Genomic DNA, 144,179 nt, shown 5'->3' with positions numbered 1-144,179 from the left:
TTTTTTCCTTTGCTACACATTGTCTCTTAACAGTAGAATTTCTCACATTCTATAATTGCTTTCTTCCAAGTGTGTCTTGGTTATGGAGATCCACTATGCGATGGCTTTGAAGTTACTATGTAATCAGGCCCTAGAGTATTCTAAGTAATGTTTTTGCTCTTTATATTCCCCCAACACATGGCTTAAATTGGCTCAATTCCTAAGTGTGGATTTCTGTCCATCATAGATTATTATTTATATTTGTGGGCAAAATTAATAGATATCTTTAGGTTCCAACCCAGCCATAATAAAGATGTTCTAAAACTTCCTTTTATGGAAGTTAGCTAGTTCTTGGCTCCCATCTTTAGATGCTGACATCCCAGTTTCACCTCCCTTTTTGCATTTCACCTCCCAGGTTGTATTTTTTTAACTATTATCACCACATGGTTGTTAAAACCCCCTCTCAACATTTTCCTTCATAACTCATTTGACTTTCAGTTACTTCAATGGATTTCTTAAACTTATCTGGTACCTGAATATTTCCCTTCCTTGCATTGAAGATCAGCTGTATGTTTTTGAAGAGAAAAATTAACTATTTTGCTTGGTACAGCTAAGCACTTGGAGTAGAAGAGGAAAATGTTTAATAGTTTCTTAATATCACAAGTCTGTCTCAAATGTTATCATGTATTTCTGAGTTTATCTGAGGTTCTTCTTCTTTTAAGGCAGAAAGCATAGTTCATCAAACATTGTATCCCTCACAATATCTATAATATTTCCTAGCCTGGAGTGAATTCTTATTGAATAAATGCATTAATTAAAGGATTAGATAACTGGACAAGCATTTTCTTGCCACACCCTATTTTTGATGGATACTTCTGTTTAGATGTATAACTCATACAAGATTTATTATCTCTAGATGTCTGAGATTCTGTTAATGACTTGTCCAGGACTGCAGGGCTGAATAAAAATAACACAAAAAAGTGTTCACAAAATTATTAATTTTCTTCACTCCCAAGCCTATTTTACAGTTTAAACTGTCTCAGTTCTTTCTATTGACAGCAGCCTACTGAATATTGTCCTAACCCACTAATGGCAAAAGGACATTAAGTTCCACAGTTAGTCTAGAAGGGACCTCCAGACTCAGAGGAAGCAGCTACTGCAAAATAATAAATAAAGGAGTCAAGGAAAGCAATGTGATGAAGAATTAATTCTGTTTATTTTTAGTGGTTATGAAATATAACTTGAACAAATGTGTCAATGCGTTATATTCCCTACAACTTTTTTTTCCCTTTCAAATATTCATTTTTCAGGAACTGCACTAAAAGTAAACCCAAGAGTTGTTGGTTTGGTTTTGACCACATACTGAGAGCTTTATCCCTTTCGGTCATTTCATTACATAAAATAATGTTTAGTTGGCTTAAGATTATTCTGGTACACATAAGCTGTCCTCGCCTTACACAGGTAAACTTTCTAGCTTCATCTATCTTTATAAAAGCTACTCTGTTCTCACATCTGATGTCTTAGAATTTTCTGGAGCAGACAAGTCTTCTTCATGGCTCTGTCCCAAGCATTTGACTCTAGAAAACAGTAGTATCCCCTTATTTGCCTGAGACATACCTACCTACCCAAATTTCAAAGCCAGGCTCTAAGCCTATACTGTTGCTCTCTTCTTGGGCAAAGTTAAATATTCCTTACAAATCTTCCTATTTAGACCTTTTATTAAAGTCACTAGTTTAACAAGCATAATATGAAACAATGTTCTGGGTCTTTCTTTGGGTATAAACTAGAAAATTTTAAAAGGAGATATTTTTAGGGCACTGTGTTGCTGTGTTAGTCACTCAGTCATGTCTGACTCTTTGCCATCCCATGGACTGTAGCCCAGTAGGCTCCTCTATCCATGGGATTCTCCAGGCAAGAATACTAGAGTGGGTTGCCATGCCCTCCTCCAGGGGATCTTTCTGACCCAGGGATTGAACCCAGGTCTCCTGCACTGCAGGCGGATTCTTTACCATCTGAGCCACCAGGGAAGCCCTTTAGGGCACTAACTGGTACCTAGTAGATACCCAATGTGCATGCATGCTAAGTCATTTCAGTTGTGTCCAACTCTTTGTGATCCTGTGAACCATAAGCCACGAGGCTCCTCTGTCCATGGGATTCTTCAGGCAAAAATTTTGGAGTGGGTTGTCATGTCGTTCCCCAGGAGATCTTCCTAACCCACGGATCGATTCTGCATCTCTTATGTCTCCTGCATTGGCAAGCAGGTTCTTTACCACTAGCACCACCTGGGAAGTCAATATACCCAATAATATTTGATAAAACAAAATTATATCCAGAAAGTTTTATACTTAAGGACATTTTTTACCCATGGATTCTGACTCTCAAATGAGGAGGCAACTGACCTATGTTCAGAGCTCAGCATCAAAAGTTCTGGGCTTGCTAGGATTCCTCTGCTTTCTTCACCAAGACTTAGTTGGTTGATGCCTGTACCTGCTCCTTTCTGACTTAGCTGACCAGGGAGGACTTAGCCTATTACCAGAATGACCATATCATCCATCATGAATGAAAGGAAGCAATATTAACAATTATGCCAAGACAATAGGTATAAATTGGTGCTGTCCTGAGAAAACTGGGATGTATGACCAACACACCTATTGACTGCTTAGCCCAGTATATTTTGCCTGGTATTATAGCCTGGTATTTTTCTGATTGAAGGTCATATTCTTTTATAATAATAACCACCACTTACAGAACACCCCTTATAGACTAGAGTCTATAATAAACTACTTCTTTTTGACAGATCAGGAAATTAAAGCTATAGACTAAGTGATTTGGCCAAGACCACCCAGCTATGAAATGATAAAAGATTTGAACATGGGTCCATCTGGCCCCAAGACATCTTTCCTTTTTGCCATGCAATCCTTATTTTATACCACACCAAAGAATCATATAAATTCCATTGCTGTGGGCAAGTTTTACTATATAAAATCTCCCTTAACATAAGTGAGGCATTTTCTAGGACTTGGAATTGTTTTGGAGGATTGAAAATGTTCTTTGTTTTGATAAGACTTAACCCGAACAGCTTAGATTTTCATTTCTTACTGTACAGTTTTCCAAGGGCTCCACACCTGTCTAGTCCTTTTTCTCTGTTATCCTTGCCCCTTTTAGTCTTCTTTATTCACACCCCCCACCATGATTAAAAGTTCTTTGCATGACTGAGATTCTATGAATCTCTTGTTCAGGGAAACAGGCTTAGGTGTTGATTCAGCTCTTCAGTATGTTACTATATGGAGCTCACAGCAATTTGACACTCTATACCTGATGACCAGAAATTGAGTGAACTATGTATGTTTCCCTAGGTTATTATAAGGTTTAACACTTACAGACAAGGGTGCAACTCCAGGGAAAAGACCAGTTTTTCTAGGGGTTACTGAACCCCTGGGCTTGGTTTAGATTAATGCCTCCTGTTAGCAGCACTTATTACTATTACAAGACAGGGCAGCCTTCAGTGCCAGAGCTTCCCACCAACAGAGAAAAGCTCAGTGACCTGACTCAGTAGCCACAAATTCCAGGTGTGATGTGGGAGAATGTCTGAGATAAGAGACAATAAAAGTGGTAGGAACTGTGAAAAATCTATTGTACAGGAGGTGAAAAGGGAGAGATTAACTCAGTAAGTTGTCAGCTCATTTTCTTACCGTGTTATCAGGAGCTTTAACTAAAAATTAAAAATAAAAAAATCTGTTTGATCTCCTGTATTGGAGATGTATTTCAAGGCTTGTACCTGTCACTGAAATCTACAAACTGTGCTTCAGCTATAAATCTCTGTCCTTGAGTGTACACATGCAATTATCTTAGAGAGATCTGGCTCCCATAAAAATGACAATTGTCATTTCTGGTCTTGCTTTCCTTCATATAAATGTAATGCTTGTTTTAAAAATAGCCTTCAATTGATAGGTAACAGAGAAACTTATGCCATTATCATATTAAATGTCACATCCTTAAGTATTTTTTAGTAGTCAGGAAAAAACCAAACTTTTTCTTTAAACTTTATTTCTTCCGGGGAGCAATGCTTTACATCAGTAAAATGACAAATTCAATGTTGTGAGATTCCGTGTTTGAAACATTTTGGATTTTCATGCATCCTGACTGTGATGATGTTTCTGATTATAACAGTGACTTGAGCTGCTTCCTCTAAGCTGCCGTGCAAAAATTGTACAATTTTGCCATTGCCAGACTCAGTTTTCCAAATGAACCTAAGTTCCTACTGGTTAATGACTGTGCTCTGTATTTGAGATCTGGTAGTGCTTTTCAAATATAAGAGCGTAAACCAAAAATGAATTTTAGTTTTTAAAAAAATTAAAAGTAAGTCAATATGGTAGGGTCTAATAATCATGAAAAACTCTCATGAGTTTTGCACTCATGTCAGTCAGATCGTGATTCTGTGGGGCAGGGACTGTGACTGTGCCTAGAATATTCTGTAGTAGGTGACAGAGCAGACATACAAACACCTGTGACCTGAGTTCAAAGACTGTGTTCTCAGTTATTATTAATATATTACGCTGAATGAATGTTTTGACATTTCTATAACTAACTTACAGCTTAATAGCTTTTGCTTCATTGTTAATAGTAATAATAAGTAGTGGTTGTTACTTTTTTGAAGTCATTATCCTGTGTCAAACTCAGTATGATGAACTTGCTATACTTTATCTTTTTTTAATCTTTCACTGGCCAAGAGGTTGCTGTTACTATTTTGACGATACTGCCACTGCTGCTGCTAAGTCGCTTCAGTTGTGTCCGACTCTTAGTGACCCCATGGACTGCAGCCCACCAGGCTCCTCTGCCCATGGGATTTGCCAGGCAAGAGTACTGGAGTGGGTTGCCACTGCCTTCTCCTTGATGATACTGATGAAGTAATAAACTGTCAGAGAAGTCAGGAACCAACCCCAGGTCATATAACATAAGTGTCATACTGAAGTTCTGATATATATATATATGATTTTAAGAAATTAATTGCCTCATTGCTGCTGTGAGGCTGGCAAGTCTGAAATGTATAAAGCAGGAGGACAGGCTGGAGATTCAACAGTGGCTGACATTGCAGTCTAGAGGCATATGCAATGGGGTTGATTGTAAAAATCTGACACTGAAGTCCACTAAAAACATTCTACCAAACTGCATTCAAAAGAGAGCCCTCAAGGACCCACAGGATGGTTTCCTAGTCTCCACCTCTGCTCAGTCAGCACTGCCCTAGACTTGGGCAAGAGTGCCTTTGGGTCAAGGCTCTGAGATAGGTTGGGACCTGTGACCTGGGACCCTTTGCTGCAATGCTTGCCCCTAGAGAGATGTCTCCCTAAAGAACAAAATACAGAGAAATTACAAGGGGTTAAAAAATAAGCATGCATGCACAGTTGGGGGAAAATTATGGACAACAAAATAAAAAAAAAAAAATCCCAATTGCATTTGTCACTTCCGAAGAGCTAGGAGCAAAATCAGGGTACTACATACGCCCCCTGCACACACCACCACCAAAGTGTTGGGCAAAACACCCAAGCCACCCCTTCAGCCCAGTCTCTGGACACACCCTTACCCTCACCTCATCTAAGGGACCAGCTCACCTCCCCTCTACAATGAACAGGCAAGCAAGGGAAGCTGCTACTTGTTTTCTTCCCATTACTACAGCAGGGGCCCCAACAAAGCCTTGCCTGAATTTCTTGCCTGGCCTTTTGTCAACTTCCATTGACTAAGGAAGCCAAGAACCCCAGCTGGTAATGGTTTCACACTTAAAGCACCTTGCCTGGGTGAGTGTAACCCTCCCCAGGCAATACTATCTGAGATCTATGGGCCTGATCGGCATGTGCCCATCAGGAGCCACTGCCTGCTCTCTAGGCCATTGTCTGGGTGGCACTCTGGCCTCTGGATTTGTTTGCTCAGATGGTCTGAACCTGAATAATCCCTCCCCTTCCCCACAAGGTTTTATCATCCAAGGATGTACCACAAAGCCACTTCACAGGACTTGAGGGCAGTGTTTCTAACTGTAAGCTTGGTGCTCACAGGATGCCTCTCAATTTCCACCATGGGAGATGGAACTGTGAATAGTAAGAAAAAATGAGTGGACTCTAGGCTGGGCACCAGGGACTAGGGGCCAGTAGCTGACTTATCTCATTCCAGAATTTTCCATCACAAACTCTGAGGCATCTAAGAATTCTATATTTGAACATGTTCTTATCCATCATTCAGTTCAGTTCAGTTCAGTTCAGTAGCTCAGTCGTGTCTGACTCTGCGACCCCATAAACCGCAGCACGCCAGGCCTCCCTGTCTATCACCAACTTCCGGAGTCCACCCAAACCCATGTCTATCGAATGGTGATACCATCCAACTGTCTCATCCTGTGTTGTCCCCTTCTCCTCCTGCCCTCAATCTTTCCCAGCATCAGGGTCTTTTGAAATGAGTCAGCTCCTCGCATGAGGTGGCCAAAGTATTGGAGTTTCAGCTTCAACATCAGTCCTTCTAATGAACACCCAGGACTGATCTCCTTTAGAATGGACTGGTTGGATCTCCTTGCATTCCAAGGGACTCTCAAGAGTCTTCTCCAACACCACAGTTCAAAAGCATTAATTCTTTGGTGCTCAGCTTTCTTTATAGTCCAACTCTCACATCTATACGTGACCACTGGAAAAACCATAGCCTTGACTAGACTGACCTTTGTTGGCAAAGTAATGTCTCTGCTTTTTAATATGCTCTCTAGGTTGGTCATAACTTTCCTTCCAAGGAGTAAGCGTCTTTTAATTTCATGGCTTCAGTCACCATCTGCAGTGATTTTGGAGCCCTGAAAAATAAAGTCAGCCACTGTTTCCACTGTTTCCCCGTCTATTTCCCATGAAGTGATGGGACCAGTTGCCATGATCTTAGTTTCCATCATTATGAATCTTTATTTGATGAAGGAGGATGGAATATGCTTATTTTAATGATTATTTAATTTCATTTATAAATGCTTCATTTTAAATGTTTAGATATATGGTCTCCATTTGTACCTTTGCCCTGGGCTCCAATAATGTTAAGGATGAGCTTCTTTGTAGGACCCCTTGATGATCCTTCAGGGGTCCTTGAGGAAATGAAGAGTCTGAGAACACAGGGTGTGGGCTTCCTGATCTTATTTTTAATCAAAGTAGTGTTTTTGTTTGTTTTTTATTTCAGATTTTGTTGGAAAAATAATAATTTTACTGGCTTAAAAATAAATACTTAAGGGACTTCCCTGGTAGTCTAGAGGTTCAGACTTCACCTTCCGACACAGAGGGTGAGGGTTTGATCTCTGGTCAGGGAGTTAAGACCCCACAGGTCTGGTGGACGAAAAGCTAAAACATAAAACAGAAACAATATTGTAACAAAATCAATAAAGAGTTTAAAAATGATCCACATCAAAAAGTCTTTAAAAAGTAAATGTTTGAAGAAAACCCCAGCAATTATAAGACTAAAATTTAAAGGGACTTTCATGCTTATGCTCAATTGCTAAGTTGTATCCAACTCTTTGTGACCTCATGGAGTGTAGCCTGCCAGGATTCTCTGTATGTGAGATTTTCCAGGCAAGAATACTAGAGTGGGTTGCCATTTCCTTCTCCAAAAGGGCTATAGAAATCCACTAAAATGCTGGTTTTACTAACAAGGAAACCAGGTGTCATGGAAGATTAGAGAGTTTCATAGTTCTTGCTTAGTGCTATTTACCTTCTTGGTTATGATTATGGCTTACCTTTGGCTAGGCTCCTTGAAGAAGCAATCTGAGGTAGAAATACAGAAGCATTAGCTTACTTTAAGATACCAAACATACCTTTTCAGGTACCTCTTCACACTTTTTTCAGTGGCTCTGTTATCCAGACTCCTCTCTCCTTGCATCCATATTTATTGAAATTTGGGCATAAGAAAACTCAACCATTTTAAGAATAAAAATTATGTGGTACTGTTCCCAAGGGCAAAAACATTTTAAGCTATTGTCTGATAGTAGAACAAAGTGTTTTTTGGTGGCAAGTGTATTTTGAGTATGCAATGGATTTAAAGCAGCAGGAATTTTTGGATTTGGGATATTACATCATATTTGTCCCCATCAGTCCCCCTCTGGAGGTAAAGAGTTATTAATGGTATTAGTTACCTGGAAAGAATTTCTCACTTTTTTTTTAACCCTTCAGGTTGCAGGGAGAATCTAAAAGCAGTAATCCTACCTAACAGTGGTCTCAGATTTGCCATCCCATGAGCCAGGAAGCAGCAGAATGTCACTGGAAGACATCTGGAGGTAGGAGGAGAACCTGTTCTACAGCAATGGGATCTTTAGCTTTCTGCTTAAGAGACCAGAGACTTAGAGAGTCCATCTTCCCTGGGCTGAGCACACCTTCACGGCCACTGCTTTTCTCCATACTTCCCATTCTGGACTTTACCCCAGCCACTGCTTTCTCCAGTCCTTCTCATCTCCCTTTCGTAGCTTTCAGCTTTTCTCTGCTCTCCACCAGCACTCTCCACATGCAACTGACTTCAGCCTTCCAGAAGGCTCTTCTCACGACATCCTCTCCATTAAGATTTTATCATCTCACATTCAATAGCTCAGTTTGCTTCCCCTCAGAGTTGCAATTAAACTCCTTTAGAAGATGGAGGAGCACTGGCTTTGTCTAAAGTTTCCATCTCTGTGTGCTGATAGCCCAGAATCCCCGTCTTGAGACTTTGGGGACGCAGGAGCTCTTGGTGGATGACTTTTACGTTCCGGTCAGGAAGCAACTCCATTCCTCCCGGCAGCATACCATGTGCATGGAGCATTGTTCCTGGTTGGAGCAAACCCTACAGGTAGAGGAACCCAAGATACTAGCTTGTTGAGTTCAGGACATGATCTTCTAATATGCATAACAGTATGAGCAGGTAACAAGACCTAATTATATGTGCTTGAAAAAATCTGCTAATAGTGATGATGACTCTAGATTCTGGGAACCAACAAAATGGGAATAAAAAATATAAAAGCATAATTTTGCTATGTAAGAGTATTAACCATTATAGTACTTATACCATGCTCTCTGGTTTTTATACCTTACTACTATACCACAATGATTATGAATTTTCTTATACATATTTTGCAATAATATTTTATATATTTAATTTGATTATATACTATTTTCTCTTTATGTTCAGTTTTCAATATATGTTGCTCAAGTAATATAATTTTTAATGCAACATGATTAGTTGCTCTTTTCATGCAAAAAAATTAAAAATCTGTATGTTTATCCAAAAATATAGTGATAACACAAGATATTCTTGACAAAACCATATATGCAGTTTGTATAGTATACTTTGAAATTCCATGGTATTTTGCCTGCATGTATTTGTTATAAGAAAGCGAAGTCGCTCAGTCGTATCTGACTCTTTGCGACCCCATGGGCTGTAGCCTACCAGGCTCCTCTGTCCATGGGATTTTCCAGGCAATAGTACTGAAGTGGGGTGCCATTTCTTTCTCCAGGGGATCTTCCCGACCCAGGGATCAAATCCGGGTCTCTGGCATAAGATGTATAATATTAGCAATATATGATATGATATAATGCATAATTTATTAAATAGAGTATAATCTTGCTCTCTGAATTTGAAGTTATGTTAAAGATGAGCTAGGGGACCATAAAGACTACTGAATAATTGGATTTTCTAACACATTTCAGGTGGAAGAGACCAGAAACCACCCTTCCTCTTAGGAAGTCCGCTGGCTTAGTGGAGAGGTTGTAATTGTTGTGGTTAACAATGTAAACTCTGGAGCCCCATTTTATGGGTTTAAATTTCAGTTTTGTTACTTAGCGAACAAATTACTTAGCCTCTCTCTGTCTTAGTCTCCTCACGTGTAAAATGGAGATAATAACAGAACCTACTCCTTAGAACTTTTGTAAGAACCAAACCTCTGATTACATATTCTATTTTTTTAAACTTTTTTTTAACCAAATCAGTTTTACCTTTCTCAAAATGGTTAGGAGACCTGGGAATCCAGATAGTAAAAAAAATTGTATGATAGTTCTGGCAAGGGAATGTCATCCCTCATTTGTGATGAGTTATAAGCAGAGATCAGTAGAATCCTATGAGAAAATTAAACATCTTCAACTGAAGATTCCCAAATGCTTGATTCAGTAGCTGCCTATTTATCCCAGTGGACTTCAAGATTAAGTTCAAAGTTATTGGGATTTTGTGTTCTATTAGAACAGAAGGCTGGGGTTAGACATAAAAATTGTTAACAACTGATTACATTAACTTGTACCTAAGCATTATATTTCTTTAAGTTTATATATATATGTATATATATAATTTACTTAAGTAAATATGTATATATTTACATATACATATATATGTTACATAAGAACATACATATATATGTTGCATAAAAATATACATATATATATATATGACTTCCTTGGTGGCTCAAACAGTAAAGCGTCTGCCTGAAATGCGGGAGACCTGGGTTCAGTCTCTGGGTTGGGAAGGTCTCCTGGAGAAGGAAATGGCAACCCACTCCATTATTCTTGCTTAGAAAATCCCATGGACCGAGGAGCCTGGTAGGTCATAGTCAGTCCATGGGGTCGCAAAGAGTTGGACACGACTGAGTGACTTCACTTTCATATATACATATGCATATATATACATTAAAATAACAAAAAGTTAACACAGTAAGAATGGCATATGTATGTATAAACTACATACACACATAAATGGAAGCAGGTACTAAAATCAAATATTCAGTCTATTTGGGAAACCTATTTGCTTACACAGAAGACCATAGCATTGACACAATTATTCACCCTGTGACAGGTACTAGAGCTGTAAATATGGTATCTGAGAGGAAATAAACAGTCTTACACATGCACACCTTGCAAACAAAAGCTAAAACTGATGATTGTTGTCACCTCTCCAGCAACTTTGACAAAATCTTTTCGTTTCACCAAATTAAGTGGGAAGAACACCAGGAATCCTAGATGCTAAACCTGCCTTTGCCTCTGAGCATCTCTGTGGGCTTGGGCTGACTACTTCACTTCTCTGAGCCTCAGCTTCCTCAGGAGAAGTCTTGACTAGATGACTGATAAGGCGTCTCCTAGATCTAAGATTACATAACTTTGAATTCCTTATGTGTGAGAAGTTTGAAGGAAGATGGAGCCAAATCAATTTTGACAGGAAATAAAACATATGGGGCTCAGAAATAAAACTACTGAAAGACCTGAAATAAAAATATAAACTCCAGGCAAAAGTTCTTAGAAATTTTTATCAATAATTATTTTACATCCTTTTAAAAGGCCGTATACTTTGCCCTTTACTAATTTCTAGTTTTAGGTGTGTTTTTTAGAAACGTCATTGCTAACCATGAACAATTATCATCTCTCATGTCATAATTAACCATTTCTTTTTTTGAATGTTGATTAAAAGGAGAATGAAATCTTTCCTTTTGATAGGTGCCATTACTTGACAATTACAAGTCCCAAAATATGTCACAAAATAACATGTTGGTTAATCTTTAAACCTGATCTTTGTTAGTTTGAGTCCTTAAAATCAGGAAGATTTTATGCTATAAGAACCCTACTTCTTGATAAGTATATTGAAGTTTCATTACCAAAAATGTGTCATGGCCTCCTAATTAAAAAATTAAAATTCTCCATATTACTGGATGGTTGCTATATGTCAAACACTGTACTAAATACTTCTTTAGCCCTCACCATAATCTACTGCAAGAAGTGCTATAAAAGCTCTTTTTACAGATGAGGAAAGTAGAATGCAGAAATTTTAGTTACAAGTTTGTAAACATCAGAGTTAGAACTCAAAACCTTTGTCAGTTTGGTTTCATTTTTTATTTTTATTTATTTATTTTTTTTTGTTATTTTAGTAGGTTTATTTGTACAGATCCATTTCAGAATTGCTTCCCAGTTTCAGGTGATAAAATATTCTTCTCTTACTGATAAGGTACCTTTCTCATGGGAAATATGTGCTTTCTATACCTATTGTTTCTTTAGCGTTTTATTTTATTTTATTTTATTTTGATTTTTTTTTTTTAAATTTTAAAATCTTTAATTCTTACATGCGTTCCCAAACATGAACCCCCCTCCCACCTCCCTCCCCACAACATCTCTCTGGGTCATCCCCATGCACCAGCCCCAAGCATGCTGCACCCTACGTCAGACATGGACTGGCGATTCAATTCTTACATGACCGTATACATGTTAGAATTCCCATTCTCCCAAATCATCCCACCCTCTCCCTCTCCCTCTGAGTCCAAAAGTCCGTTATACACATCTGTGTCTTTTTTCCTGTCTTGCATACAGGGTCATCATTGCCATCTTCCTAAATTCCATATATATGTGTTAGTATACTGTATTGGTGTTTTTCTTTCTGGCTTACTTCACTCTGTATAATTGGCTCCAGTTTCATCCATCTCATCAGAACTGATTCAAATGAATTCTTTTTAACGGCTGAGTAATACTCCATTGTGTATATGTACCACAGCTTTCTTATCCATTCATCTGCTGATGGACATCTAGGTTGTTTCCATGTCCTGGCTATTATAAACAGTGCTGCGATGAACATTGGGGTTCATGTGTCTCTTTCAGTTCTGGTTTCCTCGGTGTGTATGCCCAGAAGTGGGATTGCTGGGTCATAAGGTAGTTCTATTTGCAATTTTTTAAGGAATCTCCACACTGTTCTCCATAGTGGCTGTACTAGTTTGCATTCCCACCATTCCAAGCATCTTTTCTGACCATAATGCATTAAGATTAGATCTCAATTACAGGAGAAAAACTATTAAAAATTCCAACATATGGAGGTTGAACAACACACTTCTGAATAACCAACAAATCACAGAAGAAATCAAAAAAGAAATCAAAATATGCATAGAAACTAATGAAAATGAAAACACAACAACCCAAAACCTGTGGGACACTATAAAAGCAGTGCTAAGAGGAAAGTTCACAGCAATACAGGCATACCTCAAGAAACAAGAAAAAAGTCAAATAAATAACCTAACTCTGCAACTAAAGCAACTAGAAAAGGAAGAACTGGAGAACCCCAGAGTTAGTAGAAGGAAAGAAATCTTAAAAATTAGGGCAGAAATAAATGCAAAAGAAACAAAAGAGACCATAGCAAAAATCAACAAAGCCAAAAGCTGGTTCTTTGAAAGGATAAATAAAATTGACAAACCATTAGCCAGACTCATCAAGAAGCAAAGAGAGAAAAATCAAATCAATAAAATTAGAAATGAAAATGGAGAGATCACAACAGACAACACAGAAATACAAAGGATCATAAGAGACTACTATCAGCAGTTGTATGCCAATAAAATGGACAACGTGGAAGAAATGGACAAATTCTTAGAAAAGTACAATTTTCCAAAACTGAACCAGGAAGAAATAGAAAATCTTAACAGACCCATCACAAGCACGGAAATTGAAACGGTAATCAGAAATCTTCCAGCAAACAAAAGCCCAGGTCCAGACGGCTTCACAGCTGAATTCTACCAAAAATTTCGAGAAGAGCTAACACCTATCCTCCTCAAACTCTTCCAGAAAATTGCAGAGGAAGGTAAACTTCCAAACTCATTCTATGAGGCCACCATCACCCTAATACCAAAACCTGACAAAGATGTCACAAAAAAGGAAAACTACAGGCCAATATCACTGATGAACATAGATGCAAAAATCCTCAACAAAATTCTAGCAATCAGAATCCAACAACACATTAAAAAGATCATTCACCATGACCAAGTGGGCTTTATCCCAGGGATGCAAGGATTCTTCAATATCCGCAAATCAATCAATGTAATTCACCACATTAACAAATTGAAAAATAAAAACCATATGATTATCTCAATAGATGCAGAGAAGGCCTTTGACAAAATTCAACATCCATTTATGATAAAAACTCTCCAGAAAGCAGGAATAGAAGGAACATACCTCAACATAATAAAAGCTATATATGACAAACCCACAGCAAACATTATCCTCAATGGTGAAAACTTGAAAGCATTTCCCCTAAAGTCAGGAACAAGACAAGGGTGTCCACTTTCACCGCTACTATTCAACATAGTTCTGGAAGTTCTGGCCACAGCAATCAGAGCAGAAAAAGAAATAAAAGGAATCCAAATTGGAAAAGAAGAAGTAAAACTCTCACTGTTTGCAGATGACATGATCCTCTACATGGAAAACCCTAAAGACTCCACCAGAAAATTACTAGAGCTCATCAATGAATATAGTAAAGTTGCAGGATATAAAATCAACACACAGAAATCCCTTGCATTCCTATACACGAATAATGAGAAAGTAGAAAAAGAAATTAAGGAAACAATTCCATTCACCATTGCAACGAAAAGAATAAAATACTTAGGAATATATCTACCTAAAGAAACTAAAGACCTATATATAGAAAACTATAAAATACTGATGAAAGTTTGGTTTTAAATGTTACACAATGTTTTAAATTATCATCATTGGCAATGTTGTAAATGCTTAGTTTTCAATAATTCGTTTTAATTTGTATACATACCATGATACTGGAATATTTCATAATTGATGGATTTAGTTCTTCTGTGCAATGCATGCATTCTTTCCACCTATAATACTTTCAAATCTGACAAGGGAATATTATCCTCTAATCAGTGACCGCATCTTGAGAGTATTTTATTTAACAAATATCTAAACGAACTTATTATATTCTAATCACCAACCTCTGTCGTCAATTAATTATCATGCTAATAAAATGAGTAAATACTATTATTATATTTTATATATATCTCATTTTACATAAGAGAAAACTGAGACAGAGAAAGGTTAGAACTCTTGCCTGAGACCCTAACGGCTAGTGAATGGCTGGAACTGAAACTCAGGTAGTCTGACTCAAGTGTCCGGGATTTTAACTAACTTATTGCACCTGGGATATTTTGTTTGTTCGCTTGCTTGCTTGTTTTAATTTTTGATATTTTCTTCTCACTTCGTAGTTTTAGAGGTTTGCGCTTAAACGAACTGCTCTGACTATTGACAGATATTTGCCACCTCTCACAGGACTGCATAGTGAACTCACACAGGAATAATCCGAAACCGTCCCCAGCACTTGAGAATGTGCTGCCTAGTAGGCACTGGACAAATGCCACAGGCAGCGCAAGTTACAGAAACCCAAATATGCTATATCAATCTTTTTATTGCACTGATTAACATCATAAATAGTTTGGCAGTGATCTTCTTAGACAGTTTTACAGGGACAAGAATTCTAGGAATAAAAGTAGCAAGCACAGAGTTTGACTTTGTCCATGCTAGTTACTGAGCTAGTTTTTTCTCACTATGGTAGCATTTTCCAAAGGCTTATACTTCAAATTTGAGTCTTTCTGGGCTCCACTGTATCGATGAGCTCCTTATTTTAGAAAGCTCAGCTAACATGAAGGCCATCAGCTCACTTTTGGGTGGGAAGTCTTGAAAGGTGGGTAACTTTGGCAGCATACCAACTATATCAACTACACACCCCCACTTTTCTTACCCTCTATGTTCCTTACTCCCCACAGGGTGCCTAAGAAAACAATCGGGTTATATTAGCTTGGCTTTATGGAAAAACTCAACTAACATATTTAACACACTGGCTACGGGTTCATTAAAAACTGCCTTACGAAGTTGGCCCTGATACCAAGCAATATGAGGAGGAAAAAGCAAATTGTATTGAAAACCAGGACTTTCCAGCTGTTAGAATGAAACCCCCCAAGGGCTGTGGAGTTGTAATGTCTCAAGAATGGAAAGAAAGTGCTGACTGCACTGCATTTCTGATGGCACCCACAGTTAGTAGATATGCAGGTGATCCTGATGAGTTTAAGCTTCCTTCCCAGTTGGGGGACAGATGCTGTGACTGCGGTAATAGTGGGTGCATAAAGAGACCCCAGCAAGAGTATAAGTGAAAGGGAGGGAGCCTTCCTGAAGACATGAATATCCAAGCTGAATGCTGATAGAGGACACAGTCAATCAGCTTAGCTGGTGATGGCAGGCTCCTGCTGTGATAAAAAATATGAGGCAAAATATGAGGCAAATCTGATAAAAAGCATATTTTTAAACTGCTGTGCTTGAGACAGCATGGTTTAGTGCTTGGGCTTTCTCCCCAGTTCAGTTGCAAACTAAGCTGGCTCTGAGAACCTCTCTCTGCTTGGGAAATCTGCTCCTCCAAGACAGGGCTGACAGTTTTGGCGTGGTGGTCTGGAGAAGTTTGCATTGGCACCCTCTGGATTGAAACTGGACGCTGGATAAACAAAGTTCTGCAGTTCCCAGTGCTGCCAGGCCCTTAAACTCCATAAACATCAGTATTCATCCCCCGCCCCCACCCCAGTGAAAATGAAAAGAAAATGAAACTGCGTTGGAGATTGTTTCCCTTGAATAAACACCAAACATACTCCAAAAACCAAAGCTGCTCTCCTCTCTGATATTAAACCCAGTAATTACACTATGAAACCTAAGCCTATAAATTCAAGCTTGGGAAGGTAAAATTGTGGAGAGGGAGAAACCTAGTAAAATGTGTCCACCCTGTCCATGTATAGACCTTTTTCTTTTGAATGCTCTTCAGTATGATATAAATCTCCCTCCACTGCAGTGAAAATCATTACACCCCACTGTTTCTACAATGTACCTCCCTTTCATACTCAGAAAACTTGACTCAAATGCATAAGCATTTCAGGTACAAGAAAATTGGTGCCCTTCAGTATGTTAGAGTTTATTTTGTGTGTCCGGCAATGTGTGTTTCCCCCACATATCTGAAATGATGAAATCTTTGAAAATAGATCCTGGGGCTGTGTTATCCTGTCTAACAGGTAACCGGCTTACCAGGAGACTAAGTGTCTGAGAACAAGTTATGTTGTTTCAAATCAGGCCCAATTTTGGGTGGTCTGTTTGCTCAGGTGGCTACCATTCTCCTAAATAAAATAATATCATTCAGGTCTCCCCAGAACTCTGGTTACAATGACGCTCTTCCCTTAGTCATTCAGAATGAAATTCAGGCAACCAGACTTTGGAACTGAAAATTAGGTACAAACATTGGAAAGAAGATTTCTTTGGCCTCACTTCTTTATCCCTATTTTGCCTTCTTCTGAAGGTTGCATTAGTTTGAAAATAATGATAGAACTGTGAGTTTCAGTTCAGAATTTATTTGATTCATTTAATTTTTTGATATAGAGAAAGGTTTGGAATATTTTGGACAATTAAAAGAAACGTTTTTAAAGAAAAGTTTTCTTATACTTGAAAAAAAAGACCTTTTCCTGTTTAATAGAATGTTTTATATGCCAGGGAGGCTAAAGCTAATATAGCAGTGAAATAAATAAAGCCTCAGCCCACTTGGCCAAATGTATCTCTTAGAACTGGATTTCTCAATTTTGAATTTAAAGGGAATTTGTCTACACTTTGGGATATGTATTTGTGCGTACTTTTGTCCTTTCTCTTCAATCTATTCTGTCTACAATACCTTTCTCTCTTTTTCCAGAAAGATGCGATTAGGGTCTTATCTTGCTTTTTTAATGTGGCTCTCTGCTCCCTTAATTTAGGTCACAGCTACATTTGTGCCAAGCGGGGCCTTGTACTGGGCCATCTTGCCACATCTCTAAGTTCACCTGCTGGATGGCAAGGTCAATGCCTTCTAGCTCCGGGTGGTGCATACCCCTTCCACTGACCCAAACTGGAAACAATTTAAACTTTGCTTGTGGCCTTTTCTTTCTCTCCCACATTCTATTTCTATATGTTCTCAAGCCTTCTTTTCCTCAGGCAAAGACAGATGAGAGTCACCACTTTTTATTGTCCTGGTGCCATTGGGGTGTTTTGTTCTGCAGATGATAGCCTTTCACACACCTGTGAACACACAGATAAGCAGGATGATGCATAAAAACTATTTTATTAAAGGCTAAGATTTGCTAGAGACACAGCTATGTGCGGCTGTGGGCTCCCATTCTAGCACAGCTTCCTTCAACTGCCTAACGTTCAACTTTTATAACTGTCTGTCTATTAATTTCTATTCTAAAATGACACACTAAAGAATCTATCTTAAGAGTAAAAGTAGAACAAGATAGTAAGCCCAAACAGATATAAGACACATTTCTGAGTTAAATGGTAAAACTAGAGTCTCAACTTTCTAATGAGCTGATATTTATAAACTTATGCTAAAAAAAAAAGAGCTCTACTAATGTGACAATGAAATAATAGTGATGTTAAATACAGTCTTTAAAAACTGTGTTGGTCAAAGGGTAACTTCATATTTGGGTAATAAAAGAGAGGATGGGTTATCAGAGTGAACAGGGATTGGATAGAACAGGAAGATGAGAAAGAAAATAAACTATGAAGGGACTTCCCTTGTGATCCAGTGGTTAGGGGTTAATCTGTTTTCCAATGCAGGGGATTTGGGTTCCATCCCTGGTAGGGGAAGATCCTGAATGCTGTGGGGCAAATAATATCTGTGCTGCAACTAAGATCCGACACAGCCAAATAAATAGTTATTTGAAAAAGAAGAAGAAAGAAAATACATTATGAGAAAGGCCCACAGACTAGTTAAGACTTTGGGGCCTTCTGTGTTATGATGTAGTTTTTCAGTAAATACATCCTAGAAAGTCAAGTGATTATCTGAAGGGGTTATCATGTGAGTGGTATCTCAGATTCAACAGCACAATATAATCAGTTCATTTGCAAATTTCAATTAGGGTGGGCAGAACAAAGTAGGAATGAACACTAATTGTTGTCAACCACATTCACAATGGCTAGATTTGTATCTCAGAATGCCTATTCTGTTAATTTAGAACAGCAGATATAACTGATAAAAATATCTCTCTTAGCTGTGTGGAACTATGTTCCTCATAGAGAAGTCTATTTAAGAAATATATTCAATGAGGAATGAAGTTGTATTATCTTAAAGAAAGGTTACTGTCATCAAGTAACAATCAATTGTTCTCCAATAGAATCATAAACAAAGGGAACCGACCATACAAATGAGTAACTAATTAGTCTCAGAATGTATACTCACTCCTCTAGCTCATGTGGATCAAGGTACACCTACATTTCCCAAACTTAGCCTTTTTCATACGACTATAATATGGGGTATAGTTGATTAAAATTTAAAATTATTATACTTTATGATTCTTTAGTTTCTTCAATAAGAGGAATCATTAACAACCAAATTACAAATAGTATAAAGGAATATCTTCTAACAACTTGTCTCCTAAATTCTATTCTGACATTTTGATTTGGTTAAGGCAATGGCAACCGACTCTAGTACTCTTGCCTGGAAAATCCCATGGACGGAGGAGCCTGGAAGGCTGCAGTCCATGGGGTCGCTGAGGGTCGGACACGGCTGAGCAACTTCTTTTTTTTGCTTCCATGCATTGGAGAAGGAAACGGCAACCCACTCCAGTGTTCTTGCCTGGAGAATCCCAGGGATGGGGGAGCCTGGTGGGCTGCCGTCTATGAGGTTGCACAGAGTTGGACACGACTGAAGTGACTTAGCAGCAAGATAACCTAAGGACACATACAGTTTTTTAAAATGATGAATTCATAAAAAAGGAATTGTTAAGAATCAAGGGAAGAACAAGAGAAAATTACTATCAAGTCCTTCTTCCCTTGCTTCACAAAGAAAGTGGTGAGGAAGAGGCACAATCCACTCAGTTATCTGAATCTTTCTTTCAGCCAGTTCCCCGGATGTTTACGCATTCCCGCTCTCTTAGTCCGGAAATTTATGGCCCTATACTTGTCATTGCTATGGATAGAAAGAATCACTTCCTCTCTATCTCAAGCTCTCTATTTCTCTGTTATATTTTCCTGGTTAATCAAGCACCATCTGTTTTATAACTTTCATGTTTTTCTCTTTTTTTTTTTTGTTTCTAGTCTATTCCTGCTCAATTTTTTTATTCTACTAGCATTGTGTGGTATATGTTTGTAAATATACATATCTTGCACTAAGTGGAACCGCAAGAGGAAAGGAAGGTTGAGTCACATACAAAGTCTGTCATTTTGAACCAGTCTCTCATAAAAAGATTTCTTGGAGAAAGACTACTACTGGCTCAGTACTGGGGTAAAAAGTGACCAGGAGTCTTACAGTATGGTGCTGTGCTTTCACTTTTCACTTTCACACATTGGAGAAGGAAATGGCAACCCGCTCCAGTGTTCTTGCCTGGAGAATCCCAGGGACAGGGGAGCCTGGTGGGCAGCCGTCTATGGGGTTGCACAGAGTTGGACACGAATGAAGAGACTTGGCAGCAGCAGCAGCTGTGCTTTTATTTAGTAGTTCTGTTCATTTTTTAATCTGTTGTGTTTTCTGTCTATTCTTTCATTAAAAAGTCATTCTGATTTTCATAGCTTTATTTTGCTCTTTCATATCTGCTACTACAAGTTCCCCTCATTCTTCTCTGAAAAAGTGAAGTTGCTCAGTCATGCCCAACTCTGCGACCCTATAGCCTGTAGCCCACCAGGCTCCTCCATCCATGGGATTTTCCAGGCAAGAATATTGGAGTGGGTTGCCATTTCTTTCTCTCATTCTTCTTTATTTCTTAGTTATTAATGGTATTATTTTTTTCTAAATAATCTTGATCATTTTTTCTCATTGATGTAATTATATTAACTCTGGGTACACAATGCAACTGGTTTTTAATATGTAAAATATCAATCAAGCAATTTTATCATTTCAGATAACATATTTTAAGTTAGCAAACTTGATTTATGAGATATAATAGTTTTCCACAGACTTGGGAAGACATAGTCATAAAACTTCATTATTAAAAGAGGTGTAAGACATGTTTGAGAGCTTTTTCAGATTTACAAATTACGTCAAAAATTATACTGTATGATAAAGATTACAATAAATTTGAAAGTAAGTTCAATAAAAATCTGATTTTTAACATTAAAACTTCTTATCCAAGAATATGATAAATCTCTTCATGTATTAAAGACTTCTCACATCTCTTAGTAAAATTTTATAATTCTGAGTGTTTTATATAAACTTAGGTATATTTTGTTAAGCTTATGTCTAGATTTTTTATATTTTTGTTTCCTATTAAGAATGATATTTTTATGTCATGATTTCTAACTGATTTTATTGAAAATCTATTAAAGTTACTTTTTTATACAATTATTTTATAGTTGATCCATTTACTAATTTAAATTAGTTCATATTAATTTGAATATGTTTAATTGATTCTTTGGGTTTTCTAAATAGAAACTTTTAGGTAAGAAATTATATTATGAGCAAATAATTTCTATGTCCCAGTGTTCATATATTTCATGCCTTTTCCTTTTATTTTAAAGAGGCTAAAATTTCTAAAGGTGGCAGTTTTTCATTCTTTTCTTGTTTTTGTTAAATGACAATGCCTTTAGTGTTTAAACATTAAACATATATTGGCCAAAGTTATTTATTTATTTATTCATCACCTTTTTTTTCAACATGTCTGAGTATTGAGAATTATAGAAGTACAGAAAGCAAAATAAAGACTGTTGATAAATTTAATATAATCCCAATAAAAATACTTAGCAAAATGATTCTGAGATTTATGCAGGATGGAGACTTCTTAAAAATAAGCAAAATCTTTTATAAAAGAAGAACATTAAGGAAAAATTTTCCCTGTATGATAATAAATATATTTATGAAATATAGTAACAAATATAATTACAAAATTATAATGGAGTGTTCAATACATACCAACTGTACAGTTTTAGATTTAGCAAGTAAAAATATGGGAAACCAGTTAAATTTTTGTTTCAGGTAAACAATGAATAATTTATCTTATCGTTAAGTATGTTTCATTCAATATTTGCAACACAGTTATACTAATTCATATTTAACTGGAAGTCTTATGCTTTACAAGCACATCAACTGAATGCTTGTATGTGTATATATATATATATATATATATGCATATAGATGCACCCTGTGTACCACTGAGGTACAGAATGGAGAGACAGACATAATTCTCATAGAACTCTCAGAATATAACCCTCATAGAACGTAACCCTCATAGAACTCTCAGAAATAGCAAAAACAAATACTTTTTTAAAAATATTTAATTAATTTATTTTAATTGGAGGATAATTCTTTACAATGTTGTGATAGTTTTTCCATACATCAACCAACATCAATCAGCCACAGGTACACATGTGTCCCTCCATCCTGAAACCCCCTCCTACCTTCCTTCTCACCCTATCCCTTTTGGTTGTACCAGAGCACTTGCTTTGGGTGCCCCTGCTTCATGCATCAAACTCGCACTGGTCATCTATTTTACATATTGTAATATACATGTTTCAATGCTATTCTCTCCAATCATCCCACCCTCGCCTTCTCCCACCAAGTTTGTTCTTTCCATCTGTATCTCCTTTGCTGCCCAGCATGTTGGATCATCATTACTGGCTTTCTAAATTCCATATATTCAGTATTAATATACAGTATTTGTCTTTCTCTTTCTGACTCACTTCATACTGTAAAATATGCTTCAATTTCATCTACCTCATTAGGACTGACTCAAATATGTTCCTTTTTATAGCTGAGTAATATTCCATTATGTATATGTATCACAGCTTCCTTACCATTCATCTGCTAATGAACATGTAGATTGCTTCCATGTCCTAGCTATTGTAAATAGTTCTACAGTGAACACTGGGGTACATGTGCCTCTTTCAGTTCTGGTTTCCTCAGGGTATATGCCCAGCAGAGGAATTGCTGGTTGTATGGCAGTTCGTTTAAACTTAAAAGCTTTTGCACATTGAAGAAAACTATAAGCATGGTGAAAAGACAGCCTTCAGAATGGGAGAAAATAATAGCAAATGAAACAACTGACAAAAAATTAATCTACAAAATATACAAGCAGCTTATGCAACTCAATACCAGAAAAACAAACAACCCAACCAGAAAGTGGGCAAAAGAACTAAACAGAGATTTCTCCAAAGAAGACATACAGATGGCTAATAAACAAATGAAAAGATGCTCAACATCACTCAGTATTAGAGAAAGCAAATCATAACCACAATGAGATATCACCCATCAGAATGGCCATCATTAAAAAGTCTACAACAATAAATGCTGGAGAGAGTGTGGAGAAAAGGGAACCCTCTTACACTGTTGGTGGGAATGCAAACTGATACAGCCACTATGGAGAACAGTGTGGAGATTCCTTATAAAAACAAATAATTGATAATCAACAGATAGTTCAAAACAGTTCTGGATGTACTTAAGTACTTAATATATGATAAAGGTAGTTTTGAAAATTAGTGAGAGAGCAGATTAATTAGTTTTAAACTATCAGTGGTATAATTGGTCATCCATTGGAAAGAGAGCTCATTAAACTAGACTGCTACACTTAAATTTCTGGCAACTAGGGAAAAGAAATGAAGAAATTGTAAGAATACATTTCATCTTTTTAGAATGAGCAAGATATTTCTAAATAAGATGCAAACCTTAAAATATGCAAAAGGAAAATATTACAGACTTTAATTATAATTTCTTTCAACAAATCTATAAGGATAAGTAATAGATTGGTAAAAATATAAGAATAAAATATATAATGTTATTAATGATCGCTTACAAATTAATAAAAAAGGTGAAAAATGAAGAATGAGAAACTAGACAAATAAAAAATTTTAAACCTATTAATAATGAAGAAAATTCAAATCAACAATGATAAGTTGTCAGTTTTCACTTTTTAAATTTATAAGAACAAAGATAAAATATATAATTTTGACAAAAATAGGAAAAAAGCACTCCATGAAGTATTTTGGAGACTATGCAGTGTTGTGATACAATATTTTTCAGAGAATACTTGGCATTATATAACAATATTTTCTAAAAAATTTTATACTCTTTGATTTTGAAATTTTGCTTTTAGGAATCTCATCTACCAAAATATTTATATATGTGTACAAATGTAAATTTCAATGATCATAGTTTCTGTGTTGTTTTATTAAAAACCTAAATACCCATCATAGTACACAGAATAATGACCTCCAGAGTTACCAAGTTTTAATGTCTAGAGCCTGTAACTATAACTTTCTATGACAAAAAGGACCATAATTTGGCTCCAAATTTGATTTATAAGTTAGAATATTAATAAGCTAAGAATTTTGAGATAAAAAAATTATCTTGGATTATCCAGATAGGCCCTAAATGCCATCACAGGTAGCCTTGTAAGAGGGAGTCAGAGGATAATTTGACACACTCTGAAGAGGAGGCCATGTGAAAACGGAGCAGAGAGAGATTTGAAGATGCTGTCCTTGAAAACTGTAGTGATGTGGCCACAAGTCAAGAGTGCTGGCAGGCTTCAAAAGGCAAGGAATGGATTTTCCCTGAGCGCCCTTGGAGAAATCAAAAGCTGGAAGAGGCAAGGAGTGGGTTCGCTGGAGGGAGTATAGCCCAACTGCCAAGCTGATTTTAGCCCATCAATACTGATTTCAGGCTTTTGGTCACAGTATCATGAAAAAATAAGATCCTGTTTTAATTCATCTAGTTTGTGCTTAATTGTTACAGTGGCCACAGGAAATTAATACACCCACCAAAAGGGGAATAGTCATATAAATTATGTTCTGTCAATATACAGGAATTTAATCATTGTAATAAGTGGTGGCTTTATATATACATATACATGAAAATTTTTCTAAGATATAAATTAAAGCAGCATAATATTTAGATTATGTATGTGAAAAAGAAAAGTAAGGCTGTATGTGTGTTCATATAAGTACAGAGGTGGGTACTTACCTAGATATTATTTTAAAATGTAAAAGTGCAATATTTACCTATAGAAAGGGTGTAGGTTGGAAGGAGAAGGTAGAGAATTTTCACAGCATTACAATTGTTTAGGTGTTCTGCAACAGGCATAGTTTTTACAATATTTGTATCATTTTTAAAAGTGGTAAGAATGTCTCCAAACCATATTTTTTTGCAGATTCCAAGTATACAATCTCTTTGACTACTTATTAAATATTTGATTCTGTCACTAGAGTTAAAGTTGCTTGAGAGTAAGAACTTTGTTCACTCTTGTTTCCAGCACCTAATGCACTGCTGTCACATAAAATACTTTAAAAAAATATGTCTGGAATGAATGATGGGCTGTAATGTCTGTCAGCTGCAGCCAAAGGTGAGTATACCCATAAACTGACAGCCAAAGCAGGCAATACCTAAGGAAATGACAGCTCATACCTTCGTTCTGCCTGTCCTTCCCCTCTAAGAATATGACAGCAGCAGCAGCAGCTTAAGCAGAAAGATAATCCTAAATAACCCACCTCTGTTTCCATCAGGCCACTAGTTCACTGTCACAAGCTTGGGATATTCTGAGCGAATCCCAGCTGGTGTCGCTCTTACTGTAATGCCAAGGACAGAGTCTTGTCAGTCAAAAGCAGTGTGGTGAATCAGTGCTCATAGACACAGGGCAAAGCCAGAATGCCATTTGTAAGAACAAGTATGGCTCCTTTCCTGCAGAAGTTTCCGGGGCAGAAGCCAATGTCTTTGCCACCCGCTCATCCTGTGAGAGAAGGGCTTGCTTGACTGAGGCAACGTAGGCAACTGAGCCAGTTAGTTGACTGCTTTGGCCGATTAGCACCCCATACTACCTGTGGCTGCCGTGGACCGGATCTGTGCAGGCTGAGTGCATGAAGGCTCTGGTGCATGATACATTTAAGGAAAAATTAATCTAAAAAAAAAAAGCGCATAGCACTCAAATGTCTAGCTATGTTTATAGAAGTTTTGGGTTAAATTTCACTTCACAGGCTTTGTCCTTTACACTGACAAGTTAGATAAGATGATCTCATTTTTTTAATAATTTTTTTGTGTTTAGGTATTTCTCTGGCAATTTTGTATTACAGTTTAAAAATAAACTAGCTTATTCCTATACTCATGTTGGTTATGTTATTTTGAACTTGATTTCTGAGACTCCTGACAGCTTTTGAAAGATTTAACAACTGGCAGCAAGAAAAACTCCTATAGAATCTTTTGACATAATTTTTTTCTTCTGAAAAAAAAAAAATGGCATCATTTAGCAGGTAATATATTGCAATAAAAATATGGTTATGCAATAATGGTTCATTAACATGACAAATCATAACATAACCTTTTCTATTAAATGTAAAAAGCAGTGTATTGAAATGAAGACATCTTCTTCCCTATGGCGCTTTTCCATAGTCATTGGTTTGAAAGGATTTTTTTATTATTATTCAAAACAGTCATTTTGATTTGCAAGGAGATAACAGTTGTTCATGACATTTTTATTTCTGCATAAACAGATTTCCATTTTGGAGAAGGTTAATACAGTAGGAATTTGTTTTTACTTTTGGATATACTATGATACCACTAGAGCACTTTGTTTGGTATGGAACTGCTAATTTATCCTTTATGCCTTTACGATCTTGTCAGGGCCACATGTCTCCCTTAGTTTTTCTAATCTAAAATAATCCCAGTGAAATCCTTTGATTGTCTGTTTGGACCTGCTCCATTCCTAAAGCAGGAATGTAATGGGCTTTATGGCACTACTTGGGAGTAATTTATCCAGCAGAGTGACTATAGATACTTGTTTTAATAAGAATATGCTTTATGGTAAGTGGGGACTGCTATTTAATTAGCCAAAGGGAAAGTAGTTCATGATACAATCTGTTCCAATCATCTTGGACATTAAACAAAAAGTCAGGCTAAGTTATTTATGTACATGCACTTTATTTGTAGTTGCTTTGAGCAAACCTCTTCTCTGAAACTTTATAGCATTTTCTGAGTGAGCTGAATTGTAGCAGGGAGGAATAGGGGAAGAAAAGGACATGAGATTATCCCATAAAATTTTTGAAGAAGAAACAGAAGGTTTGCTTATTGCTATCAAGGTTGTGAGTACAGCCATACCAAATGGAAAACAGGCAGAGAACTATGATTTATCATCTACCATTTGGTACTTTGCATCTTTAGTGCTTTGTTGGTGGAAGAATGTTGCAGGATGATAGTAAAGCATTATGGGTGTGTGTGTGTGTTACTGTGTGTGTTTCCCTTAGATTTCCATTGCCTTCCACAGAAAGATGTTTCTGAAAATTTACAACTATGGTCTTATACTTTTTATTTTAAAAAAAGTAAAAGAAATTTAAGATGTTCAACAAAGATCCAATCATTTAAATTCTTAGAGCAAAATTAAGCAGATGGACACATCTTAAGAAATTTTTCCTTCCTAAGAAAAGTATAATGATGATATAATGAAAGTGCACACATGCTCAGTTGTGTACAACTCTTTGTGACCCCATGGACTTCAGTGAACCAAGCTCCTCTGTCCATGGGATTTTCTAGGCAAGAATATTGGAGTGGGTTGCCATTTCCTCCTTCAGGGGATCTTCCCAACACAGGGATCAAACCCACATCTCTGAGTCACCTGCATTGGCAGGTAGATTTTTTACCACTGTGCCACCTGATAATAAATGTAAGTAGTATTTATTTCTAATTGGCCAACACTTGTGGCAAGTAAGTAACTGATGATTCAAAGGACTACTTACAAGTATGTTTGTGGATGGATGAAAAAAAGGAAACAAAATATGAGACGTTGATCCTAGAATATCATCTCCCAGATTATGGCTTGCTTAGTAGGTATATTTTTCTCTCTTCCTTGGTGAAAACTAGAGCTTCTTGGTGTCTCAGCAGTAAAGAATCTGCCTGCAATGCAGGAGCTGCCGAATACTCAGGTTTGATTCCTGGGTCAGGAAGACCTACTGGAAGAGGGCATGGCAACCCCCACCAGTATTCTTGCCTGGGTAATCCCATGGACAGAGGATCCCTGGTGAGCTAGAGTCCATAGGATCGTAAAGAATCGGACATGCCTAAAGTGACTTAGCATGCACACACAGGTGTAAACTACTCCTGTTGTAAGCACAAAGAACCCAGGTGCTGAAATCATGGTTCCATTCCACTTCACTCTCAGGTGTTTGGAAAGCAAGGCTTAAACCACCTTCCCAAGGTTCTCTCTCCACGAGGTAGCCCTGCCCAGAGGATCACATGAGCTAACATTTGTGAGTGCCTTTTGTAGAGTGGATGTCTAGTGTAAGTTAACACTTGCTTGTAAAACTCTGTGAGCATAAGGTTTGGATTATAATTGTGTTTGGACACCCTCATACAGGGCATTCTACATAGCCAGGCTCCCTAAGTGAAATCTGGGTGAACTGGTCTCTGCTTTCCAGCAGTTTGAGGCATTCTGCCCCTGTTTCCTGTCACGTCTATTATTTTGCCCATAGTGCATGTCTTGCTCTTTTCAAAATGACTTATAAAACTACAACTCAAACTAGTGAGTTTCAAATTATGTAGGTTTTCTCCAGCCATCTGAGCAACAAATCTTTACCCTCACAACTCACCAGTCTCCCAGTAGCAAGGCAAAGATGTGGTGCCCAGTCTACAGACACAGTGTGAACTAAGAACGCTAGAGGCTGGCCAGGAGGTCAACGTTAATGATTACCCTACATAAGACCATTGTATAATTTTCATGTGATTTTCATTTTACACCTTTAGTTTCTCTCCACCATCAGCAGGTTTTCTCCATCTCTTTGTTTTCTCCTGGGAAAGTCTTTTCAGCTGCCTAAACAACACCTCAAGAATGGTTGCATATTGTCATATCCTAGACAGCTCAGAGAGGTTACAAAAGGTTTTAGAGTCATTACTGTTTTAACAATTGACTGCCATACCATCCAGGTCATTAAGAAACAGAGGCAGTGTAATTGCCCCCATGAAATGACACTGGTCGAGTCTGCGTTTAGTGCTTTTAACGTAAGAAGACAGAAAAGGAAATACTCAAGACCAAACTTTCCTTCAACTCTGCAGTCTCACACAACCTTCAGTGACTTGGAAAGTTTTCTGACAGGAGACAATGTGCAGAGCGAACAATTCACCCCCCTTCCTCCTCCTGAAGACGTGTAAGCAGCTGGTGCCTGCAAGCCCTGGCTGGAGGGGAGTAAATGCAGGACTGATATTAAACAAATATAGGCTTGTGCCAGGAACTCAGAAAAGATTCTGTATACAATGGAACGGTATGGTTCAAAGGGCCTGGCATGGTTCATGATCACTTCAGGTGTTGTGTCAAGGGTTGGTGTATCAGAGTCAACAACTTTTTAAAAGGCACTTATTTGATTTTTCTTTGGAGTTCTCTAGGTTATTTTGCTATACTTTTCTTAGCATGGCATATTGTTTCATTGTGAAAATTGTTGATTACCATAAAGCTAGTATTCTTCAATTTTTGTTGGTTCTCATTGTCAGATTTGATTCACTTTCAAGTGTCACATTATTTTTAATCTTTTCTTAAAAAATAAATTTAACATCATTTTTCATTCAACCCAAGACTGCAACTCATTGTCATCAATCTGAGCTGGGAGTGGGGATAAAAGTAAGTATGAGTTCAGCTTCTGTTCATTACACTGGTGTTCAAAGGTCTGGGCCAGGCAACAGCAAGCTTGAACACACACTTAGAAATGCAGACATCTCATTCATCAAGTAATACTTATGAAATGAGTCTGAGTGGCACTGATCTAAGTGGTGAGTAGAATGAATTAAATACCCTATACCTGTTTTCCAGGATGGTGTCAGTCTTGTTGACACTGAAGCTGAGTGAGCCACAGTTGTCTTCATCTTGTTACGCGATAGCTACTCAACTGTTCTGCTGACAAAATTGAATGAGATGTATAAACAAAAGAAAAACTCTGAAAGTCAAGCAAACATAGAACTTAATAGGAATGAACTGGATGGGCTAGCACCTTTTTTATCATCAACTTTGCAATGCTGTAAGTTCTGGAAAAGTTTAAGAGGGGTGGAGTGGATCTCTAACTTTATATCAAGATTTATGCTTATAGTTACCATTATGGTGTGTTTCAGCTTCCCAAGATTAGCTCTAGTGGTAAAGAACCTGCCTGCCAGTGTAAGAGATGCAAGAGACACCAGTTTGATCCCTGAGTTTGAAAGGTCCCCTTGAGACAGAAATGACACCCCATTCCAGTATTCTTGCCTGGAAAATTCCATGGAGAGAGGAACCTGGCAGACTTCTGTCCATGGAACTGCATAGAGTCAGACACGACTGAGCATGCATGGTGTGTTTCACACGGTATGGCTTATTTTTTTTTTCTTTCTCACCAAATCACAAACTCCTAGAAGGCAGATTTCATGTTTTGTTTTGTTTTCTTCTTTTTTTTGTCCCTAGAGCAGGAAAGTGCTCAAGAACTGTTCCACACTGGATGAATAACGTGAATGAATGAACGGATGAATGAACACTGCTTAGTCAGGATTAGGACCTCTGTGCATCAAATCCCAGTTATTCTTTTCAATTTCCCAGGGTCACTTCACACCTCAGATGATATTCTTCCCTATATAAGTAAATTTTCAGAGAAAATAATTATGTTATAATCACATTCAAAATGGGCCTCAGCCTGAAATTGCTGCACTAAAATGACTATCTTGTAAGAACCTGAGTGTCTTAAGAATAATTAGCATCCTGTGCCAACTGGTGTTTGTTTCTTCTGTCAGAGGTCCCATGTTATAGATTTCCTAACATTATTTTTTAATAGGAAAGGGAAAAGTATAAATTATGGAAATTAAGATATTAATGTTTCTATTTATCCTATTGTTCATAATCATAACCCAATTTGTAAGGTTCTGTGCTAAGAGTTTATTATATATAATCTGAACTTTATTCTGTTTGATTTGATTAAACATTTTGCTATTTCTTGTTCTGGGAAGGCAACAAAAATAATTCATAACTTGTTTGGGAAAATGTTAAAAACAACCTTTAAAAACTTAAATTCTTTCAAAGCACCCTTGAATCGATTAGCTCTTTTTTCTCACGTCAGCCATGGAATGAGATCATACCTGTATTATAGTATGATCTCTATTTTACAAATAGGTAACATATCTCTATTTTACATATGATCTCTATTTTACAATGAAAACTGAAGTTTTTTAATCTATTTAATCCTTGGATAGGACACTGCCTACATATGCACCACAGGAGGTGCTGGATGAGCCTAGATGAGACTGGCTGGTCCTTAGACTCAGGTATTCAGGGACCCTACATTAGACATGGAGCTTTAGAGCATCCTGCTGCCCTTCTCTGACTGTTTTTGTTTTTTTTCACAGGACAAGGAGATGTGTTCACCTAGATCTTTGAGCCACCATACCTTCTAGACCACACGCCAGGTACCTGAGACCCAGAGTTCCCCACTCAGTGAGGAAGCCTTGCTTCCTGGGTTTGTGCAGAGCCTCTTTCCCAGGTTCATTCTCCCAAGGTCACACCGCTAATTCCTAGGCCAGACAGGTTTCTGCAAAAGGAAAAAAAAAAAAGGAAAAAAAATGGCCAACATGGAGCAAAAAACAGCAAAGGACGAGAAGAGAAGAGTGGACAGCTCCAAACAAAATTTAGGGACAGGTCTGAGAAAGGGGTTAAATTAGGAATTACAACACTACCCATGGTAAGAGGTATGGTGGAAGTGAACAGAGAATGCTATGGAAAATGGAAGAAGGACACAACTCAGGTGGGCAATGTGGGTGGGAGGAAGACATGTTGGCAAAGGCTCTTAGAGAAGTTAAATCTTAGAGGCTTGGTTAGAATTATGTTATGAGGGAAGATGAAATACAGGGTTTTTTTAGTAGAGGGAAAGATGTATAGACGCATGGAGGCATAAAATCACTTATGAGATCTTGAGGTCTTATGAGATCTTCAGGTCCAAGAAATTTATGGACCTGAAATTTCTTCTATGTGGCTGAAAAAAACAGAAAGAGGGGCACAAATAAATTGGAGGGGAGAGATGGACAGTCATTGCTATTTAGTTGCATTCACTACCTTTCTTATGGAAATATGAATTTGATTTTATTTGGATTCTTTCCATTGGGTACCATTGGGTAGGACTAATATGATGCCTGGCTTCTGTTAGCCTGAGAACAAAAAGAGTGACAAAAAGACTGAAAATTACTGAGATCCCTATGTTTTCAGAAGCTTTCCCATGTGAAACAGTCAAGCAGCTTTCAGCTTTGAGCCCTTTTGAAATACCCTGGTTTTCCCCAGCATTTAATCTTGCTTCTGCCACCTTCTATCCCAACCTATTAGCACCATATATCCTTCTAACAAATTTTATTTTATTAAATAAATTATAGTCAGTATCAATAGATTGAAATCAGAGTCCTAGCTGGTATTAGAAGAAAGCATGGCCTGATTATCAAAGGCCTTGAATGTCAGCTATGGAATTTGGACTTTATTTTGAAGGTAATGAAGAATTGTAATAAACATGAATGAAATGGGGCTAAATGACTTGTCAAAATGTCTGGACATTTTAACTTACCAACTTCCTAAGAATCTGGAATTCTCCATAAAGGTAATATATTAAATATGCAGCTCTCAGTAAGACAAAGAAAACATGGCAAATGTTATTATTCTTCCTAATCCTGTTAAAGTCATTGTAGCTTTCCAAATGGTTTAATTTTGCTCAAGAATGAATGAATATTGAGCTCATAGCACTCCTTGTACTTTCCCTTTTTATATTTGGAACACAAAATAATAATTGTTGTCTAGATGAAGACATTTATAAATACATAGGAATAATGCTGTATATGCATTCTTCTTTATGATTTTCATATACTTTTTTCTGCTCATGTATAAATATTAAGTATAGATTCACTATGAATTAGTTAAATGAGAATAAACTTGTCTATTCTGAAAGCACATATTTGCTATGATTTATCTGTCCACATTGACCAAAAGTTATTTTTATGTTTTAAAGAAGAAAGATAACTGTGATATCTTTAATTCTTAAATTAATTTATTCATTCAATTAGCAACTATTTATTAAGATATTTTAAGGTAAGGTACTATACTAGGCACATTTTATGATGATTCATCCAAGTAGTTCTTAAACATCAAGTGGGTGACAAAACAATTGTGTGCCATGGCAATTTTAAGTTTAGTCATTTTGAATAAAATCTCTTCAAATCTTTGAAAATATAAATGTTCCAGGGATCTGGCAAATGCAAGAAATTACGTGTGACTGTCTAAGGGTGGGGTGTTCATTTGCGCATCTTTTTTGCAAATATGGGGACCACAAAGTAAAAATGAAACCTTGATGCCCTTATGACTTTATTGACTATTGTACTCTGAAGACAGCAAGCCTAGATGTTTTGAAATTTACAGTTTCCTGGAGCTTTTCCACAAACAGTTTTGACGTAGTATAGAATACTTGATCAACTGTCACCCAAGGCGATTTGAAGGAAATGCAGGAAAAGGAAGGGTCTATTTTGAACCTTGAAAATGCAAGGTCTTCTCTTCTACCATAAGGAGGAAAAATTACCCTTTTCCTTCTAGAGAAGATCTATGGAACACTGAGGTTGAAATCCCAAGCTCTGCAATACTAAGATTTCTGGACATCATCACTAAACCGCTAAGGAGCATTTGCAGCTCTTTGCAAAGCTTGCCAGAAGACAACTTTAGTAAGAACTGGAACTTTATGATCGTAGATATTATACCTGACACCATCTCATGGTTAAAAATGAATTTGGAAAGATACACGGACTCAATTAGCAAAGCAATGACGAACAAGCAGCGTTCCAAAAATCCTCATTTTCTGATACTTTGACATTTATAGCTGTCTGATTTTAAGGATGATGCTTAATCTGATTCAGTCTCAGTCATCCCATCTTTAAACAGAGCTAAGAATACCTACTTCTTCAGATTACTGGGACAATTTCATGAGATAACTTATATAAAGTGCAAAATGAAATTCCAGGCATATACTAGGAGTTGAATAGATACCGTGTCCTTTCTGCTCTTGTTAGTGCCTTACACAATTTATGCCAAGGAGAGGATCAGGTTCTTTGGAAAATGGTATTTACTTTATCAATAGTAGGAATAAGAAAGTTATCTACCGATTATTGAACACCCACTTTGTTCCAGATTAAGAAGGTATTCAATATTATGTCTCTATCACAGAATTACGTGAAGTAAACCTTATTATCTTCATTTTGCAGATAAAGGAAATAAAACCCAGAGAGGCTAGATGACTTGTCTAGGAACATATAGCTAGTCACTGAAGCTGCATGTGATTTTAGGCCTGATTCTGCAGCTTATACTCTATCTGTCCACACATGTCTGTCAAGAGACTGTAATTAAGAAGTTAATCAATCATTTATACAAATGACTACAGGAATGAATACATCAAAAGTGGTTAAGCATTATAGACATCATAGTAATGTCTGGGTATTTTTCTTATATCTCTGAACTCTATTGATAGTAAACATTTTATTTCTCACTTTTCTTAAAATCTCAGTTAAAAATATATTAAGATTTGATATTTACAAGCATGCTCATTTGAATTTTTTTAAGAAGTGAATTTTCCCATGATGTCTCATCTGTCGATACACATATGCTGCCCCTATACACACAGAGTAATGTGAGGCTTTCTTGTCTAACAGGAGCAAGCTGGAGGAGAAATTAAAGGTATCTATACCTTAGTTCCCTGGGTTGGAGTGTTAATGTATGAATATCACTTGGCCTCAGGGTGCAGTCACATGAGGCATTCTCAGTTAATTTCACTATTTGATAAAGAATCAAGAATGTCTTATCAGAGGTCCTTCCACAGGGATTTGCCTTCCCATTTCATACTGTCAGTACCCTTTACAGTAAGGCTTGATAAATTCTCACTAACGATTATGATCCAATGTACTTATATTTTACTGTCAATAATTATATATGTGCATGTATGCATGGATGCCCACCTACACCAGATGAAGACGGGCAGAGGCTTATTTTCCCAGGTGATTTTTCTGAATAACTATTTTGCCTCATTGTAGCCATTATGGAGAACAGTTCTCTTCTTCCCTTGCTGTTCTCTTCCACTCGCCTGGTCAGAGTACTGTGGTGTGAGTGGGTACCCTCTGTAAACTCAGTGCTAAGCACATTGGTATGTTTTTCTAACTTGCCATTTTCTCCTCTTAAAAGTCTTTCTGTACTACATTATAAATACCAAAAGAATGTTAGTAGAAAAAACACATAAGTGCATGTTATTTTGTTTTTAAAGACTTTATAAGAGGTTGAGTTTTTTTGGGAGGAGGCTGGGACAAAGAGAAGTATTGTTTTCACTTTTAATTTCATGTTGACCAATATTTTTATTGTGGGTAAAATTAAAATAGACTTGTTCCTGTGTTTTAACCAAGATATATATTTTTAAGCACTAGACATTCTAGGGTATAAACCTAACTTCTTCCAAGAGTCAAGCCAATGGACAAATCACTTTTGCTTGAAGATATAGTTCCTCCCACCACCATCCATTAAAACTTGCTTATGGTGACACATTCAAGCTTAGCAATAAATGATTTGCCTTTGCCTTTTTTCCCTCTAAAGAGAGAAAGTGAATTTTCTTCTTGAATATCTGAGAAATGTATATGGAAATCAATCATTGGGCCTAGTCTAGTCAGTGATAATGAAACAAGTCAACTAAAAGAAATGAAATGAATGGTGAGACTCAAGCATATGGAAGAGAGTGACAGAATGTATTAATGAAGTCTAGTGAGAAACATGACAGGGTTGGACTCCTACATCAGAGAAGCCAGTGAGATTGCCTACTCATGGCAAACAAATGTTTTGTTTCTGATTAGTAGTGATAATAATGCCAACCCTAAAATGAAAGTAACATGTGAAGACAGTATTGCCTAAGAATTGAAGCCTTGGAATGGTTACTTCTTGAAAGCATGAAATCTTTTTCTTTTGAAAAATTCATGAGAAAAAAATTGAACAGCAATTTTAAAGATTAGTTTAGGTACTCTTTAGACCAAAATGTGTTAGTTGATTTATTTTAAGAATATATAAAGACACTATGCTTAATAAATGATAACATTATAGAGTAAGCCAGAGTATTCTTTAATCACAGCATGCCTGCCTGCTCAATTGATTCCATTGTGTCCGACTCTTTAGACCCTCTGAGCTATAGCCCACAAGGCTTCTCTGTCCATGAGATTCTCCAGGCAAGAATACTGGAGTGGGTTGCCATGCCCTCCTCCAGGGATCTTCCTGAGCCAGGGATCATATCTCCGTCTCTTGCGTCTAATGCAGGCAGACTGAAGGTGGATTCTTTACCCACTCATCCACTGTGGAAGCCCCTCTAATCTCAGAGGTAACCACTATTCTGGGTTTGATGTGTATTCTTCTTATCCATTTTTCCTCCCTAATCCCACCGATTTGTGTTATGACTTCTTGACTGCAAGCACAAGTGTGATTATGGCAATAGCACTGATTTTCAGGTATGGCTTGTAGAATTAGTCTCATTACTTTAAAGTCAGATCTTGTATAATTCATTTTTGTAATTCTGTTCAGTATTTCCCCAGGCCTTCCAATACTTAAAAAGAAACACCCAACAGGGAAATAACTCCTGAGGCAGCACTCGGATGGCAGGAATTCTACAATCACTTATTAAATTGTTCTCCTAAATGCTGAGTAGCTTTAGTAAGATGGAATTTCAAAGGATGCTACAATGTATTGAATACCATTATACTTAAAAGAAAAGGGAAGTTCAGAAAGTTAGATCGAGCAGGCCTTCTATGGGAAGCCTTCTTTTTCTTTCACCTCTCATCACCTCCTCTTTCTCTTAGTATCTTGCAGAGAAAGGGAAGAAGAACCAAACATCAAACTAAACTTATCCAAACCTTTGCTCTTGCTTACTTGAAGTCAGCCACTCTACTCTTATGATGCTGCTTGGTCAGAGAGTTATTATTAGGATTTATAAGCAGTCCCATGATAGACTTAGATTTTTTAGGTGTTTATAACTGTCATAAAAATTTAGTATGGCATGCAAGGTCTCAACCTGGCAGTAAATTTTGCAATAATACTTCTCTGTATTATAAGAAAGTTGTTTGTCCATCCTCAAGGAGTTGGAAAAATGGTGGAACAGAATAAGATTTTATTGTACCTGGAAAATTTTGACAGTGAGAGGAAGAAGCCATCTTGTTTTACACAAAGTGTTCAAAGTTCCAAGAGTAATGATAACATAGGGCAAAGTACATTAGACCACAGAACAGTTTCTGCACTTACCAACTAATTCACTTCGGACAAATCGTTTAACGTCTCTGTCCTTGAAATTCCTTATTTTCACAATGAAGATAATAATAGTAACTGCCTTATAAGGTTCAGGGAACATTGAATAAATTAATATATGGTAAATGTTTAGAATAGTACCAGGCATTTAAAACAACTATGTGTTTGTTATTTAATATTATCTTAGAGAGCTAGCTAAATTCTCTAAATTCTTTTCCAGACAGTTTCACTGATGATTAAGGTATGTTTTCAGGTTACATATAGGTTAACAAAAACATACTTCTTATAATTAGTATGTGACATATATAGTCAGAGAGTAACTATGAGTAGCATTTCTCACTTTTATATTTTTGTTTGACACAGTCTAGGGACAAGAAACAGCACTTCATGAAATGCCGTCATACACACAGAAAAGGAGAGGCAGACAAAGCTGACTCCAAAGTAGAGCAGAAGGTGTGCATTGGACTGCAAGGTAAGGTATCTAGCAGAGATCGTGGTCTTGATCTTGGTTAACTTAAGTCTCAAGCAGATGTTAGTCTCAGATCTCACTTCCCAAAGGGTCTTATCGTTTAGGATTAGATGTGATTGGCTCTAAAGAAAACATGAAGTTTCTTCTAAACAACTTTTCCCAAAGATAAGAATCAGTTTAGTGGGTAGACAGGGCACTTTCTCAGTAAACCCTTGGCAGGCTGATGTTTGTAAGAAGCTGCCCTTTGAGCTCTTTGCCTGCTGAATGACAATCTCTTTCTAAAGATCTTTGTAAATCTTTAGCATGACATATAAGAAAAAATGGGGTCAAAGCATAATGCTTCTATTTTTCACATCGTAAAAGTGCCTGCTTCTTTTTTTTTTCCTCCCTCTAAGGCAGTGATGTGTATGTGGTGTGAGTGTGTGTGTATGTGTGTGATATGAGCATGTGTGAATTTTTTTTAGATGGCACATTCATCTCTACTATGTCTTAGGCCTGTACTGGGGGCATTACACATTATCTCACAATAATATTGAGAGGTAAATACTCTCGTTACCATTTAAAAGAAGAGAAAGAGGTCCAAATAAGATAAACTTGCAGAACTAGTTAGATAAGGAACCTAGGCTTGAGCACAGGTATGACTCCAAGACATGGGCTCTTGCTCTAATAATGAACTCATTTTTGAGGCGTGTCTGGGTGTTCACTGGAAGGACTGATGTTGAAGCTGAAACTCCAATACTGTGGCCCCCTGATGTGAAGAGCTGAATCATTGGAAAAGACCCTGATGCTGGGAAAGATTGAGGGCAGGAGGAGAAGGGGAAGACAGAGGATGAGATGGTTGGATGGCATCACCAACTCAATAGACATGGGTTTGGGTGTACTCTGGGAGTTGGTGATGGACTGGAGGCCTGGCATGCTACGGTTCATGGGGTTGCAAAGAGTCGGACACGACTGAGCAACTGAACTGAACTGAACTACCTTTAGGAGTTCCTAACTTTCTAAGTCATGGAAATATTAGTTGTTGTATAGAAGAGATAGGTAGAATTTGTTTCTGGTTCTCCTTTTACTCATTTTCTTATCATCATCCTTTCTAGTCATTCACTCTCATGTTCCTTTTTTCTCATTTTGTTGTAAACTCAACAAATCAAATTAATCTGAAACCTAATTGCCTAAGTCTCAGTTATCAAGGCCATGTTTGGTAATTAGAGCTAATCTAGCAGACCAGTTTATAGGAAATCTATTCAGTTTCACTTGCAGAGCTGCATTTCTGGCCCTTCCACCGAGCCTACGCCACTGCTTCCAAACACCATCAGGACACTTTAACATGGAGCATGCCAGCATGAATTGAAACTGACATGAAGCAGAAACAAAAAGTAGCTCTGATGTATTTCCACAATGGACAGTATGGAGCTATTTCCTCTTCATTCTTCCTGCGCCATGACAGGTTCTTATTTGAAACTTTTTGAGGCTGAAGATTGATAACTTCCATGTTCAGTTCACACTGAGCACTTTTCCCCTCCTCTGTTTCCTCTCTTAACTGTGCTATTTGTGCACTACCTCAATCCTAGCAGATAATGGATACATTTGCCTACCTAGGGTTTGGTGATTTTATTAACCTGTGAGTTCTCTTCTTCAGTGTTAGTGCCTTGTATGAGTTTGCAGTGAAGGATAGAGGATAGAGTCAAGCTGGGGGCATTTAAAGTTCAAATTCTTGCTCTGAGTTCAAATTCTTACTCTGTTAGTCATTAACACTGCGATAATGGGCAGGTTATTAAGTCTCACTGAGTCTCAATTTCCTCACGAGACTCAATTTCCTCAATTTTCCTCATGTAAAATGTAAAGAATTATAGAACCTACTTCATGGAGTTGTGGATTCAACAAGACAATTCATATAAAATGTTGCATATGTTATGTCAATTATATCTCAAAAAAACTAGGGAAGAAAATGCTTCATGTAAGATCTGACACATAATAATGTATCATTGTTATATCTGGCCAAACTTTTTAAACTATGAAAGCCAGCATCAGCAGGCCTGTAGTGTTGTGATTTGTAAAGACTGAAGTAGAACACTGAGCATCATGGGAAATGTATATGGTGAAATTAACCACTAGCTCTAGCTTGTTCCCTTCATAATCTGGGTTTGTGCTTTACAAGAAATATAAAAATATTGTAGATGCTGGATCCAAGATCATTCAGTTCAGTTCAGTTCAGTCGCTCAGTCATGTCCAACTCTTTGCGACCCCATGAATTGCAGCAAGCCAGGCCTCCCTGTCCATCACCAACTCCTGGAGTTCACTCAAACTCACATCCATTGAGTCAGTGAGGCCATCCAGCCATCTTTAGTTATTATTATTTAGTTATAATCTCAAATAACTATTGAATATTTAGTATTTACTACTGCTAGTTACCAGAGAGCTAGCTATCTGAGAACAAGCTGGGTTTATAAAAGGCAGAGGAACCAAAGATCAAATTACCAACATTCCCTGCATCATAGAGAAAGAAAAGAAATTTCAGAAAAACATCTACTTCTGCTTCATTGAGTATGCTAAAAATTTTCACTCTGTCTATCCCAACAAACTGTGGAAAACACTCAAAGAGATAGGAATATAAGCCCACCTTATTTGTCTCCTGAGAAACTTGTATGCGGGTCAAGAAGCAAAAGTTAGAACTGAACACAAAACAACAGACTGGTTCCAAATTGGGAAAGGAGTTCGTCAATGCTGTATATTGTCACTTTGTTTATATAACAAGTATGCAGAGTACATTATGTAAAATCCCAGGCTGGACGAAGCATAAGCTGGAATCAAGATTGACAGGAGAAATATCAACAACCTCAGATATGCAGATGATACCATTCTAATGATAGAAAGTGAAGGGAAACTAAAGAACTTTTGATGACAATGAAAGAGAAGAGTGAAAAAGCTGGCTTAAAATTCAATGTTAAAAAAACTAAGATCATGGCATCTGGTCCTATTACTTCATGGCAAATAGAAGGGGAAAAAGTGGAAGCAGTGACAGATTTCATTTTCTTAGGCTCCAAAATCAATGAGGACAGTCACTGCAGCCATGAAATTAAAAGATGTTTGCTCCTTGGAAGGAAAGCTATGACAAACCTAGATAGCATATTAAAAAGCAAAGACATCACTTTGGCGACAAGGGTCCATATAGTCAAAGCTGTGTTTTTCCCTGTCATGTATGGATGTGAGAGGTGGACTGTAAAGAATTGAGGGCCACAGAATTGATGCTTTTGAATTGTGGTTGCTGGAGAAGACTCTTGAGAGTCCCTTGGACTGCAAGGAGATCAAACCAGTCAGTCTCAAAGGAAGTAAAACCTGAATATTTATTGGAAGGACTAATGTTGAAGTTGAAGTTCCAATACTTTGTCCACATGACTTCAGTCCATGGGGTTGCAAAGAGTCGTAAATGACTGAAGCAACTTAACACACAAGCACCTGATTTGAAGAGTGGACTCATTAGAAAAGACCCTGATTCTGGGAAAGATTGAAGGCAAAAGGAGAAGAGGGCGGCAGAGGATTAGATGGTTAGATAGTATCACTAACTCAATGGATATGAATTTGAGCAAACTCCGGAAAATAGCGACATACAGGGAAGCCTGTCATGCTGCAGTCCACTGGGTTGCAAAGAGCAGAACATGGCTTAGTGATTGAACAACAATAACAAAAAAAAAAAAACAACAACAAAAGTTATCAGAGCAAGTATACTCGAAAGGTAGAGGTTAGTAAACATTACCCCCAAAAAGGTATTTAAAGGTAATGTGCTTCATTTTATATAAATCTGTCTTTTATTAAAAGAAATTTGATGCCATATAAAATGCATTCAGTAATATGAACTTTTCTTGATCTGATTACAAGATACAAGTTTTCTTGCTTGAAGGCAGAGTTAATTTTCAGTCTACAGTCATCTTGGTGACTCTAAAATGAGTTTTACTACTTGGGACAATTCTTTTGCATCAATGTGATATAAACTATATAAATTATAATATATAACATATATGATAACAACCATTGTAGCTTACAATGTGTGTTGCAAGAACTGAAATTTTTTTGTATAGTCTGTTCACTCCTGAATGCTCAGAACCTAGAACAGTTCCTGATACATACTGCTAATGATACATTTTGCTATTATATATTAGATTTTTGTGCTATATTCTATCCACATTGATAAGAAATGGCTCCTCCTAAAAAGATAGTCACCATAAGCTAAGTGAGAATATAAGTAAACCATTAAAATAAATTAAAAGATATATGCTTGGGTAGAATAATGGTCATTTTGCCTGATGAATTTAGAGAAGGAGAATTTAGGTGTTCAAATGAGTAGTTTTCCAGATGAACATAAATAGAAGCTGGAACACATTTAAGCCTAAAATGATGGATCTATAGAAAACCATGTTACCTTCAGTATTTTCAAATAGTTTAGAATGACAAGATCTCATAGCATGAAAGAAGGGTGTCAAGGAATAAAGCAGGAGAAGGGGGCAGAATCCAGGTCTTAGAAAGTCTTCGTGCCCTTGAGAAGTAAACTCTCTTATCTTGTGGGAAAAGGGGAACCATTCACATAGAGTTATGAAAGTGGAGACATGTAATTTTACCTATGATAAAGATCAATTTTTAGATGGTAATAAGAATAGAGAAAATCAGCAGGCAACTTGCCATCATTTCAGAAGAAATAAAAAAGCATTAAATAAGACAAAGTCAGAGTGGAAACTTGAGGAAATGTTAAGAGGTGGAATAAAAGGAATGAATGAGGCAAGCAAAGAGGTCATGAATGAGGCAAGCAGAGGAGAGGCCAGCCTTTCTTGCTTGGGTAGAAAGTGGATGGTAGAACCATTAATCAGAAAGGTAAATTCAGTTTTGGAAATGTAGGATTTTCATGTGGAGATACCCAACAGAAAATTATTAGATACTGAGTTTGTAGCACAGAAGTAAAGTTCAGGCTGGTGGTATATCTGGCATTTTCAGTTCAGTTAAGTGCAGTTTAGTCGCTCAGTCATGTCCGACTCTTTGAGACCCCATGAATTATAGCACGCCAGGCCTCCCTGTCCATCACCAACTCCCGGAGTTCATTCAAACTCACGTCCATCGAGTCGGTGATGCCATCCAGCCATCTCATCCTCTGTTGTCCCCTTCTCCTCCTGCCCCCAATTCCTACCAGCATCAGAGTCTTTTCCAATGTGTCAATTCTTTGCATGAGGTGGCCAAAGTATTGGAGTTTCAGCTTTAGCATCAGTCCTTCCAAAGAACACCCAGGACTGATTTCCTTTAGGATGGATTTATTGGATCTCCTTGCAGTCCGAGGGACTCTCAAGAGTCTTCTCCAACACCACAGTTCAAACGCATCAAATCTTCGGCACTCAGCTGTCTTCGCAGTACAACTCTCACATCCATACATGACTACTGGAAAAACCATAACCTTAACTAGATGGACCTTTGTTGGCAAAGTAATGTCTCTGCTTTTTAATATGTTATCTAGGTTGGTCATAACTTTCCTTCCAAGTAGTAAGCATCTTTTAACTTCATGGCTGCAATCACCATCTGCAGTGATTTTGGAGCCCCCAAAAGTAAAGTCTGACACTGTTTCCTCTGTTTCCCCATCTATTTCCCATGAAGTGATGGGATCAGATGCCATGATCGTCGTTTTCTGAATGTTGAGCTTTAAGCCAACTTTTTCACTCTCCTCTTTCACTTTCATCAAGAGGCTTTTTAGTTCCTCTTCACTTTCTGCCATAAGGGTGGTGTCATCTGCATATCTGAGGTTATTGATATTTCTCCCGGCAATCTTGATTCCAGCTTGTGCTTCTTCCAATCCAGCGTTTCTCATGATGTACACTGAATAGAATATAAATAAGCAGGGTGACAATATACAGCCTTGACGTACTCCTTTTCCTATTTAGAACCAGTCTGTTGTTCCATGTCCAGTTCTAACTGGCACATTAACTGAATGCTTGTATGTGTATATATGTGTGCGTGTGTGTGTGTGTGTGTGTGTGTGTGTGTGTGTGTGCATATAGATGTACCCTGTGTACCACTGAGGTACAGAATGGAGAGACAGACATAATTCTCATAGAACTCTCAGAATATAACCCTCATAGAACATAACCCTCATAGAACTCTCAGAAATAGCAAAAACAAATACTTTTTAAAATATATTTAATTAATTTATTTTAATTGAAGGATAATTCTTTACAAGGCCAAATTTGCCTGTTACTCCAGGTGTTTCTTGACTTCCTACTTTTGCATTCCAGTCCCCTGTAATGAAAAGGACATCGTTTTTGGGTGTTAGTCCTAAAAGGTTTTGTTGGTCAATCATCCAGAAAGATTATTAAAAATTAAAAGAGAAATAGTATACCTTTAAAGAGAGTTCTCTGAGCAATTGTCATAAACTGGAGGTCTCCAGTGGACAAGTCACATCTGCATATACAAGGCTCTCCAAACAGCTTTCTGTATTATACCCTCATCCTAAAAAGATGAACAGAAATCTTAACATTAATATCACCAATAATGAAAATAATAATAACCCATTGTATAAGATGATCTATTGAGGTACAGAAAGAAATTACTGCAGCTTCTAAGTATGTTTATTGTACATATTATGAAAAAGAATGCAGTTAACTTATAAGAAAAATCCAATAACAAATTAGATAACTCTCACTCAGTCCATGTTTCAAAGTCCTTCAGTTCAGTCGCTCAGTTGTGTCCAACTCTTTGTGTCACCATGGACTGCAGCACACCAGGCTTCCCTGTCCATCAGCAACTCCCAGAGCTTGCTCAAACTCATGTCCATTGAGTTGGTGATGCTATCCAAACATCTCATCCTCGGTGGTCCCCTTCTCTTCCTCCCTTCAATCTTTCCAAGCATCAGGATCTTTTCTAAAGAGTCAGTTCCTTGCATCAGGTGGCCAAAGTATTGGAGCTTCAGCTTCAGCATCAGTCCTTTCAATGAATATTCAGGACTTATTTTCTTTAGGATTGACTGGTTTGATCTTGCAGTCCAAGGGACTCTCAAGAGTCCTTTGAAGAGGATAATAATTCTGTAAGGCAAAATACTTAACAGAGTCCTCTTCAACTCATTATTTTACCTGCATTGTAGTATTTTCTAGTTGGTGTAGGGCCAGTGATGAGAATTCACAGATTATGTTATCAGATTTCTACTAAAGTAACTCTTCTAAGGGCTTTCCAGTTAGCACTAGTGGTAAAAATCCTGCCTGCCAATGTCGGAGATATAAGAGACACAGGTTCTATCCCTGGGTCAGAAAGAGCCTCTGGAGAAGGGCATGGCAGCCCACTCAAGTATTCTTGCCTGGAGAATCCAATGGACAGAGAAGCCTGGCAAGCTACAGTCCATGGGGTCTCAAAGAGTCAGACATGACTGAAGCAACTTAGCAGCCCAATACTTCTAAATAAGCAAGCAGTTCACAAAATTTCCAGTAAGGAAACAATGTTGACTAAAGATAATACCAGTAGAGCAAGCACAGATGATATATGAAACATATAGAGCTGACATGTCCACTCACAGAATAAACTCAGGAACTAAAAACAATGAAAATTTATTTGCATATTCCAATATTCTTTCAAAATGAGTTTTAAAAAATCAAGAAAAACTACTTCAAATACAGATTACCATCCATTGTCATGACAAAGAGCTTCAAATAGAAAATGTGAATTGAGATACTAGCTAATGACCTTTAAAAATAATATTTATTTCATTATTGTAAACATTTTCTGCATATATTTTAAGGTATTCAGAGACTATCACATAATGTAATTAACAAGGTACATATATAGAAGACTGGTTTCTGGTGTTTACATATTTTAAGTGTAAAAATGAACAATCCACAAGATTTGGAAAGCAGTGAATGAAGGAGTCAAAATGTTCTTCAAGCAGTATTCCCTGTTAGTTCAATAGTAAAGAATCCTCCTGTAATGCAGGAGACTCAGGAGATGTGGGTTTGATCCCCGGACTGGGAAGATCCCCTGGAGGAGGAGATGGCAACCCATTCAAGTATTCTTGCCTGGGAAATCCCATGGACAGAAGAGCCTGGTGAGCTATAGTTCATAGGGTCACAAAGAGTCAGACACAAATGAGCATCTAAACACACACACACAAGGATTGTCAAAAGGGATTGTGACTGCTTATATCCCTTCATCACACCAGCTGAGAAAGGAGTTGACTTTATTTCTCTGTGTAACACATCCCTGAAAAAAAAAGCCACAATCTTCTTATCACAGTATTGATCTCATTATTGGAATTAAATCTCTGAGCTGTAACAGGGCACAGAGGCAAGAGAAGAAATTTTAACAATATGTTGATTTTATTAAATGTTTGAAAGTCTTAGTGCCAGAAATTACAAGTGCAATCATTGGTCCCACTTTCACAGTCCATTAAGCAAACAAGCTGTTTCTGTTTGGACTAGTTTATTTGATTCAGGTAACATAAAAGTCTTTCATAACAAGAAATCCATGAAGAAAAGTTGGCTTATCAATATGTTTCCACTTAATCATGTAAACTTTCATATAAACAATATAGCTACATATTCAAGCTGTGGCATTTACACTGGCATACTGGCTATCATTAAGATTCATGAATCTTTCCATGGCCCTCAGTTGCTTCTGGGTGATCAGAGAGTACAATCTTCACTGGAAATTTTAGTTAAAGGTTTATAGGGGTAAATCCAAAATAGAAACTGCAGTGTGAACTCCATTTACCTTCAAGGCTTGGATTGCTTCAGTGATGTGTGTTCCCAAGATGTAAAAGGCTATAGGAAAATAGTAGCAATACATTCAGTAAAACCAAAGATTAGACTTTCAGTGGTAGCTACTTATGCACACATGTTAATGTTTAGGAATTATATAACTATCGATGAATAAAATGACTATAAAATTTAAAGAGAAAAATGGAGACAATAATAAATTTGTTTTTTTAAGGAAATACATATTCTTCATAACTTATGGGGGAAATTAATAAAATCTACAAAGCTGGAGATAAAAATAAATAACACCTGCTTTGTAGGTGGCATATTATGAGAATTTGTATTTGGCCTTTAAGATTTATAAGTGGATGAGCAAAGGACAGGTAGCACTCAATGTGCAGAAGAATGTGACAATGATGGGGATTGCTTGTTATAGTAGGAGAGGTCTAGAAGCTGGATAATATTTATAAAAATTGTAGCTGTAAGAATGTTGAGAAGCTACCTTCTTCGACCCACTCTAATAGTCTACCATCAGGGACACGTGCAAATAGTTATGAAATAAATGTTATAATAATCACAAGGATTCAGAATTTTACCTAACCATAATATTTCTTAACTTGCTTCCAAGTTGGCTCAAGAAGTAGAGGTAAACAATTTCTCTAAGTTCTCAAGTTTTCTGAGACGGTTCACCAGCAAGTAATGAGGATAAGGACAAATGATCATTCAAGAAGAAATTTAATCATTGGATCAAAACATGGGATCTACCATGATAAGATCTTACTATTAACAAAATGAAAAAATATGGTTTGCTGGATTAAAACATTTTTATGAAACAAATGAGGTGATATGGGAGCAAAAAAGCAAGAGTGAAAAACCCATGACCTTCTGATTAGCGGAGTGCTTGGGAAGTAAGAGAGCTAGGTGGCCTAAGTCTCACCCAGAGACTTAAACATGCTCCAGAGGGAAGACATCTTTGGCCACTTGCGTTTATCTAAACAGAAACTTGTATGTATCTTTGGGCAGTTTTGTGAGTCTGAAAATTTTGTGTGTACTGAAAATTTTGCATTATGTAAAATCAATTGTCATCAAATAGTGATCAATTTTATCTTTAATCTGTTTTGAACAATTTCATAGTGATCATTGACTGAGATTTTCTTTGGCTTTAAAAATGGACTGCTTTCCTCTTTTTCTCTGTTACTGTTTTCTACTCCTGCCAACAGAGCCTATGCTGAATGAAATATATTAAAAACAAAGCCCCTTGCCCTTGGTCTTCTTTTCTTCATTCTGAGTCACTGACGAGTTCTCCTTTTGCCAGCTTTTAATCCTAGGTGTAACCCCAGATTTGGTTGTTCTTCTCTTAAAACTAAGCTTTTCATTTTCTTGACATTTATGCCTCTTTTTGTTTGTTTTTTCTTCTGTCTTCTGTTCCCACCAGCATGGCAGATCTCTTGGAAGGTTTTTCATTTTCTTGGATTTTCTTCCTCTAGTACTTCTCTTGATTGTGCAGCTGATATTTCCATGTCCTGGGCCCATTTCATTTGGTCTCTCTTTTATACAATACAGTTCTAGTTGGAGAGGCCTCCTTACATTAAGATTTCATTAGCCAATTCCTCTTATATCTCAAATACTAACATTAAACTTTCCTCTAAGACATCACTGGAGCTTCATCTCTGAGCATACTCCGGAATTTATGTCTAAATACTTGCAGGGATTGGCAGACAATTCTTTTAATTACACACAAGAATTTACCTCTAGTTTGCTGAAAATGGAACATCTCATGCAAGCAGTATTTATGGATACAGTAGTAGCGAACTCAATATCAGGAAGCAGATGGATAGGGGAAGGGGAAAAGGGGCATGAAATTTTGTCTTTCGTAGATGACCAAGACAAAAAAAGAAAACAAAAAAGGGCTGCTACCATTCTGACAGTCATTGTATAAAAGTACAAAAATAACCAATTGGGATACATCCCTTTCAAGCTCCTCCTAACTCTGAATATTTTGTTTCTAAATTTGCCACCTCTGTTTGTCATCTTGAAATGGTAGCTAACCTTTGCCAAGGCTAGTGGTCTTACCTCCTCACAGAAAGCAGCTGACATATAATTTCTTGATATCAACAGTGATAAAAGGGAGAAAAAGGCAGCAACAGACGTTTTAGTATAGAATAATAGTAACAGCTAAATAACAACAGGAGGCAGAGAGACGCGTTTCTTGACTGTCGAAGGACCGCTCCTGATGATATGTAGAGCAGTTCCTGGAGTTGGTGGTAGTGAATATACATCTCTGGGAATCAAAGCAGAATCTAATTATGAATGAAGCCCAGTAGAATCCCCCTCATCACCTGGTACTGTTACTGTTGTCAATGGATGCCTCTCACTATCTACTAGGACTCTGGGGAATCGGCTGCATAACACTGGTTTTTGTGAGCTCCAAAAATCATAAGATATTTAGCATCTCTGCACTTACATCTTCCTGCAACAATATGTTTTATCGTTTGGAGAAAGAAGGAGTAAATCTACTTGAAGCAAAAGTGGCGAAAGCTTTTAGCAATGGTTATGGTTGTATGTAAACACACATTTGGCAGACTCCATTGCTGAAAAGATTTGTTCGTGTGTGTATGTGGTAGTAATGGTTTTCCCCTGTTTCTCCTTCTGACGCCCGCTTTTCTCCTCTTTCTCCTGTTGGCATTGCTCCTCCCTTTCCAATCACTTTACTTCCTCTCTCTGAAGAACAGAAGATAAACTGAGGTTGACCACTCTGATCCTTGAGAGAAGAAGCTTCTCTTCAGTTGCAGGTACAGATATGGATACAGATTAAAGAACAAAAGGACATGCTCCCCACTCATTTTCCATTATCTCTGAGTATCAATGGCTGTATTTCAAATGTGATCTTGTAAGAAGCCCAAAAGAGGCAAGTTGCCAGTGTGAAGCAACGAATACCAAACCTGGCCAACCTTAAAAGGATTTCAATTTAGACTACTGAGAAGACATCAAAAGCTGAGGTTTCTACTTATTCTCAGCCTTTCACTGCCTGTAGTCAGGGTGAGGTAGTCCATACGATAAAAATCTAGGGTAGCAAGGTTGTTGAACCAAATCTTCAAGTCCAGTTATGTGCTCTGGAAGCAAATGAAAGCACCTTCTGCTTAAAGCCTGCTGAAGTGTTTGGTCATAATAGGTTTAAATGAATAAGTTATTGACCTGTGAGGTTTCTGATGTTGTGGGTTGAAAGGCAGGTCATTGGTGCTGTAATTCTAATAGCAGTGGTGATGATGGTGGAGGTGTTTCCTCTGTGTGTGTGTGTGTGTGTGTGTGTGTGTGTGTATGTGTGTGTGTGAATATTTATTGCAAACTTATTCTTCACCCAGGAAGTTCTTGGCAGGAATTTAAAATGCAAGGGTTATAAACTAACGCATGTGCTTTGAATAGTGCCAGGTTTACAGTCAAGAGAGGGCAGTACATGGCACTATTAAGGATAACAAGAAGAAGAATTCTCTGATGGGAACTCTAATAAATGTAGTAGCATGCTGTAATAAAGAGCACTGGAAAATGGATGAGGTATAACAAAATTATTCATAAAGAGAAATGGAAAAGGATGTCATGCTGAGTGGATACATGCAGTTATATAGACACTAACAAGGTTATCACGAGAAGCTGAGTGCTAGGACGTTCACATATGTTTTCTAACTAGCTCAAAGAGAGACTGTTTTTATCTTAAAGAACAGGAGAGCCTGGAGTTAGAGGTGTGCTAAATCTTGCTACTGATTTTTAATAATTCAGAGCCAAATAGCAATAATGGTTCATGTAGGTCAGTTTAATGAACAAAGCAACCTCACTTCAGGTTGTTTGATGGAAGGTTCTCTGCCGAGTTGCTAACTGGTATACTTTAAAGCTATCTCCAGGGTTCTTTTTGATATGATATTATCCTCCTCACATACTGCGCTTTCTATACACCAAAATATAATGTGATGCCACGAGCTGGAATGAAAACACTAAAAGAATTTTCAAATGAGCCCATGAGCTCTTGTTCTAAAGGGGCAGTAATACTAGAAAAACAGAGGCAGATGCCCTGTTCACACACCGTTCAATAAAGTTTTCTAGGAATTGCAGGAATTCAGAGTTGGCTAGGAAGTCTTCCCTGGGGAAGGAAATGGCAACCCCCTCCAATATTCTAGCTTGGAGAATCCCATGCACAGAGGAGCCTGGTGGGCTACAATCCATGGGGTCGCAAAGAGTCGGACACGACTGAGTGACTAACACACACACACACAGAGGAAGTCTTCTGTGAGTCCTTGGAACTAAGGGAGCTCATTCCCAATATGTTTATTATCTGAGGCTAACCAGCATAATATTACAACAGATTTAACTGGTGTTAAATGGACTGATTGAAACAAATTCACACAATATATTAACAAGGAATCATTTTATTATCATGCAGGATATGCAGGATCCTCTATTTCTGTGAATTTCTTTTAACAATAAATTAAATAGTGCAATTACATGTGTGTCTTAAGTTTAACCCATGAAAAGAAGATTAATTATATATTTGAGGCATTCAAGACTTTTTCTAGAACAAAATTATATCAAGACATGGCTAGGAGTATTGGTGGCTTGAAAGCCAATAAAAATAATTGAAAGTATTTTCTTACTAAAATGGGCCCTTGTGGATGTTTCCCATTCCATATGAGAGGAGACCAGAAAGCCCACTAACACTGGGATGCCTTGCAGAATCTGGCGGTTTTGGCCATACAATCTTCTTGACTAACCTGAGCTTTATAGAATGGAGACTTGCTTCAGTTCCTTTTCATTCTAGAGGCCTCTCATGGTATTTGCTTTTCTATTTAGCAGCACTCATGTAACGGGTAAGCAGCACATACGTTTTTCAGTATACTCATGTTTGGAATATTTCTTCTACTCTTTCTCTGCTCTCCTCTGGCACTTCAAAGTGTACACTTACACATTTTGGAAACACTTAGGAAGCAAAGGCTGAGGCATGATGAGTGGATCCCCTCGCACCCCCATCCTTGAGGATTTTGTACTGAGAGGGCTCCTTTGACAACCAGCTTCACCTAGGTGTCACACCTCGCCACACAATATTCAATTATGCTCAGCCTCTCTTGCCAGAGGGTTCCTAGTGTCTTTGAGGTATGTTCCATCCCTCTCAAGTGCCACTTGCCCTGGATTTATTTAGTGGGGCTATAGGCCTGGAACAGAAGCTGGGTTCTTACTCCCAAGTTATAAATACTATCATTGTGCATACCCTGGTTCTCTAAGGCAAGCCACCTGTCCAGGGAGGTTGGGTTTCTCAGTGAGTTTTTACTGAAGGTTTGCTGGAGCTAAAGCATTTGTGAATCAAAAGCTTGAGGGCCAGGGCCTGGGTGTGGGGTTCAAATTGAGAAACTGAGTACCTGTTTCTTAACTCAGAAAAACACACTACACTCTGCTCTGCAGGAAAAGACCTGCACACTGGGTGGAGCAGGGTCAACCTTTGTGCCGAAAGTAAAAAAGTATAACATTTCTTCCCCAGTCACATGAATTAAAACAATATTGTACAGTTGTTAAACTTATAGTTGACAAGGAAATTCACCTACTTCACCTAATTTGAGCCTCTGCAGGCTATATATTGTCAGTTCCACTTCATAGGTGAGAAAAACAAGTCTTATAAACAATCAGTTTGCCATCCAAATGCTAAGTGGAAGAATTGGTATGGGAATTGAGACCTTCTCTTTCTAAGTCCACTGATTTTTTTTTTTTTACGTCCAAAAACATCTATAGGTCCTTTGTCAGATATTAGCAACATTACTTAATTCTTTTTATAGCTGCTGTGCAAAACAGGAAGCAGAGATCTCAGGGAGGAAGACACAAGCAGGTGACCTTAGAGGAAGTTGTGTAAATTTGTGCTGTGACATCATGTCTGGGTCAATTTTCAGGCCCAGGGAAGCCAGTACACCAGGGACTTAGGGAAGAAAAAGATAGTGGATGTTCCTAATAGAGGAGAGAAGAGAGCTTGGATAAACTCTCAAGACCAACTTCTCCTTCTCAAGTTTGCCTTAGGGAGCAATACAATCAGAGCCGATTAACGCAGGCCTTAATGCTTTATAGCAAAAGTGAATAACACTTATTGAGGGGAGACTAATGCAAGCTAAACTTTCATTTCCAAGGATAAATTAAAATTCTACTTAAGTTTCCTAATTCCCTAGCTCCCTGGGTCATGCAGGTCAATAGTTATACGGTAGAATCCCTGGAACAAGTTCTCCTAAAGAAACTGTGTTAAAGAAATGAGCGCTACAGAAAAAAGAAAAAATGATAAACACCAGAAAATGCTTCAGAGACACTGTATCATTGTTACTGGGAGGAAGTGTCACACGTAACTTCAGACTAACTGTTTATATGGTGGAAAATCAATTTTGAAAAATGTAAGCAGTGGCCGCTGTGGGGCCCTAGCTAGGGTTTGAAATAAAACTCCTTTAAGTAGCACATAATTATTTTCTTTGGTTTCTAAAATATTGGCTATCATAAGCCATAAAAAATATTTATTTAATGCAATAGCCCTAACCTATTTATCAAATGTAACCATAGCCCCAGGCACAAAATCCCAGCACTGGCTCACAGGCATGTGGGCCATGCTGCTACGGATGGAGGGCATGTCTTGCTGACACACACTGGAGAGGGGGTCACAGTGAGAAGCATGCAGAAGGCATGCACCATCTTATTCTCTATGCTGAGCCCCCACCAACCTTACCAGCTACATTTTATTTACGAAACAGATTTATGGTTCTAAAAAACAGAACAAACTCATCAAATGAATTTATTTTAAATCCTGAAGCCAAATTAGCAGTTTTCTTTGCATCTGAGACTTTTTACAATGAATCTGGATATGACTTTGTTCCCACTTTCAGTCTGGAAAAAGACCGATCTGACAAAGTATTTGGTCTACCCACATTTCTCTGTGAACCACCCTCACTCAAGTGGGCTTCTCCAAAATCTACAGCTCAGTATGTATTTTCTGGGCCTGAGAAGTGAGGTTGCTAAGTCTGTTGTTCTTTGTACCCTTGGCCTGTGAAGAAGTGTCACATTCTACAGAATTTTATGCTCTTTGACCTTACTTTTATATAGTGAGAGATAAACAGAGTCGGTGCTCAATAAAGCTTTCGGTTGTAAATGACTAACTAGGTTTTGCTACCTAGATTGTTGTTCAGTGACTCAGTCATGGCTGACTCTTTGTGACCCCATTAACTGTAGCACACCAGGCTTCCTTGTCCTTCACCATCATATCCATTGAGTCAGTGATGCCATCCAATCATCTCATCCTCTCTCGTCTTGCCCTCAGTCTTTCCCAGCATCAAGGTCTTCTCCATGGAGTTGGCTGTTTGCATCAGGTGGCCAAAGTATTGGAGCTTCAGCTTCATCATCAATACTTCCAGTGAATATTCAGGGTTGATTTCCTTTAGGATTGAATGGTTTGTTCTCCTTGCTGTCCAAGAACTAGTTGACGTAGCTAACAAATAAGTAATTGAATGTGACTTGAAGCTTAAAAAAAAGCCTGGAGTTTGTAGCCTTCTTTGTTATGAAATACAAGGCATACACAAAATCCCACAAATCAAAAATGTGCAGTTCAATGATTTCTTGTAAGGCAATACCTCTGTGACTACCGCCTAGCCTGTTGAAGTGTTTCTTACAACATTCATGAATTAATTTAGAAATTTTTCATGTCCCTTCTGTGCCCAGCGCTATCTTAGGAATCCTTAGAGTCAATGGGAAAGATAAACCATATGTAAATAAATATATAACATGTTAGGCAGATAAATGATAGGCAGAGAAATAGAGGGGTTTAGGAAGACATCCAGATTCATTGTAAAAAGTCACAGATGCAAAGGTTATTTTACATGTAGAATTACAAGGAGAGCATTTGAAGGACAGGGATTATGGTTCATTTTAGTCTGTGTTCCTGGGTGACTCACCCATAGTATTAATTAATAAATGTCTATCAAGTAAACTGGATAATGATGGAATCGAGTATTCATGAGAGGACAAAGCAATCACAAAAACAAACAGAAGACAGAAAAAAGGAAAAACTGAAAAAAAAAAAAAAAAAAAAAGACCAATCGCAAATTAGTTGGCTATGGAACAAGTCTAGGCAAATGGCATTTTGTTTGGGGCAGAAAAAAAAATGGTTCAGACAATATATAGCATTAGGATAGGAAATCGGATTCATTCTCAGGCACTTCCTTTCAAACTATTGCACTAAGCTAAGATTTTACAAGTTCAAGAAAGCTCCAAATGCAGACTTGCTCAGTTGCGTCTTTGCAACCCCATGGACTGTAGCCTGCCAGGCTCCTCTGTCCATGGAATGCTCCAGGCAAAAATACTAGATTGGGTTGCCATTCCCTTCTTCATGGGATCTTCTCAACCCAGGGACTGAACCCGGGGTCTCCTGCATTGCAGGCAGATTCTTTACCATCTGAGACACAAGGAAAGCCTAAATACAAACACCAGACTACAAAATTTGAGCCAGTGTTCACCTATCTGTGGCTAGGCTTCACTTTCCTAAAAGTTTCAAAAAATCAGTGATTGTGTATTTTTAAATGCCAGTGGAAGATAAAGAAAGTAGTAGGTACAAAGTATTACCAAAAATAAAAATCTCAAGTATTTAGTTAAATACTCTTCAATTTTAATATTGACATTGCTAAACAACCCACCAAAGATCACTTTAGACCTCTGAAGATAAGAGGAACTAACTAGAGAGGGAAAGAGAGAGAGACTCTTCCTTTAATACTGAGACCCAGGTCAATCAAGAATGTTATTTGGCCAAAGCTGCAGAACCCAGACATAGAATTGGCTCAGAGTTTTAAATAAAATGGAATCTAAATGGAAAATTTCAAGGGCCAATTTTAATAGAAAAAGAAATATTTGCGGGTTTTGGGTTTTTTTTGTTTTTTGTTTTTTGTTTTTTTGCTTAGAATATTTAAGGATGTAGCCTGTAAGTGCACTGTAAAGGAAAGAGAAAGAGAGAGAGAGACTTTTTCGGGGGTAGAGAGGGCAAAGAAAGTGGAGGAGAAGAGAGGAAAGAAGGAAGGGGAGGAAAAAGGGAGGGACCCTTGATATCAACAATTTGAGGAAAGTTAGAAATTTGCAAAAAGAATTGAAATGTCTGAGGAATAGTTACATGGCTCCTTTATTAGAAAATTATCTTCATGTTAAGCTGCCTCTGCATTTTGCTTCTTTTTTATGCCCATTGCAAATTGGTACAGTATTCCAAGCAGTGTGCTCTCCATGTAGTAGTCCTTCAATAAATGCAAATGATGACATTGATTTTACTAAATCTATTTCCCACTTCCTTTTTAATGACTCCTAATAATCTTTATAATTAAGTTAAATCAATAGTAGCACAAGTGGAGAACGGGGCATTAAAAACAATTCATGTAATCAATCATTCCATCAACCAATAAATATTAATTGCACTTCAGGCATTGTGCTGGGGCTTTAACTATAAACAAGGTATATATGGTCCTTGATCTAAGGATTATAAAAACTAGCTAGAATGATATTTGACAACAATCTTTATTATTGCCTTGGTCATCATCTTTTTCTTCATTATCATTATTGCTAACACATTTTGAGAATTTATTCAGTTCCAGGTAGTCTTTTAGCATTTACATATATTACCTCATTTGGGCTCAGCTGGTAAAGAATATACCTGCAATGCATGAGACCCTGGTTCGATTCCTGGGTCAGGAGGATCCCTCGGAGAAGTTATAGGCCCACTTGAGTATTCTTTGGCTTCCCTTGTGGTTCAGCTGGTAAAGAATACATCTGTAATGCGGGAGACCTGGGTTTGATCCCTGGGTTGGGAAAATTCCCTGGAGAAGGGAAAGGCTACCCACTCCAGTATTCTGGCCTGAAGAATTCCATGGACTGTATAGTCCATGGGGTTGCAAAGAATCAGACATGACAGGGTGACTTTCACTTTCACTTTTCACCTCATTTAATCTTCACAGCAACATTTTGAGTAAACAATATTAGCCTTATTTTTCTAATGAAGAAACTAAAGCTCTAAAAAATTAGGAATTATAGAGTGAATTTCAATATACTGCTAAAGTTGTTATGAACCATAATGTGATGGTTTAAATGGTGACTGAAAACAGCTATCAAAATTCAGAAAGAGAATCAAGATTCTCTTCCTCCGTATACCCTCCTTCTGCTTAAAGAAAAATGCATCTGAAAGTCTTCAAGTAGCTTTATTTTAAAGGTTATCTTTTACTTTCTTAACTTTTCAAAGAGGGAATCACTGGTGATAATGGTTACAGTGTTTTATATACTTGATGCTTTGGAAGTTGTTAAGACACGGAAGGTAATACAGATGATGTGATGTGATCCAGAGCCTTCTAAAATGAGGGGAAAGGGCACACCGATTGAGATGTAAGCCAAGGCACTCTCCTTGGGAATTTAGAGCCCTGTGTTTCATTTTCTGACCTCACTACAGAGACTTCCACATCATCCAGGCCTGCCATTGGATAATAACTGTGTCCAGCAACCCCTGGGACCCAACCAATTTATCATCTACTCTGCTGGAGAGATTTTTGGTTCCTTGCATCCCATCTTGTGCTGTGGGGTCTAGCAAAGCCAAAGGGTTGCTAATTGCCATGTTAAATTCTCCTGGCCTCAGCTATTCTCTCCCCGGTGTCTCTCAATCTCCCAGTCCAATTGGGGACATTCATAGGAATTTATCTGCCCGCCAGGAGCTCAAAAAGCATTTACTGCTAGTTTGTCTGTATCAGCAAAGGAGAATGGTGGTTTTAGTCAGGGTGACTGTGCTCTGCATTTTATGATGCTATTTCATAATAGGAGGTTGCAATCTTCTGCCTACTATAAGGGAAAAGGGAAAAGAATTCGCAAGTTGTGTTTGGGGAAACATTTTCTTGAATTTAAGGTTATCTGTCAAGATAACAGTTATTACTAATGTCCTTATCTGATGTTGTCTAAATAAAGTCCATTAACTGACTTTACATTCCCAGGTCCAGTTGCAATAACTTTATTATAGCTGTCAATACCCTGTTGAAAATAATAATTCCAGCATTGATTTCTACTTCTTTTTTGCTTAAAGACCCTTTGGCATCTCCACCAAATTTCTGGATTAAAAAAACCTGCGACATTGGGTAAAGGATTTTAAAAGTTATTGTGTGAACAAGAGTCCCTAGGTGATCCTTCTTATGCAATATTTTAGACAATTTAATTCTGTTCCACAAAATATAGAATCTGTGACTCAGGGTGATTTTTTTTTTCTCCTTCCACTTTCAAGTTTAAAAATATTTTAGGCATCATGAAATGCATTTGCATCATTTTCACATGCATCATAATAAACAAGGGCATGCCTACTGCATCATAGTTGCCATGCCACCATCTCCGGTCTGACCTACACATTTTTAGGCTGACCTAGGAACACAGAAAAAACCTTCCTGCAGCTGCTTCAATGTGAAGGATTATCATTTCTTTTAGTGAGGATGTGTTTGATATATATTTGATGGGAAATCGGCTTTTTTTCAGAAACTGGAAAGAACAGTGTGAAGTGCATTACCAACCAAACGCAAATGAACAAAATGAACTTCCACCTCCCTGTGCAACAGTGGCAGATGTGGTTTGCGGGTATCAGGAATATTTGAATATTTTACTGACTTACATGGCATACGATGTGATTGATGCAGGTACTACATTACAAACCACAGTGGTCTGTTCCATTGGAACATGGATTTGAAAGACTGTTGTTCTTAGTGAGAACTTTTTGACTCCTTTCTGCTTGTACACTTCTTGTTCTTTCCAAAGCAGATGATGGGGACTAATGTCGCAGCCCCCATACAAAAGGACTGAAAAATCTGGACTTTATTCCTGGCCCAGTCATACAATGTTCTCCTCCCTAGACCATGTTGATTTTTGTCTGTTCATTTGTTTGTTTTTCTCTTTCAGGTAAGACTTAAGCCCATGGTTTTTTTAGAGGTCACTTAATGTGGTGGAAAGAACACCAGCTTTGGAGTCAGCAAAACCTGAGTGGTGGTCCTGATTCTGCCACGAATACAGTGTGAGACTTTAGGCAAATTATTTCTTCTTTTGGAGATTCAGAATCTTATCTGAAAAATGGAAATCAGATCACCCACCTTGCAGCACTGTTTGTGAGAATTTAATTAAACTTCATAAATATAGTGACCAGCACAGTATAAGTTACATTGTAGGGACCCAATTATAATAATAATGGAACATAAACAGATAAGTAAAAACATAGGGTATTGTGATCTGGTGTCTTTGTTTTTCTTTTTTCTTTTTCAATGGATGCAGTGTCACTTCTGAAGAAATATTAGTTGTCTAGTGAAAGAGAAATTTGTTTTTAGATACTTTCTCCCTTTACTAAATGCCAATGAAGTTTATATTATTTCTCTGCTTCTTTGATGCAAACATTGAGTGGAATAGTGAGGACATTAAATTATTAAGTGAGTCTAGTTGGTAAGCCTAAAAAATAATTGCTTTATAGCCTATTTAGGAAATGTAGTGATCTGATTTTAATTTTCTTATTTAAAGGATACTCTGAACACCCATCCACTGTTTGAGCTGTTTCTTTGCATTTTCAGCTTCTGTATGTCCCTGAAGGTATTTTTCTATGATGCACATATGAGAGGATATGAGCCTGAGTTGCCTGAACTCAAGAAGGGACCCTTCTTTCCATATGACTAAGTCATTTCTGGTTTGCATCAATCACCCATGATGTGGAGGCTCACAAATGCTGACCTAGTCAGCCTCCAAGAAGAGGACAACTTTCAATTTACCTCCAAAAAATTTGTTTTGAGGATTGGTGTGAGATAGGCCTTGAATCCTAAATTTTCTGTTTTAATAGTTATGGTATCATTTTACAAGTTAACAACCAATGTTCGATATTAAAACAGATGGCAATATGATCTGAATTTACTAAGAATTTTTAGTCCTAGATTTTTTTTTTAAAACTGGCTGTGACTTCCCCCAGTGTCTTAACTTCTCTATTCTCTGATCTTTCATCTAGAAAAGAAGGTATTTCAAGTAGGTGATGCCAGATTTTTCTTCAATAGTAAGTTATAACAATAAGCATAAAAAGGAAAAAAGAGCAGCTCCCAAGGTTAATCAGTTTTACAATTATTGGTGAGACCCTGAAGTTTGCCTGAATTCAAAGAACTAGTTATGTGACCTTGAAAACTTTAATTTCCTCACCTGTGAAATGGGAACACAAGTAACATGAACCTCAGAGGGAAGTTGTGAAGGTTAACTGAATAATACATGTAAGATGTTTGCCACAGCTTAACCATAAATGTCAGCCACTTGTAGCAGTGACGATAGTAGTGGGGACCAGGAACTAGCTCTTTAATTCAATTCTCACGGCCTGAAACTTTTTAAGTATTAATATCCATATTTTATAGACGTAACTGAAGTTCAGAAAGGTTAAGCAATTTTTAAAATGTCATGTGGTTAGGAAGTGACAGTCAGATTTTGAAACCAGGTCTGTTTAATTTTAACCAGAAGGAAAGATATTTTCTAGCTCTATGATTCTGTGAAAATTCTATTTTGATTAGAATTACAAAATGGTTATGAGTTAGTTATTCTGTATTTTTGCTCCCAAAGCACTTTATACATACATATATAAAACTAGCAACACGTTCATCATTTCTTGTAACTTTTTTTTTTTAACTTGTCTGACCAACAATAGACAGCAAGATTTGAGGACAAGAGTCTTGGTTTATGAGGCCAAGAGACAGATCTTGGCACACAGTAGGCATATAAGAATTGTCTTTTGAACAAAATATATTTTAAGAAAATACAGCATCTAGGGTGAAGCAAAGGAGAACAAGACAAACAATTTCATTGGGTTAATTTGGCTTCAGGGAAAAAACAGAAAAATAGAGACTACCGAAGTAGGATTTTATCAGGGCAGAAGGGTAACAGACATTTAAGGTCAGCTACTGTTTAGCCTTGAGGCAGGGCATGGGATTCATTTCAGGAACTTCCTCCTAAAACAATTGCTCTGAACTAAGATTTGACCGGTTCCTGCAATGAACATAATTAAAGTTAATCACATTTTTTTTATATCCAGAGTAGTTTTAAACTTAGAGATCTGACTATTAAATTTGGACCAAACAGAGGCAGTTCACTTTCAAAGACATTCTAGGAGAAATTCACTACGGTTGATGTTTTGTATTAAAATTTATATCATCCATCATCCTAATAGATTATACATATGATTTGTCCATCACATTATAAGAGCAAAATGCTATCTTGTCTCCTTGATACAGTGTCTTAAAGGGAAAAAAAAAAACAAGAAAGAAACACCACACTGTTCCTTTTTTTTTTTTTCTTTGAAGTTGTTCATAGCACACAAGGTCTGGCATCGGGAGTAATTAGAGTAAACCATGCAGAAATCCCAAAGGAAGCAGGCAGGTAGGATAATGTTTGCTGCATTAAAAACTTAAAAAGAAAGCTTGGTGTTTTAGAGGACAAGAAGGTGAACAAACCCTTCCGAGGACGATTAAATGAGTGAATCTGTCTTACCTGTCTAAATGAGACTCTCTGGCCGTACTCTGAGGTGGAATGATAATTATGGGAAAAGCTTAAGAGGAAATTTTTAATAATTAACAATGCTACCCTACACAATAGGCAGACAAATGTTTTTGAAGATTATGATCAACAGTAACTGTACACTAGGATCACCTGAGATGCTGGTTGCCACTCCAGGCCTAAGAAAACTGAATCAGCTATCCCTAGGATGTATTCAGTCCTCCCCACCAACAGGTCCCTTGGGAAACTGTAAAGTTCTATTGACAGGTGAAGACCTCTGACAGATAGGGCCCTTACAGAGGGAGCCTTCTTTTTCCTCAAACAGTGTCTAATTTTTTTTTCAGTTAGTTTGGTTTGTGTCAAATATATCCCATGCGTATTGCCTTCATATCTCCTTTCCTTATGAAGGCAGAAGGAAGCAAAGTATTTAAAAGCAAAAATAGTGTGAAAATAGGGTTTCTGGATTTAGCAAGTAAAAAAGTCCCACATGTTACATGAAACATACTTATACTAACAATTATTCATTATTTACCTCCAATTCCAGTGTAAATGAATGTCCTATATTTTATCTGTCTACTCTATGCAAAAAGGCATATGTCACAGCCTGGAGGCAGCCAGCACACCATTTGCAAATGACCTTGCCTGTGAACTGATGCAGAGAAAATTGCATTTGTCACCTAAAATAATTAATCTAAATCTTAAAATGTTTCCTATATTTAGGAAACAAGAGTTCAAAAATAGTTTTCATAATGTAACAGCCTCTGTTATAGACTTTGATTCTACTGTGTTCCTTAATTCTACCTAATTTAATGCTTTATGGTTGTGGTGGTGGTTTTTTAAAGAACTAGGTTTTTAGTCAGTGAAAATAATCTGAAAGAAATGTATCTGTCCTCCAAACTCAAAGTTGTACTTGATTTTTCACCTAGACAAGTGAAGTGGCTCTTTAAATAATTTCCAAGACTAAAATGGACCTAGCTACCAAGAGCTTCAGGAAATCTACATAAAGTAGGTGATGATAAGCATCTCTCATACACTGAGGTCTGTCTTAGCCTCCTGAACAGGGCAACAGGTGTGGCCACAATGTGAACAGATGCTTCCACATGTGGGAGTTGGGGTTTGAGTCTGCCTCGGCCTTTTCCTTTGTGTCATTCACTGCGGTGATGTGTGTTTCAAGCTGTTGAACTCCTTTGCCTCACTTTATGCCTCTATTTGGTAGAGCTGTGGGCTGTGGTGTGCTATTTCTTTCTTGCATATTTTTATAGGATTGTTAAGAACTTTTTTCTTTTTTTTAATTTTAGTCTTGCTGTTTTGAGACTTCTGAATCAGACTTTCTGGTCACTGGTTTAGGGTATGATTTTATAGCAGAAGGAGAGAAAAAGAGAGAGAAACAGTAGAGGCATTATTCTTAAGAGGGAAAAAAGCCCCAGCCAAAGGCAGATGACCTTGCCCTTGTTCTGCCTTGACACGGGAAGTTGAACTGCCCCAGGAAGTCATTAACAGACTAGTAGTGACTGTTTTGTCAGGTCTTATTGTTTAATTAGATCACAACTTGGTCCCAGTTCTAAAATCCTTTTGGCACATGCCATAATTCTCAGTACTTAGTATCAAATACTTCTAAGCAGCTGCCTATATAAGGCAAAAAGCAAGTAAATTTAGCATTTGAACTAATTTAATTAAAAACATAACAGACTCTTAGAGTAAGAAGTTTCTAGTGGTCAGTCACTCAAACTTTTGTGGAAGTGATTGCTCCCTGTGGCTGCAAAATGCTCAATTTGACTACAGGCTTCCTTTGAATCACATTAAGTGTTTTGCACCATGTCTGGAGAATAAGTTGTCATCTTCTCAACAGCATATCCTAGTTTGAAGATGCTTCCTCTGTGTTCATGGACTGTGATGTGAATACCTTTAGACACAAAGCTGAATCAAAGTTCTAGACCTGGAGAATGAGAGCTGTTGAAGACTTTACATATTGGCTCTGAGAGTCTGAGCCATCAGAGCTGAGCTTTCTGGGGATGCATCATCACAATTAATGCCATGCAAAAATTAAAAAGGGGAAAGATCTACAAAGATCTGAGAAATCTCAGTTAAAATAAAAAACTCCCTGGTCACTCAGTTCAAGGTTCAAGGGCTAGGTATTTTAGGTAAAAAATGCCTAAATGCTGGGAGTTACCAACCTTTCCAAGGAGAAGATGCCAGAGACCAATGAAATTGATTCTTGAGCTATTTCCCCTAGAGAATCAGCCTGCAGTTCAATTTTATTGATTTCATTCTTCTGCCTCTGGTGATATTTCTATTGACATCTTCCCTTTTCTTTTTTTTTTTAAATGTGTCAAAGTCCATCAGTTATTTCTGTTGTTTATATCTTCCTACATTAACTCCATTTAACAAAGTTCGTCCTGGTGGATTGTGTTAATATTTCCCTTCACATGTCTCTCCATTTCCCGTATCTGTAGAGTGATGATTTTGTTTTTCCAAATTTTGTTTTCAATGTTTTTCCAAAATGTACCAAGTATTTTACAAATTGTATTAAGAGGATGGTATGGAAAAACTTAGGAGACATGTTACCTCAGATTGCTGAGGTTGACAGTCTTGGCAGAGAAGGCATCTTATGTGTGAAACTCAAGAAGAGCATGAAAAAGGAGAATAACTAATGAAACTGCAAGTGTGATTTCAGTGTGAAAAGACGACAAATTGTGAAGGTTGAGCAATAGATGATATGGCTAAAAAGAAAAGCAAGAATAGAATTGAAAAGAATATTGCACACCACAATAGGGTTTGATTTTCATCCTGGTGGGAGAAGGGCATAGTAAAGGATCTTAAAGAGAGTAATTTCTGCTTTTGAAAGATCACTGTGGAAAAATGTGGAGAATGGATATGAGTAAGGAAAAATATGGAGTAAAAGAGCGTTGAAAGTGAAAGTGAAGTCGCTCAGTCGTGTCCAACTCTTTGCGACCCAGTGGTCTATAGCCTACTAGGCTCCTTGCTCCATGGGATTCTCCAGGCAAGAATACTAGAATGGGTCGCCATTTCCTTCTCCAGGGGAGCTTCCCAACCCAGGGATCAAACCTGGGCCTCCCACATTGCAGGCAGACGCTTTAACCTCTGAGCCACCAGGGCAGCCCTGGTAGAGTGGTAGAGGTTATTTTAGTAAATTAAGCAAGAAACAGTATCAGAAACTCAGATAGCAATCATGCAAAAAGCTAGGTAGAATCCATGATGAACAGTTAAAAGATGAAAGTGTGAGTGAGTGACAAGACAGTGAAGGGTAACTGTTTTCAGTCTTGGTAAAAAGAGGAATTGTGGAGATGATTCATTCATTTATTGAGAAAGTAAAAACAAAGATGAAAGCTCCAGTCTGGACATGTTGAGCCTGCAGTATCTATTGTACACATAACTGCAGATATTCAGTTAGCTGAGAGTCATAAATAGGGGATCCATTGGTCTGTCTGTAGAGTGCTGTGGAATCTCAAGAATAAATGAGATCACCAAAAGAGCACTCTAGACTCTAGAGTAGAGTCTAGGAAAAGATGTAGGAATAAATCAAAGAAGGCTCTATGTAACCAAAATGAGGAAGAAAGAATGTCAAGAATTTCATGTAAAGATGGGCACAATAAAGGACAGAAATGGTATAGACCTAAGAGAAGCAGAAGATATTAAAAAGAAGTGGTAAGAATACACAGAACTATACAAAAAAGATCTTCATGACCCAGACAACCATGATGGTGTGACCACATCTAGAGTCAGACATCCTGGAATGTGAAGTCAAGTGGGCTTTAGGAAGCATCACTACAAACAAAGCTAGTGGAGGTGATGGAATTCCAGTTGAGCGATTTCAAATTCTAAAAGATGATGCTGTGAAAGTGCTGCCCTCAATATGCCAGCAATATGCAGGCTACACTCAATATACCAGAAAACTCAGCAGTGGCCACAGGACTGGAAAATGTCAGTTTTCATTCCAATCCCAAAGAAAGGCAACAGCAAAGAATGTTCAAACTGTGACACAATTACATTCATCTCACATGCTAGCAAAGTAATGCTCAAAATTATCCAAACTAGGCTTCAACACTATGTGAACTGAGGACTTACAGATGTTCAAGCTGGATTTAGAAAAGGCAGAGGAACCAGAGATCAAATTGCCAACATCTGTTGGATCATAGAAAAAGCAAAATTTCCAGAAAAACACCTACTTCTGCTTATTGACTATGCCAAAGCTTTTGACTGTGTGGATCACAACAAACTGTGGAAAATTATGGAAGAGAAGGGAATACCAGACCACCTGACCTGCCTCCTGAGAAATCTATATGCAGGTAGAGCAGCAACAGTTAGACATGGAACAACAGACTGGTTCCAAATTGGGAAAGGATTCAAGGCTGTATATTGTCACCCTGCTCATTTAACTTATATGCAGAGAATATCATGTGAAATGCTGAGCTGGATAAAACACAAGCTGGAATCAAGATTGCTGGGAGAAATAGCAATAACCTCAGATATGCAGATGACACCACCCTTATGGCAGAAAGTGAAGAAGAACTAAAAGAGCCTCTTGATAAAAGTGAAAGAGGAGAGTGAAAAAGCTGGCTTAAACCTCAACATTCAGAAAACTGAGATCTTGGCATTCGGTCCCATCACTTCATGGCAAATAGATGGGGAAATAATGGAAACAGTGAGACACTTTATTTTCTTGGGCTCCAAAATCACTGCAGATGGTGACTGCAGCCATGAAATTAAAAGACTTTTGCTTCCTGGCAGAAAAGCTATGACCAACCTAGACACCATATTAAAAAGCAGAGATGTTACTTTGCCACAAAGGTCCATCTAGTTAAAGCTATGGTTTTTCCAGTAGTCATGTATGGATGTGAGAGTTGGACCATAAAGAAAGCTGAGTGCTGAAGAGCTTATGCTTTTGAACTGTGGTGTTGGAGAAGACTCTTGTGAGTCCCTTGGACTGCAAGATTAAACCAATCAGTCCTAAAGTTAATCAGTCCTACATATTCATTGGAAGGACTGATGCTAAAGCTGAAGTTCCAATACTTTGGCCACCTGATGCAAAGAACTTAGTCACTGGAAAAGACCCTGATGCTGGGAAAGTTTGAAGACAGGAGGAGAAGGGGATGACAGAGGTTGAGATGGTTGGATGGCCTCACCAACTTGATGTACAAACCTGGTATGCTTCAGTCCATGGTGTCACAAAGAGTCACATGATTGAGTGACTGTACTGAACTGAATGGCTCAATACTATCAATTAGAGAAGTGGGCCCTGAAAAGTTCTTTGCATTCAGTAGCTGGGCACTCATTGGTGACTTTATCAGAGATGGTTTCATAGAAGTAATATTGTAGATCTAATTGCAATGGGATTTGTTGAGTTAGTTTTAATAATTTGTGTCTTTCAAAAATTTGAAATTTGAAATTTCTTCATTTTTAAAATTCGTCCATTTAATCTAAGGTGTCATATTTATTGGTATAAAATATTTCATAATATTCTCTAATTGTGATTTAATCTCTATAGGAGTCATGATATCTTCTCTTTCTGGATGTGGGTAGTTTGTTTTTTCTCTTTTTATCTTCATTTGTCTAGCTGGAAGTTCATATTTTTTTGTTGTTCAAATAATATATGGTTTCATTGTTTCACTATATTCTTTTTCTATTTCATTAATTTCCCCTCTTTATTATTTCCATTCTTATGCATATTCTCCCTCTTGTTTTTTTAGTTTTTAAGTTGGGAACTTGGATCATTAAATTTAAAATTTTATCTTTTCAAATAGAAACAATTAACACTATAAAATTTGCTCCAAGTTTTAGCTATACTCATGATTTTGATATGCAATATTTTAAGTTTCACTCACACATTTTATAATTTTTTTCATGTTTTCTCCATGAGTTATTTAGAAGCATGTTGTTTTATTTTCACATATTTGAGGATTTCCCAGATAACTTTCTGTTATTAGTTTCTTTTACGGCTAGATAACATACACTATGAAATTTCAATTTCATTTTAAAAATTGTTGCAATCTGTTTGATGATTTAAATGAACATTTGCATGTTTTAAGATATGTATTCCAAGGACTTTGGGGCATTCTATATATGCTAATTATAGCATATAATTGTTGCTTAGCATAGTTCAACTCTCTTATATTCTTACTGACTCTCTGTCAATTTGCTCCATCAATATTTGTCCTTTTGGTTTATTCAGATTTTGCTTTGTACATTTTGAAGCCCTGTTATTAAGTGCATAGATATTTAAGATTGCTTTGTTTCCTTGATGGATTGACCCCTTTAACATCATGAAAGTTCAGGTAATACACCTTGTTTTAAGGTTTATCTAATATTAATTATAGTCACTCGAGTTGCTTTATGCTAAGAGTTTGGATAATATGGCTTTATTTCCCTCTTTGTTTTTAGCCTAGCCATGTTATTATATTAAAATGAGTTTCTTGTTAACAGCATAGAATTTGGACTTTAAGTATATAGTTTGATCATTTCTTTTAATTAGAAGTTCAGACCATTTGCATTTAATATGAGTATTTATATGATAAGGTTTGTCAGGCAAGCGTATGCTCCTCAGTTCTGTCTCATCACCACAAAGTTTTGTGAGTGATGGACATTAAAGCCCTCGGCGGGTCACAGCTCTCAGGTCTTGGACAGACCATGTTATAGCTCTCAGGTCTTGAACAGACTGTGTTATAGCTGTTAGACAAAGCAATGTTACAGCTCCATGTTACAGCTCTATTTTATTTAAAAAATAGCAGGAGAATCCATCCTTCTGGCTTGAGGGCATGCCGACCCAAAGACACAAAGAAAAAAGAGTGGGAGAGCGTGCCAGCACGCGGGAGAGAGAGAGCCCTTTGCCTCCTCTTTTTATATGGTTTTTCCTCCCTCTGGGCCTGCCCTATGTAAATTAGGCTAGCAGGAGTGCTGTTCCTTCTACCTGAGGTGTTTTACCCTCCTTTGTTCTATTTTCATGGGCTTTTCCCTTCCTTGTCTTTTAGCCACCACCATTTTGGACTCCTGTTTCCTATTCTAACTACCTAACAGGTTTAAATTATTAGTTTTCTATTTTTTTCTATTTGTGACATCTATGTGTTTATTCCTTTTTTAGTCTTTTCCTGCCTTTCTATGGATTGAATATTTTTAGTATTTTATTTTACTTTTGCATATTGGCTTATTAGCAATACTTTTTTGTTTATTTTTTACTGATTGCCTTAGAGCTTACAAGATGCATTTTACTATCATAATTGCTTTTCCATTTTGGATGACTAACCATCAGTTCAGTTCAGTTCAGTCGCTCAGTCATGTCCGACTATTTGTGACCCCATGAATTGCAGCACGCCAGGCCTCCCTGTCCATCACCAACTCCCAGAGTTCACTTAGATTCACATCCATCAAGTCAGTGATGCCATCCAGCCATCTCATCCTCGGTCGTCCCCTTCTTCTCCTGCCCCCAACCCCTCCCAGCATCAGAGTCTTTTCCAATGAGTCAACTCTTCGCATGAGGTGGCCAAAGTACTGGAGTTTCAGCTTTAGCATCATTCCTTCCAAAGAAATCTCTGGGCTGATCTCCTTCAGAATGGACTGGTTGGATCTCCTTGCAGTCCAAGGGACTCTCAAGAGTCTTCTCCAACACCATAGCAGTGTGCTAAGTCTTAGGGATTCCCAGCTTGAATTTTTCATGCTAAAATCAGGAGAGTCTCAGGGCACACAAGAATGAAATGAATCACTACTCTTCTCATATAGTATAAAAATATTAAAGCATTACATTATAAACCACAAAATGCACTACTATTTTGCTTGTTTTAATTAGCTGTAGTTCTAGTTTTTTTAAATAGGAAATTTTACTATGTTTCTCCACATATTTATGTTTCTCACAGTTTTTATTCCTTTGTGAGATCCAAGTTTCCATTTAGTATCTTTTTTGTTGTTGTTGTTAGCTTTTGTTATTGACTTCATTTAGCATTATTTATAATTTATGTTTGCTGGTAACAAATGCAGATTTTTAAAATTTAAATTTTATTAAGGTTTTATATTTTAGAATAATTTAAGGATGTTACCTAGAACGAGTCTTGTAAGAAATTTACACTTTATTTAAAGTGCAAAGAAGTCAATGAAGGGTTTTAGTAGGTGGAGGATGAAAAGGTCTTATTTGCATCTGAAAGAAAACTTTGGAAAGTAGAATCAAAGAAAGTGAAAATTAGAGAAGGGAAGATTAGCATTTGAGGTATGAAAATGGACAGTTTGATAAAAACACAGTCTAAGAAATGACTGTATTTCAGGATCACTGGAGTCAGCAAGCAGAAGAAATTGGAGAAACATACCTCTGTTCAGATGTCTAACTCTTTGAAAATGATAATAATCAATGATGAAGAGATATGCAATGTCTTCCAGAAAAGGGAAAGCCTATATATATTTAAAAACATGAAATAGTGACAAAACATTTGCATAGGCCTATGGTATATTTATATGTTATAAAAAAAAAAAGAAAAGGAAACTGATGAGTGATGATGATGGTAAGAAGATGGAAAATAGTTGGGCAACTCGGAAAAGTGCTAGTGTGCACTGGGCAGGATGATGGGCTGTAATGGGTATCCAGAGAATAAAGCTGAGTTTCAGTTAACGTCAGAAATGAGTTGAGGAAAATACTGAATCTAGGAGACCTACTAATGAGAGAGCAGGTGTTCCACAGCCCATAATAGGAGAGTATCACAGAGAGGGTAGACACCCAGATAGTAAAGTCTCTGCTGCTCACTCCAGGGCTGTTCAGGCTCTTGTGTACAGCTTCCAGAATCACTTTGATTTGGAATGAGCACATCTGGCAGCTTTGGACAGAGTAAACAGTTCCATTCCATTTATAAAAATACAGTGGAAGTTGGTAAAAGTGGCCCAAACTGGAGGGGAAAAGGGAAAGATGAAGCATCTTAATTAGCTCAGAACAAACAACATTAATGTGGTAATCAGAGTGAGTGGTGGAGAGTGAGATACAGGAAAGAAAAAAAATGCACAAGAAAACAAACAAAAAGAATGAAATGAAAGGAGAGTGATAAAACTGACAAAAAAGGAAGAGACCAGACAAAGAAGCAAGCATAGGATATTAGTGTTGTTTTTTTTTTGTATGCTAAGATATCTAAATATAACTGGACTTCAGTGAAAGAACTGAATATATTTCCTTGTCTATTAATTTGGTAATCTGATCAAAAAGCATTTGGATTTATGAAAGGTAATAGATAACAGAGCCAGAAGAATTAGAGCAATTTTCTTTTTTTAAAATATCATTTAACTTCCATATATATGAAAAGTAAATGTTTCCACTAGGGAATAAAGCACTGAGCAAACCCTGCTTAGCATCTATAAGCGAGTTTGTCATATGGTTACTAAAATGAGTTATATTCAATCTTCTGTTTGTATGTTCATTCTGTATATCCCTGGGCCTTGGCCTTAGGGATGGCGCACATCTGATGGAAGTCACATACACTTTGTGAGAATCAAAATTAAAAATTATAGATGCTTCATCTAATAAGACAACAGGGAATGTCAGCTTATTATAGCCCTGCAGAAAAATTTTTCCCAGTAATGTTTCAGTCACATTCTGTGGGAAGATATCAGGCGCTATGGTTTACCAAGTGTGTTGGTCCATTGCTTCATAAACAGTGGGCATACTGCAGTACCTTGGGAATGGAGTGTTCCCTTGACCCCCTTGAACCCTGGACTCCCAGTCAAACAACCATCAACCAACAAGCCTAGAGCTGTCATTATTCCCTAACAAGCCTCTTTGCTCCAACCACACTATCCTGCTTACTAGTTTCTATCTATGGTTTGCTAATTTTAGTACATATTGCTCTTAATCATAGCATGTCAAAGCTGAAAACGCTCTGAGAGATTTAGATCAGCCCTCAATTTACACCTGAGGAAACACTTTTCAGAAGTCCTTCAACCCCTAACTCAAAACTTACTTCCCACAAAATTGCTTTCCCTCTGAAGTTGAAGCCAGCTCTGGGAATCACTCCTTTCCTTAGTACTTCTTTTGTTATTATAATTTCTGTTTGTCCAAGAAGGAAGTCTTGGATAAGTCCATGTTCCTCCCCTGGCTTCCATTTCTTCCTCTATAACAAGAAAGGGCTGGATCTGATGACCTGTAAGTTCCCTTTTTACTATAGCATGTTTGTTTTCCAATCTATCTCTGATGTCTTGGATCCTTTATAAATTGTTCTTGGTCATACATGCAGGCAGTTGTCACTTTGCATGATTCCTTGTAACTGAAATTGGTACCTATTGATACCAGTTCCTCACTGCAACATCCATGGTGTCAGAGGTCAAATGTTAGTTACCACAGAACTGTGCCAAGTGAAGAATCAGCGCCAGTGTGCATGGGTTTCAGCTAGTATCGTGCTGAATCAGTGCCAGTGTGCATGGGTTTCAGCTAGTATGGTGCAGTGCCAAGTAAGAACCGCCTGTATATTTCTATTCCTTAGTAGTGTTTTACTTCTTGGACCTCATTCTTCAAATTTTCTTTGAAGAACAAACCTTGCCTTGGTAGATAAACCGTAATTCAAGGACCTTGTCCTTCCCTTGCCAAGTGTGATTACCTGACCAGAACTCGGCCAGTTAAATGTTCCCTGTAGAACTTATATCTTCAACTATAGCAATTCAAGGCTTGAAAAGGGCTGGAGTGGAGTCACAAGATGGGATTGCTCTGAAGCGACTGTTCACCAGTTCCTCTCTGCTACTTGCTGTTAGAATCGATCTTGTTCTTGTACTTTCTCAGGTTTAATTCTTTAGCAACGAGAAAAACATGCTGAGGAATCCTCTTCATAACCTGCTGGAAAATCTGCTAAATACCTGACCTGTGCTCACAGTTTTCATTGGCCTGCTCCTTTCCACAAACAAGATTAAGGATAGAAGAACCCCTAGCGCTTAAACAACAGCTACTAGGGCACCACAGATAGCAGAGCCTTCAGGACACCCTGGGGCAAGCACTGCTGCTCGCCAGTTCATGAGAGGTTTGAAGAAACAAGAAATGAGAGATTGTAAAGGAATTAAGATTTTGTTAGCCATTTATCCTTTCAGCCATAGGAGCGAGGACCTCCTACCTTAACGGAAGGTCTTCCCCTGAGACTGAGCCGTGTGAGCTTTCTGCCTAGTTTGTTTTTGCTGCCCCAGTTTCCAGCATGGTGGGCTTACTGTCACTTCCACCGTGCTGGCTTTTCTTGTGTTCAGCTTCCACCATGGGATCTTCTGCCGAGTTGGGCTTCTGCTGTGCTTGGCCTGCTATGGAATGAGGTTCGTGACATTGTACAGGAGACAGGGATCAAGACCATCCCTATGGAAAAGAAATGCAAAAAAGCAAAATGGCTGTCTAGGGAGGCCTTACAAATAGCTGTGAAAAGAAGAGAAGCGAAAAGCAAAGGAGAAAAGGAAAGATATAAGCGTCTGAATGCAGAGTTCCAAAGAATAGCAGGAAGAGATAAGAAAGCCTTCTTCAGTGATCAATGCAAAGAAATAGAGGAAAAGAACAGAATGGGAAAGACTAGAGATCTCTTCAAGAAAATAAGAGATACCAAGGGAATATTTCATGCAAAGATGGGCTTGATAAAGGACAGAAATGGTATGGACCTAACAGAAGCAGAAGATATTAAGAAGAGGTGGCAAGAATACACAGAAGAACTATATAAAAAAGATCTTCACGACCCAGATAATCACAATGGTGTGATCACTCACCTAGAGCCAGAACAGACATCCTGGAATGTGAAGTCAAGTGGTCCTTAGAAAGCATCACTATGAACAAAGCTAGTGGAGGTGATGGAATTCCAGTGGAGCTATTTCAAATCCTGAAAAATGATGCTGTGAAAGTGCTGCACTCAATATGCCAGCAAATTTGGAAAACTCAGCAGTGGCCACAGGACTGGAAAAGGTCAGTTTTCATTCCAATCCCAAAGTAAGGAATTGCCAAAGAATGCTCAAACTACCGCACAGTTGCACTCATCTCACACGCTAGCAAAGTAACGCTCAAAATTCTCCAAGCCAGGCTTCAGCAATACGTGAACCGTGAACTTCCTGATGTTCAAGCTGGTTTTCAAAAAGGCAGAGGAACCAGAGATCAAATAGCCAACATCCTCTGGATCATGGAAAAAGCAAGAGAGTTCCAGAAAAACATCTATATCGGCTTTATTGACTATGCCAAAGCCTTTGACTGTGTGGATCACAATAAACTGTGGAAAATTCTGAAGGAGATGGTAATATCAGACCATCTGACCTGCCTCTTGAGAAACCTGTATGAGGATCAGGAAGCAACAGTTAGAACTGGACATGGAACAACAGACTGGTTCCAAACAGGAAAAGGAGTACGTCAAGGTTGTATATTGTCACCCTGCTTATTTAACTTATATGCAGAGGACATCATGAGAAATGCTGGACTGGAAGAAACACAAGCTGGAATCAAGATAGCCGGGAGAAATATCAATAACCTCAGATATGCAGATGACACCACCCTTATGGCAGAAAGTGAAGAGGAACTAAAAAACTTCTTGATGGAAGTGAAAGAGGAGAGTGAAAAAGTTGGCTTAAAGCTCAACATTCAGAAAACAAAGATCATGGCATCCGGTCCCATCACTTTATGGGAAATAGATGGGGAAACAGTGGAAACAGTGTCAGACTTTATTTTGGGGGGGCTCCAAAATCACTGCAGATGGTGATTGCAACCATGAAATCCAAAGACGCTTACTCCTTGAAAGAAAAGTTGTGACCAACCTAGAGAGCATATTCAAAAGCAGAGACATTACTTTGCCAACTAAGGTCCGTCTAGTCAAGGCTATGTTTTTTCCAGTGGTCATGTATGGATGTGAGAGTTGGACTGTGAAGAAGACTGAGTGCCGAAGAATTGATGCTTTTGAACTGTGGTGTTGGAGAAGACTCTGAGAGTCCCTTGGACTGCAAGGAGATCCAACCAATCCATTCTGAAGGAGATCAGCCCTGGGATTTCTTTGGAAGGAATGATGCTAAAGCTGAAACTCCAGTACTTTGGCCACCTCATGCAAAGAGTTGACTCATTGGAAAAGACTCTGATACTGGGAGGGATTGGGGGCAGGAGAAGGGGACAACAGAGGATGAGATGGCTGGATGGCATCACTGACTCGATGGATATGAGTCTGAGTGAACTCCCGGAGTTGGTGATGGACAGGGAGGCCTGGCGTGCTGCAATTCATGGGGTCGCAGAGTTGGACACAACTGAGCGACTGAACTGAACTGCACTGAGCTGAACTGTGCTTGGCCTTGGTCTCGCGGGGGCCAAGCCAATGTTGTTTCAGCAAGGTTAAATCCAAAAAATGGCACCATATATGTTGGGGGAGTGTGTAGTTTCCTTGGTTCTGTCTCACCACAGCAAAAATTTGAAGCGACGGACAAATCAGTGTTACAGCTCAGTTTTTTAGGAAAAACAAAGGATAGTATGCCCTCAAGCAGTGAGCGTGAGCTGACCCAAAAGACAAAGAGAAAAGAGGCCTCAATTCTTCTAGGCTTCCTCCTTTTATACATTTTTCTCCTCCCCCATGAGCTTGCCCTATGTAAATTGGGCTAGCCAGGACGGTTTGTTTTACCTGAGGTCCTCACTTCAGTCCTTGGACCATCCTTTGTTCTATTTTCATGAGTTTTTCCCTTCTTTGTCTTATAGTCACTGACATTTCGGACTCCCTTTTCCTATTTTAACTACCTATCATTTTGATTCTGAGAATTACCCTATCTCATTGGACTAAATCCTTATTTTGCTTACGTTATGCAATTTGTGTTGTAAGCAACAGCAGCATCTCAGCTGTTTCAGGGTTTCTGGTTTTACTTGACCCAACGTATTAATTTCTTCCTACAAACTTCACAAACCAGTAGCATTCACTGGTTGCCCTTCCAATTTCTGAGCACTTACTTGTTTCTTTTATTCAATCTGACTCTTACCTCTTTTGAACTCCACCTTTGAAAGTTACTTCTTGCTAAATATAAAGATCTTTTAAATTTTATTTTAATTTCTCAAACTTCGGATATTTTCTTTGCATGTGTCTGACAGAATGGAAACTCTCACCCACCTTTTTGTGTGCCAGTTCAGCCCTCACTTCTCTGACAACTTTTCCATTACTCTTTTAAGCCCTCCTTCTTCCTTTTATTTCATAAATGTTGACATATATAGACTTCTGTCCCTAGCTCTCTGTGTTCTACTGGAGTCTATGTTGCTCAGCCTGGATCCTTCTTTCCCTACCCCAGAATATCTGATAGTCTGCTGAGAGTAAAGGCAGAGGTTACATAGGACACATCCCCTTAGATTATAAATTTTACTTGACACCGTGGGGTAGAAAACATAATTTTTATATTAATTCAATATTAGGATGAATTTTTAGGATAAGAAGTTTCTTCTTTCAGTGAGAGTACCTATCTACTTCTTAATAGCCAGCCCTTTTCACTCAGGCAGAAATAGGATCAGCTAGCATACTTCTTGGCCACAAGGTACCTTCCAGAAACAGCCTTTGAGAAGCACTGCCTGGGATGATTGTATTTACTCTTAACACCAATTTAGCAAAGTAATTAAGAGTAGGGGCTTTGAAATCTGAAGGACATGGCTCCACGTTCCAACATTTTCTAGCATGTGACCTTGAGAAGTTTTTTAACGTTTCTGAGCCTGACTTTTCATCTATGAAATGGGAAAAGAATATCTATCTCGTAGGGTTGCGGTAAGAATTAAACAAGTGCTGTAAAATAAAATGTGTCCAGTGAAAGCTAATTGCTGCAGAGAATTGGCCTTCATCTGTATAAATAATAGTCAAATCTTTATCTCTAGCCTTAAGGATCCTCTCAAGTTCTAGTCCATAAATTACAATGATCATTTAGTTGTCTTACTTGTTCCTTAAATTCTATTTATCTAAACTGAGGTTATCTCCCTCTTAAAACAAAGTATTGCCTTCGAACTTCAGTATTTTTACCAATGGCACCACCATTCTGTCTAGCATTAAGGCATAAAGCTCTGACTCTTTCATCTAAATCACCACCACATGTCCAGTCTCTTGACTAGAATAAAACTTAGCATTTTGCTTCTGCAATGTCTCTCATAAATCCTTTGCACCCTCATTTTTTTAAATTTTGGTTACAATTGATGAACTTACACTGATAAACTGCTATCACTTAAAGTCTATAGTTTACCTTAGGGTTCACTCTTGGGTGTTGTACATTCTGTGGACTTTGACAAATGTATAATGACATGTATTCACTATAGTATCGTGAAACAGTCTTACTGCTCTACCTATTCCTACCCTCCTCCCTGCAAACTCCTTCAAAGTTGTCTTTTAGTGCTCCTGCTCATCTTTTATTGGGTTGTTTCTTTTCATGTTGTTGAATTTTAAGAGTTATTTGCACATTTTGGCTGACAGTCTTTTACTGAATATATCATTTGCAAATATTTTCTCCCATTCTGTGGTTTGTCTTCTCATTCTCTTGACCATCTTCCACAGAACAGCATGTAATGTGACAATGAAGCAGAGGGTAAATATCAGTTCAGTTCAGTTCAGCTCAGTCACTCTGTCGTGTCCAACTCTTTGTGACCACATGGATTGCATGTGGCCTCTCTGTCCATCACCAACTCCCGGGACTGACTCAAAGTCATGTCCATCGAGTGAGTGATGCCATCCAACCATCTCATCCTCTGTGATCCCCTTCTCCTCCTGCTTTCAATCTTTCTCAGCATCAGAGTCTTTTCAAATGAGCCAGTTCTTTGCATCAGGTGGCCAAAGTATTAGAGTTTCAGCATCAGCAACAGTCTTTCCAATGAATATTCAGTACTGATTAACTCTAGGACTGACTGGTTGGATCTCCATGCAGTCCAAGGGAATCGCAAGAGTCTTCTCAACACCACAGCTCAAAAGCCTCAATTTTTCAGCACTCAGCTTTCTTTATAGTCCAACTCTCACACCCATACATGACTACTGGGAAAACCATAGCTTTGACTAAACAGACATTTGTTAGCAGAATAATATCTCTGCCTTTTAATATGCTGTCTAGGTTGGACATAGCTTTTCTTCCAAGGAGCAAGAATAATTTAATTCCATAGCTGCAGTCACCATCTGCAGCGATTTTGGAGCCCAAGAAAATAAAGTATCTCACTATTTCCAGCATCTCCCCATCTATTTGCCATGAAGTGATGGGACTGGATGCCATGATCTTAGTTTTCTAAATGTTGAGTTTTAAGCCAGTTTTTCACTCTCATCTTTCACTTTCATCAGGAGGCTGTTTAGTTCTTCTTCACTTTCTGCCATAAGGATGGTGTCATCTGCATATCTGAGGTTATTGATATTTCTCCTGGCAATCTTGATTCCAGCTTATGCTTCATCAAGCCTGGCATTTTGCATAATGTACCCTGCATATAAGTTAAATGTACAGGGTGACAATATACACCCTTGATGCACTCTTATCCCAATTTGGAACTAGTCTGTTGTTCCATGTTCAGCTTTAACTGCTGCTTCCTGACCTGCATACAGATTTCTCAGAAGGCATGTAAGGTGGTCTGGTATTTCCATCTCTTTCAGAATTTTCCACAGTTTATTGTTATCCACACAGTCAAAGGCTTTGGCATAAAGCCAAAAACAAAAGTAGATGTTTTTCTGAAACTCTCTTGCTTTTTCTATGATCCAGTGGTTGCTGGCAATTTGACCTCTGGTTCCTCTGCCTTTTCTAAATCCAGCTTGAACATCTGGAAGTTCACAGTCACATACTGTTGAATTATGGCCTGGAGAATTTTGAGCATTACTTTGCTAGCGTGTGAGATGAGTGCAATTGTGCATAGTTGGAGCATTCTTTGGCATTGCCTTTCTTTGGGATTGGAATGAAAGCTGACCTTTTCCAGTCCTATGGTCACTGCTGAGTTTTCCAAATTTGCTGGCATATTGAGTGCAGCACATTCACAGCGGCATCTTTTAGGATTTGAAATCACTCAACTGGAATTCCATCAGCTCCACTAGCTTTGTTCATAGTGATGCTTCTTAAGGCCAACTTGACTTCACATTCCAGGATGTCTGGCTCTAGGTGAGTGATCACACCATCATGATTATCTGGGTCATGAAGATCTTTTTTTTTTTTTTTGTATTGTTCTTCTGCATATTCTTGCCACCTCTTCTTAATATCTTTTGCTTCTGTTAGTTTCAAGCCATTTCTGTCCTTTAATGTGCCCATCTTTGCATGAAATGTTCTCTTGATAGATCTAATTTTTTTGAAGAGATCTCTAGTCTTTCTTATTCTATTGTTTTCCTCTATTTCTTTGCATTGATCACTGAGGAAGGCTTTCTTATCTCTCCTTGCTATTCTTTGGAACTCTGCATTCAAATGGGTATATCTTTCCTTTTCTCCTTTGCCTTTCGTTTCTCTTCTTTTCTCAGCTATTTTTAAGGGCTCCTCAGATAACCATTTTGTCTTTTTGCATTTCTTTTTCTTGGGGATGTTCTTGATCCCTGCCTCCTGTACAGTGTCATGAACCTCCATCCATAGTTCTTCAGGCACTGTCTATCAAATCTAATCCCTTGAATCTACTTGTCACTTTCACTGTATAATTATAAGAGGTTTGATTTAGGTCATACCTGAATGGTCTAGTGGTTTTCTCTACTTTCTTCAATATAAGTCTGAATTTTGCGATAAGGGGTTCATGATCTGAGCCACAGTCAGTTCCCGGTCTTGTTTTTTGCTGACAATATAGAGTTTCTCCATTTTTGGGTGCAAAGAATATAATCAATCTGATTTTGGTATTCACCCTCTGGTGATGTCCATGTATGAAGTCATCACTTGTGTTGTTGGAAGAGGGTATTTGCTATGACCAGTGCATTCTCTTGGTAAAACTCTGTTAGCCTTTGCCCTGCTTCATTTTGGAAACATAAGGTCATTTAGGGTAAATAAGCAAGAACACAAGTAAACAACCACAAAGCAAGAATGACAGATATCCAAGAACTTTCATAGCTGGAAGAGACAAGAAATGGATTATTCCTTGGGGCCTCCAGAAGGAAACAGCCCCACTGATTGACTTTACTTTTTTCCCCATAGGCTTATCTTGGACTTTGGGCCTCAAGAGCTGAAAAAACACATTTTTGTTTGTTGAGCTGGAAGATCGAGCTACCAATCACTGGTGAGGTTTTACACCTTGTGGAAGAGAGCAAAAAGCATGACACTGCCAACCATCAGAAGCAGGGACTCACAGATTGCAGCTCTGAGTCACCAAGGAGAGCTCCACTCACAAGGTGCTTGTTGGAAGAACATTTCAATCACAAAAAGCAGAAAACGCCTAGCAAGAGTCGGGTCTTGAGCCTGTCTTCCATGGACAGCAGGACAGCCCGCACAGGGTGGTGAACTGCACAGGCCCCTCTTGTCGTGTGAGTGAAAACCGTGTTCCCTTCCCTCAGAGGAGAAATGCCAGTGGACTGGCCAGATGCTATGCCATGCACCACTTAAGCAGTTCAAGAAAGTTCGCTTTGTACTCAGAATAGGGAAATATTTCCCCTAATAAGGAAGGAGAATCTGAGCTATGTCTCAGCACTGGTCATAACGGAATGTTTCAGGCTCAGGGCCCTAACTGGGCAATGTCAGAGACTGGTGATAGGTTACTATTGTTTTAAAGCATTAAATTCATCATGTTTTTACAGAAACAATAGAGAATGAATACAATTATATTTACCAAATAGGGTTTTTAAGAGGATCAAATGATGAAATTGAACATATATAAATAAAGTACCTACCACAGTGCCTGGCATAGTGTCTTACACAAAGTATCATGTCAGATCCTTTAAAAAATGATCCCAACTATAGAGAGGCAAATGGATTGAAAATATTAAGATGTGTAGGCAACAATTACATGTTTACAGCACACTCCATATAGGAAATGAAGGTGACATCAAATTAGAAAGATAAAAAGAGTTCAAGTATTTCAATAAGGTAGAGAAATTTGACCACAGATTACATGGAGAGGAGAAGAGGTGAAAGAGTCAAGACAGACTTCCACCTTCCTGACATGAGCAATATAACCATCTACTCTTTCCTTTTCTCTTTGGGGATCTAAGGTTCACATTTGCTAAAGGTGAAGTTGTTAGGTTGTGGCAGTGAAACAAAATATCTGGCCCACTTTTCCACTGGTGTGATATTTATTTGTCCTAAACACTTATCACAATCTGCAAATAACCAGAGCCATGGTTCACATTTGTTTGTTTTAATTCAGCATTTATTTCCTTAACATGCAGACTTATGGCACTTGCAACTCTGTTCCATAACCTCAGAATGGCCCAAAGTCTGGCACAATGACAGCAATCTCAGGTCCTTCCAAAGTACTGTGCTCCATAGAACTATTCCCTGGAAGGAACAGTCAGGTATCAAGGACCTGATTCAGGAAACAATGTACACTGTCCAGAAACATTTAGCAAAAGTGTGACTGTTCTGCTTTCCTCCTGGATAATTTAATCAAGTGACAGATATGTCCAATGGGTCTCCATTTAGTATGTGGGGTGGCCAGGAAAAAAAAAAAAAGATTAGAAGAAAAAGCCATCCAGCAATTTTGTTTGTCTCAGTCCACAATTTATATGATGATATCCAATATAAAATTCTTTCTCTTCTGATACAATCAATTACACTGACAACTTTTTTTCCTAATCTCAGATCTGTGTATACCTGCACATTTCAATGTTTCCAGAAGACTCATTATAATCATCACTGAATATTTATTGAGAACCCACTGGGCACAGAGAACTGTACTAGGCATGTGATCAAGAGAGAGCCTATTTCCAGCCAAGTTCTTTTGTTTCCATCCTGTTCTGGGAGTAATAACATACCTAAAGAAAGTGGAATTCTACACATAATCAAACTTATTATCTGATTTGATCATTATTTTGATTGCTACTTATGATTTATAATAGAGGTCATTATTTTATTACATACTTTCTGTATATAATTAAGTTACTTTAAATGAAGACTTTCATTCAGCTCTAGTTAGTAAGAATAATGTATTTCTGATTTTCTCATCAGCAACTGAAGAAAAATTGAGCCACATAAAAAAAGGTATTATACTACTGAATAGGTTTTTTTTTTTCAAAAGCTTAGAATTCATTGTATATATAAATGGGAAGATTGATGGCATTTAGTATGAGATAAATTTCATTGTTTCAAAAAATTATCAGAAGTGTGTCAAGAAAACGAAGTTCCTAGTGTTCCATGTGGGGTTTGAATTCTCTGATCAAATTACAAGTTTCAAGTTTTAACAGTAAAAAAGATCACAGTGTCATAGTTGCACATATATTTTGTAAAAGACAAAGGGCTAAATTGATAAAGGAAAAAAGAAAAATCAGTGCCTTCCAAAACAGAATTTCATGATTTTCATTGTTAGTGAGTTGTTTTATGTGTCAGGTAAACTTTGATTTTAAAATATCTTTCACAGGCAGGATTTCCTCCAGAGACCATTTTCTGTCTTGATATCCTCATAAGAGAAGCAAGAATAAATATTTTGTTCCATAAAATATTCCTCCCATGACTACTCATATCTCTCAAACTTGTCTTTGTGTGAAGACAGTTGTAGCCAATTTTGGGGAGATAAATTTAGCTTTTAAGAAAGCTTCTCTCTCTCTTAAATGGGAGTCATTTTCTAATATCCTAAAAATTGGGACGAGGTTTAGGGGGGATATTCCCATATCACAACACCTTAATTTAATATCCAATGTCCTGAGCAAATTTCATCTGGTTTCTATCCCTTTATTTCTTTGCTCTCTGCTCTAATCTTTCCCTTCCTCTCTCCCTGTGCCCTCCCTCTCCCCGTAACAGGATGTCTGTGTCAGTGTAGAAAGTGAGAGAATGTTAGCAGTTGCACCTCGTTCTTTCCAGCTCTAATCTGGCAAGTGAAGGCGCCTCACCCTTCTGCCCGAGCCATTTAGTACCAAAGCCATTTAGGTACATTCTGTGCACCCCCTCAGACAACAAGTTTTCCTTACTGTGCCAAAATCTTCTTGGAAACCTAAGCCAGATGAATTAGTCAAAAGTACGTTCTCTATGATCACAAAAAGTATCTGGACTGTGTTTGGACTATATTTAAACTGAATTTAAAATGATAAGGTCTGCTTGTGTTTCCCTCTCCAACAGAGGAGAGGCAATTGACTTTCCCACTGGCTCCTATTTTTGTTATCAGAATTTTTGAGTTAGTCGTGTCCTATTTAATTCATTCATCAGTGTAAATTTGGATATTTTTGCATTCTGAGCTCTTCCTTAACTCATTTGCAGTGTTTATAAAGACATCATGACTAACAGAGGCAGACAATTAGCTTTGCTAGGAACACCCTAAGTTTATCCAACTGAGGGAGTCCAGTTCATCTTCCCATTATTGAGAATTCTACTGCACAAGTGGAGTCCTGGATTCCATCTAGGACAAAACTCTCATTTCTTCAAAAAATTTGTTTCCTATGGTCTTCCCCAAAGAAAGTCAATAAACTTCTGTTTAGTACTTTCATAAAGGGTTCACTATCAAGAACAGGTCCCCCCAACAGGAAAAGCTTACAATTCCTTTTAAAACGCTGTGTATACTGACCCTGATAGTGGTTTATACACATTTTATTGTAGTATTTAAAGGTAGTCTGACTTTTCTCATAGAAAGTTCCACACATGTGAATTTGGGACTTGGTAATAACCTGAGACTGTGAACAGGCAGTGGCAATGATGGCCAAAACTTTGCTCTCTCTGTACCTTCTTCCCATCACCACCCACCATCTACTCCATCACTGCTGAGATAATAAACTGGGCTTTGTTTCAAAAGTCTGAGCACCAGACCCAAACTATTACCTCTCCTGTGCCAAATAGACACATAAGCTATCACTGGTCTGGATTCATCTTACCCAATACCAGAGTTCTCTCTCCGTCTCTAATAGGTCCTCTGATTGTGAATTTCTACACTTCTGATTGGAAGAGAGATGTGAATTATTTTCCATTTTTCAAATTAAAAGTTTATTCATTAGAGAAAAGCGTATTTTATTTTTACCATGGTGATTGTCCAAAAGAAACAGTCTACAAGCAGTATCTGACCTGTCATTAGTTCTAAGTCAAAATGTTTAGTCAGCATGATAACTTGTGTCTTGAATTCCACATGTACATACAAGAAAATCTATATTACTCTGGTATATATTTAATCTGGAATACAGTACTGGTAGCATCAGTTCATCTATGTCTGAGTATCATATATCACATAGAGTCCATGAAAAAACACAAACATGTTTACCTGGAACTCATACCCATCTCATTTTGTGTTAAAACATGACAAGAAACAGTAGGTACTTTGAGGGTACCAGTTAGATGTTTACTAACTCTTCAAATGACTCTTGCCATCAATCAGTTCTTCACCTACTCAAAATGGAGAGTTGAGAACAGAAAGTTTACAAAGACAGAGGTATCAGACTCAATTTGCCTGCAAACCTTTCAGATTGACAGCATCAAGATGAAGAACAGAGAATATGCTGTGCAGACAGAAAGAGTAGATTTTAGCTTTAGGCTCCACTACTTATTGGTTGTTACCCTTTTTAAATTGTAATTTTTATAGGTTAAATGATAATAATAAAACAAATCCTGAATGTTCTTTGGAAGGACTGATGCTGAAGCTGAAGCTCCGATACTTTGGACATTCTCCTGATGTGAAGACCCAGCTCATTAGAAGACTATGATGCTGGGAAAGACTGAAGGCAGGAGAAGAAATGGACAACAGAAGATGAGATAGTTGGATGGCATCACCGACTCAATGGACATGAGTTTGAGCAAGCTCCAGGAGATAGTGGAGGATGGGAAAGCCTGGTGTGCTGCAGTCCATGGGGTTGCAAAGAGTTGGATATGACTTAGTGGCTGAACAGCCATGTTAGACTTCTTGGGGAGTTTTCAAGCTGGAATGTAAAAGGTATACTTAGCACAATGCTTAACCAAGGGAATGCTAAATGTTACAGAAGACATTTTTTCTATCTCATAAGATTTCCTGTTCTCAAGGAATTACCTCCTCCAACCCCCCGTTTTCAGGAATGAGGAGAAGCAGTGTCTGTAATACTTGACTCTGTTCATTTGACCATAGCTAATTCAGAATGGACAGTGACTCAACTGGGCTAATTCTGGTTTGTGAATCAAGAGCCAGAAGCTATTTCACTTTAATGGCAGCAGTCAAGAGACAATTTTCCAAAACTCTTGCAGTTGAGGTTCCAAAAGTTCAACTTTCTTATTTCTTACAGTTCTCAAGGCTGATTGTTGATATCTTCTTCAGATTCCATGAGATATTCCAGATTCTCTGAATAGATTCTTCTCCCCACCCATTTTCTAAGTTAAATTGGATGCAACTGGTTTTTGAAACTTACAAAATAAAAGTTTTAAACTGTAATTAGCAGTAGTCATGTCACCCTGCTTATTTACCTTATATGCAGAGTACATCATGAAAAACGCTGGACTGGAAGGAACACAAACTAGAATCAAGATTGCGGGAGAAATATCAATAACCTCAGATATGCAGATGATGCCACCCTTATGGCAGAAAGTGAAGAGAAGCTAAAAAGCCTCTTGATGAAAGTGAGAGAGGAGAGTGAAAAAGTTGGGTTAAAGCTCAACATTCAGAAAACGAAGATCATGGCAACTGGTCCCATCACTTCATGGGAAATAGATGGGGAAACAGTGGAAACAGTGTCAGACTTTATTTTTGGGGGCTCCAAAATCACTGCAGATGGTGACTGTAGCCATGAAATTAAAAGATGCTTACTCCTTGGAAGAAAATTTATGACCAACCTAGATAGTATATTCAAAAGCAGAGACATTACTTTGCCAACTAAGGTCCGTCTAGTCAAGGCTATGGTTTTTCCATTAGTCATGTATGGATGTGAGAGTTGGACTGTGAAGAAGGCTGATCGCCGAAGAATTGATGCTTTTGAACTGTGGTGTTGGCGAAGACTCTTGAGAGTCCCTTGGACTGCAAGGAGATCCAACCAGTCCATTCTGAAGGAGATCAACCCTGGGATTTCTTTGGAAGAAATGATGCTAAAGCTGAAGCTCCAGTACTTCGGACACCTCATGCAAAGAGTTGACTCATTGGAAAAGACTCTGATGCTGGGAGGGATTGGGGGCAGGAGGAGAAGGGGACAACAGAGGATGAGATGGCTGGATGGCATCACTAACTCAATGGACGTGAGTCTGAGTGAACTCCGGGAGATGGTGATGTACAGGGAGGCCTGGCATGCTGCGATTCATGGGGTCTCAAACAGTTGGACACGACTGAGCCACTGAACTGAACTGAACTGAATTGATTGTAATAGTGAAAATGACCATCACTAGGAGTAGTAGGGATAGTGTAATCCAAACTCTTTGGCTCCTCATGCAGTGTGTTACACCATCTAGTTCCGACCCTTATGTTTATTTCACCTTTATGTTTTGTTTACATCCATGATGATAAGGTTCAGAGATTACTCTTGAATCTATGGCTCCATGGAACCAATAGATATTGCAGAGAGAAGTTACTCATTAAATATTTATTGAATAAAAAATGGAAAAACTTGTGAAGGGAATAAAGTTAGATTAGGTATGTAAAAGTCTAGAGTATGTACAGAAAAAAATGAGGTTTTTGAAAGTACTTTAAAACAAGGCACTTTAATGGACAGAGGTAAAAGTATATACATCTCATGGTGTCACTGGGTAACAGAATAAACCTGGACTGATTAATAAATCACTTTCTTTCTCTAAGCTAAATAATAGTAAGTAGAGGTTAAAGGATAAAAGTTTTTATAAAGTTTTTCAAAAACTCTCAAAGTAAATGAGTCATAACAAACATATCTCTTTACTTGCCAAAACACAACCGCTCCCTTCAACCTCCATAACACTTTTACTGTTATAAGGGTCATATATCACAGTGACTTCTGAAGGTAGTTTTTTGTTTGAGAATCTGAAGCAAATAGGTGTTGAGTGCAGCTTTTGCAATCTTTTGAGTTGTCTTTTGATACTCAGGCATTTACCTAGAAGGGACTGGTTACTTTGATAAGAGATCTGATTTTGAAAAATCAAAATATTATAATGATGAAACATTGGAAAACACCTGTAGAAAAACTTTTTTTTTTTATTCTTTTTCTTGGCAAAGAATTTGGAGGCTCTGTGAGGAGGTATGGATATAAATATCCAGCAGACTACTGTCTTCTTGGACTTCCTACATGGGACTATCTCAGAAACTTAACCTGGTTGAGTTCCTGTTCCGTTGTTTTAAGGGGGCAGAGATTCTTTTATGGGGAAGTGGGAGGAGAATGAAAATGTATTTTAATTTATTTTATGATAAATATCATTAAGTCAAAATTTAAAGCTATATATTTTTATTTTCAGTTTGATGCCCATAATGAAAGAAGCAGTCATTTAATAAGAGATTGAAATGAGCATTTGCTAACAATGAAGTCATTATTTTAATGAAACCTGATCAACTTTCGTGAATAATTTGGGATTTTTTTAAACAACATATTTCAAGGCAGAAAAAAAGGGAAAAGACCATACGTTTGGCAGAAATGAAAAATGGTTACTATGGCAGCTTGATTTGGACATGGAAAACCTGTTTCAAGCTATTCATAAACCCAACTCTTGCAAACTATTTATTATGTACAATAAATTATATGAAACATGTAATGAAGAAATGAGAGAGACTTGTTTTAGAACTCAGAGAATTAATGTAAACTATTTGAGAAGGAAGGACTGGGTAAGAAGTGGATCCTGGTGTTCGCTGCTGAACTAGCTTAATGAACTTGTACTCATACCAAAAGGACACTCCCACACTTCTCCAGTTGACACAAATGTCCCATTCTTTAAGAAGAAAAAATGTGGAATGTGCCCTAACCACATAAAGCACACCATTTTCACAATTCCAACACAATTCATTTAGCCTCTATTCTTCATGCCTGAGTGGACATCCCTCATTACACACCCAAGGCGAAACTTGGAGACAGTGATGGGAGAGATGCATTGCCAACCCTCATATGCTGAGCTGCTTGTTCAACATGAGGATTTTAAAAAAATATGTGATTATATTCTCCAAGTGGAGCATGTATGTTCCCCTGAGTCCTGAGAAGCTGGTAATTCTGTATCAAAAATATGTGTTTCTGCATATGCATGACATAAGATGAAGACTTGGTTTCTGATCTCAAAGTCATTGTCAACACAAAATTTACATTCTCAGAGTAAGAATCATTAGAAGCAATACTCAATCAAAACTATGAGTCGTACCTGGATAATGAATGCTTTACAATGAGACGAATCAGTTTGGGTGGGAATAAAAATAGGTGTCATATTGCTGTGTTTATTTCAAAATCTGAAGATTTGTGCTTTGTAGAATGGAATCAATTCAGAAAAGAAGTAAAGAATAGGGGCACAAAGAGGTTTTAAAGCAGGAGTCTGATGGGCAGGACACCGTGTCATGAAAGCAGTGCTTAGTATGTGTTAAGTATTAACTTATAAAAAGGCAGTAAGGAACCAACCTGCATGCAAAAATCTACTCAATATGTGGGCGGTAAGAAAATGAAAGTAAAATTCTATGGTACAGTCACTGAATCTGTGAAGCAGTCAAAATAAACTCTCTTTTTAAGCAAGATTAAACAGAGCTGTATCCCTGAAGCCAGACCACCTGGGTTGAAACTCAAGCTTTGCATTTATAAAACTGCTCTCTGTGCCTCAATTTCATCATATGTAAGATGGGTATGTGTTAAGTCATTTCAGTAGTATTCATCTTTTTACAGCCCTATGAACCGTAGCCTGCCGGGCTCCTCTGTCCATGATATTCTCCAGACAAGGGTACTGGAGTCGGTTGCCTCCTCCAGGCAATCTTCCCGACCCAGGAATATAACTTGCATCTCTTACAGCCCCTGCACTACAGGCAGATTCTTTACAAATAGTGCCCTTTGGGAAGCCCAAAGATGGCTATCGATAATGCCATATACAATGAATAGAATTACCACAGAGACTAAATAAGTCAATACTTGTAATGCACATAGAATAGTACCTAGCACAAAGAAGGCAATTTATCCAGTTCAGTTCAGTTCAGTGGCTCAGTCATGTCCGACTCTTTGTGACCCCATGAATCGCAGCATGCCAGGCCTCCCTGGCCATCACCAACTCCCGGAGTTCACCCAAACGCATGTCCATCAAGTCTCCGATGCCATCCAACCATCTCATCCTCTGTCATCCCTTCTGCTCCCGCCTTCAATCTTTCCCAGCATCGGGGTATTTTCAAATGAGTCAGTTCTGTACAACAAGTGGCCAAAGTATTGGAGTTTCAGCTTCAGCATCAGGGCTTCAAATGAATATTCAGGATGGATCTCCTTTAGGATGGACTGGTTGGAACTCCTTGCAGTCCAAGACTCTCAAGAGTCTTCGCCAACACCACAATTCCAAAGCATCAATTCTTCGGCCCTCAGCTTTCTTCACAGTCCAACTCTTACATCCATGCATAACTAATAGAAAAACCATAGCCTTGACTAGACAGACCTTTGTTGGCAAAGTAATGTCTCTGCTTTGGAATATGCTATCTAGGTTGGTCATAACTTTCCTTCAAAGGAGTAAGCACCTTTTAATTTCATGGCTGCAGTCACCATCTGCAGTGACTTTGGAGCCCAGAAAAATAAAGTCTGACACTGTTTCCACTGTTTCCCCATCTATTTCCCATGAAGTGATGGACCAGATGCCATGATCTTCATTTTCTGAATGTTGAGCTTTAAGCCAACTTTTTCACTCTCTTCTTTCACTTTCATCAAAAGACTTTTTAGTTCCTCTTCACTTTCTGTCATAAGGGTGGTGTCATCTGCATATCTGAAGTTACTGATATTTCTCCCAGCAATCTTGATTCCAGACTGTGGTTCCTCCAGCCCAGCATTTCTCATGATGTACTCTGCATAGAAGTTAAATGTACAGGGTGACAATATACAGCCTTGATGTACTCCTTTTCATATTTGGAACCAGTCTGTTGTTCTATGTCCGGTTCTAACTGTTGCTTCCTGGCCTGCATACAGATTTCTCAAGAGGCAGGTTAGGCGGTCTGGTATTCCCATCTCTTTCAGAATTTTCCACAGTTTATTGTGATCCATACAGTCAAAGGCTTTGGCATAGTCAATAAAGCAGAAATAGATGTTTTTCTGGAACTCTTGCTTTTTTGATGATCCAGCGGATGTTGGCAATTTGATCTCTGGTTCCTCAGCCTTTTCTAAAACCAGCTTGAACATCAGGAAGTTCACGGTTCACGTATTGCTGAAGCCTGGCTTGGAGAATTTTGAGCATTACTTTACTAGCGTGTGAGATGAGTGCAATTGTGTGGTACTTTGAGCATTTTTTGGCATTGCCTTTCTTTGGGATTGGAATGAAACCTGACCTTTTCCAGTCCTGTGGTCACTGCTGAGTTTTCCAAATGTGCTGGCATACTGAGTGCAGCACTTTCACAGCATCATCTTTCTGGATTTGAAATAGCTCCACTGGAATTCCATCACCTCCACTAGCTTTGTTCATAGTGATGCTTCAAAAGGCCCAGTTGACTTCACATTCAAGGATATCTGGCTCTAGGTGAGTGATCACACCATCATTATTATCTTGGTCATGAAGGTCTTTTTTGTACATTTCTTCTGTGTAGTCTTGCCACCTCTTCTTAATATCTTCTGCTTCTGTTAGGTCCATACCATTTCTGTCCTTCATCGAGCCCATCTTTGAGTGAAATGTTCCTTTGGTATCTCTAATTTTCTTGAAGAGATCTCTAGTCTTTCCCATTCTGTTCTTTTTCTCTATTTCTTTGCATTGATCCCTGAGGAAGGCTTTCTTATCTCTCCTTGCTCTTCTTTGGAACTCTGCATTCAGATGCTTATATCTTTCCTTTTCTCCTTTGCTTTTCGCTTCTCTTCTTTTTACAGCTATTTGTAAGGCCTCCGCAGACAGCCATTTTGCTTTTTTGCATTTCTTATCCATGGGGATGGTCTTGATCCCTGTTCTCTGTACAATGTCATGAACCTCCGTCCATAGTTCATCAGGCACTCTATCTATCAGATCTAGTTCCTTAAATCTACTTCTCTCTTCTACCTTATGACTATAATAAGAGATTTGATTTAGGTTGTACCTGAATGGTCTAGTGATTTTCCCTACTTTCTGCAATTTAAGTCTGAATTTGGCAATAAGGAGTTCATGATCTGAGCCTCAATCAGCTCCTGGTCTTGTTTTTGCTGACTGTATAGAGTTTCTCCATCTTTAGCAGCAAAGAATGTAATCAGTCTGATTTCAGTGTTGACCATCTGGTGATATCCATGTGTAGAGTCTTCTCTTATGTCGTTGGAAGAGGTTGTTTGCTATGACCAGTGAATTCTCTTGGCAAAACTCTATTAGCCTTTTCCCTGCTTCATTCCGTATTCCAAGGCCAAATTTGCCTGTTACCCCAGATGTTTCTTGACTTCCTACTTTTGCATTTCAGTCCCCTATAATGAAAAGGTAAGGTAAGGCGAAGTCGCTCAGTCATGTCCGACTCTTTGAGACCCTGTGGACTGTAACCTACTAGGCTTCTCCGTCTATGGGATTCTCCAGGCAAGAATACTGGAGTGGATTGCCATTTACTTCTCCGGGGAATCTTTCCAACCCAGGGATCGAGCCCAGGTCTCCCGCATTGGGGGCAGACGCTTTAACCTCTGAGCCACCAGGAAAGCTGGTAAAAAGGACATCTTTTTTTGGTGTTGGTTCCAAAAGGTCTTGTAGGTCTTCATAGAACCTTTCAACTTCAGCTTCTTCAGTGTTATTGGTTGGGTATAGACTTGGATTACCGTGATATTGAATGGTTTGCCTTGGAAACGAACAGAGATCATTCTGTCGTTTTTGAGATTGCATCCAAGTACTGCATTTTGGACTCTTGTCGACCATGATGGCTACTCCATTTCTTCTGAGGGATTCCTGCCCACAATAGTAGATATAATGATCATCTGAGTTAAATTCACCCATTCCAGTCCATTTTAGTTCGCTGATTTCTAGAATGTTTATGTTCACCCTTGCCATCTCCTGTTTGACCACTTCCAATTTACCTTGATTCATGGACCTAACATCCGGTTCTTATGCAATATTGCTCTTTACAGCATTGAACCTTGCTTTTATCACCAGTCACATCCACAACTGGGTATTGTTTTTGCTTTGGCTCCGTCCCTTCATTCTTTCTGGAGTTATTTCTCCACTAATCTCCAGTAGTGTGTTGGGCACCTACTGACCTGGGGAGTTCCTCTTTCAGTATCCTATCATTTTGCCTTTTCATACTGTTCATGGGGTTCTCAAGGCAAGAATACTGAAGTGGTTTGCCATTCCCTTCTCCAGTGGACCACATTCTGTCAGACCTCTCCACCATGACCTGCCCGTCTTGGGTTGCCCCACTGGCATGGCTTAGTTTCATTGAGTTAGACAAGGCTGTGGTCCTAGTGTGATTAGATTGACTAGTTTTCTGTGATTATGGTTTCAGTGTGTCTGCCCTCTGATGCCCTCTTGCAACATCTACCGTCTTACTTGGGTTTCTCTTACCTTGGTTGTAGGGTATCTCTTCACAGTTGCTCCAGCAAATCACAGCCGCTGCTCCTTACCTTGGACAAGGGGTATCTCCTCACCGCTGGCCCTCCTGACCTTGAACGTGGAATAGCTCCTCTAGGCCCTCCTGCACCCGCACAGCCACTGCTCCTTGGTCGTGGGGTTTCTCCTCCCTGCCTCCACCCCTGACCTTGGACATTGGGTAGCTCTTCTTGGCTGCCACCCCTCAGGCATGGGGTCCTCCCGACTTCTTCCCCAATCTTGGACATTCAGTAGCTTCTCTCAGCCGCGCTATGTGCGCCATCACAGCCACCCGTAGGTCACCTAAGCAACCTCCAAGCCAGTCACCAGGAATCCCTTAGAAGAAATGGAGTAGCCATCATGGTCAACAAAAAAATCCAAAATGTAGTACTTGGATGCAATCTCAAAAATGACAGAATGATCTCTGATCCTTTCCAAGGCAAACCATTCAATATCACAATAATCCAAGTCTATGCCCTGACCAGTAATGCTGAAGAAGCTGAAGTTGAACAGTTCTATGAAGACCTTCCAGAATTAACCACCCCCCCTCCCAAAAGATGTCCTTTTCATTATAGGAGACTGGAATGCAAAAAAAGGAAGTCAAGAAACACCTGGAGTAACAGGGAAATTTGGCCTTGGAATACAGAATGAAGCAGGGCAAAGGCTGATGGACTTTTGCCAAGAGAATTGAGTGGTCATATCAAACACCCTCTTTCAACAACACAAGGGAAGACTCTACACATGGACATCACCAGATGGTCAATAACAAAATCAGATTGATTATATTCTTTGCAGCCAAAAATGGAGAAGCTATATGCAGTTAGCAAAAACAAGACAAGGAGCTGACAGTGGCTCAGATCATGAACGAGTTATTGCTGAATTCAGATGTAAAGTGAAGAAAGTAGGAAAAACCACTAGATCATTCAGGTATGACCTAAATCAAATCCCTTATGACTATGCAGTAGAAGTGACAAATAGTTTCAAGGGATTAGACCTGATAAGCAGAGTGCCTGAAAAACTATGGACACAGGTTCATGACATTGTACAGGGGACAGAGATCAAGACCATCACCAAGAAAAAGAAATGCAAAAAGGAAAAATGGTTGTCTGAGGAGGCCTTACAAATAGCTGAGAAAAAAGCAGCAAAGGGCAAGGAGAAAAGAAAAAAAATATACCCATTTGAATGCAGAGTTCCAAAAAATAGCAAGGAGAGATAAGAATGATTTCTTCAGTAATCAATGCAAAGACATTGAGGAAAACAATAGAATGAAAAAGACTAGTTATCTCTTCAAGAAAATTAGAATTACAAAGGGAACTTTTCATAAAAGATGGGCACAATAAAGGACAGAAAGTGTATGGACCTAACAGAAGCAGAAGATATTAAGAAGTGGCAAGAATACACAGAAGAATTATACAAAAAAATCTTCATGACCCAGATAATCACAATGCTGTGATCACTCACCTAGAGCCAGACATCTTGGAATGCAGAGTCAAGTGGGCCTTAGGAAGCATCACTACAAACAAAGCTAGTGGAGGTGATGGAATTCTTAAGTGACTTCAAATCCTAAAAGATGATGCTCTGAAAGTGCTGCACTCAATATGCCAGCAAATTTGGAAAACTCAGCAGTGGCCACAGGACTGGAAAAGGTCAGTTTTCATTCCAATCCCAAAGAAAGGCAATGCCAAAGAATGTTCAGCTACTGCACAATTGCACTTATCTCACATGCTAGCAAAGTAATGCTCAAAATTATCCAAGCCAGGATTTAACAGTATGTGACTGTGAACTTCCAGATGTTCAAACTAGATTTAGAAAAGGCAGAGGAACCAGAGATCAAATTGCCAACAACCATTGGATCATCGAAAAAGCAAGAGAGTTCCAGAAAAAAAGCTACTTCTGCTTTATTGACTACACCAAAGCCTTTGACTGTGTGGATCACAATAAACTGGGGAAAATTCTTCAAGAGATGGGAATACCAGACCACCTGACCTGCCTCCTGAGAAATCTGTATGCAGGTCAAGAAGCAACACTTAGAACTGCCTATGGAACAACAGATTTGTTCAAAATTGGAAAAAAAGTACAAGACTGTATATTGCACCCTTTTATTTAATTTTTATGCAGGGTACATCATGAGAAATGCTGGGTAGAATGAAGCACAAGCTGGAATCAAAATTGCTGGGAGAAATATCAATCACCTCAGATATGCAGATGACACCACCTTTATGGTAGAAATGAAGAACTAAAGAGCCTCTTGATCATGAAAGAGGAGTGCAAAAGCTGACTTAAAACTCAACATTCAGAAAACTAAGATCATGGCATCCAGTCCCAACACTTCATGGCAAATAACTGGGAAAACAGTAGAAACAGTGACAGACTTTATTTTGGGGTGCTCCAAAATCACTGCAGATAGTGACGACAGCCATGGAATTAAAAGATACTTGCTCCTTGGAGCAAAAGTTATGACCAACCTACAAACATATTAAAAAGCAGAGACATTACTTTGCCAACAAAGGTCTGTCTAGTCAAATCTATGGTTTTTCCAGTAGTCATGTATGGATGTGAGAGTTAGACTATAAACAAAGCTGAGTGCTGAAGAATTGATGCTTTTGAACTGTGGTGTTGGAGAAGACTCTTGAGAGTCCCTTGGACTGCAATGAGACCCAACCAGTCAATCCTAAATGAAATCAGTTCTGAATATTCAATGGAAGGACTGATGTTGAAGCTGAAACTCCAATACTTTGGCCACCTGATATGAAGAACTGACTCATTGGAAAAAACCCTGGTGCTGGGAAAGATTGAAGGCAAGAGGAAAAAGGGCTGACAGAGGATGAGATTGTTGGATGGCATCACCAACTTGATGGACATGATATAAGCAAGCTCTGGGAATTGGTGATGGACAGGGAAGCCTGGTGTGCTGCAGTCCATGGGGTCATAAAGAGTTGGACACGACTGAGTAACTGAACTTAATTGAAAAGGTATTTGGAGGTTTATAATTTTGATTCTAATATTTTTTACCCTAATGATTAATAATGTTAAGCATACTTCATATGCTTATTTTTTATTCGTATATCCTCTTTGGTGAAATAGCTATTGTGCGGTCAAGGTACTCAAGATAGCTGTTCTGTTACTCTCTGTACTCCCTGCCTGTCCAGGGTCTGCTACACCTACACCCTACTCACATGACTGATCTTCCTGCATACTTGCCCCAGTGAATAATTGTTCTTATCAAAGGAGTGGTGAGGAATGTGTGCCTATCTACTGGTTTCCTTGGTAACTAATGAGCCCATCGGATGTCAGTATCCTTATAAATGGCAATCTCCCCTTCCCTGGGAGAAAAGACTGCCGCCATGCCTGGTCCTACCTGCCACAATCCACACACAGGGGGGTGTCACTCTAAGACTTTGCTTCAGAGTGTTAGCTCCCCCTTCCATTAAACCATTGTCTCTATGAAATACTGAGTTCTTTCTTCAGTCTTGAAACTAGGCAAACAAAGGTCTTGTAGGCCTATGAGGTGCAGTAGAACAGCTATCTAAATCTTTTACTTATATTTCACTGTATTGTTTGTTTCCTTATTTTTGAGTTTCATTCTTCCCAGTCTGTCTTGCTTTTCATTCACTTTCAAATAAAAAGTTTTCAATTTTGATTAAGTTTTATTTATCATTTATTAATGTATGGATTTTGCATTTAATGTAGCTAGGAAATCTTTGCATAACACAACAGCATGAAGATTTTTTCCTTTTTTTTTCTTTGGCGCTTTTATAGTTTAGAATTTTATATTAAGTTTAAGGCCCATTTTTAGTTAATGTTTCCATAGTGCAAAGTAAAAATTAAAGTTTGTTTGTTTTTACATCAGTTCAGTTCAGTCACTCAGTCGTGTCCGACTCTTTGCAACCCCAGGAATTGCAGCACTCCAGGCCTCCCTGTCCATCGCCAACTCCCAGAGTTCACTCAGATTCACGTCCATCGAGTCAGTCATGCCATCCAGCTATCTCATCCTCTGTCATCCCCTTTTCCTCCTGCCCCCAATCCCTCCCAGCATCAAAGTCTTTTCCGATGAGTCAACTCTTCACATGAGGTGGCCAAAGTACTGGAGTTTCAGCTTTAGCATCATTCCTTCCAAAGAAATCCCAGGGCTGATCTCCTTCAGAATGGACTGGTTGGATCTCCTTGAAGTCCAGGGGACTCTCAAGAGTCTTCTCCAACACCACAGTTCAAAAGCATCAATTCTTCGGCGTTCAGCCTTCTTCACAGTCCAACTCTCACATCCATACCTGACCACTGGGAAAACCATAGCCTTGACTAGACGGACCTTAGTCAGCAAAGTAATATTTCTGCTTTTGAATATGCTATCTATGTTGCTCATAACTTTTCTTCCAAGGAGTAAGTGTCTTTTAATTTCATGGCTGCAATCACCATCTGCAGTGATTTTGGAGCCCAGAAAAATAAAGTCTGACACTGTTTCCACTGTTTCCCCATCTATTTCCCATGAAGTGATGGGACCAGATGCCATGATCTTCGTTTTCTGAATGTTGAGCTTTAAGCCCACTTTTTCACTCTCCTCTTTCACTTTCATCAAGAGGCTTTTTAGCTCCTCTTCACTTTCTGCCATAAGGGTGGTGTCATCTGCATATCTGAGGTTATTGATATTTCTCCTGGCAATCTTGATTCCAGCTTGCATTTCTACATGAATTTCAGAATCAGCTTATTAATGTCAACACTGAAAATTTTTTCTGAAATTCTAATTAGGATTGTAATATATCTCTGGATCAATTTGAGGGATAGTGGATATCTGAACAATATTGAATATACTGATCTGTGATTCATATCTCTTTATTTATATAGTCTTTTTCAATAGTATCTAGTTTTCAATATAAAAGTTCTTCATATATTTTTGTATATGTATGCATTCCTAACTATTTTGTATTTTTATGCTTTGTAAAGGGGCTTCCCAGGTGGCACTAGTGGTAAAGGACTTGTGGGCCAATTCAGGAGACATAAGAGACATGGGTTTGATTTCTGAGCTGGGAAGATCCACTGAAAAGGGGCATGGCAACCCACTCCAGTATTCTTGCCTAGAGAATTCCATCAGCAGAGGAGCCAGGCAGATTACCGTTCGTAGGATCGCAAACAGTCAGACACAACTGAAGCGACTTAGTATATACACTTAGTAAATGATATTGATTTTCAATTTCAATTGTTTAATACTAGCATATCAAAATATATTGATCATTTTGTATGTTCAACTTGCGTCCTGAAACTTTGATAAATTAACTCATTGTTCAGTTCAGTTCAGTCACTCAGTCATTCGTGTCCCACTCATTGTGACAACATGGACTGCAGCATGCCAGGCTTCTCTGTCCATCACCAACTCCTGGAGCTTACTCAAACTCATGTCCATCGAGTCAGTGATGCCATCCAACCATCTCATCCTCTGTTGTCCCCTTCACCTCCTGCCTTCAATCTTTTCCAGAATTAGGATCATTTTCAATGAGTCAGTTCTTCACATGAAGTGGCCAAAGTATTAGAGTTTCAGCTTCAACATCAGTCCTTCCAATGAATAGTCAGGACTGATTTTCTTTAGGATTGTCTGGTTTGATCTCCTTGCTGTCCAAGGGACTCTCAAGAGTCTTCTCCAACACCACAGTTCAAAAAGCATCAGTTCTTCAGTGCTCAACTTTCTTTATAGTCCAACTCTCATGTCCATACATGACTACTGGAAAAGCAGTAGCTTTGACTAGACAGATCTTTGTTGGCAAAGTAATGTCTCTGCTTTTTAATATACTGTCCAGGTTGGGCATAACTTTTCTTCAAAGGAGCAAGCGTATTTTAATTACATGCCTGCAATCACCATCTACAGTGATTTTGGAGCCCCCCAAAATAAAGTCTCTTGCTGTTTCCATGTTTCCCCATCTATTTGCCATGAAGTGATGGGACCTTATGCCATGATCTTAGTTTTCTGAATGTTGAGTTTTAAGCCAGCTTTTGCACTCTCCTCTTTCACTTTCATCAAGTGACTGTTTAGTTCTTCACTTTCTGCCATAAGTGTGGTATCATCTGCATATCTGAGGTTATTGATATTTCTCCCAGCAATTTTGATTCCAGCTTGTGCTTCATCCAGCCTGGCGTTTCGTATGATGTACTCTGCATATAAGTTAAATAAGGAGGGTGACAATATACAGCCTTGATGTCCTCCTTTCCTGAGTTTGAACAAATCTGCTGTTCCATGTGTAGTTCTAAGTGTTGCTTCTTGACCTGCATACAGATTTCTCAGGAGGCAGGTCAGGTGGTCTGGTATTCCCATCTCTTGAAGAATTTTCCACAGTTTGTTGTGATCCACACAGTCAAAGGCTTTGGTATAGTCAATAAAGCAGAAGTAGATGTTTTTCTGAACTCTCTTGCTTTTTCGATGATCCAATGGTTGTTGGCAATTTGACCTCTGGTTCCTCTGCCTTTTCTAAATCTAGCTTGAACATCTGGAAGTTCACAGTCACATACTGTTGAATCCTGGCTTGGATAATTTTGAGCATTACTTTGCTAGCATGTGAGATGAGTACAATTGTGCAGTAGTTTGAGCATTCTTTGGCATTGTCTTTCTTTGGAATTGAAATGAAAACTGACCTTTTCCAGTCCTGTGGCCACTGCTGAGTTTTCCAAATTTGCTGGCATATTGAGTGCAGCACTTTCAGAGCATCATCTTTTAGGATTTGAAGTCACTTAAGAATTCCATCACCTCCACTAGCTTTGTTTGTAGTGATGCTTCCTAAGGTCCACTTGACTTCACATTCCAGGATGTCTGGCTCTAGGTGAGTGATCACAGCATTGTGATTATCTGGGGTCATGAAGATCTTCTTTTGTATAGTTCTTCTCTGTATTTTTGCCACCTCTTCTTATTATCATCTGCTTCTGTTAGGTCCATATCATTGTATCTCATTGCTATGTAATATTTTATACGTAAGCAATTGTGTCATTGAATAAGGAGAGTTTTACTATTTCCTATCTAAGCTAGATAAGTTAATATTTTGTCTCATTTTGCTATCTATTGTTCAGCACAATTTGAATCAAAATAACAATAGTATGCATTCTTCCCATTTACTAGAGTAGATTGGAGAATGCATTCAATCTTTCAAGATTATAATTGATTTTAATGTTAGAGATATGTTTTTCATTGGTGCAATTTAACAATTTGAATAAATGCTCACATATTCCTAATGTATTGATTTCAAATGTTAAGCCAGTCTTGGATTCATGGTATAAGCATTACTTGGTCATGGTGTATTTGCATTTTATATATTGTTGGATTAAATTTTTGTATCTTTGTTTATGAAGTATTTTGGTTTGTAGCTGTTTTTTGTTTCTTTGTTTATTTTATTTCCCTGGTATCTTATTGGCATAATGCTGGCTTCACAAACTGAGCTAGGACATCATTCCCTTCTCCTCAATTTTCTAAAAGAGTTTGTGCTGAATTGGTATTATTTCTTCTTTAAGTGATCCAGTGATGTCATCTAGGCTAACAGTTTTCTTTGTGGGAAGGTTTTTAACTACATAACAATTTCTTTTTACATACAGGACCATTTACATTATCTGTTTCTTTTTTATTATGCTTTCATAGTTTGTGACTGGAAGACATTTTTCTCTTTTCCTAAGTTGTCAGATTTATTTTCAATGGCACCACACTCCAGTACTCTTGCCTGGAAAATCCCATGGACGGAGGAGCCTGGTAGGCTGCAGTCCATGGGGTCGCAAAGAGTCGGCCATGACTGAGCGACTTCACTTTTCGCTTTCATGCATTGGAGAAGGAAATGGCAACCCACTCCGGTATTCTTGCCTGGAGAATCCCAGGGATGAAGGAGCCTGGCGGGCTGCCATCTATGGGGTTGCACAGAGTCAGACACGACTTAAGCGACTTAGCAGTAGCAGCAGCAAGCTGCCATAATATTCCCCTGTGATCCTTTTCATACCTGTGAAAGCTGTAGTGATGTTACCTCTTTTATTCATGATATTACCAATTTGAATCTTCTCTCTTTTTTCTGATCATCTTTTTAGAGTTCTTCTATCAGTTTGAGTGATCTGTTCAAAACACCAGCTTTTGGATTCATTAATCTTCAGTTCAGTTCAGTACCTCAGTTGTGTCCGATTCTTTGCGACCCCATAAATTGCAGCATGCCAGGCCTCCCTGTCCATCACCAACTCCTGGATATACATATTTAAACTTTTAATTGATTTTTGCTCTGATCTTCATTATTTCCTTTACTCTGCTTACTTTTGTTTATTTTTTTCTATTAATAATCCCTTAAGCCAAGGCTACTGATTTATCCCTTTATTTATTTCTAATGTAGATACAGTAATTTAGTAGTAGTTTAGTAATATAAACTTCCTTCTTCATTTCCACCAGTAGTGCATCCCACAAATTCTTTTTATGTTTTGTTTTCATATTCATTGATTTCAAACCAGTTTCTAATTTCCACTTTGATTTCTTAGTTTACGCGTTAGTTGTTCACACTTATGTTAATTAGTTCCAAATATTTGGGGACTTTTCCAGAGAGCTTCCTACTATTGATTTCTACTTACATTGCCTATAGCTACATTGTAGTCAGAAAGTATGTATTTTTTAAGTTTCTTGAGACTTATTTTATTGCCTAAACCATGGCTTGTTTTGGTAAATTCTGTGTTTATTTTTCTGTTTTGAGATAAGGTGTTTTTAAAATATCAAGTAGATCTATATGGTTGATATAGTGTTCAAATATATGTCTTCACTGGTTTCTATTTGTCTCTTTTCCAATTATTGAGAAAAGAGTGTTAAAAATCTCTATTTATAATTAAATATTTGTTTATATCTCTTTATAGCTCTATGGATTTTATGTTATATATTTTGAAGTTCTGTTATTAAATGCATAGACGTTTGTTATTGCTGTCCCATTGCTAAATTATGTCTGACTCTTTGCAACCCCATGAATTGCAGTGTGCCAGGGTTCCCTGTCCTTCACTATCTTCTGGAGTTTGCTCAAACTCATGTCCATAGAGTCAGTGATGCCATCCAACCATCATTATATTCTCTTGATGATTTCACCCATATCTCATTAGTAAGATGCACTTCTTGATCCATGGTAACATTTTTTGCTCTAAAATCTACTTTATCTGATATTAATTTGGCTACTCCAAAATCTCTTGATTGGTATTACCAGATTATATATACTTTTTCTCTCCTTTCCTTTTGTCTGTGTCTTTATATTGCAAATGTTTTTCTTGCAAGCAAGATCTTCCTGTATTTTTTCCAATTTGATAATCCCTGCCTTTTAGTTATGGGCTTCCCTGATAGCTCAGTTGGTAAAGAATCTGCCTGAAATGCAGGAGACCCTGATTCAGTCCTAGGGTTGGGAAGGTCTGCTGGAGAAAGGATAGGCTGCCCACTCCAGTATTCTTGGGCTTCCCTTGTGGCTCAACTAGTAAAGAATCTGCCTGAAATGTGGGAGACCTGGATTAGTTGGGACATTTAAAATATTTACCTTTGAATGTAATTGTTGATGTTGCTGAGTTAAAATCTACCATGTTTCTACTGGTGTATCCCCTGGTGGCTCAGATGGTAAAGAATGTTTCTAATAGTTTCTAGTTATCTGATGTCTTTTATTTCCCATTTTAAAATTTCTCTGTAATAGTAATTGGCTCTTTTGGCTTATTATCTATAACTCTGGTTTGTGTGTTTTATTTGACTAGCTTATGGTATGTATCATTTACTTATTACAGAATATTTTCAAGTGATTTTATGCTATTTAATGTATCAGAAACTTGCAGTGATATAACTTAACTTATCCCACACTGTCCATGTTCTATTATTTTTATACATTTACTTCTATAGATGTTATTGATCCCACAATACATTGTTCGTTTGTTTTTTCCTTTCAATAGGCAACTATCTTTCAAAGAGATTTAGAAAATAAGAAAATATACATAGTTACCTATATAATTACCATCTTAGGAGTCTTTCGGTCTTGGATGCAGTGTTCCTTTTTGGTATAATTTTCTTTTGGCTTGAAGAGCTTCCTTTAACCATTCTTATAGTGCAGGTGAGCCAGTGATGATTTCTTTCTTCTTTTGTATATCTTAAAAGCCTCACTCTTTCTTCATTTTCAAAAGATATTTTACCTGGGTATAAAATTCTAGTTAGCTTTTTTTCTTGCAATGCTGTAAAGATATTATTCCTTTGTCTTCTGGCCTGCATTCTTTTTCTTTCCCTAAAATAAGTCTGAATAAATCTTATTTTTGTTCCTCTACATGTAATTTTCCAAATGTGTTTAAGATTTTTTCCATATTACTGTGTGCTTTGTTGCTCAGTCATGTCTGACTCTTTGTGTCCCTGTGAACTGTAGCCCACCAAGCTCCTCGCCCATGAGGATTCTCTAAATAAGAATACTGGAGTGGGTTGTCATTCCATCCTCCAGAGGATCTTCCTAGCGCAGGGACTGAACTCAGATCTCCCGCATTGCAGGAGAATTTTTTACCATCTGAGCCACCTCGGAAGCCCAATATTTTGCTGGTTTTAAGTAATTTATTATGAGTGTTGATATAGTTTTCTTCACCTTTCTTATGCTTGGGGTTCATTGAGTTTCTTGGATTTGTAGTTTCAGAGATTTAAGCACTTTGGGAAAAATTTTAGCCATTATTTCTACAAATATATGTATTTTTTTTTCTTATCCTTTTTGCCTTTTCTTTTCCCCTTCCTTCTGGGACTCCTATTACATGTATCAGAATGTTTAAAGTATTTTTGCTAATCACTAATGCTTGATTGGGCTTCCCTGGTGGTGCAGAGGTTAAATATTTTCCTTGATTATTTTCAGTTTCTTTCCCTCTGAGTTCTGAATAATTTCTGTTTCTGTATTTTCAAGCTCATTATCTTTTCTTCTGAAATGTCTAATATGCAATTAATCCAATCCAGTGTTGTTATTGTTGTTTTTATCTCAGAATTGTAGTTTCTGCCTGAGAAGTTTCATTTGGGCCTTTCTCATATCTTCTTTCTTCTCTACTTAGCATGCTCAGTTTCCTCTTAACCCTCTTGAACATGTAGCATACAGTTACAATGTTCTAATATCCTTTTTCTATTAGTTTCATCATCTGTGTGATTTCATGATTAATTTATTCTTCTCTTCATTAGGAATTGTGTTTCCCTGTTTCTTAGCATGCTTTGGTAATGTTTGATTGTATGCCAGACATTGCAAATTTTGCTTTGTTGAGTGCTGGATAAGATCTCTATAAATATTCTTCAGCTATGACCTAGAGTATAGTTAAGCTATTTGGAAAAATTTGGACACTTGTAAGTTTTGCTTTCTAGCTTTCTTAGACAGGGGCAGAAAATTGTTCAGTCTAGAATTAATTTTCTGCTATTACTGAGGCAAAAATCTTTGTGAGTGTATATCTTATCTACCATTAGGATAGATTTTCTATCCTAAGGATTTTCTATGAGGAGTTTCTATTCTTCCTGGGAACAAAAACTTACTTCTTTCTGTGTATGCTTTGGGCATTGTTTTTTTTTTTCAACTTTTTCTGGGTTTGGGAAAAATCCAAGTAATGACTAAAATATTTCCCAAAGTACTTTTCCAGCTACAGAGAGTTTCCTCACACATTTGTACCTGCCAGTACTCAGCTAAACGTTGAGGGGAGCCTTCCTTCTAGAGATCTCTGGAACCTCCTCTCTAGACAGTTCTCTCCTCTCTCTTATTCTCTTTTGCATGCTCAGTTGCTTCAGTCACGTCCAACTCTTTGTGACCCAGTGGATAGTAGCCCACTAGGCTCCTCTGTCCATGGGATTCTCTAGGCATGAATACTGGAGTGGGTTGCCATGTCCTCCGCCAGAGGATCTTCCTGACCCAGGGATCGAACCCAAATCTCTTATGTCTCCTGCATTGGCTGGTGGGCTCTTTACCACCAGTGCCACCTGGGAAGCCCAACACTTTTCCTTTTATTAAAAAGAATTTAAAACAGCTGAGAGAGTACCCCAGGAAGATGTTTACTCTCTTTCAGAAACTCCTAATTCCTTGGCTTCTCAAAACCCCAGTCTGTTTTTTCTCAACTTACGGGAGGCCACTGGGCTTTATCTAGGTTACCTCTTTCTGGGCTACAACATGGCAGCTCTCTCCAGAGAGCAAGTCAAGGCAAATGTATGATTCATCTTATTTATTTTTTCTCTGTCAAGAACCCTTGTCTTTCATTAGTAATGGTAAATATCTTGAAAGCTTTTATTTCATGTATTCCATCTAGTTTTTCAGTTGTTTCACAAAGAAAGATAATTCTTGGCTAAAGTAACTGCCTCTTTGAAAGTAAATCTTTCTTATTTACTCAACTTACTACTTTCTGGTGCAATTTACTCCTTTATTCCTCTGATATTCCACAGGCAGTGGGCTATAGGTTATGCTTTTAATAAATCCAGAATACAACCTCATCTTTCCATCTCTTTCACAAATAACCTCATGAAAGCCATCATCATGTGTTTCCTGGGTTATTGCAGGATTTTCCCCAGGGCTTTCCTGGATTATTTTTAATTGTTCGCCTTGATCTATCCTTTAATCACCTATTATCTATTCAAAATCCAATAACTGGAATAATCTCTTTAATTTCTATGGAAAAATAAATAAAATTGCTCTTCTGCTAAGAAACCTGCAGTGGTTTCCCATTATATCGTAAATAATAAGTTAGATTTTATTATGTACCCATGCATTTGATTCTGCTTTCACCTTGTCATCATCCCCAAGTATACTTCCCAGCTGTTTCAGCTGGTAAAGAATCTACCTGCAATCCAAGAGACACAGGAAACATGGGTTTGATCCCTTGGTTGTGAAGATCCCCTGGAGGAAGAAAAGGAAACCCACTCCAGTACTCATGCCTGAAAAATCCCAGGGACAGAGGAGCCTGGTGGCTACAGTCCACAAGGTCGTAAAGAGTGGGACAAGACTGAGAGATCAAGCACATCAAGAATGCTCCAGGCTGGTTATTCCATTTTAGTTATCAGGTCTCCTTCCTGTTCCTTGAACCACCCAGACACATGCCTTAGAGCCTTTCTTCTTGATATTCCTCGTCTAGAACGCTGTTACCTCCAGAACCTGTAAGGCTTGCTTCCTTGCAAACTTTTTCAAGTGAGTCATTTTATCTACTTAAAGTTGCAACCACCCATGACATCAGCTGAGACACTCCTAATACCCTTTTGCATTTGATCTTTGAACTTATCTCTCATTACCATCTGACAGGATTATTCTTTTCCAGTCTCTGGGATTCCTTTCCATTCCATGAACATAGTAAGTTCTTTCTTGCCTCCTTTTGTATTTACTATTCCCTCTTCTTGAAAGAGCCTTCTGGCAAAATGTATCTGAGGTTCTCTTCTTTAAGCTTTTCTTCATATGCACTTTATCCATGGTCTTAATTAACCATTGTATTTTAAATTGAATCTCTCCCCTGACTACCTGCTTTATATGTCCCCTCTATGGTTTATTATTTTTTAAGACATATAAAATGATACACTATATATTTTATTATCTGTGTTTTATCTTCCATCTCTCCTACTAAACTGTAAGCTGCATGTGGACAGAGACTTTTTTCTTTTCTTTTTTCTCTCTTTGGTTTATCCCCAGAATTTAGAAATATACCTAGCATGTTGTAGGTCCTTGAAAAGTATAGTTGATTACATTTTAAAAATAGTATTTTTCTGAGAATTACCAAATTCATAACCTAGAAGAGAATAATTAAACTGATGTAAAATATTTTCCATATTAAATATGGATTTCAAAATACCTGAGTTGCATTTTTTCCCTCCGGAACCCCATTTTATGTTTTACATCAGTTCAGTTCAGTTCAGTTCAGTTGCTCAGTCGTGTCTGACTCTTTGTAATCACACGAACCGCAGCACGCCAGGCCTCCCTGTCCATCACCTACTCCTGGAGTTCACTCAGACTCACATCCATCAAATCAGTGATGCCATCCAGCCATCTCATCCTCTGTCGTCCCCTTCTCCTCCTGCCCCCAGTCCCTCCCAGCATCAGAGTCTTTTCCAATGAGTCAACTCTTCGCATGAGGTGGCCAAAGTACTGGAGTTTCAGCTTTAGCATCATTCCTTCCAAAGAAATCCCAGGGCTGATCTCCTTCAGAATTGACTGGTTGGATCTCCCTGCAGTCCAAGGGACTCTCAAGAGTCTTCTCCAACACCACAGTTCAAAAGCATCAATTCTTCGGCACTCAGCCTTCTTCACAGTCCAACTCTAACATCCATACATGACCACAGGAAAGCTTCCCTAGTGGCTCAGAGGTTAAAGCGTCTGCCTGCAATGCGGGAGACCTGGGTTCGATCCCTGGGTCGGGAAGATCCCCTGGAGAAGGAAATGGCAACCCACTTCAGTATTCTTGCCTGGAGAATCCCATGGGTGGAGGAGCCTCGTGGGCTATGGTTCATGGGGTCGCAAAGAGTCAGACACGACTGAGCGACTTCACTTCACTTCACATCACTTGACTAGACAGACCTTAGTCGGCAAAGTAATGTCTCTGCTTTTGAATATGCTATCTAGGTTGCTCATAACTTTTCTTCCAAGGAGTAAACGTCTTTTAATTTCATGGCTGCAATCACCACCTGCAGTGATTTTGGAGCCCCCCAAAAATAAACTCTGACACTGTTTCCACTGTTTCCCCATCTATTTCCCATGGAGTGATGGGACTGGATGCCATGATCTTCGTTTTCTGAATGTTGAGCTTTAGGCCAACTTTTTCACTCTCCTCTTTCACTTTCATCAAGAGGCTTTTTAGTTCTTCTTCACTTTCTGCCATAAGGGTGGTGTCATCTGCATATCTGAGGTTATTGATATTTCTCCGGCAATCTTGATTCCAGCTTGTGTTTCTTCCAGTCCAGCGTTTCTCATGATGTCCTCTGCATATAAGTTAAATAAGCAGGGTGACAATATACAGCCTTGACGTACTCCTCTTCCTATTTGAGACCAGTCTGTTGTTCCATGTCCAGTTCTAACTGTTGCTTCCTGACCTGCGTACAGATTTCTCAAAAGGCAGGTCAAGTGGTCTGGTATTCCCATCTCTGTCAGAATTTTCCACAGTTTATTGTGATCCACACAGTCAAAGGCTCTGGCATAGTCAATAAAGCCAATATAGATGTTTTTCTGGAACTCGCTTGCTTTTTCCATGATGCCAGCAGATGTTGGCAATTTGATCTCTGGTTCCTCTGCTTTTTCTAAAACCAGCTTGAACATCTGGAAGTTCACGGTTCACGTATTGCTGGCTTGAAGCCTGGCTTGGAGAATTTTGAGCATTACTTTACTAGCATGTGAGATGAGTGCAATTGTGTGGTAGTTAGCATTCTTTGGCATTGTCTTTCTTTGGAATTGAAATGAAAACTGACCTTTTCCAGTCCTGTGGCCACTGCTGAGTTTTCCAAATTTGCTGGCATATTGAGTATAGCACTTTCACAGCATCATCTTTTAGGATTTGAAGTCGCTGAAGAATTCCATCACCTCCACTAGCTTTGTTTGTAGTGATGCTTTCTAAGGCCCACTTCACTTCACATTCCAAGATGTCTGGCTCTAGATGAGTGATCACACCATTATGATTATCTGGGTTGTGAAGATCTTTTTTGTACAGTTCACCTGCCGCCCAATGTGGGGCTTGAACCCATGACCCTGAGATTGAGAGTCTCATGCTCTACCATCTGAGCTAGCCAGGCATATGTTTTACATAGCTAAGAGTTAAGAAGTATCTCTAAGTACCCAATGTCAATGTCACAAAGTCTATATGTAATAAAACTGAGAGTACTGGTGTCTTACTCCTCAAAAAACTCATTAATCTGAATTTGTATGTAATTCTTTCAACTCAACCACCCAGATTCCATTTCCACAGCAGAATAAAAATTACAAAATTCATTTTTATTTGTAAGCACCCTGATAGGGAACAGGAATTAACATTGGTTTATTTTTCACTATACTTAAGATCCATTATTTAATCTTTACTCTCCTGCAATGTGGGAAACCTGGGTTGGATCCCTGGGTTGGGATGATCTGGGCTCAATCCCTGGATTGGGAAGATCCCATAGAGAAGGGAAAGGCTGCCCACTCCAATATTCTGGCTTGGAGAATTCCATGGACTGTATAGTCCATGAGGTAACAAAGAGTCAGACATGCCTGAGCAACTTTCACTTTTCACTTTCACATCTCAATTAAGTGCATTGCTGTGATCATTTTACAGATAAAGTAATTGGACTGAGTAATTGATCCCCAAATTAAGAGCTGGATCTGAACACAGTTTCTTTTCCTTCTAATCCCACCTCTTTTTGCTTCATTATGAGCAGCAAGAATGGCAACTGGGGATCTACCAGTAAAAGAAGAATATAACCTAGACACAAATATTCATAAAGACTAATAGGACCACAGGCCATCCTGCATACTTCAAGCAGTGTCTAGGATGGCATCTCTGGATAGAACAGCACAGTCATTAATGTTCATAATGATAAAATCAAGTCATCAAAAAAAGATTAATTACATTCCATCCACTCTGTTTAAGAAGGCAGGGAAGTGTGAAATCCATTTTAGAAAGATTTCCATCAAAAATGATTAAAATTTTCAGCTATCCAGAATGATTCATTCCCCGGGGTTTCTACATAGCCAAATATGTAAATGAAAAAGCACAAATATTGCCCATTTCTCACAAAACAAAACAAACGAGCAAAACACAAAAGGTACAGAGAAGACTCAAGTGAATTGAAGATTGGATATCCCTACGGTGTATACCTAAGCTAGTAGACATTCATTTCTTTATATGTTATATCTGTTCTTATTGGTCAGGTCTACACTTAATGGTTCGTACCTTTGTTTGGAAGGTTTTAATTATTTTGATAGTTCTTCTGCTGTACAATCATTTCAGTTCAGTTCAGTTCAGTCGCTCAGTAGTGTCCAGCTCTTTGCGACCCCATGAATCGCAGCATGCCAGGCCTCTCTGTCCATCACCAACTCCCTGAGTTCACTCAGACTCACGTCCATCGAGTCAGTGATGCCATCCAGCCATCTCATCCTCAGTCGTTCCCTTCTTCTTCTGCCCTCAATCCCTCCCAGCATCAGAGTCTTTTCCAATGAGTCAACTGTTCTCATGAGGTGGCCAAATTACTGGAGTTTCAGCTTTAGCATCATCCCTTCCAAAGAAATCCCAGGGCTGATCTCCTTCAGAATGGATTGGTTGGATCTCCCTGCAGTCCAAGGGACTCTCAAGAGTCTTCTCCAACACCACAGTTCAAAAGCATCAATTCTTCGGCACTCAGTCTTCTTCACAGTCCAACTCTCACATCCATACATGACTACTGGAAAAACCATAGACTTGACTAGACAGACCTTAGTTGGCAAAGTAATGTCTCTGCTTTGGAATATGCTATCTAGGTTGGTCATAACTTTTCTTCCAAGGAGTAAGCATCTTTTAATTTCATGGCTGCAATCACCATCTGCAGTGATTTTGGAGCCCCCCAAAATAAAGTCTGATACTGTTTCCACTGTTTCCCCATCTATTTCCCATGGAGTGATGGGACCAGGTGCCATGATCTTCGTTTTCTGAATGTTGAGCTTTAAGCCCACTTTTTCACTCTCCTCTTTCATTTTCATTAAGAGGCTTTTTAGTTCCTCTTCACTTTCTGCCATAAAAGTGGTGTCATCTGCATATCTGAGGTTATTGATATTTCTCTCGGCTATCTTGATTCCAGCTTGTATTTCTTCCAGTCCAGTGTTTCTCATGATGTCCTCTGCATATAAGTTAAATAAGCAGGGTGACAATATACAGCCTTGATGTACTCCTTTTCCTATTTGGAACCAGTCTGTTGTTCTATGTTCAGTTCTAACTGTTGCTTCCTGGCCTGCATACAGATTTCTCAAGAGGCAGGTTAGGTGGTCTGGTATTCCCATCTCTTTCAGAATTTTCCACAGTTTATTGTGATCCATACAGTCAAAGGCTTTGGCATAGTCAATAAAGCAGAAATAGATGTTTTTCTGGAACTCTCTTGCTTTTTCCATGATCCAGCGGATGTTGGCAATTTGATCTCTGGTTCCTCTGCCTTTTTGAAAACCAGCTTGAACATCAGGAAGTTCATGGTTCACATATTGCTGAAGCCTAGCTTGGAGAATTTTGAGCATTACTTTACTAGCATGTGAGATGAGTGCAATTGTGCAGTAGTTTGAGCTTTTTTTGGCATTGCCTTTCTTTGGGATTGGAATGAAATACAAAAACAAGATGATATCAGCTGCCTACAATATAGAACACTAAACAGAATAAATGCTGATGAAGTCAGAAACTATCTTTTAGCATAAAAAGTCTTAACTGGACAGAGAGTAAGAGGTAAGAGAAGTTAAACAGAAAAGAAACTAGCAAAAGTATTCACAAAGTAGACAGTGAATGGGGAGAATCTGCCTAATGTCTATGATGTATCCTTTTGGGTTTTTAAAAAATGTTTTAGAACTAGTACAGATGGTGATTACACATTATGAATGTACTAAATATCACTGAATTGTTCACTTTAAAATAATTACTTTTATGTTACATAATTTTCACTTCAGTTTAAAAAGAATATAACTGGGACTGCTTTCCGAAATAAAGGGACAGAATTGATTCTAATCACTAGAGACCAATTCTTAGAAAAGTAAATCCTAGTATGTATTCTTGAGATAGGAGCTTTCCAACTGAATTACCTTCCAGAGAAAGGTATAGAGGAAAAATAATCAAATCCTGATACCAGGAAAGATCAACCTGTCAGCTACATAGACCGGAGGATGCTGTGCCTAGCAATGAGCTCCTTACCAGCAAAGACAACATGTACTCAGTTTTTGTGTCCTCAGCACAAGGTATAGTGCCTGACACAGTAAATGATGTTGAACAAGTGGGAGTTTACAAGAGTAGCGACACTGGAGGGGGAAATGGCCCTCAAGTCCTATTTGATGACTAAAAGAAAACTGATTCAGGAGCTTACAAGGCCATCTCCAAGGCAAAGCAAGAAACTAAAAGGGTTCATTCCTTCTCAGAAGGACCTTCTATCCACCCAGACATCCAAGAATCAGTAAGAAGCTAGTGAAAAATATATATTCCTGGCTCCACTTACAGATATTCTGGTTCAGAAGGTGTCAGGTGGGGTCTGGAAATCTACATTTCAAAAGAAATTCTCAGGTGGGTTCATGCAGGTGGTCTATGGACCAGTTTTAGAAAAATGGACACTCAGGATTGGGAATGGCCAATTCCTTTTTACATAAGAAAGTTCAAGATTAGCAGCCACTGCTTTCTTTTGACATGTTTTCATTTAATATTAGGACTTTATAACCACTAAAACTGTCCAGCAAATGAAAAATCTTTGTGGTGTCATGAGCTTTAATAACACTTACAAGGTTGAATAGAGCCTCTCTCAAGCTTCCTAGTGGCTCAGATGGTAAAGAATTTGCCCTTAATATCTGGGTTCAATCTGGATCAGGAAGATCCCCTGGAGAAGAGAATGGCTATCCATTCCAGTATTCTAGCCTGGAGAATTCCATGGACAGAGAAGCCTGGAAAGCTACAGTCCACGGGGTTGCAAAGAGTCAGACATGGGAAATGACTAACACTTTCACTTTCACAGACAGGTTATGATAAATTCTTTTGCACTAAGCAGGATTTCAATTGGTTGACTCCTAGGGTTCTTGCAGCTCAGATTCTCTGATTCAGTCATGAAATCAGGTTGAAGGAGAAGAGAGAGATGATTCACATATATGTAACTTCTTTGAAAAAGTGGATTACTATAAAAATGTGAAATACTACCTTTGCTATTCATGATTTAGAGACAGAGTCTAACTTAATTTTTGAAAGTATCTGAACTTCATTTCTATTTTTATGAAAATATTTAATAGGACATTGTTTACAAACAGGTGAATCTGGGGAAACTTGAATTTTATTTGTAAAATATAATAGATATGAAGTTTTCAGAATTTATTTTGTCTTCAGTACTGATCATTTTATTTTCTTTCTGATTTTAAAATGAGTGAACCTCTTGGAAATTTGTGAAAACTCATAAATATTAAAGAAGAAATGTTAAAAAGAGAAAAGTTAAGAAAATTTTACCACTGAAAGTTAAAATCTGTTAGTACTTTGGACTATTTCTCTCCACCTCCCAAATATACCCACATCAGCAAAACTTTCATGGTGAGCATTTTCTGTTGTCTTTTATATATATATATATATATATATATATATATCCTTTGAAAATGTTCTTACTCAACAACTTATTATATCATTAACAAAGGAATTAATGCCAGAATGAAATGGCCCTTTGGGTCAAGTCTGATGTTGGCAAGTAGAGAATTGAATTCAAGAGCCCATATTGCCATTTTTAAACTGGGCAAACAAAAACAGTTCTGTTTTGGTTTAATTAGCTTCGTATCTTTGTACATTTAGAGAGTTTCCATTTTCTCCCTAACAATATTCAGTGAAAGTGCTTTCACATGATTCCTTGACATATCTTTAGATTCTTAGGTATGCAGACTGTGGTTCAAACTCCATGAACATTTGTTGATATTCCATACATATTTTCAAAGTACTTTACAGAAAGATTGCACCAAATTGTGCTTCTACCAGGGCTTCCCAGGTAGCTCAGTGGTAAACAATCTGCCTGCAATGCAGGAGTCGCAGGTTCTCTCCTTGGGCTGGGAAGATCCCCTGGAGGAGGGCATGGCAACCCACTCCCATATTCTTGCCTGGAGGATCCCATGGACAGAGGAGGCCATAGAGTCACAAAGAACTGGACACGACTGAAGTAGCTTAGCACGTGTGCTTGCACTCATACTTCCACCAACAGTAAATAAGAGTATCTCTCTTAGAGCCCAGTGGCAAGTATGAGTATTAATAATAAAAACAAAACACATAACTTTTTGTTAAATTTAGCGAGCAACAATTTGAAATCTTGTTTTTACTTCTCCTTTGATTACTAGTCAAGTTAAACATGTTTTTATATCCATATTATAGCTTGTATTTCCTTTTAAAGCTTCCAACTTTACTGTAATAACATTTTTACACCTGAAGCATAACTGTGGGAAATTATTTTTGAGGGAGACGGACATGGATTGGGAGGGAGAATATTTTAAAGAAGCAGATATAATTATCAAGTTATTTCCATATTTTATTATAAAATTTGAAAAATGATGTGGCATTATACGGTATTTGCAGTGCTATGAAGCAGTAGCTGTTTTCTTCGTGAAAGTAATATAACAATAAACATGAATGACTTTTTCAAGAGCATTGGAAGACACAGGTGATAATAAATATATATCTTACAAGTAAATATACCAAAGTTTTTTCTAATAAACTGAGAGTTTTCAGCCAGAAAGAAACAGTCTCAGTCTTATTTTTATATCTTAAGAAACCCAAATCTCAAATTGACAAGATTTCTTCAACTTCTATGACAATATAATTATCCTAAACAGATTACTTATGAAATGATGTGTTTATTAAAGTGGTACCTGTTGCCACCTAACAGCTTTGGGACACCTCCCTGAAACTACATGCCTTGTTTCAGTATCTGCCAACAGGCTATTGATGATATTTGGCTTGCGAACACGAGCCCGTTCTACAAGGCACTGTGTGTGTGTGCTAAATTGTTTCAGTCGTGTCCAACTCTTTGTGACCCTAGGAACTGTAGCCTGCCAGGCTCCTCTGTCCATGGGATTCTCCAGGCAAGAATACTGGAGAGGGTTGCATGCCCTCCTCCAGGGGATCTTTATGACTGAGGGGTCGAACCTGCACCCCTTATGTCTCTTACATTGGTAGGCGGGTTCTTTACCACTGAGTCACCTGAGAAGTCCCACAAGGCACTGTACTGTCATAAATTTCTGAATTTTATACAGTATATGTTTTCCCTCAATTAACCTTTTACTTATAAAACATTTATTAAAATAAAAATAGATAAATTGCTTTTCATGTTTTTGCTTAAGTTGCTTTAGTTGTGTCGGATTCTTTGCAACTTCATGGACTGCACCCCAACAGGCTTATCTGTCCATGGGACTCTCCAGGCAAAAATGTAGGAGTGGGTTGCATGCCCTCCTCCAGGGGATTTTCCCAACCCAGGGACTGAACCCAGGTCTCATGTCTTCTGCACTGGCAGCGGGTTCTTTCCCACTAGTGCCATCTGGGAAGCCCAGATAAATTGCTACATTTTATCATTTCCACAGTATATCAAAAGAGGGACACAATTTAGAGCAAGATTTAAATAAACACAACTTTCTAGAAACTATACCTTTAGTAATAAACTTTATCCTAATCTATTTTATTTAATCCCAGTTTGCTTGTTTTAGAAAACAGGCTTTCTCCTTTCATCTATGATGCTTCAGGTATTGAAATGTGGATTGTGTTCAGTTTCCTAGCAGTAGCACCCATCTTGATCCTGTGATGCGAGATTGGCCTTGCTTTACCATTGCTATTCATTGCACTACATACTCTATTTTCTTGTACAAAGGAAAACTTGTGTTATTTCCAATTATTTTTTTACCTACTTTTCACTGTAAATTAAAAAATAATGACAATAAAATATCATGACAACTTTAAAAATGCCTTTCTCAAAACCATGTTTTCCAACATTTTTGTGACTCTCCTATTAGTTTATGTATCAAAATGTGTAGTCTGTGATTCAAAACGTGCAAAAAAGAAATGCTGCTACTCATTTGCCATGACTAACGCTCAAGCCCTCCATCCTTTTGGGTGTAAGTAAATACAAACCTAAACCTGGTAATTAAAAGAATCACAGACTTCTGCATTTAAGCAGTCTTCTGGAAAATATTCTGTTAATTTAAAAGGTAAGCTTCTTCATAGTGGTATTTCTCTTCTTTCAGTCCTTTTTCTCAAGACGATGTCTGGGTTTATGGAAAAGCGTCAGCATTCTCTTTGCAAAGAGAAAGGTGGTCTACATGTCCTTCATGTCTTTGCTGGTCTATAATGTGACAAAGGCAGTCTGGTTTCTTTAGTTACTAGCCATATGGCACTAGTGCCCACTGAATTGTTGTTAATACAGCTTTTCTTTTTTTTTTTTTTTTTTCGGTGTATGATGGGGATCGGGGTGGCATTCAGTAATGACATTACTGAATTTATGGCTTGTAAATGTCAAAGATAAATCTATCTCAGTTTCCACTGGTCTATCAGCTTTACCTCAGCTTTTATTGATTCTAAAGAATCTCTGGTTAATTTCCTTTCATCTGCTCCTAGTCTCACTATGGTGGTCTCATTGAACATCTGTTGCTTCTCAATTCAACTACTTTCTTGTGCCTCCTACTTTCTTAAGGAACATCTAGATTTATTCCCCACTGTCCCTTCCATTCTTCCTCAGTATGCCATGCAGCCCTTTCTCCCCTTTAGAGGTTACCTTGATGTTGATGTGAGCCAGCCTGTGAAGGTTTTTCCAGGACTTTCCTCTGATTAAACACTTCTAGGACAGCAATTTTTAAAGGACATCCTAGAAACATCTTAGTTGGCTCCATATGGTCACCATCATTCTGATCTGAGGTATTTTCTTCAGAACTCTGTCATTTTCCTGAGCTACATCTGAAACATCTAGTACAGAGAATTTTTTCAAACCTTTCTCTTACCTTTTGCAACTTCTTTAGGGGAAAGCCAGGACACATAATTAGGATTCTTGCCTCCTCCCCTTGAATTCCCTCAGAATCACTATCAGGACCATATCTTTTGCTTTCTTTTGTTGAAGTTGAGCTTTCCCTGCATTTTTTTTTCTTTCTATATATACTAAAGCATATTTTCATATCTCCAAAGTTTAATTTGTATAAGTAAGTAGCTCTTGGAATTTAGAAAGCCACTTTCTTTTGCCACAAGTCCTTTTGTCTCACTACACACTGATAAAAAATAAAAACAACAGCCTTCCTAGAACACTGATTTTTTTTCCTCTTTGTATCCCTGCTTTAATAATCCAAATCCTGCCTCAGATAATGAATGCCTCTGGCTGGATGGGGGAGGGTCAATTAATTTATTTCAAAAGGTCTTATCCTTGTTACAGATGAATTGATGATATTGATAAATTACTCTTATCTTCCACTTGTTTCCAAATTCATTTCTTAGAGGAACCATTCCTTTTCTCCAGAACCTACTTTTAAAAAAGCACAGTGTTTTGAACAAAGATATACTATAGTTTATCTTCAGCTACTCAAGAGTTACTATGTTGTACTATACATAAAGATATCAATGAATAAACTTTTTTTTAAAAATTTCAATCCAATTCAGTAAGAACCATTTAATATTTTTTTAACCAGCCTATAACTGTTCCCTGTATAGGAAAGAAAGATTTACAAAAGGACAATACAAGATTTGAACTTTTCAAATGTAAACAATATAATTTAATATGTCAAATATATTAAGAGAATGAGAGGATGTATACATGAAATAATCAGAATACTGTACAATGCAAGACTTGAAGTAACTGTCTCAATGTACATGCACTGTTTATAATAGGTATTTAATAGATATTTGTTGCTCTTTTTTATGCATTTTATAGACAGTACAGTGTAGTTTATCTGAGCATCTTGAAACTACTGTGAGTTAGAGAAGATATCAAGGAGGAAGTATAATGGACTAGACTTCACATTTTGGGTAGAATCTGGAAATGTGTTAATAAGGAAATAATCTATTCCAGGCAAGAAGAAAACAACATGGGGAACAACTTGGAAAATAAGAATTGTGTGCTCAGAAGACAATTTTGCTCTGTTAAGCTTTAAACTGGCTGAACAACACAAGTAATTCTAGAAAAATGTATTTTTTTCAGATATTTATTCTTGGCATTGTCTCCCTCTTTCTCCCTACCCCCATATTTTTCCTAAAGCAAATGCTTTGTCATATTCTTCCTCTTCATGGGATTGATGTTGGCTTATTACACTGCTTCTATTTGCTTTACCCATGAGAGTCTCTCCTCTCCCAAGTGGTTTGACTAAGTGAGGCTCATAGCATGTATTGGGCAGCCCAAGGGCAACCCCAATGGGGCTCACAAGCCTTTAACTTTAGACTAAAGCCATTTTTGCTACTAGTGAGTCTTATGAGAGTTTGTTTTTCTTCTAATGCTGCAGCTAAATTTCCATTGAAATAGCTCAAGAAAAGAAAAACAAGAGCTACCCTTTCATTTTTTCTCATTCCTTTTGCTATCAAATACATTAAAAGAATGAGAAGATATACACTGCTGAAACTCTCTCAACCCACAACTCTGCTGAAACTGCATCCTTCAGGGTCCTAGTGGCCTAAAGAGAATCATCTAGAAGACTTTTATGAAGACTTTTAGTTCAATTTAACCATCCTTGACCTCACTGCCACACTTGGCACCTTAGCCAAGCCCTATTAAGATGCATTTTCTTGGTTTCTAGAATGGAACACTCTTCTGATTTGCCTCCTAACTCTCCAGACTATTCTTCTCCTGCCTCCTCTTGCTCCCCAAATCAGATATTTTCTCAGATCTGTCATTATTTCTAATTTTTCTCTCCCTGAATTCTCTACTAAGGTAATTTTCTTTACCTTTAATATAATTTTCTGTGCACTGAACCCCTATATATATATATAAATAAAACTGATTTAGTCACTGAACTACAATTTAGACCCACTTGCCAATGCAAGAGATATAAGAGAAATAGGTTCAAGCCCTGGGTTGGGAAGATCCCTTGGAGAAGGGTATGGACAGAGGAGCCTGGAGGGCTACAGTCCATAAGGTCACAAAGAATTGGACACAACCGAAGTGATTTAGCATGCATGCATGCAATTTCGATACTCTCACTAATCCCTAGATAGATATTAAAAAGCAGAGTCATTACTGTGCTGGCAAAGGTCTGTATAGACAAAGCTATAGTTTTTCCAGTAGTCATGTATGGATGTGACAATTGGACCATAAAGAAGGCTGAGAGCTGAAGAACTGATGCTTTTAAACTGTGGTGTTGGAGAAGACTCTTGAGAGCCCCTTGGACAGCAAGGAGATCAAACCAGTCAACCCCAAAGGAAATCAACCCTGAATATTCATTGAAAGGACTGAAGCTAAAGCTGAAGCTCCAATACTTTGGCCACCTGAAATGAAGACCTGACTCATTAGAAAAGACCCTGATGCTGGGAAAGATTGGAGGCAGGAGGAGAAGGGGACAACAGAGGGCAAGATAGCTGGATGGCATCACCAACTCAGTGGAACAAGTTTGAGCAAGCTCTGAGAGATGATGAGGGATGGAGAAGCCTGGTGTTCTGCAGTCTATGGGATTGCAAAGAGCTGGACACATTAAGTGACTGAACAACCACTAACCCTTGTAAATTCAATATGTTCAGGGTTGAGGTTCCCAGCTCCCTTCTCAGAGCTCCTCAACTTCACTCCTTCATGTCCATCACTGGCAGAGGTATGCTAGATCTGACTCTTACTACCATATGAGGGCTTACCGTGTGTGTCTCTTCCCAACACTGAGGTTGGCCATACTGGAAATATTTACACCACAGATAATGGCAAATCCTACAAATCAGGGCTTCATTTTCTTCTTCCTTCTTTCTTTCTCTTTTTATAGCTGATTGTTGAACATTTCCCAGCACACCATTTATTATCATAACCCCCAGTAACCTGAACTTAAAATTTGGAGTTAATTTTGGACTATTTTCTTTTCCTCAACTTCTAAGTCCATTCAGCTACTCAGTCCTCTAATATTTACACCACTCCAGACTTTATCATTTCCATTGATCCTGGCCAGCTTCTTACTAGGTCTTGCCTTATCTTTAACCAACTTGGGAAAATGCTGCTAAGTTAATCTTCCTAAGGAACTGCTGTGACCATAATCAAAACTCTGGTGATTGTCTTTGCTTACCAAAGTGAAGATCAGCCATAGTCTGGTCTTTAGTTCCCCTTTAGCCTGTCTCTCGATGTTCCTGTCACATAACTCAGGATCCTGACCTCTTAGCTTACACTTGCTTCATAAGTACCTGGGAAAACCTGGGGGACAGATTATTTAATTGACCAAATGTGAAGGCATATTTGATTCTGTGCATAATTTTTTGTCCTGGATTCTTCCTTTGCCATTTCCACAAACCTACATCTTACCTCTAAGTTAAGGGTCGGACCAGTGACCATTTCTCCAGTCTAAATGATCTATTTTCATCATCTGAGAGCCCAGTCTCAGAACATTTTACTTCTACAGCCACATGATCATTATTATTCTTTATCTTTTATTAAGATTTCTGGTGAACATACTATATTCCAAGTATATAAAAGTGAGCAGGACCATGATGAGTTTCTTCTTGAGTCTAATGAGCATGCAACCAAACTGTGCTGAATAAATAAATATAAACAAGAACATCTAGGTTTTATATAACATATTTTCTCTCATAGTATTTCTTTCATTTTTCATAATATTATAATGCAGGGAATAAAACAGAAATTTTATCTTATTTGTACTATTACTCACTGGGAAATTGAGAGCTACTACTGAGATGAAGTTTATGTATGAGACTTCAGATTTCCCACTTTTCCAACATTATTTCCTAGCATGCACACCTTTGGCTCTTTAAATTCTAGGTAGAGTTTATATGATTGGATGATTGGTTAATATCTATCTTTCCTGAATGTAAAAAAAAAAAAAAAGGATAATTGGAATACTAAGCAATAATATCATAAGCTGTATGAGGACAGAGACCGAGTCTGTTTTATTCTCCAGAATCATATCAGCACCCGGTTTGGTTCAACATTATTCTGTTAAATCAACAAACTGCACTGCCTGTGTTTTTTCAACACCATAGGTAGAAAGATAAATATAGCTCCTAGTATTATTTTGCAAAAGTTTATTTTCCAAAGTTTTTTTTTTTTCCAAGCCACAAAATCACTGTGTTGTAGATTGAGGACTTTCCCCTAAGGGTTTTATTGGTTTATTTATTTACTGAGTTTGACTATAGCTTGGCAGATAGTATCAGTAACTGAGCACAAAGAAAGAGTAATTGGGCACTGTTTTAAAATTTACTGATGGTCTCTTACAGCTGTAATACTTTAACATGGGCAGTGTGAGTAACATCTCTAAATATTTTTTACCCTTTTTATCTTTTAGATGATGTCTGTCGACCTTAAGTGCATAAGGTTAGAGTTAATGATCATTGAGCATATTTATCTTGTTCTAAATATATTTACCTTGTTCTAATTCTAGAGAGTTTTTTTGTTTGTTTTTGCTTTATTTCTCAACATAAAACTGAGAGGTTTCTCCTTTGTTTTACTTTCTGATCTGGAAATGGCTCCGCTAGCAAAAGCTAAATATCTCTTCAAAATGTATGTACACGGACTGGTTGACAATACAAATTGATAAACCATGTGAGTAGCTATTGCAATCTAAAGAATATCACCATGGGCCAAGATCCAAAATGAGAAAAAGACATTTCTGAATCCTGTGAAGGCAATAGATAACATGTCAGGCTTAAATAAAATTGGTGACCCAGCTATTAATATTCTACATATACTAGTACATTTTATTTTGCTTCTCCATATCCTTCTCTCAATACAGCACATGTTTTTGTTATATTAATATTTTATCTGCAGTTGATTGCTTTAATTTTTTTTATACCATGATCCTCCTAGCAATATTTGTGATGGAATCCTTGGTCTACTAAACATACTTCTCTCATGGATGGTTTTAATGTTCTTCATGCCTCTTGTGCAACTAACAAGTATTAGATTTGGGTTTATGGACGCTTGCTTCAAGGTGCAGATTCAATAAACTGGTTGGGTTTTTTTTTTTTTTTGGTATTTAGTATCGAAATGGACCATTAACCCATCCGACAACCTATTTTAAGATAAGATTCTAAAATATGAATATAAAAATGAAAAAGCATTATCTTAGCCTAGTCTCTTCCATTTCTGTCTCTGGGTAATATTTTCTCAGATCAGTGTAGTTGGTAGACTTATTTAAACTACTCAATGCAAATTAGCCTCGTAATTTCCTTTGTAATAAAAGTCTGTTCTCGCTCACCTCATCTGTAGTTGAATATTATTCAGGCTGTTGCTTTGAGCTCCCATTAAAGACAGAGGAGTCAAGAGTGGTAGATATAATCCACAATCATCTACTTCAGGAATGGGTTTTAAATGATTCTTTTTTCTTCACATTAGTTTTTCTTAAGTTTGATGAAATATTTGGTTGTCATTTTAAAAGAGCTGTACTCTACATTTTTAAAATAAAGTTCTTGGAAAATAGTAAATAATTAAAACTTCCACCACTTATCATGGCCAATGACCAACACTATCTAATCTTACACCAATAAAGGAATAACATGTGTAAATTTATAAATGATATGAATTATATTTTCATTGCAGGAAAGTGGTTGTAAATTAAACAAGTCCTTTGGCTTTCTTAATAATGATAATAATAATGGCCATAATAACAGACATCATTTATTGAATACTACCTATCTGCCAAACTCTTAATGTAAATTAATGCTAATCCTCATAACAACTCTAAATATGCATTATTGCTGTTCTGTAGATAGGGAAATCAAAGCTAAGAAAGGTTATACAACTGGCTCAAAGCTTCATGTTGGACAGTTAGAGTTAGAATGTAGAACTATGTCTCTCTGGTTTCAGTGTCCATCCTCTTTGAAGATCTTTCTGTCCATCCTCAAGCCCCATACAGCTAGCTCCGCTCCATCTATTTGGAAAATGTAAACTTCCTGTTAAGATTTATACACTTCCTAATGGACTTAATTAATTCATAACACTTTTTCATAAGCAAGATTTTTCCTATCAATATTTGTAAATAGAACTCTATATACTTATTTTTATGGATTTTATTTCAATCTTCCACGTTGTGTAAAAGCATATGTTAACTTCTGACTCACACCTCAGCTTCCACAGTCAACACTGATGACCTTCTCAGTTGGCTAGTTGTTACCTCTACCTATGTTCCTACGCTAGGAAGGACCTTTGCCTGGATGCCTCCTACCAAGCAGGAAGCTTCTCTTCTTCATTTCTTATCTTCTGCATCTCTCACGGTATCTGGCACTAAATGAATGGGAGTTTTTGAGTTAGTTGCTTCTTTACATAGACCTAGAGCTCCTTGGATGTTAGGACCACCTCTAAGTCTTCTAAGGTGACTGCCTCTGTGCCTGGAAGGGTAGAGGCAGCGCCCACACCCACATGATAAAATGCACTGAAGTTATTGATGAGTTAATCGTTCAATGAATTGATCAACTTCTTGAGCAGAAAGAGAGAGGCAAAGCAGAATAGCACTTTTCTGAAAAAGAATTAGAACAATAACAAAAAGTCCAAGTACTGACTGTTTTTTTTCTAAAACTCTTTGCATAATAATACAATTAATACCAATAATAATAATAGTTATCACTCAAGGACCCACTATATCCCAGAAACTGTGTCAGATTCTTTATATATAAGTATTATCTCATTTAATTCTTAGAAGATATGGGTAATTTTTTTTTTCTGTTTAGGAGGTGAGGAGCTTGAAATTCAAAGTTACTGCTATGAAATGCAAAGATACAATTTGGACAGAGGTTTGTTTCCCTTTAGTTCACATGCTTTTTCAAAATGCCAAATATGGAATTTTTCCAGGAAAACAAGAGATTCCTGCCTCTTTTAAAATACCACTGATTCTCTCACATACTTTGTGTAAGTACATGTTTACAGCAGTTTAATGAGCTTTTATAAATTATTACACACTTAAAAACATACTCTGCCCTAAACAAAGTTATTTTTATAAAATTATCAAGTGTACATCCAAGAATTGGAAGCCAAATAAAGAAAGCCACATTGCTACTGTTTGGTTTGTTTTATGGGTGTGTGTGTGTGTGTGTGTGTGTGTGTGTGTGTGTGTGTTACCCACCATATTAAGGGAACTCAATTCTTGAGACTGATTATTTTCCATTTATCTCCAGGGTTAAATAAAGAAGAAGTCCTCAAAATACATCATTTATATTGTAAGCTAGCTTATGCCCTGTCTGGTAAAAGACAAATTGAGAAACATTGCAATGTTTTATGCAGCCCTCAATTTTGGGTGCTATCTATTAGAACTGCATGTAACTTTGTTATGCTATTATCCAAATAAATGATAGATATAGAGAAGTAGAATAAAATACTAAACATAGCTTGTTCTTTACTTAAGTTCACCCTGGAAGATGTTTCCTTCTATTTCTTATTACAACTTCTTAATTTAGCTTATGTTTATGTAATTATTCATTTATTTCATAAAGAAATTTACCAGTAAAATCACTAATTTTTAAGTCTCTGTATCTCAGAAACTCTGCCAATGTGTAACATCTTCTAACACTGGCCAAAAACAGCAGTAGACTAATTTTGAAATAACTCTTTCCTCTGTAGAATTCTTGATGCTATTCTCATTTGCCCTCTTTTCTTGAATCCCCCACCTTCAAACTCCCACCCCGGGAAAAAAAAAAAAAAAAACAGATTACAGTAAATTTTGGCAAGGAATTCAATTTGCATCATTTTCTTAGAAGTCACGTGCTTTGGATTTCCTCTTGTTTATGATATATTAAAATGCCTTCCAGATGTTTTTAATTATAAAAAAAATCTTCAAGAAAGCAGAGTAATCCACAATAAAATTTCCTCTTTTTTTAATGGCCAATAAATTAGTATATCCCAGCTTATCAAACTGCCCCATAATTCTGAGGATGACCTCTTTAAAGAAGGTCAGGCATTGAATTAGACAGCTAGATTTGGGCAGATACAGAATTTTACCAAGAACACTTTCAGTTCCTGTTTCCAATTGAGGCTGCTCCCTGCCTGGGGCCTAGCCCGATGTAAAAGCCCATTGGCTGGAACTGCTTAAATGTCCCACACAAATATAAACACCTCCACAGTGTTGAGAAGATGAAAGGCACAGCTTATTGATATTGTATATGCTAACGTTTGGATGTGGAACAGCAACGACAGCCTTTAACTGCTGGTATGCAGTGCTGAAGCTGGGCTGCATGAAGAGGTTTTCATTTACTGATGTTGGATGTGTGCCCAGATTGCCATAGTAGAATTTAGGGGAAAGCACAGTAAGGAGAAGAACCACAGAATGGTTTGGGGAACATCCACATGAGGCAAAAGAACAAATACATCTGAAGACTATATGTTTCCAGAAATGAAAGGACTAACCACTGGGGAACAGTTGTGAGCCCCCCAAATCCCAAGCTGGCCCTCTGCTTGAAGATAACTGTCTGTTCCTCCTAATTTTCATTCAGAGTAACAGTAAGACTGTAATTCAGCTGAAAGAGCAAGAGAGAGCGGGCAGGGCAGGGCAGGAAGAAACCTTAGCTTGGTTTGCCTGTTGTTTTAAGCTTAGCAAGGAAAATAAATGTGTTTTTCTTTTACTAATGTTACCAAAAGAGAAAGAGCTTTGTGGATTAGAGACATGGTGGCTTTTTAAAATGTATCTGCTAATTATCTCTCATGTGGGACAGACCAGGAAACGTTGAGGGCATAGAGATTTTGTGACTCACAATGTAAATTTAAATTTGAATGGGTCATTGATTCACTCACTTCATAGAATATTTTCTGATAATTAACTCTCTCCTCACTCTACTTCACTCCTTCTCTTTGCTTGTAACTTTAGCATATTTGCCAAATATGTGTAAATGATGATGGCTTTGGAGAGGTAGTTCATCAAACTAGGTGTCTGCAAGGACATGGTGCTTGAGGAAATGTTAAATAAAGAAAATCAGACACTGTGACTTGTACAAACTAGTCACACAATCCATATTTATTGAGCTCCCATGTTATACAGAGAGGAAAAAAAAAAGAAAGGATCCTATAGAAGGGAAAAATTGAAAGAAGTTTCACTGAATAAGAGTGAATGGATCAACAGAGGAAAGCTATGGGACTACCTTGGAGGTCTTCCAGCTCAAAGATTAGGAGACTGAAATTTGCAGGAAAGAACAGGAGGAGTGAATATGTGTTTCAAAAGAAGAGAGAGAAAAAAAAAAAACAAAGATCACCAGTAAGTCAAGGACAGTTACCTGGCTACAGGCACTTAAGATTTGGGTTTTGTAGCCATGCACAAAATAAATTCCAGATGGGGTCAAAATGTTATTATTTGTTTCTGCAGTCAAATATGCCTATTAGTGATGAGCAGAAGATACCAGGACACAGGAATACAATGTGGGATTCTCTATTAACAGCAGCATTGTCTGTAGTGATAGCACTATAGTAAGAAAGGAAGGGTGAAGGAAAGTATAACTAATGATCATTCTTTGTAATTACTCGATGCAATTTGAGTTAAAAATTTAGAAGAATCTCTGGAACAGTGCCACATTTGGGAGAAGAACAGATCCACAAATGATATCATGCAAAATAGGGCAAATTAGGAAACTTCCATCCTCACTGAAATGATGAGGCTTTTGTAGTTACCAAATAGCATCAACCCAATGAATGGACGTAAAGACTGAGGGGTTCAAGAACTGAGCTTAGTAAACATTTCATGGATTCTCTACCACTCTGCTACCTACCTGGGAAGCCCTTAGCAAACATTTACTTCTAACTTATTACGACTTAGCCAGAAGTATGCCTGATTCCCAGGTGTGCTGGTGGTCAAGAATCCGCTTGCCAATGCAAGAGATGCAAGAGACATGGGTTTGATTCCTGGTTCAGGAAGGGAACAGCAAACCTGGAGTAGGAAACCTCAAACCACTTCAGCATTCTTGCGTGGAAAATTCCATGGACAGAGAAGCCTAGTGGACTACAGTCTACGGGGTCGCAGAGTCAGACATGACTGAGCTACCGAACACACAATACGCACAGGGAGAAATATGGGTGCTACTCAAGAAGCAAGGATTGTCAGTTACTGTGGAGCAAGAATTCTCTTAGCTATTCTAGCCAGATAACGCACTGGCTGATGTGGCTTCAACCAGATGTCGTCTCTTTTAGATGTAGGAAGCCCACTCTAATCATTCAGCTTTCAACTTTAGGAGGAAACCAAGTGGAACAGCAAAAGAACAAGTCCCAGCCCTTCCTCCTGCTAAATCAGAGGTGTGTCCAGAGAAATAGCCCAGCCAGATCACTCTCATGTACAAACAGTGTTCCCCAGTGCATGGTCCTTGCCCTAGGGAAGTTTAGTGCTTTGCATTCCAGGTATGTCCTACTCAGAAATAACCTGAATGCTGCCCCTTTGCTATCTCTTTCTTCCCTTCTCCCTTCTTCTCCACCTTGCTCTCTCCATTCTAGGTGCACTGGTTTTCTTACCACTCATGGAATGCATCAAGCATACTGTTATTTTTAGATTCTCTGTGTCTATATATTCTTATCCTGGATATCAGGATGGTTCAAACTCTTTCTTCCTTGGATATATGTTAAAATGGGACTTTATCGAAGTGGCCCTCCCTGATCACCTCCTTCAGGATAGCTCCACTTCCTACCCCTGATCTTGTTCATGCTGCTTTATTTGTCTTTAGACAATTTATCACCACCAGACAAACTACACAATTTTTAGGCCTTTTGTTTGTTTCTGCCACTTGAATGTAAACTCCATGAAAGCAGGATACTGGTCCATTTTGTTCATTGTTAGTCTCCCAAGCCTCAAACAGTGGCTGGCTCTTAGTAGGTGCTCAATAAATATTTGTTGATAATATGAATAAGTACCCAAGGAAAAGCCCAAAATGCATTTGGACCACAGTGGTGAAAGGCAGTATCAGATGACTCATTATTATCTTTCAAACTGCCTTTTTGTACACTCACACACAAGCAATAGTCTTAATTCTTGTAAATCATTCAGCTAGTTTCCAAAACAGAGGATACTCAGTCAAAGTTGAAGTTTAGATAGGCAATTAATATTTTTATTATAAGTAAATTGCTTGCATTTTTTAGGGAAAAGTTATACCAACTTTTTCTTTATTATTTATCTGAAATTTAAATTTAACTGGGCATCCTATATTTTATCTGGTAAGCTTATGCTGTGGGGAGCAACATAATGAAAGAGAGTTGTGTGAGATTCTTCAGAATTTACATAACTAATGTAAGACATACCAATCAGGGGGATGGTGTGCCACAGTTCATTCATACATCTCTGGCCTTCATAGCTTTGGGGCAGATTAAGGGTACTGATCTCATAGCCACACCTCTCAGGGAGGTTCATTTATTTTTTTCACTTAAAAAATCATCCTTGGCCAATTATTTTGCAGTGTTTGAGAATCCAAAACTGTGTTTAATGTTTGTGTTTCTTTTTTGTTCACCATATTCTCTCCAAATTTTCAGAGTTCTTTGTCCTAAGTGAGTCACAGTGCATTATGGTGGCTATTTGGCTTTCTTGCTATCTTCTTATCAAATGTAACTTCTAATTCAAAGTTATTTATTTGGGGCAAATTTCTTTAGCACTAATTATTAGCATTAATGTGGACAAGTGGCTGGATTCACTTTTAATAGGCTGTAATTTAAAAATGATAATTGTATTGAAATTAAAATAACTACAAAATAGTAAAATGACTTAAGATAAATAGAAGCGTGGCTCAAATGATCCTGACAAAAGAATATTTCTCTTTAGCAGCTAAAGCCTTTCATAAGGCTTAAATATAAAATTATGAAGTGGTAAGATTCTTAATAACTTTTTAAAATCATAAATTAATTTTTAAAAATTATTTCAAATTTTGTGCATAAAGTATTACTAATATTTTAAGTTGCATTATTTCAAAATGCTTACCTTAAAGATTCACAGAAGTGCAGTGGCCTTGTATAGGACTATCTCTGACCTCAGAGGTACTTGAAAGGACGTATGAACAGAAGTCACCAGGGAAGGAAATGGCAATCCATTCCAGTGCTCTTGCCTGGAGAATCCCAGGGACAGGGGAGCCTGGTGGGCTGCTGTCTATGGGGTTGCACATAGTCGGGCATGACCGAAGTGATTTAGCAGCAGTAGTAGCAGATGAACAGAAGTCAAAAAATCCCAAGAAAATTGCTCACTGTGCTGTCAGGTTTGAAAACCAAGAACCTTGAAGAATGAAGGAGTCATGATGGAATGGAACAGTTGGAAATCTTCACCAAGAAATGGGGGCTTAATTTGTGCCTTGTAGGATGGACTGAGGGACTTCCCAGGTGGTGCCAGTGGTAAAGAACCTGCCTGCCAATGGAGAGGATATGAGGCTCAAGTTCAAACCCTGGGTCGAGAAGAACCCTTGGAGGAGAGCATAGCAAGCCACTCCAGTATTCTTTCTTGGAGAAGAATCTAATGGACAGAGGAGTCTGTTGGGCTATAGTCCATAGGGTCGCACAGAGTTGGACATGACTAAAGCAACTTAGCATGCACACAGAGAATGGGCTGGGAATGTATTCTTAGAGAAGAAGATGAATGTAAGGTCAAGGAATAAGCAGTATGCACAAAACTTTGTACAGGAAAATAAGAATAAAAGTTGGAAGAGCCAGACAACAAGGAAAAAAATAGAAATACTTCCATTAGGAGTTGCTGGGACACGATCAGGAATAAGAAACATTAGTCATATTAGTCAGGATCTTAAAGGCCATAACACAGAATTTAAACTTAGTGTCCTGGGGTATACAACCATCATATATCTGCCCATGGGAAAAGTCAGCTCAGCAAAACTGGCTCAGGATATGTATATACCCTCCCACCCAAACTCGGAAGACAGTAACTGGCATTTTCATTGTTTGAGCGTTTCTAAGGAAAGTTGTCTTCCTTTACAGATTTTCTGGCTCGCAGAGTTATTTCTACTCAGAATGAAGCTCCACGAACTTCTGTCTGTGGATACAAATCAATATTTAGGTTTCTGAGAATTTCAAGTGGGTCGGTGGCTTTGTGACCAGAAGGAAAGTCTAGTTTGATCCCGCATCCTCACCACAGGCAGGTCCCCCCATTGACAGCCACAGAGGTTTGGCTGATGTCACAGACCTCAGATCAGGCACCAAGATTACTTTCCAAGTACTAATCGAAGACCAGGCACACTGTTCAAAGAGATGTCACTCCTGTGCCATTCTCCCCAGTGGAAGACAGAGGCATTTTTGTGAGATATATATTTGCCAGCTCTTCCATCAGAGAATATTTATTTGTTCATTAATTTATTTTATGAACATTGTACAAGTCACACAGTACAGTAACTTCTGATCATTTATTGCCCAGATTTACACTCCGTTACTTGATGGAAAGTGCAGCTCTGGAATGGAGCTCTCTCAGCTCCCTGTGTAAGCAGTTGTACTGCAAGTCACAGGATAAAGACATTCCTTTTGGACACTGTAATTAGCACTTGTCTTATTTATACATCTCCTTTAACACTGTGTCCCTGTTAAAAAATATTTTATTTCAAAATGGCTTGCAAGAAAATAGCTTGGCATGGATAAGGAAAAAAAAGAAACTACAAACCATTGATAAATCCATCTTTAAAAACCGCAGTGTACAGATTGCAAGAGTAAGTTAACATTTTATGTCTTAATCTCCTAGCACCATTGTTCATGCTTACTATTTCTTGCAGAAGATTCAAAGGATATTTTCTCCAGTAGACCAACTCCTTTTTTGTTCACACCTTGCAAATGGTTTGCTTGTTTTAAATAGCACTATTAATGTTCTCAGGCACCTACATATTTTGTAAGCCCAGCCTTAGTAAAGTGACTGGTCTATATGGTTTTCCTCTTCTATTATTTATTTTATCTCCTCCAACTCCTCTTTCAAACAATTCATAGTTACCAAAAGATTTATTAAATTCCTCACCAAAGTTTCCCTACTAAATGCAAAGTGGGATTCCGCCTCTAGCAGAGCAAGATGCAGTCACTCAACAGTCCAAAGATTTCTTTTCTTAATTCTTAAATGTTTCCCTTCCTCCATCCCTTGTGAGATAGGTGAGAAAAGCAATTGCCCCCACCACTTAATGCATCACAACTCAGAAACTCACTCCATCCTTGTAATTTTGAATCCCAGCCCAGCTGGCGGTTCCTGGATTTCAGACTCTGAATATGAGTTCAGCACTTTTAAATCAATCACTCTGAACAGTATTTCTGTCAAATGGAAATCTTTTCTTCTTTGGCAGAAAGGCTTTCCTGATTTCGACTGCAGCCCTGGAGAACTGAACAGTCTCATAAATGAAACCAGGATGTAGGAAAAAAATTAAACTAGATATAATTTTCTAACGTTGTCATTGGGAGAGTCTTGTTCCATTTACTGTTCAGTAAGATGAAGGCACCTCTGTAGCCTCTAAGATTTTTCAAAGTTTCCCCATTCCTGGTGAATGGGTTACTGCAGTTTGACTAGCAAGGGGTTACTTGGAATAGATGGAAATAGAAGGAGAAATGAAATACTCCTTGGGTTCTATTTCCCTAACTTAAAATTATCCTTTCAATTATTAAAATGCTTTTAGAATAGTTGTTTCATAAATTTTGCTTGTTATTGCTCTTAGCAGTTTACGTCCTCCTCTGAATGTCCTGTTGGTGGTGGTGGGATTGATGAGACAATACAGAATCCTCTTGGCTTAGCTATTTTTGTAGCTGAAAAAATAATACCTCTTCCTCCATTTTCTTCAGACAAGCTTTAATATCAAGCCTTAAAAATAAAGAAACAATGTCAAAGCTCTGAAAATGATATAAAAGCCCAAATCTCTTTGGGGCCTTAAGTAATAATAACAAAAAAAAGTGCATAAATTTTACTTTTCATAGAACACTATTCCTGACTCTTCACATGCACCTTCTGTGACTACATGATCCATTGTGTGCAAGCATCAGGGTAATACAGAAATTAATGCCTCCTATATTCTCAACCTTCTACTATGCTCTTTATTTTATATATACATGGATCTCCAATTATATAAAATAATGTAAAATATATACATAAAGAGAGACTATAAGATTTATTAAGAAACATCCATGGAGAGATGCTAATTTTTTACACCAAATTACATAGAAGGAAATTTATAAATGTCATTTCCTGTCAGTTTTTATACAATGACTATGTTTCCTATACATTCATTTCCTCACAGTCCCCTAAACATTTAATATAATCCCTTAGATACTTTGAAATTATTGTATCTATAGACAACCATTGATTTATGGACATTAAACAAGAGATTTTTGAGCTCTTAGTTACACTGGAGTTGGTAGTTACAGAAAACTGTGAATAGTGAGTAAAAAAGGTTTAAACACAAATGAAGTTGAACATAGTTGACAAATTTATGGAAATAATTTGGAAATAAGTACATTCATTTATTCAATATTTATTCAACACCTATTTATGGTGTACTATTATTGAATATTGAGTGCCAGGTAATATGTTAGCTATTGAAATTCAGCAGTAAGAAACACAGACATGGTTCCTGACTTCATGAGTTCAGGACATTAGCCTCTGAAGCAGGAAGGCAAAGTTCTTGAATCCTTTAAAGAAATGTTGCTGGACACCATTACTATAGAATTCTGAAAGTACGGCAATAAGAAAGGAACAATAAGGAGAGGCCATATGAGAGGTGTACTTCAAATGAACGGCTAAGAAAATTATGCAAAGTTTGAGATAAACAGCAACTTGAGGATCAAATATCCCAGCCTCATTACCCCAAATGAAACCCATGTTTATATTTACACCAGTGGTCAATGGCTGAGTGGAGTCCAGGACCCACCTCTCTCTTTTATTTTTTTTTTCAGAACCCATATCTCTTGACATTCAGGAAAATACCTATCAAACGAGTGCTGTTTGAATATTTTTATAATAAAATTCCACTCCTGTGTGTGTAAGAAAGAGTTATGCATTGAATTGTGCCCTCTAATTAATATACTAAAGTCTTCATCTTCTGTACCTTAGAATGTGACCTTATTTGGCAATTGAGTCATTTTAGATGAAATTAGTTAAATTAAGATAATGCCATGCTGGCATAGGATGGGCCCCTAATCCAATATGGCTGGTATCCTTGGATAAAGAAGAAATTTGAAATCTGACATATGTGTACACACAGGGAGAATCCCATGTAAAAATAGGAGTTGCACTGTCAAAAACCAAGGAACTACCAGAAGCTAAGAAACAGGCCTGAGACAGATCCTTCCCTAGTGCTCTCAGAGGAAGCAGGAATCTGTTGACACTTCGATCTCAGATTTATAGCCTCCAAAACTGAGATAACAAATTTCTGTTGGTTAAATAATAGTTTGTGATGCTTTCTTACATAAATTCTAGGAAACTAATACAGAGGGAAATTCCATTTGAGGTTTACTCAGTTAGTTTTTCATTCATTTACTTATTCATAAAATAAATATTTATTGAGTACCTGCTATATGCCAAGTAATGCACAAATCATTGGGAATACAAAGATGAATAATGCCCAATCACTATCCTCAAGTGTTAAGTTATTATATTGTTGGGTTCCTCCCACCCTAGTCTGGAATCCACTTCTATCTGTGTGGTTCTTTCCCAATAAGTATGATTTATTCCTCCAATCACCCCTGAAAGATTAGATTCCACTTCTATCTTGGGCCTAGCCTCTTCACTGGAAATATGTGAAACTGTTGCTTCCCAGAAGTAGTATCTCTCTCCACTCAGTGAGTCATGGGCCAGGGTGGAATCCAGGCCAATGACAGTCCCTTAGTGTGCTATTAAACCAAGCATCTCACATCTACCCACCAGAGGAGCACAGGGTGGCAGCCACTGAGTCCCTGTCATGCTTTATCAGGGCTATAAAGTGAGTATTTAAAATTTTAAAGTTTTCAAATGAAATATACAAAAGTGGATTATTTAGCAGTTTATCAATTTTACTCTTCTGTGGCACAGGGAACAGACAATAAAATTGTTCAAAGGAGGCTTCAAAGCTACTTTCTGCCATTTTATTGCAACTTTAAAGAGGACTGAAAACAAGGCCCCCGGTAGGCCCCTGGCTGGCTCTGCGCTACCGCTCCTGAGAGCGCCTGTGTATTCCTACAGCTGATGCTGCTGGAGTCAGGCCTTCTCTGCCCTCACTGGGACCACGTGGCCACGGCTTCCAGGGCTGTGTCTGTGACAACCAGAAACCAGAGGAACTGCAGGAACTCTGGCCCACAGAACAAACAGAGGGGCAAGTCCCCTGTTGTCCCTGCTTCACAATTACCTGTTCCCTACCTCCATTTCTCAGTGAGTGTCTGACCCAAACGTCCCTGTCCCAACTGACACAGCAGCCACTTTCATGCAGAGGACGGGAAGAACAAATTTAAAAGGAACACAAAATTATAAGGTTGTATCCCTTCAGTCATTTCTCTTTCTGAGTATGTTAGGAGTCTCACATATACACTTACAGGAAAGGAGGGAAACAAAGCCTATTTCTCCTAAATTTTGAGGAACATCCATGCTATTTATGGGCTTCCCAGGTGCAGCTAGTAGTAAAGAACCTGCTACCCATGCAGGAGATATAAAGAGATGTGAGTTTGATCCCTGGATGGGGAATATCCCCTGGAGGAGGACATGGCAACCCACTCCAGTATTCTTGCCTGGAGAATCCCATGGGCAGAGGAGCCTGGCGGGTTACAGTCCACAGCATTGCCAAGAGTCAGACATGACTGAAGAAACTGAGTGAGCGAGCAAGTGGTGCTTCTGGAAATCTCACTGGGAAAAGCCTGAAAGATGAACTTTTAAGTAAATTTATGAGGGTCTTATTGTCCATGGTGTTAGTACTGTTGCTATTTTTTACTTGAGGCCAGCTTCCTTTAAATCTCACCTTTTTTATCTACAAAAATAAAATACAGGCTTATAACATCCAGAGTAGCTCTTAGATGGCAGAAAAGGAGCCAAGAGGTCTAGTGCACCCCAGATCTCTTTAGGCCCTCTTGGCCCTTTTTTATTTTTGTTTTATTGTCTCTTCTCAGCTGCAAGAGAGCATAATGGGAAGCAGAAATATTTTCCCCCATGGGTTTATATATTTTCCTGGAATTAAGTGTCTGCCACAGTGGGTACCATCCTTTCACCTGCCAGTCCATGTACAGCAATGGGAGCATCAACAACTGCACCTAGAAAGTAGGTGATCCCAAGCACCATGCAGAGAAAAATCCAGTTTCCAGAAAATGGCTGAGATCGCATAGAGGAAAGAAAATTAAGGGAGAGGTTATTGCTAGAGTTATATATTCATTCATTTATTTACTTATCCAAACATATTTATTGAGCACCTACTATGTGTTGGGTTTATATTACTCTAGGGATGATGTAATGTTGCACAAAAACAAGCATACTTATCATCCCCACAGAGATCAAGTTTGATGAGAAGGAGACATCCATCAAATAATGATGTAAATAAATTAATTAAAAGCACAAGTATAACTGCTATGAAGGATAATTATAAGTGATATGTGGGCATAAAAGGAGCCAGTTTTACCTAGTCTGGGTAGAGGCAGTGGTGAGAGGGTCTCAAAGAAGCTTGCCTAAGAAAGTAATTATTGAACTAAGGTTTGAAGAAATGGTAGGAATCAATTACACAGCTAGATTGGAGGTGGGGATGGGAATGGGGTAGGGAGCATTCCAGGCACAGTGTAGGAAGAAGTCAAACATCCTGTGCCAAAGGAAGAAGGGCACATTTAAAAACCTTTCCTGAACACCTGGAGAGAAAGGTGTGAAATGAAGCTGGGGTAGTTGGTAGGAGGCAGCCAGTCCATGCAGGGCTTGGCAGGCCCTACTAAAGCCTTGGAAGTGATCCAAAGAGCAATGCAGTGCCGTTGAAAGGCTTAAAACACAGAGAGTAACATGAGGAGAAAACCATTGTTCTTGCTAAGATCAGGTGGAATTAGCTGCAACCTACAAAAATGTCATGCTACTCTCAGCCCAGAGTCACATCTCTAGAAATTCAAAGTAATCCCAGTTTACCACGGGAATCCTAATGGCTCTAACAATTTTATTTTCTTGAACATTGATTGGATAACTTCATATTTTCCAACAAAGGAGATGGCAAATAGCTATTTAGAAATGCAGCAATTTGGACTGCACACCTAGCAAAGATTAGCAACTAATAATAGATTTAGAAAACAAAACTCTCCATTTGGAATATCTCAGCAGAGCCACCTGCTAAGAGAACAAGTAAAACTTTTTCACTATATTTCTGTATTACCTTTAATTTGCTTCGATATCTGTCCCCAACTTCTAACACACTATATACTCTAGGCTCTATCAAAAATAATCAAAAGTGATAGTAATATAATTTAAGTTGTTTACTTTCAGAAATAATGAGCTGATTCATAACAACAGAGCAATAACCACACTTCCACGTTACTGGCCAAGAAAATCTGGCTATTACCCAAACTTGGGTAAATCACACCACAAAACACATGTTAATTTTGGCTACCCCTCCTTACTTAATGAAATGTTTATTTCAAATTATCTGAGCTCCCTGCATTCATTTTCTCTCCTTTTCAATACACTGTGGATTGAAGGTTCGTTTCCAAACTTGAATCTACTCATGCCATTTTGCCTGTTACAAAGCCTTCGTTGGCCTTTCCATTGTTTAGGGGCTGAAGGTCAAACTCTGAAACATGGTCATGCACAAGGCCCTCTGTGGCCCAGAGTCTGATCATCTGTAGCCTCACCTATTACAGTGCTCCTGAATATTTTCTGTGCCGTGCACTCCATGAGAGGAAAAGCAGTGCTCTGAACGAAGATTTATCCCCTCTCCTCAAGAGGAGCATCATTCCAGTGAGAGAAGTTAAGTTACCATACATGGATTCCATTAATGCTATGTAAATAGGCAATTTTTTACAGAGTAAATACAGGATGCTAGCAGAACACATATGCTGCTGCTGCTAAGTCACTTCAGTCGTGTCTGACTCTGTGTGACCCCATAGACGTCAGCCCACCAGGCTCCCCCGTCGCTGGGATTCTCCAGGCAAGAACACTGGAGTGGGTTGCCATTTCCTTTTCCAATGCATGAAAGTGAAAAGTGAAAGTGAAGTCGCTTAGTCATGTCCGACTCTTAGCGACCCCATGGACTGCAGCCTACCAGGCTCCTCCATCCATGGGATTTGCCAGGCAAGAGTACTGGAGTGACTAACACTTAATCCAGGCTCATAGAACCTGAAAAGTTTGGCATCATCTAACATGCAGCTTCAGAAGTGACCTACACAATTTAAAACTCCATTATATACAGTCTCTCTTTTTTTTTTTCTTCTGTGGTATAATTTTGTTTCCCAAATTATATTGAAAACTGCTTAAGGCAAAGAACATGACTCTGATGTATCTTGAACATTGTCCATATAGTGCTGACCACATGGTATGTGCTTCTAAATACATGTTGACCAATTAATAGGACAGTAAATCCTTACTGTGTGGGGCAAGGGAGGAAGTGGGAAAATGCTGGATCCACCAAATCAACTAGAAATGAAAAGCATGGCTATGTGGACTGGGCTGGCACAAAGACAAAGCTCTATTGGTACTTAATTTTTTTTTTCCCAATTTAACAGTGATAATGATATAATGACTATATGATTTAATTGGCAGGTAGGAGCCAGAAAAAGACCTCACTAACTCACACTAATGAGAGGGAGGCCCATTGCAGTCCGACTGAGGTTGCTCTTAGTAATTGATTTTCTATTTTTAAAATATGTGCTTAGTTCACTCTCGCCAACATACACACGATTTGACTGCAACACAGAATACACTTTGTTCTTTCATTTTGTCAAGTGAAGTTGCATTTTAATTATTTATGATAATACTTAATAGTATATTAGTAAGTGTCCTGTAGTGTGGCATGTAAAAATAATGAAGTCTTAGTAATAGGAGAAGATGATAGAGTTCTCAGCTATTAAATCTTTGCTGAGAAGTGAAGTGAGACTGCAGGGTTCTTTGTGAGAATTGGGGGTTTGAAGATTAGGGAAGTGAAAATCAGCAAAGTTTTTCTAAATTACACTTATAAAGTATATAGATGGTGATATTTTAAAATGCATTGAATATGACTAATGTGTTTGACTATGACAAATATGTTAAGATACATGTTTCTTTTATGTGGGCTGATTAGTAGATATTAAGACTTAAAAAAAGAATAGACCTCAGCTGGTTTTTTACTTTGTGGCATACTTTTATATGCTTTATTTTTATTTCTGACTCCCACAAAACACATTCTATCTCCAGATTATTAAGAATAATTTGAGCATGTGAAGGTTTTTTAAATTTCAAATTAATCTTTCTTATGGTTATGGATGGAATTATAATCATTTCCTGAGGAAAAAATAAGATAAATGTTTTAAAAGTTATATAACTCTTGACTTTGTAATTTTGTTATTGGTATATTTTACATAGTTTCTTTTTTTTTTTTTACTTAAATATTCTGTTACATCCAACTTTCCAATTCTAAATTCCAGAAATAAATTTTACAAGATTCAGTTGAATAAACGTCTGCCAGAAGACTCCACCAAATTCTATGTCCAAGTACTTCCCCATCCCTTGCCCAAAAGCACCCTCATTCTCTGCAGCAGAGCCTTTGTTCTTCTCTACCGTTTTAGAAGTGTTTGCCTACTTACTTTGTCCTGGTAATTGCAAATGTTTCCCAATCCTTTTAGGGTTTTCTTTGCAGACCATATCTTCCCTTTCTTTGAACAGAAGCTCTTCCTTTCCTTCCAGTTTTGTCCTCATTCTCCTAATCTCTCACAACTCATCCCTTCCTCTTTAACATCCTCATTCTAATTGGCCCTATTCCCTCACCCACCAGTTTTATGAGTTCCTTTTTTCTCACCTTGTACCACACTCACAGAAGACTGAAAAAAGGCTTTTATCCTATTACTAGCATATTGAGAATATCTATGTTTTGGGATTATACACTTAAAATGGCCAGTTTTTATTGTAGAGGTGTAGTTGCTTTAAGTTTGTTGATGAAAATAAGAATTAAATGCTCACAATAAGAATCGTCAAGGAAAGGATGATCTATTATACTATAAAAATAAAAATTCAGAGATAAAGGAGGTCATCTCTATTTTAAGGACTAATACCTAAGGCAAACTTATAAATAAATATAAAAATTATTAGCCAAAATGAATGTTTTGGCAACTTGTTTTTTATATATTTTGTTTATAAAGTGAAGTGGATATATATAAATATATTTATATGTACAAATAGTTGATAATGGCATCGTAGTTGAAATAACTTATCTGAAAACTTGGTTGTAAGAATTTGTGATATCTTTCATGAACAGGGAAAAGATATTCAAGGCATGGTGTCTAGAGAACATGACTAGCATAGTTAACTTAGAAAATATGACCTATCAGGCTTCCCAAGTCAAGGTCCTGGGCCCCAGGCCAATGGACAACTCAGGGAGGTAGAGAATACAAGATGGTCTATACTTGTGAGAGTTCTTCAAGAGGTTTAGTGATGGTTGCAGCGCCTCTATCATAATACTTGCAACTGGGGCAGATGTTCTGTGAAACAGAACAGCAGAGCAGATTCAGATTCAGGGCTAAGCTCTCTCAGAACAGGAATTTTTAAGACAATGGGCAGAAACTCAGAATGAAGTCCATTAAAGAACTTAGGCACATGAGGAAAAGCATCAATTCAGGAGCTCAGTGGTCATTAAGGAGCACTGGATCCTTAGTCTGATTAGTAGCACACAAAACATAAGGGTACAGTGGTTAGGGCTGGAATGATTAGATTCCACTGCACTGGGGTTGTGCCAGATAAATATCACCAACTCTCATTCCAAACTGCTTTGGCAACTATGGTGAATCCCACTCCCCAGGAGAAGTAATTAAAAAACACAACCAGATAAGAGAATCAGAAACCAAAGAGCAGCAGTTTCCAAAGTGAAACATCTGCCCATATATCTATCCATTTGTGTACACAAGTGAATATGCATTTTTGGACAACTGTATACAGATACCAATATAGCTATTCTCCATCTTGCATCAGAGAATTTTGTGACATAAAGGGTCTAGGCTAATCCATAGAAATACCACTCTTTTATATATGAGTGCAAATGCACCCGACAGCTTTGAAATTTGATATATTCCACATTCTTGTGCTGTCCAGTTTTCAAAGCACACTAGGTAGACACTATAGCAAAAGTGGGAAATACATTTTCATTTCTAAGCAATGTCAGGCTAGATGGCTTGAAAACTCTCCCAACAATGAAATCTCTATGAATTTTAGAAAAACTATATTTTACACATTTTTAATGCACAGGCCAGATCACAAGAAAGTCAGGGGGAACCCTATGGTTCAAAAATAGATAGTAAATTGACCAGCAGTGCAGTGAGCTGGAGCTGATACTTCAATGCTAGTAGGAAAGTGTACTAGTCTCAGCAACCAACAGAAATACCTAGAAGTCCTAACAAGGGAAAGAGTCAAAACTCAGACCCCATTTATAAATCTGGAACCAGACAATATAGATTTTAAAATCCTTCCCTCTTACAAAAGAAAATGATAAATATGCTTTTCTGTGTACATATAACCTCTATTAAGAAAAAAGTGCATACTTCAGATTTTTAACATAATGCTTTCTTTAAAGTGGGGACACTTTAAAATTTATACTATCAGTGCAAGCAAGGACCCCTCACCATAAGAAATTTATATACCATATACAAGGTCTGGGATGCTGTGTACAAGCACACATAAAAACATTTATGGAGGGATAGACCTGCAATGTGCTAAATATGATTCTCATAGATAAATTTCTATTCAAAATGCGCTCACAACTTAGACTTTACAAAAAATTTCATGTTAGAAAATAATTCATCATAAACAAGAGTGCTCAGATGTAGGAAACAGGATTATACATTCTACTCTCACATAAATTTAGATACTATAAAATTACTGGGTTTAAAATAACTAGGTATTTTAAAAGGCAATTAGACTATGATAAAAGAATACAATACTATAAGAAGACTAGGCAGCTATGTCAAGAAAGGAAAAATAACATTTAAAAAAATTAAATATAATCATTGAAAATATAAAACTAAGCTCTATTTAAAGATTAGATCTAGCCAAAGAGAGAATTAGGAAATAGGAATACAGATCTTTGGAAATTATAGTGCAGCAGCACAGAAAGATAAAGAGAAAAGTAATATGGTGGAGAGTTTAAGAGACATAGAGGATCAAATATAAAAAGTCAAACATGTATTCCAAATGAGTTCAGAAGAAAACAACAGGGGGAATGGAGAAATGTAATGAAATAAAATACAAAATGATAATCGAGAAATTCTTTCAAAATTGAAGTGAATATGATTTGTCAGATTCAGGAAGTACTAGTAATCTCAAACATGATAAATATAATTTAACCCATGCTTGGACACACCATAGACAAATTTCAGAACACCAAATTTTTAAAAAGTTTATAATAAAACTATAATGATAGAATCATCAATAGCAACACTAAGAGTCAAAACATATGGAGCAATGCTTTTAGTATGTTGAAACCAAACAGTCATCAGCTAGAACTGTATAGTGCTGTAATCACCGCATAGAGATGGATGAGCTCTCCCCACAAAACTTAGCTCAGATATCATGGCATATGCTCCCATACATACACCAAAAGTTGTGAGTACGAAAAGCTTTGTTAATCATAGAATGAGGCTATCTGGAAAAAGCAGACTCAGAAGCCATTCTGAAAATGACTTGAAGGAGGAGGGAAAGGTGACTGTCTTAATGATGGTTATGTAGTTAGAGGCTAAGGTGTGGATTTCCTTGAATGATCCCAGTTTGCTTGATTTGAACTTTCTGTCAACACCAAGGGAGGGTGCTTACGTAGCCAGGTAAAGTTGTATTGTGTCCATTTGAAGGTGAAGGCAACCTGTGACTGAGAGTCTGTTGAAACAGGCACAGGATAAATTTAGCCAAATCTAGGACTTATCAGTTGTTGATTGTATGGGGTCAGTAATTTCAATAATACTGAATATGAGAACTACAGTATTAAACGGCTGTAATCCATCATAGGTGCTATTTATTCTTTCCAGGTTAAAAACAAACTAAATTGGACTTTTAAACAGAAAAATCCGGTGGTGATAAATGCTCTTTCTCTAAATAGGACTTGTATAATAGGTTCCAATCCTTGAAAGCCTTATTTTAATTTGTATTGAGTGTTTAAACTGTTTTAAATCAGGGATGGAAAGGTGAGGATATCCTTCAGGTCTTTTTGTCAAGCCAATTGAAAGTACCAAAGACTTAATTTAATTCTAATTTATTATCATTGGGTTACAGTATTTGTGTCCATTATGGGATAGTTTAGGGCAATGAGTAATATGGCTCTGAGAGATTTAAGCAAAGCAATAGTTCCAATGTTTAATCTGTTTTATACCAGTGAATACTCTATTTTATGTTCAATAAATCCCCTAAGATTGAAGGTAGTGTTATGTTTAAATTTAGTGGAATATCCATGTATAACTGTAATTTGAGTCCCAGTAGTGACTTAAGCCATGAAAGTTTGCCAATTAATGTATATCACTAGATGTCAAAGTTAATTCAGAACCTTTACTATAGAGGTACCAAAACCAATTACACTCTCTTTTTGTTGTATAATTTCTTTTAGTAAAATTGAAATTCCAATTAGGTCAACATATGGAACTCTGTGTTGGTTTTTTGTTTCCTTACCATATATCCAGTCTTCTAAAAATGTATTCATTTGTTTTTTTGTGGCTAGTATATAACCTCTAGAGTATATATAATACCAGCATCATCAGGGCTCGGGTTCTCCCTCATGGTAATGGTTGAATTAACCACTTGGCTGTGCCACAGGGTTGTCACAGGTGTTACTCCTATAACCCTCAATATCAGGATATCTTTTTGGTGACTGAGACACAGCAATGGCAAAGGCATTTTTTCAGGTCCCAGTGAGACCTCTGATTTTCGAACCATGAACCTCAACATGCCACAGGGTGAATATTCTTCCTATGAGTGATCACCCAATAGGTCTGTGTACTCCACAAGGCATCGGTCTTTCCCCTGAGAGCTCTGTAGAATGTAAACCAATACTTGGTTAAGAAACAAACCCCCAAATCACAAGATGAGAGTCATTCCCTTTATCTTAGCATCACTTAAGACTTATACTGGAGTCAAGACAGACAATTCAATCTGAGACATTCAGATAGGCCCTAGGCCACTTTCCAGAGGACCCCAATCCAATATGCTTGTCCTTAAATGCTAATTCTCAAAACTTTCAAATTAGGTTCAAGAGGACTCAGTACATACAGTACAAAGAAACACAGTTCAATGTGCAAGCTTGCCAGCAAGCAGCTCCACAACAAAAAGAACATGCTAGTCAGCAGGCAGCAGTGCCATTTATCAAGAAAAGAAATACCTTTAATGGCAAAGTTATTGCCTAGATACCTTGCTTACTGCACTGATTATTGTGTGACTCCTCAAAGACAGACTGGATCCACCCCAACCCCAAATTTAGTTCAGATGTTGAAATGAATGCTGCACAGGCACCAGGAGAATATGGAGAGCTTTATTAGTCTCATGATGAGGCATTCTGGAGAATGCAGGGCAGGTTCCCATGAGGGTCCAAAGAGCTTGAGAACAAAGAGCAGTAAATGGCCTGAGGTTCATGGTGTTTATGGACTGGATATGGCATCAGGGTCCTCTTGCTTGCATCACATTTGCATGGTTTGAGCTTCCTGTTCATATCTGCACTGTGTGAGCTTGCTGTTGGCTCCAAAAGAAGGGGCACCCAGGCTTTCTTACTTATTAGCTTTCCCAGATGTGCAGCAGAGAGACGGGGCAAGTGGTGGAGCTTGAAAGGAGTCAGCAGTCAAGCATCAAATATGGACCCAAATTCAATTACATATGCTTACTTAATTATTATAAAAAGTGGGGATAAAATAAAGTATTCTTATGAAACAATAGCCAAGTTTATCTTAATGAAGGATATACTTTGAATCAAACATAAAGAAGGTCAGAGGAAGGTCGGAGATATATGATGGAATGTTGAGTCAAATAAAAGGGGAATGGTGGTAATGGTAAAAGCCATGATGACAGCCAGCTCTTTCCCAGTCCACTAAAGTGGTTTAAACTCGTGGACTTATTTGATAACATTTATAGAGTACTATTTTAGTTGCTGACATTGTAACAGTACACAAGCTAAAGAGTGTCCTAGGCCTCACCGATTTTACCTTCTCCTGGAGAAGAGAAAGCCAAGAGCATTCAGCTGATTGCTCTGCTGCTTCTGCAAGTTCCTGTAGTCTCAGCGTCATATTCTGTTGGTTCCCATGCTTTGATTTTACCGGTTGTTCACGTCGGGTGCTGCTGTACATCTACTGCTCTGCTACTTCTCACAAAACAAAGTGCACTGGGGATTGAGGTCACAGAGCCTCAGGCTTTTACCCCGAGCCAGAAGGGTAAGAGGGCACCTCAGTTCCTGAAACAATCACCAAAAAATTTAAGCTGGGATTCAAAACTCTCTTGAAGTCACTGAAGTATCTATGGATCAACAAGCAATGCTGAAGTTCCTGTGCTGTGTGCTTGGTCATGTCTGACTCTTTGTAACCCAAAGGACTGTAGCCCACCAGGCTCCTCTGTGCATGGGATTTTCCAGGCCAGAATACTGGAGTGGGTAGCCTATCCTTTCTCCAGGGGATTTTCCCAATCCAGGTATCAAACCCAGGTCTCCCACAATGCAGGTGGATTCTTTTTTTTTTTTTTTTCTTAACTGGAGGCTAATTACTTTACAGTATTGTGGTGCTTTTTGCTATACATTGACATGAATCAGCCACAGGTGTTCATGTGTCTCCCGGTCTCAAACTCCCCTCTCACCTCCCTTCCCTTCCCATCCCTCTGGTTTGTCTCAGTGCTGCAGTTGGATTCTTTACTGTCTAAGCTACCAGAGAAGCCCAAAGTTCCTAGTTAAACAATTTAAAATTAATTATTCCTTATTCTGTCCTCCCAAAGAACTTTTTCCTGCCTCTCTTTTAGGCTTCCCCCTGCACCACCCCCTCCCCAACCCCGCAGTTTACTGGAATTATTCATCCTACCCTTGGCCAGCCACTAAACCATAATGCTAAAGATCATGATTACTGAATTTAGAAGATCTAAACTTGATTCCTAGATTGCTTCTATATTGGCTATGTGCTCTTAGGAAAAATGGCTTAATTTTTCTCAGCCTCAGATTCCTTTTCTACAAAAAGGGAACACTAATAGTACTTAATCACTTCGTGTGGGGAAGATTAAAAGTGACACAGCCTGTTTGAGTTTCACTCAAAGAGTGGCACAAATGACAAAAGCAATGGCAGCAAATATTATTGATCTGTTTCTCCATTAAAATGTCAGCCTTTCCAGGTGAGAGAATGTCTTATGATCTGCTTGTTAGGTCAACATCCCCCAGCATTGTTCTATGTACATGGCCATATATTGATACATGACTCAGTCAAATTAACATTTATTTTTAAATTCAAATTCAGATTGAATACTGCCACTGACTGGATTTATTTTCTCTCTGCTTCACATGCCTTTTTTGCTTTATCTCAATGCTGTGTCAGTTTTTTTTTTCTTTTTTACCTTTTTGTCTTCTAAATCTCAAGAGTCATGAAAGTCCCAAGAAATAGGTGAGAAAAATAAGATTAAAAAATAAAATCTTTCCATAAAGCAAAGTAGTCATGGAATGTAAATGAAATTTAATTTCAGAACCACATTAGAATAAGGATTGTTAGGCATCAACTCATAACTCCCTGAATGACTGTCACAGCAACAAGCCTCCCTACAAGTTGCCCAGCAGAGGGTGGGCTAGCATGGAGGTGTGTTGTGGTGCAAGGGTAGTGAACTGTAGCACTTGCCTGGGTGAACATAGACGTCCTTATGTGACTATGTTCCCAGGGTCTGGCAAGCCTATCAGGATGTTCTGTCTCCATGCTGATTTCTTGTGTATAAAACTTCAAACTCCCTCACAGTAACTACCACTAACTGATGAAATCAATTAAGCCAGCAGCACTATCTGCTGAAAACTGACTTAGCAAAGACAGAGTGGGAAGGAATGGTAGGGTAGCACAGATGAGACAGAAAAACAGGGAACTGGGTTCTGTTCTTGTTCTGTTTCTAGAAGCATTAAGTTCCATCTATGTGATCTTTTACTT

The 144,179-nt window shown here is 38.0% G+C and overlaps 1 non-coding gene across 1 annotated transcript; it reads right to left on the bottom strand.

Annotated features, from left to right (window-relative positions):
* On the bottom strand, positions 106,901 to 106,973 carry TRNAE-CUC. Its single transcript has one exon. It is a non-coding gene; the product is annotated as a tRNA-Glu (tRNA).

Source organism: Capra hircus, chromosome 3, assembly GCF_001704415.2.
Source record: "Capra hircus breed San Clemente chromosome 3, ASM170441v1, whole genome shotgun sequence".
Lineage (NCBI taxonomy): Eukaryota > Metazoa > Chordata > Mammalia > Artiodactyla > Bovidae > Capra > Capra hircus.
The sequence above is the reverse complement of the archived record's forward strand: the minus strand, read 5'-3'. Positions and strand labels throughout refer to the sequence as shown.